Source organism: Phascolarctos cinereus, unplaced genomic scaffold (genome assembly GCF_003287225.1).
Source record: "Phascolarctos cinereus isolate Bilbo 61053 unplaced genomic scaffold, phaCin_HiC Scaffold_2;HRSCAF=192, whole genome shotgun sequence".
Classification (NCBI taxonomy): Eukaryota; Metazoa; Chordata; class Mammalia; order Diprotodontia; family Phascolarctidae; genus Phascolarctos; species Phascolarctos cinereus.
The window spans coordinates 361,808,035-361,952,213 of NW_027555625.1; the positions used below are offsets into that span (position 1 = coordinate 361,808,035).

At 40.6% G+C, this 144,179-nt stretch overlaps 1 protein-coding gene across 2 annotated transcripts; it reads right to left on the reverse strand.

Moving 5' to 3' along the window:
- Window positions 1-17,487: 17,487 nt before the first annotated feature.
- On the reverse strand, window positions 17,488-116,901 carry HHIPL1 (HHIP like 1). 2 transcript variants are annotated; one of them, XR_013484852.1, is made up of 10 exons: window positions 116,319-116,901; window positions 89,647-90,293; window positions 86,328-86,471; window positions 83,158-83,486; window positions 80,722-80,848; window positions 76,109-76,254; window positions 41,600-41,681; window positions 27,370-27,452; window positions 26,389-26,482; window positions 21,362-21,449 (listed from the first exon to the last, which is right to left on the reverse strand). XR_013484852.1 is itself a non-coding variant. In XM_021007356.2 (9 exons), the coding sequence occupies exons 1-9, from the start codon at window positions 116,604-116,606 to the stop codon at window positions 20,863-20,865; spliced, it is 2,433 nt and encodes an 810-aa protein (XP_020863015.1). In that variant the 5' UTR covers window positions 116,607-116,896; the 3' UTR covers window positions 17,488-20,862. The 2 variants fall into 2 exon arrangements, 1 of the variants encoding a protein (XP_020863015.1); XM_021007356.2 differs by lacking the exon at window positions 26,389-26,482 and having other exon boundaries at window positions 17,488-21,449; window positions 116,319-116,896.
- Window positions 116,902-144,179: the final 27,278 nt, after the last annotated feature.

Consider the following 144,179-nt stretch of genomic DNA (forward strand, 5'->3'; position numbering starts at 1 on the left):
TCCAGTCTCCGTCTTTTGTATCACCATTATGAGTTCGTTACATTGCTGACAACTAACACTTCCTTCAAGGGGTTCCTGAGGTCCTCCATCTCAGACAGAGCAATTTTCCAAGACCATTCTTGAAAATGTCATGAGTTCAGAAAAAGGATTGTGCACAAACACAGTTCCATACAATGGATACTGGATTTGGAATCAGAGGACATGGGTTGGAGTCAAGGATTTACTACTCATACCTGTGTTACCTTTAGCAAATCACTTTTACCCCTACTGGGTTAAAGGAAGGGAAGGGACTCAACAGGTATTGAGGTCCCTTCCAGCTCTAAAGCTATGATCCCATGACACTTCCGCTCCTTGGGAACACTCCACATTCCACTCACACAATCAATCAACACTCACATTGGGCTTCTTCTTAAAATGGCCCTTCTATTTCTCAGGCATTGGAGAGTTGCCTAAATTGAAATTGTCAGGATCCACCCCTAAACAAAAGTACCCAGTGTTTTTTTTGTTGCTCATTGCCAACGCTGTCCACTATCTTTTTGTTAGCTTGCACACTGGAGACACTGATTGTTGGGATATTCAAGTAGACTGAGCACCAGTCTATTGCAATATCCTGCCAGTACTTTGAACAATACTCTAGTGGTTAATAGGTGGAGCAGTGGATAGAGTTCTGGAAGACTCATGTTCCTGATTTCAAATCTGGCTTCAGACAGTTACTATCTATGTGACCTTGGGCAAGTCATTTAATCCTGTTTGTCTCAGTTTCCTCATCTGTAAAATGAGCTGGACAAGGAAATGGCAAATCACTCCAGTATCTTTGCCAAGAAAACCACAAATGGGATTACAGAGTCTGGCATGAGTGAAAAATGACTAAAGGACAAACTTTGAGCAGGCTAGAGTTTGTCCCAAAGGATTATAGGATCATTAATTTAGAGCTAGAGGGGAGCTTAGAGGCCAACAAGTCTAACCCCTTCATTCTACAGAAGATGAAATTAAGGCCCAGAGAGGTACAATGACTTACACAGGTTTACAAATTAGTGTTTGTGGGAGAGATTTGAACACAGGTCTTCCTGACTCCAAGTCTAGCATTTTATACACTATTCTGTGCAGTTTCCACATTCAATGATGAAACTCCAGAGATGTTTGCTGCATCTGGGTATACCAGATCCACAATGCCCACCTTCCAGCTGATAATCATGACTTCCCTAAGGAATGAAAAAGCTTACGTGGATATAACCCAAGTATGAGTAGCTTTGTTTGTTTGTTTTTTCCACTCAATCCACAGAGACCCTATACCCAGGGCAAGCTGTGGAAGTATATACTATACAACAAGGTTTGTTGTACTTGGCCCTAGAGAATGGAACTAAAAGCAATGGACTCAGGTTGCAGAGAGGAAGATTTTAATTTGATATAAGGAAAACTTCCCTAGCTCTCAGAGCTACCCCTAAGTGCTATGTGCAGCTTTGGTAAGTAATGGAGTACTTCATTGGAATACATCATGACCTCTTGTTGGGGATGTTACAGAGGGAATTCATACTTTAGGAAGGGGTTGGGTCAGATGACTCCTTGACTTCTAAATTATCTTCCAACTCTGAAATTCTTTTCTTCCTGGAAGCATTTGTTTGAGCAAAGGGATGCTTGTCATTAGAAGTACCACTAAACAGCCTCCAGAAGCCATGATGGTATAGGACAGACTGGGAAGAATCTAAGAAGAGTGAAGAAGAAACCAGTTTACTCCACAATGGAGGAAAGAACAGAGAAGCCAATCATCCCAGATTCCAAAAACCTGGCTGAGATCGTGGGCAGCTCAACTTTAAAAATGCTAAATATTGGTATACATTTTTTTTTATCTGAGGAAAGAAAAATAAGAAAACGAAACAGCTCTGAATTTGCTACATCAACCTCCCTCCCATAATAGTGATCTTTCTAGAAGACTTGACCTCAGTTGTAAATGTGAAGAAAAGTGCTATAAACTGTATCCTAATACAGGACTTTCAAACTATGAAGATTTGTTTTGGGTTCTATAGTAAGTCACATGGAATGTCAGAACTGAAAAGGAATTCAGAATTGTAGAACATCAAATGTCAGAGCTAGAAGCAGCCTAGAGATCATCTAGGCCAGGGCTTCTTAACCTTTTTTTGTGTGCTATGGAGCTTTTCTCAGAGTAATGTTTGTTGTCTATATTCAGAATTGAAGGAAATTATGAATTTCAATGAAAAGCTAGCAAAAATGAAGATGTTATTTTTCCTATTCAATTCATAGACCCCCCCCTAAAATTTTTCATAGAAAGGGGTTCATGCATACCTGCATCAAGGAAGGTGCAGTAGCTCAAAAGAAACATGAGATGCACAAATTTAGAGACATCTCCACTCCAAATGTTCGTATGGATTATTTGTGCCCAAGCTGTGGCAGAGCCTCCCGAGCTTATGTTGGTCTGATCAGCCACAGTCAGACACACTGCACCCCAACTCCAACATGGTGATATCATTTTGGTCCTCTTGAGAAAGGACAACCACCATTGCATAGGTTTGTTAGATTACTTTCTAAACCCGTTGTTCAATATACTGCTGCAAAAGTACGTTAAGACTAGTATTACATAGATGTTAATTGCTCTAATGTGTTCTAATTGAATTTTGATTGTACAATATGAAGAAGAAGAAGAAGAAGAAGAAGAAGAGAAGAAGAAGAAGAAGAAGAAGAAGAAGAAGAAGAAGAAGAAAAGAAGAAGAAGAAGAAGAAGAAGGAGAAGGAGAAGGAGAAGGAGAAGAAGGAGAAGGAGAAGAAGGAGGAGGAGGAGGAGAGGAAGGAAGGAAGGAAGAAGGAAGGAAAGAAGAAAGAAGAAAGAAAGAAAGAAAGAAAGAAAGAAAGAAAGAAAGAAAGAAAGAAAGAAGAAAGAAGAAAGATGTTCATGGACACCTGATCTAGTCCAGTCTCTTCATTTTAGAGAGGAAAAAAACTGAGAGAAGGAAACTGACTTGCCCAAAGTCACACATCGAATTAGTAGAAAGGATGTAGGCTAGAATTAAGGTTTTTGACATTCCTAAACCAGTGCTCTTTCCACTGCCCTCAGGACTTGAATCAGTCAGTCAACAAATACCCTTGACTGCTTTCTATGTACATATACAGTATTGAGCAGGGGCTATCTCCAGTCATCTTGATTTCTATCTTGTCACTTGACCCACATGGCTCTGGAGGAGAGAGTGAAGCTGGTGACTTTGTACAGCCCTTCTTACTTAAATTCAATTCATTTGCAAGTCGTGGCGTCATCTTCCTGATGTCATGGTCCTCTTCAAGAAAGAAAGACAAACAACGGCATTGAGCTAAGCACATAATCACTGCCTCAAAAAGATTATGATCTGGTTGGGCGGACCAGACTCAGACCTAAAAATCAAAGAGGGATGAACTAAGAGACAGTTCTATGGGCAAGGTGAATGTCATCTCATACTTAGCATGACCAGAACAGAATTCATTCTCTTTCCCCTCACACTGACCCCTCTTCCAAGCTTCCCTATTTCTGCTATTCTCCCACCTCCATTTTTCCAGCCCCCCAGATTAGTAACTTTGAGGTTATCACTCACTCCTCATTCTCCCTCACCATACACAGACAATCAATTGCAAAGTCTTGCCATTTCTACCTCCTTTCTACAGGTTTCTACCCTACCACTTCTACAATGCAACTCCTTCTCTCTACTTAAGCAGCCACCTAAATTAAACCTAAGTAACAGCCCTCAGCACCTCTAAACTAGACTATTGGAGTTACCTCCTGGTCATTTTGTCTCAAGCATCTCCTCACTCCAATCCATCCTCTAAACAACTGTGGTGAATAATGAGGACAATCTCTTCCTGACCCCATTTGGGGTCTTCTTGATCTTCTACTGGAGTGGTTTGCCATTTCCTTCTCCAGTTCATTTTACAGATGAGGAAACAGAGTGAAGTGACTTGCCCAGGGTCACACAGCTAGTGTCTGAGGTCAGATTTGAACTCACAAAGACTTCCTGACTCCAGGCCTGGCACTCTATCCACTGTGCCACCTAGCTGCTCTGAAAGCCTTCTCAACCTCATCCCAATTGTTCTTTTTAGGCTTTACAGTCAAACTCAGCTTTCTCTCTGTTTTTTCTTTCTTTTTTTTCCTTTATACTTTTCTCTCTGTTCATAGCTATCCATCCCCTAGCATTACGCTTTTACTTCTGTCACTCCTCCCATTGATATGCACTCCTTCCTTACCTCCACCTCACAGAATCCCTCTTTCTATTTAAGGTTCAGTTCAAGCAATGTCTTCTATATGAAGCTTTTCCTGGTTTCCCCCAAATGCTAGGGACCCCCTTCCCTAAATACCTGGTATCTAACTACTTTGCATTTGGTATGTATTTATTCTTTCTAATACCCTACCTGAGGAATTTTTCTCCAATTATCACATGTATAGATGAGACCAGCCCCCAGAGGGCAGCTGCCTACTACTTCCCTCAGTTCTAGGGGTCAGGGTATTTCTTGTGTGGCTGCCCCCCATTCTGTTTGCTTCCCATTATCTAGCCAGAGTTAATTAATTTTTAGAAATACACATTTACTAAGATGGTATAGTTCAAGAATCCCTCCTCCAAAGTCTGAGACACACTCTTTCCTTATACATACAAGGTTTAAGGGAGAGAGTGGGCTCAAGCTAAGGGAGCACTCATGAAAAAGGGTGAATAGCTCCTGGTTTCTGGAAGTCCTTTTCTCCCTTTGTGGAGTGCCCACAAGATTCCTCTTAGATGGGTATAGCTCTCAGCTGGGCTCCAAGGGTTAATGTCTTTGTAGAGTCCTGAAGCTACCTTGCCTCAGTGTTTAATGGGCTATTGCTGCTCCTGGGACACTGTTACAAATTCTGATGGGAAGGCCAAAACTTGTGACCTTTCTAAGTTCACATATCCTTGAGTCAAGACATCCTTGAGTCAAAGGGGATGTGGAGAGGAGAGACTCGATCCTCTCCCTATCATGCTACTCTCTTGTTATAGCCCGCTCAAAATGTGTTCATTTTCCTGCTCAAATTCCTTTTCTGACATACATAGGCCTAGGGGTGTGTCTAATTCAACTAATATCAATACATTTTTTTAGCTGAAGTAGCAAAGCACCTTAAGGGAGAGAGAAAAAGCAACATGTGGCAAACAGGTCAAACCACTACCACCACCTTGATCACCATCTCCTCTCAGAGCCTTATGGAGACAGCCCAGGATCCTGAACCCAAGAGCCTGAGAACCAGCACTGCTTCTAGATTAGTATCTGCAGCTACCATCCTGGGAAGCAATCACTGTGGAGATGTGGTCTGGCATCTTGAAAACCCTGGGGGGAAAAATCCTATGATCAAAATCATTGGCATTATCAAATGATTAAGCATCAGAAATTGATATGATTTCGTTGGTGGAAATTACATTAAAGAAGAGGCAATAACATCTGCTTTGCTGCTGCACCGTAAGAATCATGGGACCTTTCTATCTGACTTGCACTGAAACCTTCCTTCTGCATTGCATCCCTCATTAGAAAGTAAACTTGAGAAAAAGGACTCTAACTTTTCTACTTGTATCTCCAATGCTTTCCACATACTGCTTAATAAATGCTTTATTCACTCATCCATTCATTCACTTATTTTCCTGTGTGTTCACATTTGATTTGATACAATGACTCAAAAGCATTTCACTCATTGGAAATTGAAGGAATGCACATCAGTTGGGGAATGGCTGAACAAGTTGTGGTATATGATTGAAATGGAATATTACTGTGCTATAAGAAATGACAAGCAGGATGATTTTAGAAAAATCTGGAAAGACTTAACATTAACTGATACAGAGTGAAGTGAACAGAACTAGGAAAACATTGTACATGGTTAACAGCAGTATTGTATGATGAACAACTGTGAATGACTTAGCTATTCTCAGCATACAATGATTCAGGACAATTCTAAAGGATTCATGATGAAAAATATTATTTGCCTCCAAAGAAAGAACTGATGGCATCTGAATACAGACTGAAGCATGCTATTTTTCACTCTTTCTTTCCTTTCTTTCTCTTTCTTTCTTCCTTTCTCTTTTTGTTCTTTTTCTTCCACAAATGGCTAATATGGAAATATTTTATGTGCTTGCACATGTATAATCCATATCAGATTGCTTACCATCTCAGGTAGAGAGGGAGGGATTAGAATTTAGAACTCAAAATTTTGAAAGGAAACAACAAATATTAAAAACTATTTTAACATGTAATTGGGGAAAAAAACAAAAAGCACTTCATTCCTCCCAAAATGATTAAGAACTTGTTTGCACCTGGTTTATACCTTTAATTCAATAGAGGTACCTATAACTTCTGTAATAATTGGGGTGAGGGTGTGGAACACTCTTCTTATATCTATATGTATATAGATTGGTAGACAAATAAACACTTAATAAGTTCCTTGAGAGTACTGTTTTTTTTGGGGGGGAAGGGGCAAGGCAATTGGGGTTAAGTGATTTGCCCAGGGTCACACAGCTAGTAAGTGTTATGTGTCTGAGGCCATATTTGAACTCAGGTCCTCCTGACTCCAAGGCCAGTGCTGTATCCACTGCACCACCTAGCTGCCCCGAGAGTACAGATTATTTCATTCTTTGTAACCCCAGTGTCTGCCTACAGTACTTGGCATCCGGTAGACACTTAATAAATGTTTGCTGGTGGATTGTGTATTTGATTGATCATGACATTGGGGGAGGGCAGAGGGAAGGTAGTAATCAAGGAACGCTTCATGGAGGAGGTAGCACTTGATCTGAACCTCTAAGGATATGGAGGTTTTGGAAAAGAGAGGAACAGGCAGGGTCTCCAGGGAGGGGGACAATACTGAAGTTAGCCATAGGTTAGAAACTGTACTTACTGAATGGGAGATTCGCTTTAAAAGGTATTCCCTCCCATTCTACATGGTCACTCACTCCTTCCGGGACAACATAAACAACAAAACAGGCAGAGAAAGCACTGCTATCCTGAAATATGAGAAAACAACGCTCAATGCCCTTTTTGTTGTTTGTTCTGTTTTTGTTTTCTGGCCGTTTGGCTCCATTCTCAGCATGTCTTGCATCAGAACATCTGGTACAAAGAGCCTTGGGCTGAACCACCCTGGCTCCAGACAGGTCAGGGGATCTTCCTGCTGGTCCTCTGGCTCCTGCATCCTGCTGCCTGCTTTCTTGGACCCTCATGAAGACCCTTTCAGGTACAGTACTTGGGGAAGAACCTCAAGGAGCATTTTACACAAATCTTCAGGAAACCAGATCTAGGAAAGTCATCATCATCATCATCATCATCATCATCATCATCATATAAATAGTGAGCATTCCTGTATTGCCCACTATGTGCCAATGTGCTAAGCGCTTCACATCTGACCCTTGGAAGTAGGTGCTCTTATTATCCCCATTTTACAGTTGAGGAAACTGAGGCAGTCAGAAATTAACTGACTCACCCAAGGACAAACAGTAAGTAAGAGTCTGAGGCTGAATTTGAACTTAAGTCTTCCTAACTCCAGGCCTAGCATTCTATGTATTTTGCCACCTAACTGCCCCTTCTTCAACTGCGGGGTACATCTACCAATAATGGACCATTACTATGCCACTTGGTGGCAAACTTTTCAGCTTGCAAAGTAATTTCTTCACACACAGTACATATGTATTGTTCTCATTCTACACATAAGGAAATTGAAGATCAGGGGGATGATGTAATTTACCTGAGGTTGCTTAGCTAGCAAATGAGAACTATGACTTGGACTCAGGCATCCTGACCCATTCCACCCATTCGTATCCAATTTTTAGAGGGCTATTTGGTCTGATTTTCTTCTAAGTAATCTGGACCTTAAAGTATTTCCCAAACTTAAGATGTCAATGGTGACCCCTGGGTCATTGTTCTATAGTTGTTCTTTGGCCTCTCCTAACCCTGTCTTCAGAGTTGACTAGTTTATGATTCTGAAGTCCTTTTCATAAGAAAGAGCTAGAAAGAATCTTAATGGTAGGAGAGTCCAAACCCTCTCACTTTACAGAAGAGGAAACTAAGGCTGAATGAGATTAAATGACTTGTTCAGGGTAACGCAATGAGTTAAGTACATGAGGCAGGATTCAAAAACTGAGTCTAGAACTTTAGCTGCTATATGGCATTCTGGATTCTATTAGTGTAAGATCTGGCACATAAACTTTGCCATAGAATGATGCCAAGGACTCTCCTAGCTTCTCTCAAGCTTTCTCATCTTGCCTTACTGCTCTTAAGTCTGGATGTTTCTTACATGATGATTCTTTTCCTTCCTCCATTGGGGGTGGTCCCTGAAGTTCTCAGGATCCCCCTGTGAGAAGGTAGGGTAAAAAAGACTAGAAGGAGAGGCCCAGGCAATGGGGCAGGTTTGGAATAAACATGGTCTACTGGCAAGAGCACTGAGTAAGGTGTCCGGAGATGTGGGTTTAAAGCCCACCCTTCCACTTAATAACTATTTGACTTTAGGCAAATCACAAACTCTCTGTGCTTCAGTTTCCTTAGGTGGCAAATTGGACTAATAATATTTACACTACCTACCTACCTTAATGGTGCGTTGAGAAGTTTAAATGAGATAATGAATACAAAGAGCTTTGAAGGCCCCCAAAGCACCATATGAATACCAGCTGTTGTTATCCTAAGGTTCTACCACTACTTTGGACAAGTCATATCCCTTCTCTCTGGAGTTGTTACCTCATCTCTAAAATACAAGGGACAGGTAAGATGGTTTCCAAAGCCTCTTCTAGCTCACAACCCTCTGGTGCTTTCCCTGCTCCTAGCCAGGAAAAGCTTCCTAAGTTGGGGTGACAAGCATGGAAAGGTTGATTCTATACTTTCTTGCCAGAGAGTTGATATCCTAAGCTTGACAAAGAGTTTCGTGGATAGATAACACAGAAGCAGCTGGTGGCACCTGCCTCCATGTACCTTGAGATACTGAGGAGGAGGCTGCCATGGCAATTATCCCTATGACTCATGTGGGGGAACTCAAAGCACTAGAATACATCAGGAGTTTACCCAAGAGCTCCAATTTATGTCAAGCAGATGTGTGTGTATGCAAACACACTTGGCAGTTAGGAGATGCTGTAAATACTCATTTAACTGTTGTCACTGAAATGAAATGTTGACATCTATTCTCTAACGAGCTTCATGATACACTAAGATCCTTGGCTCTGTGAGGACTTAAGGGAGGAATTTTGACTCTCTGTGCCTGTCTTCTCTGTAAAAGGAGAGTGTGGGAAGGGCACATCTTGGACTTCCAAGGTCCCACTGGGATCTAACATTTGATCTTCCTATGAAATCTAACTAATTTGTGCAGCTATCAAGTGGATGTGTAAATGTAGGCAAGTCCTTTAATCTCTATATGCCTTGTTTCCATTTTTTAAAGTAAAAATAATTTTTTATTATAAACTTAACAGCCTTAATAAACCCTGGAAACCATTCAAAAATGGAACAAATGTATAGTTACCAACTTCTGTCATATCCAGATTAACTAAAATATGTAAATTGATTTTGAACAGAAATGAAATACCTTCCCTCTCTCCTGGTGTTCTATGTATTTTCCAGTTCTTGCTACTATTATTATTTACATAGTTGCAATCACCATACATATTGTTATTCTGATTCTGTATTGCTTCATGCAAGCTTTTATCTTCATATTTGTAATTTCTTATAGTGCAACAATATTCCATTATGTTCATATATGTCATATCCTTTATCTACTTTCTGGTCACAAGATATATAGGTTATATTCAGTTTTTTGGGTTTTTTTTGTTCTTAAAAGTGCTGCTGCTAAAAATTTTTTTTGTATAAATAGAACTCTTTTTTCCCCTATCAACAGTTTGAGTTCTATCTACACTTACTTCCTGTGTGACCTTGGGCAAGTCCCTTCCCCTTTGGGAGCTTTAGTTGCCTCCTCTGTAAAATGAGGGAAAAGGACTAGATGATCCCTAAGGTCATTTTGAGTTCAAATTTTCTGATCATATAGTTCTTAAAATATAGTACTCAAGCTCTTTTTGTGATGGCGAAGAATTGGAAATTGACAGGATGCCCATCAATTGGGGAATGGCTGCACAAGTTGTGGTATATGAATGTAATAGAATACTATTGTGCTATAAGAAATGGTGAACAGACTGACCAGAAAAACCTGGAAAGACTTGTATGGTCTGATGCTGAGTGAAGTGAGCAGAACCAAGAGAACATTGTACACAATAACAGCCATGTTGTGCAATGACTGATATTGATAAACTTAACCCTTCCCAGCAATACAAGGGTCTAAAGACATCTCCAAAGGCCTCATGATAGAAAATGCTATCCACATCCAAAGAAAGAACTATGGAGTTTGAATGCAGATCAAAGCATACTATTTGCTTTTTTTTCTCTTCTGTCGAGTTTTGTTTCCTCTTTCTGGTGGTTCCTCCTGTTGGTTCTAATTTTTACTTACAACATCACTAATTTGAAAATAAGAATGTGTATATATATATATATATATATATATATATACACACACACACACACGTATATATGTATATATATATACACACACATATATACATATATGTATATGTATATATGCATATATATACATATATGTATACATATATACATAATACATATGCGTGTATGTGTGTGTGTGTGTGTGTATATACACACACACATACACATACATACCCTATATCAGATTGTGCACCGTCTTGGGGAGGGTGATGGGGAGGAAAGGGGAGAAAAATTTTAAACTCAAAAGCATATGGAAATGATTGTCATTTTGGCTTCTATGTAGAGGACAGTTTGGAATAGGGAACTGAGACCTGTCAATGGGCTATTTTGTGGTGGTCTAGGTGAGTGGCAATTCGGACCTAAACCAGGAAGGTGTCTGTGTGAGTAAAAGTAAAGGGTTGGATTTGAGAGATGTTGTGAAGGCAGGAAAAGGCAAGGTGTGGCATCTAATTGAGTACATAGGGGTAAGGGAGAGTGAAGAGTCAATGATGATACTGAAGTTGGGAACCTGGTTGACTGGGAAGGTAGTGACAGGAGGAAGTTTACAAGAGGGGAGCATTTGTAGGGAATGAGTTCTGTTGAATATCAGGTGCTTATAGAACATCCAGTTCAAAATGTCCAATAAGGCAGTTTGTGATGTGGTCCTGAAGCTTGAGACAAAGACCAGGCCTCTTGATTTGGGAGTAACACTTTGCATCTGCTGCCCTGCACCAGCTCCCTGGAGCAAGATGCCCTTCCTGAGATAAGCTCGTCACTTCTAATCTCACCACCATGCTGGCACCACCTCCCCCAGCCTCCTCCCCTCTGATCAGAGTGCAGAGTACCAAGCTGCTCCTAATGCCTTCCTATATGGAAGGCAGGAACTGGACCCCAGCTCACTCCACTTTGTATCATTGTTCTGACTGGCTTCAAATCCATGGAACAAGATGCCCCCATAACAGATACAGCCTGGTGTTCTCCCCACCCTCCTTTGTTTTCCTACCTCCTTTTGTGTGTCATTTCACCCTTCAGATTGTAAGTTCCTAGAGGATGCCCTACTTTCCCTACTTTCTTTTTATTATTGTAGACGCAATGCTTACTATAGTGCCTGGCACACATAGGCACTAAATAGATGTTTATTGAGGGGCAGCCACCTATGGCACAGAGAACCAGCCCTGGAGTCAGGAAGACCTGAATTCAAATCTGACTTCAAACACTATCTGTGTGACTCTGGGCAAGTCACTTAACCCCAAAATAAATAAATAAATGCTTTAAAATAAATGTTTATTGGATTAGATTATTGGAAGGAAGGGTGTGGATGATAGGAGTAATCCAGGGTGAGGGTTCAGCAAGGGTAAGTGGTGATAAGACAAGGTTGCAAGAATAGAGCAGTATAGAGATGAACTGGTTCACTGAGGGGGTCAAGATTGAGAAGGGAGGAGAGTGTAGCCACTGCAGAGATGATGGCCTAGGAAAATACTGAAGGAGGAGATATTCAAGGGCAGAGTGATCATGATGAATAGGTTTGAGAGTAATAAGGTATAAAGAGAAATGGAATAGTAGAAGATTATAAGTCAGAGGTGGAAAGAGAAGGAAACAAGCATTTCTTAAGTATCTACTCTGTGCCAGGCACTGTACTGAGTATTTTACAAATGATATATCATTCATAACAACCCTGTGAAGTAGGTGATATTATTATCCCCATTTTAAAGTTGAATAGGGGCAGCTAGGTGGCTCAGTGGGTAGAGCACCAGCCCTAGAGTCAGAAAGACCTGAGTTCAAATCTGTCCTCAGACACTTATTAGCTAGCAAGTCACTTAACCCCAATTGCCTAAAAACAAATAAATAAAAAATAAAGTTGAACAAACTGAGGCAGTCAGAGGCTAGCTGACTTGCCCAGGGTCACACAGCTAATAAGTGTCACTGGTGGCACCACCACTTTGCTGCCAAGGAATTTCAGAGCTCTTGAACGTGAAAATGGATTCTGGTTTAAGGTGCTATGTCAGTCTTAAGTTTCTTCATCTATATGAAGGAATTTTACTACATGATATCAAACACTCTTTTTATCACTAAGATTTTGACAGTCCTACTTTGGGAGAAGGATCAATTTTAATAAGGAAGAATCCTGGATTATAGAATTTTTTTTCTTTTTTCTTTTTTTTGGAGACAATCAGGGTTAAGTGATTTGCCCTATTAGAGAATATGTTAAAAGAAATAAGTGCATAAATTACTTTAAAAGCATACACAATAATATGAATCCAGGGCTACAATCGTGAAGGTTCATTGCTATTCTAAAATACTAAGTATAATCCTAAGCTAAGGTCTATGTTAATAAACAAATAATGATTTGCATTTAGCAAGTCAATTTTATAAAATTTTATTTATCAAATCCAGTGTATCTTAATACAATGGGTTCTTTAAAGTAGTTTAAACATCCTCCCAGTTGGGTTTGTTACTAATTTGCTCAGCAAATCCTTTCTTGGCAGATAGTACAAAGATGCATTTCAGACTAGCCTGCCTAAATTGTCACAGAGCCCAGTGACAGAAGACTGGCAGGGTTGTTGTGGGGAAAGCACTTTGCAAACCTTTAAGCAACATATAAATGTCAATTATTAATTCATAATAATGAATTATCACACAGTCAAAGCAGACAGAATTTTTGGAATGTACAAGATAAATCAAAAGCTTATTCTAAATGATTTTCTTCTATTTACATATTTACCATTACAAAACAAATTATCTATTTTTTATCCTCCCCTGAAGTCTTCCTCTGATATCTTGTTATGGACTCAAGGCGAGCCTGGGCTGTGATCGGGGAACACAAGCTTGATGACGGGCTTGGCAAAGATTTGCTGTGTGATGGGAAGAGAAATCAAGCCAAAGGCAGAGATTCATCTCTGGAGGTTTGGCCACCAAGGGCTGCATTCTCCCCCTGTAGCAATTCATTGAACCATACATTAAGGCATGGAGGGGCTACAATCTCTGTCAGCAGAAGAAGGGGCCAACACCTACAAAATTACAGCTCTTTTAGGATCATAGTTCCTTAATTATAAGGGACTTCAAAAGCCATCTAAGTGGGGCAGCTAGGTGCACTGACTTTGGAGTCAGAAGGACCTGAGTTCAAATCTGGTCTCAGACTAGACACTTGACACTTACTAGCTGTGAGACCCTGGGCAAGTCACTTAACCCTAATTGCCTTGCAAAAAAAAAAAGGAAAGCCATTTAAGTGGTACAGTGGATAGAGCCCTAGACCCAGAGTCTGGAAGACCTGAGTCTTCAGACACTCACTAGCTGTGTGATAGTAGGAAAGTCACTAAACCTCTCTCTCTCTCGGTTTCCTTAACTATAAAATGGGAATGATAACAGCACCACAATAACATGGTTGTTGCGAGGATCATCTAAAATAAAGTTGTAAAGCACTTAGTACAATGGCTGGTATATAGTAAGTGCTACAGAAATATTATTCCATTTCCTACCTCACAGGATTGCTGTGGCAGTAAAATGAGATATTTGTAAAATACTTTGCAAATCCTGAAGTATTATAAAAATGCTAGTTATTATTATTGTCTAATGTAACGGTGCTTAACCTGGAGTCTGCGAACTTGTTTTTTAAAAATATTTTGACAACTTTGTTCCAACATAATTGGTTTTCTTTGTAATCCTGTGCATTTCATTTTATGCATTTAAAAACATTATTTGAGAAAAGGTCTGTCCACAGGCCTTACCAGACTTCCAAAGGGATTTGTGACTCAGGAAAAGGCTAAGAACTTGTGCTGTAGTAAAAGTTCTCATTTTCCAGAGGCAGCACAGGGTCCATGGAGACTGTGACTTTCCCAAGGTAATATAACGAGGAAGCTGCAGAGCTTGAATTCAAACCCAGGCCCTCTGACTCCAAACCCTGCACTCCTTGGATGGACTATGCCATGCAGCCCCCTAATTTGAAGCAAATTTTATGCAATGCTTTCCATTTCACAAATCATTTTCATATTCATGATCTCCTTCAATCTTAATGATCTTGTGAGCCTGAGAAAGCAGGTATCATCCATTGTAATTTTAAAGATTAAGAAACTGAGGCAATGGCTCGAATTCAGTCCTATCAGAATTTTTTTTTAAATTTTTTTATTTATTACTATCCAGGGGACTTATAGAATCATAAAACATTAGAGTTGGAAATGTCCTTAGAGGTCATCCTGTCTAACCTCCTGCTGATGTAGGAATCTGAGCTGCATCCTTAACAAGTCACTATTCAAAAGCTGCTTGAACAAACACTCTTCTCCCTGCTCTTCCTGAGGCATTGAAGGTCAGTGCTGCTTGGAAATTCTTCTCTCTATTGAACTGAACCTGCCTCCCCATCACCTGAGTCAAAGTTAAAGTCATACCTAGCAATTTGGGGGCGGCTAGGTGGCGCCATAGTGCACAGAGTGCTGGCCTGGAATCAGGAAGACTCATCTTTCAACTCTGGCCTCAGACATGGACTGGCTGTGCAACCCTGGGCAAGTCACTTAACCCTGTTTGCCTCAGTTTCCTCATCTGTGAAGTTCATTAAAGAAGGAAATGGCAAAGCAGTCCAATATCTTTGCCAAGAAAACCCCAAATGGGATAACAAAGAATTGGACGTGACCGGAAAATGACTGAACCAAAAGCAATTTCTTCTTCAGAGGATACCTGGTTGTATCATGTCTTTGAACACATCTACTCTTTGTTCCAAGCTCTCCCTGTAATTAAGCATATCTTCTCTACTCTTTTCCCTCTCAGACTCTCACTCTTTCCTTGGATATTTTTTCCACACCATCTCACAGTCTTGAATTGTCCTCTTTGCTAGAGCTCTAAGACCTAAGCACTACCATCCCACATACATTGCTTGAAATCCTTTCACAAGACACTAGTTTTTTGGGAACACTGTTCCAAACCAACCTTGGGTCACCCATCCTAAACCTCTGTAAGTGTGACCCTCCCCCCTTGCTGTGAACAAGCATCTTAATTCTGGATCAAAGCTTTATCTTCCAAAGGACATCTATGAATTTGTTTAGAACTACAGTTACCTCTTTCACATTGTGACTTTCCCCATTGTCGTTTTCAATATATCATGCGTCAGCACAAGAAATTATATGTGAATTTTTGGGAAGTTTTATGGAAGTTGCAGACAACACGGAAAGGCCAACAGATTACAAAAAAGGTTTAGAAACTCCAAATGCATATTTTATATACATATACATATATATATATATATTAATGTATAATATCACCATATTTTATCTTTTAATGCCATAATAATTCAGACTTCTTCTCTGGTACAAAGGGAGGTCCAAAAATTTTTATGTGAATTTTCCAGTTTGTGGGAGGATGCCACAGTCCTAACTCCCATGATGTGGAAGTGATAACTGTACTGAGAAATACTTTATCACGAATTGAAATATTTAGTCCCCCAGGCCAGCACTCAAGATCACAAATCTTGAACTGGAAGGAATATGACAGGTCAACTAGTCCACCATCCTTAGATTTTAACATATGAGGCCCACTGAGAAAGGTTAAATGACTTGCCAAAGGTCACACTTAGCTCTTATAATCAAATAAAATTAGGTGTTTATTTCAGTAACAAAATTTCAAGTGACATCACTTTACAACAGTAAAAATAAATATCTGAAAGGCTTAAAAAGCATGATAAGAATTGGGAAATGAATGTGAAACTGATTAAGGGTGTGTCAGATATAGGACCAAATAGGAATTTTGAAACTGAAAATGTAACAGTGCTTCCCACTTCAAACTTAGTCATGACAAGCTCAATAACGTATCTGCAAAGTTATTTAAAACTAGTCACGCTTAGTGGAGAAGGAAATGGCAAACTACTCCATTATCCTTGCCAAGAAAACACCAGATGAGGTCACAAAAGAGTTGGACACAACAGAAACAACTCAACACCACCTAGAATCTTTTATGTCGTTATGCTTCATTTAATACCTCATTAGCAAATTTTCACTGCAAGTGAAGGGCAAAGGTAAATTTGAATCTGACTTCAGATCCAGTGCTTTCCACTGAGCCACAGTGACTTGCCCAAGGGCACACCAGCAGTTAATTTGAATTTAGCTGCTTTGATTACAAATCCAGGAGAGAGGAGTGGAAAGACTATTGGATGGGAAGACAGAGAATCTGGGTGGTATTAGGTCAGTAGCATGGACTACCTGGGGACAGAAAGCAGAGGATGGGTATACCATTGGAAGGGTTTCTGTACAACCCAGGGGGTGACAAATAGGGCATTAGTTACTGGAGGTGAGGATGGGGAATTATAACAGGATAAGGAAGAATAAAAATAAGGATACCTATAATACAGTGGAAAGAACACTAGAAAAAGTCAGAAGCCCTGGGTTTTGAATCTCAGCTCTGGGTGACCTTGGGCAAGGCATTTTCTCTCTCCAAGCCTCACTTTCTTCATCTATAGATGAAGTTCATATACTATATTATAGTTTATAAACTATAATAACCCCCCCCGCCCTCCCGCCCTGCCTACATTGTAGGATTATTATGTAGGAGGATGCTTTGTTAACAGGAAAGGACTGTGGAAATGGAAGCTATTCATTACTAAGGGAGGTGAAAAGATGTTTTACCTATGATACATTACCATTTGTAATGTATAGTAATGGTATCGTACTAAGAATGCTGGTTTTGGAGTCAAAGAATTGTGGGTTTGAGTCTAGACTCCACCCTTTACTAGCAGTGTGAATATAGTCACTTTCCCTTTCCAAGCCAAATTTTCCTCATCTGTAAAATGGGGATACGAATATCTGTATTACCTACCACACAGGGATGGTCTGAGAATCACACTATAAAGGACTCTAAGAGTATAATGAGCTTATATTTTTACAGTTTTGTCAGTTTTGTGTTACGCCTCCAAAACGTCCTGTCCATCAATCCATGCAGCTGATTCTGAGATGGAGAATGGAATGGCCACCTACTAATCCCATTTATAATACTTTCAAAGAAGGACCAGGGCACCCAATGAAGCTATAAGAGACAAAGAAATTCAAGCATTCAGCATTTATTAGGGGCATGTTGCAATATAGCAGCAAAGATGACATCCCTTTCCAGCCCCCAATACATTCTGTTCTCTGCAGCTCAAATGTTGGCAGGGTCCTCAGACAAGGGGAAACATTTGGTTGGGTCACAGCCCAATTATACAATCTCACAGACAGACTGCCATGACAGAGCCTGGGAAATTCATTGACCCATCTCAGTTTCCCTTCATAAGAAGATGCCAAAATATGATGTAAAACTAATTTGGACAGGGTCTTCTTAGACTGGATATTATGGGGGAGGAGGGCAATGTGAAAGTCAGGAATCCTGGGTGCTAGAATCTGCTGTGTAACTTTGAGCAAACCACTGCCCTTCTCTGGGGCTGAATTTCCTCTTTTGTAATGGTAGACAGCTGGCTAAATGATATCCAAGGTAGGCTCATGCTCTAGCAGAATGAGACAAGTCTCTAGACCCATTCATAGATAAATTCCTCACACCTCCATGTCTTCATGCAATTTCCCATGCATAGAATGGCTTCTCTATCTTTGCCTGTTAAATTCCTACCCATCCTTTAAAGCCCAACTCAAATGTTATCTTCTCTCTCAGGCCTTCCCTGATTCCCCAGGCAGAGACTACCTTTTCCATGTGGATTTCACACAGTACTGTGGTTTGTGATGCATATAATGCATATATTTTCATGTAATGATATATTTTCAGAGAGGTATAGCACTAGGCTCATCACAGAATAATGCATTTTTAGCATTGGCAACTCATGAAAATCATCTATGAATGAGATCCACAGTGGTAGAGGGAATATAACACCCCCCCCCCAAATTACAGATCCTTAAAGCTGAAGGTGCTAACTATCGATATGCTTCTCATCCCCTCACTAGACATAAGTTAGTTCCTTGTAGCTATGGGCCAAGTTTTATCTAAACTTTGTATCTCTCCATCACCTTGTAAAGTATTTTGTATACAATAAGTGCTTATTAAATTTTGTTATGTTGTTCATCAGTAATAGTCAATGGTTCTATGGCAGATTTCAGGAAGCCTATATGATGCACACCTGAGAGTTGTCATCAAAAAGCCAGGTTCTCAAGTTAATCTGATTATTCTCCTCCTTTCCCTGGAGTAAGTAGATCTCCTCAACTAGAATTTCATCTCCTTCCAAGTAGGGATTGTTTCATTTATTGTATTTCTATCTCTAGCACTTGTCACATAGTAGGTACTTAATATGTTGATGGATTAACTGGACTCTGAGAGGTGCTGGCTCATCTGTGAGTGCAAGCATAGTAGCTCCCATAGACCCTTATTCATACAGCTTTTAAGGTAGGAACACTTCACCCAATAATCCCTCTCCTTTCTCATACTCCATAGGACTTCAGAATGTCAAAGTCAGAGGCGGGCCTTGGAATCATAAAACAGACCATCAGAGTGGGTTGCAACCTCAGAATCATAGAGCCATAGACTGCTAGAGTTGTACATTTAGTCCAATTCTTTCACTTGAAAGATGAGAAAACGGAGTTTAGAGAAGTGGTTAAGTGATTAATACTTGAATAAGTATTCAAGATCACAAAGCAAAACTCCAGACTACCCGGAGTGCTTGTCCCACCCGATAGTTCCTGAAGCTGGATCTAAGACTTCAGGAATGGTAAAGAAAAAAAAAAGGATGGCTCGTGTGGTAAGGGCTTCTCATTTGCCTGCATTAGGGGAGACAGAAACCATCCCCCTTGCCTCTTTGCCAAGCATGGTCCACCTCATATGTGTAACTTTCACTCACAGGACAGAAGAAGCTCATAGAACCACCAATCACCAATGAGCAAGGATTTTATTACGTGCCTATGAAACAATCCCTACTCGAAATGAGTTTACCTTCTAAGCTATGAAGTTATGACTGCTTCAGCTGGGCAGTGCTCATGGGTAGGGCCTGGAGCTACTTGATTTATAGGGTTGTAGGATTTAGATCTGGAAGGGACCTTATGCACCAATCCACTCATTTTACAGATGAGGAAATAGAGGCACAGAGAGGTTGTGACTTACCTAAGGTCACACAGAGAGGAACCCAGTTTGTTTCCAGTAACTTCTGGCTCCATATACTTGATCAGAGCTTTTTGAATGTGGGAATCATGTTCAAAGAACTGTAGGACTAACAGGGATTCCTACCCAATATGAGAACTCCAACAGAATGTTAAGAGCAGGGATTATTCATTTTTGTCCTCACATTTCCAATGTTTAGCCCAGTGCCCTGCAGAGCAGGCATTTGACAAATGATTTCTCTAATTGAACCGAAGGTCCTCTGTAGCATCTCTAACTGATGACCATCTAGTCTCTGTTCGAATCATCTCCAGTGATGGGGAGTTTACTATCTCAGAAGTTGCCCCATTCCATTGCTGATGGCTTCAATTATCAGGGTTTATCTTAATATTGAACCAAATGATCTTGATAGTGAACCATAATTACCATTTCTGTACTTTCACCCATTACTTTTAGTTCTGTTTTCTGGAGTCTGTCAACACTCTGACAATCAGCAAGCCTGTGTTCCAGGCACTGCGCTAAGCTCTGGAGTCACAAAGAACTTGTCTTCTTCCTCTTTCTTATAACAGATCCTTAAATATTTGAAGAAAGCAATCCTGCCTTCCCATGTCTTTTCTTCTCCACACTAACCCCTACGGTTATTTCAACTGTTCCTCATTTGGCCTGGCCTCCAGTCCCCATTCTTGTCAACTTTTTCTTCACTCTAGTTTGATAGACTAGATCTATCCTTCCTGAAATGGATGGAACTGAGCACAATATCCCAGATATGGCACAAACAGGGCAGAAGACATCAGGATCCCTATTGCTGTCACTCCAAACACTAGCCTTTAATCATGTAGCCAAAGAAAACAAGTCACTCCAACTCTGTACCTGCACAAACCTGAGCAATGAGCACTAACTCTCCAAATTTTGCCTTGCCATTCCTCTGAGTATTTGGAAGAGAAAGAAAGAAAGAAAAAGAAAGATGAAAAAGAAACAAAGGAAGAAAGGAAGAGCAAGAAAAGAAAGAAAAGGAAAGGAAGAAAGGAAGGAAAAAGGAAAGATAAAAAAAGAAAAGAAGAAAGGAAAGGAAAGAAGAGAAAGGAAGAAAGGAAGGAAGGAAAGGAAGAGAAAGAAAGAAAAGAAAGGAAGGAAGAGAAAGAAAGAAAGGGGGAGGGAGGAAGAAGGGAAGGAAGATATCAAATACACACATGTGCCCAAGTGTGCACACATATACATTATACACATGCACAGTGCAAAATGGAGCCCACAAAGCCGCTTGGAGGGGAAGAGAGATGGGCTCCCTAGAACCCTTCCCTTCTTGCCCCCATCATGCCCTTAGCATCATGCTCCAGAGCCACCCATATGCATCTATAGGTCAGGGTCTTGATGGCTGCATATCACTCCTGCATCCTCCTTGTGGTCACAGTTGTGTTTGCCAACCCCAGCATGTGAACACTCCAGAAGGTTGCTCTCCTGCCCGGTGCAGCGAACATCATCTAGAAGGATGGGCAGGGAGTGTCCCTCACCAAATTCCGCCCTCTTGGCTGCCTTGACCGCATAGGGGAAGCCCAGCTGGCGGCAGACTACAGCTGCAGCCTTGGAGTCCCAAACATCGTCACAGACAGTGCCCCACCGTCTGCCCACGTAGATCTCCACGCGGCCCCGGTCCCGACCTGGGGATTGGTGGTTGAGCAATCGGACAGTGCCATTCCGGGGAGGTGGGGGGGCTGTAGTTGGCCTTCCTTTCCTCCTCCCACCTCTCCGTCTCGAGGGCCTCCGAGTTGGCCTCAAAACAGTTGCTGTGGGGGTCACTGAACGGCTTCGGAGGAGTTGCAAAATCTGCTCAGCCCAGTCTGGGGTAGAAGGTGTGGGCCTTGCGGTGGACGTGCTCTGTCGTGGGGCCTTAGGGGTGGTTCGTGGTTTAGGCCTTGCAGTCACGGTTTGGGAGAAGAACTCTGTGTAAAAGAAAGAGAATAGTGAGAAGCAACTTTCTCTCTAATTTTGGCCTTTGGTGGCAGGGTACTAGAACCTCTGACACAGACCTTTCTTTTTTTAATTTTTGCTAGGCAATGGGGTTAAGTGACTTGCCCAGGGTCACACAGCTAGTAAGTGTTATGTGTCTCAGGCCGGATTTGAACTCAGGTCCTCCTGAATCCAGGGTTGGTGCTCTATCCACTGTACCACCTAGCTGCCCCACGACACAGACCTTTCTGAGACAATAAGCATGGAAGGACTCAGCAGATTTCATCAATTCAGCTGTTGCTGGCCTTGGAAACAGCATCTTCACTGCCCAGCCCTTTGGGGTATTCCATATCTAAGATCTGAAGTGGCTCATAGCACAGACCAATACATGAGACTCTTCCCAGGGGTACACAAAATTCAGAGTGTTAACACAAACATAGAAACTTATACAGAAAACTAGACTCCCTAGATTTATACTGCTCCTCCACCATAAGATAATACCTGCTTCTCCAATAATCACAAAATGTCATATTTGGAAGGGATTTTAGAGGCCATCCAGTTCAACCCATACTAGAAGCAGGAATCCTTTCTCTAAAACATCTCCAACAAGTGGTGCTGCACTCTCCACCTGGAGACCTCCAGGGTGCCCATTCCAATTTGATACCACTCTAAACTGTAAGTCTTTCATTATATCTTTTTTCCCCCCTTTGGAGGCAATCAGGGTTAAGTGACTTGCCCAGGGTCACACAGCTGTCTCTGAAGCCAGATTTGAATTCAGATCCACCTGACTCTAGGGCTGGTGCTCTATCTACTGTACCACCTAGCTGCCCTTTTTCTCTTTTTCTTTTTTTTTCTTTTCATTATATCAAAACTAAAGCTACCTTTCTTAAACTCTTCATCTTTTGCTATTAATTCTGCCCTCAGGCCAGACCAGGAGTCAAAAAGACCTGAGTTCCAACCAGCCTCCAGCACTCACTAGCTGTATGATCCTAAGCAAATTACTTAACCTCTGCTTTCTCATCCGTAAAACAGGAATAATAATAGTACCTACCTCTCAGAGTTGTTGTGAAGATTAAATAAGATAACAATTATAAAGCATTTAGCACAGTGCCTGGCACATAATAAGCACTAATAAAAATGTCATCATCATCACCATGATCATTATTATCATTATTATTAACTACTTGAGGCCTTTATTTCCCTCACTAAGTCTTCTCTTCTCTAGGTGCCGGATTACGTACAGTTCATTCAACCAGTCTTTCCACGACGTTCACCCCGGTCACCCTATTATGGGCCCACTCCAGTTTCTCTAGGTCCTGGACAGAACTGAACGCAACCCTCCCAGATGGGATCCTTGGAGGGCAGAGCATAACAGTGCCATTCCCTCCCAGATTTAGGACACTATGACTCTCTAAATGCCACCTAGTATAATATTAGACTTTTTAGGCTGTAGTAGCACTCTGTTGATTCATATTATGGCTGACATTTTTAGCTCCCAGACTATTAAAAATCTCGGATATTTTTCATAGGGACTGTTATCTACCCATGTCTCCCCAAAACCGTATTTTTAAGTCTAATTTTTTTAATCTAAGTGCATGACCCAAGGAATGTCACCTCTCTGTCTCTTCCTTATAATTTCAATCCAGTCTGTACCTCTCTGTCTCTTCCTTATAATTTCAATCCAGTGGTTCTAGTTTTGCTTCCTGGGAACTGCTCAGAAAATGTCTAGTCTCTTTTCCATATGACAGCCCATAGGATAATTGAAGATGGCAACTCCGTCTCTCCTGAGACTTCTCTTCCCTGAGCTAAAAATGCCAATTCCTCAAAATCATGAGCATCCTTAGCATCCTTGCCACCTGCCTCTGGCCACCTTCCAACTTCTTAATGTTCCTCCTAAAACATGATGGCCACAATAGTGATCAATACTCTAAACCAGCAATTCTCAAACTTTTTGGTCTAGGGACCTCTGTATGCTCTTTTTTTTTTTTTGGGAGTGGGAGGCAATTGGGGTTAAGTGACTTGCCCAGGGTCACATAGCTAGTAAGTATCTGAGGCTGGATTTGAACTCGGGTCCTTCTGATTCCAGGACTGGTTCTTTATCCACTGTGCCACCTAGCTGTTCCCCCAGCCTCCTGCCACTCTTTTTTTGTGAAAATTGTTTTTTTTTTTAGGCAGTTGGGGTTAAGTGACTTGCCCAGAGTCACACAGCCAGTAAGTATCAAGTGTTTAGTCTGAGGCCGGATTTGAACTCAGGTCCTCCTGACTCCAGGGCTGGTGCTCTATCCACTGTGCCTCCTAGCTGCCCATGAAAATTGTTTTAAGCTCATGGATGCCCTGAAAGGCTCTCAGGGACTCCCAGGTGCCCCTGGACCACACTTTGGGCACCACCGCCCTAGACCAAAACTCAAGGGCAGCTTTAGATAGAGAATCAAGGCAGAGAGTACATATTGGGGGAAGACGAGGAAAGGGAAAGACGGACTCAAGGATACCAGTATCACTTGGCTCAGACAGGCAGGGCATTTGATCTGGGGAGCTAAAGGAAGTAGCCAATTGCCCTTAGAAGGAGATTAGCCTTTCTTCCTCCAAGTCTCCTGCAAGCAGTAGATAAATCTAGTGAGAATCCGCAGCTCCGGACAGGTGTGTGTGCTAACCTATCATACTGTAACTGCGGAGCTACTATGCTGGCTGGAGCATGAGCAAGACAGTGACTAGCAGGGAGTAGAAAACTAAGGCAGTAACACAGCACTGAGCTGCCCTCAGTTATTCCAGATTAACAAATTTGGATGAATGAAACCCTAGGGTACTGAAAGACTTAGCAGATGGGATTGAGGAGCCTCTGTCAGTGACCTTGGGGTACCGGGGAAAATGGAAAAGGCAAAGGGAAAATTTGTTATTCAGTTGTGTCTCAGTTCTCCTGACCGCATTTGGTTGTGTTTGTTTGTTTTTGAAAAAGATACCAGGGATTTGCCATTTCCTTCTTTAGCTCATTTTGCAGATGAGGAAACTGAGGCAAACAGGGTTAATTGACTTGTCCTGGGTCACAAGGCTAGTAAGTATCTGAGGCCAGATTTGAATTCATGAAGATGAGTATTCCCGACTTTAGGCCCAGCACTCTATCCACTGAGCCACCTAGCTGCATCAGGAAAATGTCCTGATGTAAAAAATAAAAGATATCAATACATTGTTTGAAAAGAATACAGGGGTCAGGGCTAGAAGGGACCCGTTCTAGTTGGGGGTATCAGTGGCAACCTCACTGAAGAGGAAGGGTCTGAGCTGAAGGATGAATAAAAAATAGTGTGCTAGCCCATATCCAGGAAATCTCAAGGCATTTCTCCACAGCCTCAGAAATCCACTGGCAGGACCGGCCCAAGAGAAAGGGAAAACAGGGCCTCCCTGAGGCCAAGCAAGGGGGAACTGAGAGACAGCAGACTTTGCTCCTATTTTCCCTGCTTCTTTCCGTATGTTGGGATAGGGGAAGTCTGGAAAGGAAGTCACGCTGAAGGACAAGGGTCGCTGCCAGCCAACAAGAAATGCATCTGACTCTCCCTCTCCCGCCCTGCCCTCCACCTTCACTTCAGCTATACTGACCATGCTATTACTTTTTAATCTTCTCTCTTCTGCTAACTGAACAGCCCCTCCTTTTCCCTGATTTCCCTATTCCCAGGCACTAGACTCAAAAGCACCCCAAACGCATCTCTCCTCATGGCCTTCCCCTTCACTGGAATGTGTGAGAGAAGCTCAGGTTGCCAGGACAACCCAGTCAACACAGAGGACTTTCTTTCCGTGCCTTCCCCGCCCTCAACTGCCCCTGCCCCAGACAGCTTTGAAATTTCATAGGACAGCAAAAATTTTGATTTCTGACACCCCTTCATGGCTCTGGGCTCAGCCTGGTGTGGAGGAAAACAGCTCCAGTCAAAGAGTCAGGAGGTCACGTTTCTTAGTCCTGGACATGTCATCAACTAGCTCATAGCCCCAGCGAAGTCAAGACCTTAGCGTTTAAAAGTGGAAAAGACTCTAGGGAGCATTTAACAAAACTCCCTCCTGCTTTTAGACATGAAGAAACAGATCTAGACAAGGGAACACACTTGTCCAAGGTTACCCAGATAGTTAAGAAATGACTGGGACTATAATAATAACTCACCTTCCTACAGTGCTGTAAAGTTTAAAATCACTTTCCTCCTGGCAACCACAGGGAGCAGGTAGAATAGCTAGGTGGAATGAGCCCCATTTTTACAGGACTCTTTTATCTACAACACAGGTGCTTCCAAAATAGAGGGTAAGAGAAAGGGAGTCCTTAGGATGGATAAAGGGACCATATGATATGTTTAAAGACTAAAAGGAAGAGAATTTACTCATTTTTCTCCACCCACCAGAGAGGCAGCATGGTTCTCAAAATGGGGTCTGGAGTTCTTCAAGGTTAAAACTATTTTCATAGTGAAATGAAGACATTTCTGTTTCTAATACAGTAACTACTGATCGATATAACCCACAGAAACAAAAGCTCTTAGGGGGAGTTCTCGTTTTTAAAGCACGTAAAGGGGTCCTGAGACCAAAAGGTTCAAGGACTGATAGTTGGTGTGGTTCATAGAGCACTGGACTTGGAGGAAGACTTGACTTCAGTTCCTGCTTCAGACACTTACCAGCTGTGTGACCCTGCTCAAGTCACTAAACCTTTCTGTCCCTCAGTTTCCTCATCTGTAAATGAGGGAGAGCAGGGTGTTGGCATTCATTGGGCTCTGACATCTCTTCTAGCTCTAAATCTATGATCCTATAGCCAGCTCAATGTACCCTCTTAGGACCCTTCTCCACCTGGGCTCCCTCTCTCAAGAGGCCTTTCCTAACTGCCCCAAACGTAGTGGCCCTGTTTATTTTGTCGGTGTATTTTCTGTGAACATGTCGCATCCCACCATCCGCCCATTTTATCCTACCAACCTCCTGTAAGAAGTGAGCTCCTTGAAGTTAGGGACTGTCTCGCTGTTGTCTTTGTGGCAGGTCACTTTGCCAGTTTAAACTTCAGTTTTCTCATCTATAAAATGGAATAATCTTTGTATTATCTAGCTCACAAAGTGGTTATAAGGAAAGAGCTTTGTAAACATTTGGTTGTTGTTCAGTTGTTTTAGTCATGTCCTACTCTTTGTGACTCTCTTTGAGGTTTTCTTGGCAAAGATACTAGAGTGGTTTGCTATTTCCTTCCCCAGATCATTTTGCAGATGAGGAAACTGAGGCAAACAGGGTTAAGTGACTTGTCCAGGGTCACCCAGCTAGTAAGTGTCTGAGACCAGATTTGAACTCAGGAAGAGGAGTCTTCCTGACTTCAGACCTCACGCTCTAACCATTGTACCACCTAGCTGTCCCATGTAAACATTAAAGTCTTATAAAAATAAAACATTTTCCCTCTTCTTTAGCTTTCCCACCATGCTTTGCCCATGGCAACTGGTCAAGAAATACTTAGTGACTGAGCAACTCAGCTGCTTCCCTCTCATTTATCTTCTTGGATTGCCAGGTTGGTTGGAAGCAGAAAGCCCAGAACTGGCTAGGAAAGCCAAGATCAGTCTGGGAAATAAAAAGCTGCCCCATGTTTTTTATGCTACCCATATCAGTCATAGTGCCATAGTTGCTATGCCTTATGGGGTCCTATGATGTTGAAACCAACCCCAGAAGCCTCCCACATCCATCTCAGAGGCTGAGAAGCGCCCATTTCCAAGGAATAGCATGTTATAATAAGAGAGCAATAGCTTCAGACCCAGAGTATTGGGATTTGAATCCAGGCTCTGGTATTTATGATCTTGAGCAAGTCATCCTCAGTTCCCTCTCCTGGAAGACGAGGAGCTCAGTGTAGATCATCCCTCCCAGCTTGGATTCCCAAGACTCTGGGGTCTGCATGCCAAACATCAAAGAAGCAGCAAGACTTACTCTCCTTAGGTTCAAAGCTGATGATTCGGCTCTTCACTTTCACGGGGGCTGCCTTGATCCGACACTTTCCTGGAGGAGCTCTCCTGCCAATACATAAAAGGGGCAATGAGAAGACTTCCCCAGTGCAGCAGCACCAAGGCTTGAAGTCAAAGAAGATCTCCTACAGCTGAAGATCTCCATCCCCCAGCCTGTCAAGAGGACCTCACCAAGGGCATCTCAATTGGAGGAAAATCAATTCTATTTGTCTGAAACAGATTCCAAGGCTACCCTCAGTCACCATTTCAGTATCTAGCCCCACTTCAGTAAGTTCATCCCTACGTCTACCCTACATGTCTGAAGTTGTAGTTGAGAAGTGGCACGGTACATAGGATGGGAGTCTGGACATGGAATCAAAAAGAACTGGTAGGAAAGTCAGAAGGAGAGTGGGACCAGAGGATCTCTAAGGCATTTCTAGCTCTAATAATCTGTGTTATATATAACCTATATCAAATTGCTTACTATTTTAGGAAGTGGGAAGGGAGGGAGGGAGAAAAATTGGAACTCAAAAATTTTTTTAAATGAACATTAAAAATTGTCTTTAAGATGCCCATCTATTGGGGGATGGCTAAACAAGCTATGGTGTATGATTGTAATGGAATATTATTGTGCTGTAAGAAATGTCAAACAGGATGATTTCAGAAAAACCTGGAAATGCTTACATGGACTGATGCACGCTGAAGTGAACAGAACCAGGAGAATGTTATGCACAGTAACAGCAATATTGTTCAGTGAAGAGCTGTGAATGACTTGGCTATTCTCAGCAATACAATGATTCAAGACAAGCCCAAAGAACTAATGATGAAGCATACTGTCTACCTCCAGACAAAGAACTGATACTGATTGAATAGAGACTGAAGCATGCTATTTTTCATTTTCTTTCATTTTCTTTCTTTTATTCAAGTCTTCTTGTACAAAATGACTAATATGGAAATGTTTTACATAATTTCACATGTATAATCTATTTCTTACCATCTCAGGGAGGGAGGAGTGGATGGAAGGAGAAAGGGATAGAATTTGGAACTCAAAACTTTAAATAAAAATGTTTTTAAAATGTTGGGAAAAATTGTCTTTACATGTAATTGGAAAAATAAAATACTATTAAAAAAAAAAGAATCTATGTGTTAGGATCCTAAGTTCCCTTACAGCCCTGATATTCTGTGGTGCTAAGCTGAACTTCAATGAAGAGTGAAGGGGTGAAGATATTCAAGAAACTCAAGGGAAACAAGATTAACATACACAAAGTAACAGCAAACAACATAAGACAATGTAATAAAGTGACCCAAGTGATAAATTGTGTAGCATAGCTCACAAAGTTCAGAGCCAGCCCAAAACAGAATGGGTTCCCTTGTGAGCTTCCCAACACGGGAGGTGGTTAAGATCTATCTCAAGTGTAGAATGAATGACCACATGTAAGGAGAGGTGCAGAGAGGATTCCTGTTCAAATACTAGTTGGATAAGAGAGACTCTAAAAGTCCCTGCCAACTTAAGGTTCTATGATTCTCTGATTCCTTAATACTTATAAGCAGGGGCATTCATACACACACACACACACACACACACACACACACACACACACACACACATACACACATACCCCAGAAAAGGGTCAAAATCCACTTCATACAAAAGAAAAAAGCTTTTCCAAGGATGCTCTGAAGAACTAATGCATTTCTCTTCAGGCAGCTCCTCATCAGGGTGACAGGAGAAACTAGAGCCTGAAACATCTTACCATGGAGAATGAGAACAATCATGCCTTGAAATCCTTGCCCACCATTGTGATCGGCTGGGAGCACCAGGCTGCTGAAGCATGAAAAATCATCAAACATCCAGGGCACGGGATGAGGGGAGGAGAGTTTTGGGGGTCATAAGTCCAAAGGAGGCCAGGATCCTGTCAGAGCCTCCAAGGCTGGGGCAAAATGTATTCTCCACATGGAGCCCAGGAGTCACATGTGGAAAAGCCATAGGCAACTAATCATAAAAAGCAATCCCTTACTTTAATAGTGACAGAGGTTATAGAGCATTTCTCCTCTGTCATTTCATCTTGATCCTTACAATAGTCTATAAGGTAGGAGGAGGAAGACAGGATTATCCCCATTTTGTATGTGGAAATTGTCAGGATGGTAAAATTGTGAGATGTCCAATGCTCTGTGGAAAATCTGAGGCAAGTAAGAATCAGCACCTGGTCTAATCAATAAAATCACCCTCACCTTGCTACAAAAAACTGTCAGTAAAAGTCCTAATCTGACATCCTCATTTTATAGTTGAGGAGAAGTGACTGGCCCTACACTGCACAACTAGAAAGCATCAAAGTTGGTATTTAAACCCCAGTTCATCTGGATTCTCTTACATGGACTCTGTCATATAATCCACTTCCTCTTATCCTGCCATGATAGCATGTAGTAGGACAGCCAACTTTGGATCTCGGAGCTCTCCCATAAATTTTTTTTTTACTAGTTATATTCTCTTTTTAAAATTTTTTTTAAAACTTTGGGTTACAAATTTTCTCCCTTCCTCCCTCCCCACCCACTGTCATTGAAAAGGTGAGCATCGAGATACAGGTTATAGATGTGTAGTCATGCAAAACATTTCCACAGTAGTCATGTTGTGAAAAACGAAGTATATTCCCCTTCATCCTATCTTACCCCCCCATTTATTCTATTCTCTCTTTTGACTCTGTCACTCCTCAGAAGTGTTTGCTTCCGATTATCCCCTCTCTCAATCTTCCCTCCTCTCTATCAACCCCCTGCTACCTTGTCCCCTTCCCCCCTTATTTTCCTGTAGGGTAAGATAGATTTCCATACCCTATTGTGTATGTTATTCCCTTCTTAAGCTAAATCCTATGAGAATAAGATTCACTCATTCCCCCTCACCTTCCCCCTCTTCCCCTCCACTGTAAAAGCCTTTTTTTGTCTATTTCATGTGAGATAATTTACCCCATTCTACTTCTCCCTTTCTCCTTCCACCAGTATAATCCTCCCTCACCCCTTAATTTTATTTTCCAGATATCCCCCCTTCATCATCAACTTGCCCTGTGCCCTCTATCTATCTAAATTGTTTCTCCTGGATCTTTTTCCAGGTCAGTTGTTTTACCAATGAGGTATTTTACATTTTCATCTATTTTTTCATTCTTTTGTTTTTGTTTGACTGATTCTTGCTCTCTTATAGAGTCATTAGCTTCCATTTGCTCAATTCTAAATTTTAACACATTTTTTCTTCTATTAGATTTTGTACCTCCTTCCCCATTTGGCCAATTGTATTTTTTTAGGGACTTGTTTTCTTTAGTGTACTTTTTTTCCAGTTGGCCAATTTCATTTTTTAGGGACTTGTTTTCTTCAGTGTACTTTTTTTCCAGTTGGCCAATTGTATTTTTTTGGGGGGCTAGGTAATGGGGTTAAGTGACTTGCCCAGGGTCACACAGCTAGTAAGTGTTATGTGTCTGGGGCCGGATTTGAACTCAGGTCCTCCTGAATCCAGGGCCGGTGCTCTATCCACTGCACCACCTAGCTGCCCCGCCAATTGTATTTTTTTAAGGACTTGTTTTCTACAGTTAATTTTTGTCCTTCCTTTTCCAAGCTATTGACTGTCTTTTGCATACCTCTCATTTCTTTTCCCACTTTTTCTTCTACCTCTCTCATTTGACTTTTAAAATCCTTCTTGAGCTCTCCTAAGAAGGCTTTTTGGGCTTCAGAATGGTTGATATTCCCTTTTGAGGTGCCAGATGTGGGTTTGTTGACAATGTTGTCCTCTTCAGAATTTCTGCCTTGATCTTCACTCTTCCCATAATAAGAATCTATTGTACTTTTTTTTTTTTTGCTCATGGTGTTTGCTTATTTCCTGGCCTTTAAAAAGATTGGGCTCTCCTGCTGTGGAGCAGAGATCACTGACCCAAGCTTCTTGTGTTGGAAGCCTAGGGCCTGGTTGATGGCTTTGTGTGCTGGGACCTCTAATGATGACAGTTGGAGGCTGTAGGATTCTGGCAGCTTAACTGGTGTTGGGCTGGAATCAGCAATACTGGAACTTTAGGGGTAGCATTGGGTAGTGTAGCTCCTGGAGATTTCCTGCTCACCCAGGCCTTTCCTTCCTTTTGCTTTCCTCAGCTCCTTTCAGATGAATGTTGTAGGGTGTTTGCCTGCGGCCCTTTGGAGCGCAATAGAGCCAGTTACTGTAGAATGTGGAGGCACCTGGTGGTTTTCTGAACTGATTTCCACCAGCTCTCCCACTCTCAATGAGGCACTCAGGGTCCAGGTGTTGGTGTTTGCTGAGGTGGGGCTTTCCACCAGCTTGCTGGGATGCCTCCCATTCTGTACTACTCCCCTTCCCCCAAGGTAATAGGGGCCTTTCCAGTTAATTCTTTAAGCTACCTGGGCTACTGGACTGCTGCACCCCATCTTTCTTCCGGTTCAGCTGTTCCAGAGTTTTTCCTGAGATGATATTTTCTGGGCTTTCAGGGGTTAAGAGGAGAAGGTAAGAGAGACTCACCTCTTACTCTGTCATCTTCGCTCCTGGAAGCAGAAAGTCCGCGATCATATTTTTTGAGACAAAGTGGGTTACAGAGGTGATTTGGAGGAAAGTGACCTGACTTGGAGTCAAGGGACACAAGCTCAAATTCTAACCTTAGTACTTTCCAACTCTGTGACCTTATAGACTTTTTGGGTTGGAAGGAACCTTGATGGTCATCTAATCTAGATCATATCTGAATTGGAATCCTCATTGTAATATACCTGACAAATAGTCATGCTGACTCTGCTTGAAGAGCTCTGGTGAAGGAAAACTCACTACCTTGCAAGGCAACCCATTTCATTTTTGGATATTTCTAATCGTTAAGAAGTTTCTCCTACAGTCTTTATCTATCTATCTATCTATCTATCTATCTATCTATCTATCTATCTATACATATATATAATTTTTTCCCTCTCACTACCCTAATATTGACAAAGTACTCATAAGTTACAAATATCATCTTTCCATGCAGGAATGTAAATAGTTCAACCTTAACAAATGTCTTATGATTTCTCTTTCCTGTTTACCTTTTCCCTGTTTCACTTGAGTCTTGTATTTGAAAGTCAAATTTTATATTCAGCTCTGGTCTTTTCCTCAGGAGTGCTTGAAAGTCCCCTATTTCGTTGAATGACCATTTTTTACCCTGAAGGATTAAACTCGGTTTTGCTGGGTAGGTGATTCTTGGTTGTAATCCTATCTCCTTTGCCCTCTGGAATATAATACTCTATGCCCTCTGGTCCCTTAATATAGAAGCTGCTAAATCTTGTGTCATCCTGATTGTGTTTCCACAATACTTGAATTGTTTCTTTCAGGCTGCCCACAATATTTTCTCCTTGACCTGGGAATTCTGGAATTTGGCTACAATATTCCTAGCAGTTTGCCTTTGGGGATCTCTTTCAGGAGGTGATTGGTGGATTCTTTCAATTTCTATTTTGCCCTCCAGTTCTAAAATGTCAGGGCAGTTTTCCTTGATAATTTCTTGAAAGATGATGTCTAGGCTCTTTTTTCGATCATGGCTTTCAGATAGTCCAATAATTTTTAAATTCTCTCTCCTGGATCTATTTTCCAGGTCAGTTGTTTTTCTAATGGAATATTTCACATTCTTTTCTAATTTTTCATTCTTTTGGATTAGTTTTACAGTGCCTTGATTTCTCATATAGTTGCTAGCCTCCAATTACTCCATTCTAATTTTTAAGGAAGTATTTTCTTTATTTAGTAAGCTTTTGGACTTCCTTTTCCATTTGGCCAATTTTGCTTTTTAAGGCATTCTTCTCATTGGCTTTTTGAACCTCTTTTGCCATTTACCTACTAAGGCTCTGGTCCTAAGGCAGATTTGAGAAATGAATAGCTGGTTAAAAAGATGGTATCTGAGGGTGAGATTTGGATTTCTGAGCCCCAACTCCAAGTAGGGGAATGGTGGGCTCTAGGACATTAGATGGAATATATCTAACAGGCACTGGTAAAAATCTACCTGCTAGCTCTGCCTCTAGGTAGCAAAGAAGACTAAATCTTACAGGGGGTCCTCTTATACAATGGCAGCCAGGACCAGAGCCTTAGCCCTTTTAGCCTCACCAGGAGGTGGTGGAGGAAGAGGAAGACAGAGCTGTCATTATTAATAGCTTTCAGTAATCGTCAATATGTCAGACAGCAGCCCTTTCCCCACCCAGTCACCCAGATGTACCTCTGGATCACAACCTCAGCACCACCACCCACTTCTAGAAGGGGAAGGAAAATCAACATTTAAGACAGGGTCCAGAACACTATTTACTGGGAAAGGTGATACAATCTACTTTCCTAGAGATATCAAAACTCTGAATTCCTGCATTCAGAGTCAGAGGTTGCCTAGGAGAAAACTCCTTTTTCTTACTACTAGTCCCAGCACCATCATCCCCATTCACTTCATCACTACCCCTTCTGAAATTCTATACTCCTCATTCCTCCGTCCTCCCTTCCTTGTACTCTCTGGTACTCCCATTCTATTGTTAACATCCTGCCTTTCATAACGGACCTCTTGAGAGGTGAGAGGTATCATGGTATAGTGGATACAGCACTGGACTAGGAGTCAGGAAGACCTGAGTTGAACTCCTCCTTCAGATAATTAGTAGCTGTGTGACCCTGGGCAAATCACTTAACCTCTCTCTATACTTCAGTTCCCTCACGTGTAAAATTTCACCCAATAGCCTCTAAGGTCCCTTCCAATTCTAAATCTGTGATCCTATGATGTATTCACACTCCTTCCATCTTCTTGACCTCACAAAAACAATTTCTCAATCTCTGTGATGGCAACAGGGGGAGAAACAGGCATTAGATTTTTCTGCTTGGCCCCAGAACAATATTAGGAGCAATGGAAGTTGCAGAGATATATATATTCAGGCATAATAATAATAATGGCAGTTAGCATTTATACAGCACTTGAAGGTTTGCAAAGTGCTTTACTAATCTCTCTTTTTATCCTCACAACAACCCTGACAGGTAGATGCTATTTTTACCCCCACTTTACAGATGAGAAAACTAAGCAGACAGAAGTTAAGTGACTTGCCCAGAGTCACACAGCCAGTAAGCATCTGAAGCCAAATTTGAACTCAGGTCTTCCTGAGTCCAGGTCCAGTGCTCTATCCACTGTGCCACATAGTTGCCTAGGCTTACTTCAGGTAACAATTATCCCAAAGCAATTTGGGATACCACTACCTTTGGAGGTAGTGAGTTCCTCCCACTGAAGATCTATACGCAAAGGCTGGATAATCACTGATAATGGCTGTCAAGGGGTTTCATGTTCAAGTACAGGATAGCCTAGAAACTAGATGGTCTCTGAGGCCTTTCTGAGATTCTGTGATCTCTCCCTCCTCAGAACTCCAAAAGTGTCTTCATTGTGGCTTTCTTAGGTGTTTGTACGAGAGTGTGTCTATGCTTAGCCAAGCTCAACCCCCACCATCACAGCTATTCAGGGTGGGCAGTGGCAGGGTCCTGTTCATTGTCTCCCTTAATGGTAGTGCCTTCCCCAGGATGATTATCTCTAATTGATCCTATATGTCGTGTGTACGTAGTGTTTCCATATTGTCTCCTCCATTAGGCTGTGAGTTTCTCAAGAGTAGTGATCATTTCTACAGTGATTAGCACAGTGCCTGGTACAAAGTACCTGTTTAATAAATACTGGCTGACTGAGTGTAGCACCTGCTACAAGGTCGTGAACACAGCTGAGGCTTGGCAGATTTGTATAAATCATTTCTTGGTTAATACCCTGCAAACAAATGATGATGGCCAGAGAACCTTTCTTTTCAGAGGGAAAGCACAATAGCTTTAGTACCTATACCTTACAGTGCTGTTATGAGGTTCAGATGAGTTCATGCATATAAAGTGCTTCCTAACCTAGGTGGCAGCAGTGGATAAAGAGCTGGGCCTGGAAGCAGGAAGACTCATCTTTCTGAGTTCAAATCTGGCTTCAGACACTTACTAGCTGTGTGACTCTGTGCAAGTCAATGAACCTTTTTTGTCTCTGTTTCCTCACTTATAAAATGAGCTGGAGAAGGAAATGGCAAGCCAACATTTCCAATATCTCTGCCAAGAAAACCCCAAATGGGGTCATGAAGAGTCAGATATGACTGAACAATAACAACCTATAAAGTGCTATGAAAATGTCATCTGTTACTATGATTACAAAACCCACTGCTTCCCCACTATTGGCAGGACTTCTTGTGAGCCACTCCAGACAAGCCAAGTATCCACTGAATGGGACAAGCCACCCATTAGTATGCATAACAGCATGCCTGTAAAGACAACAGAGTGTGCTGTACTAGCCAGGGGGCTGGAGAGGAATTCAGGCAGAACGGTAATAAAATACACAGCTGCATATGGGTAGATGCAGATGAGAGAGGCAAAAAAAAAAAAGGACGCTATTTTGGTTGGTCCCAGAGGACAGACAGAACATGGGTGGGTGGGCTGCATCACAGAACCACAGAATCTCTGCTTCAGAGGAGACCTCTGAGCTCACTTCGTTGAACCTAACTATAGATCAAATCAGAAATCCTCTCTGCCACATCTCTGAAAAGGAGCCATTCAGTCTTTAATTGAAAATGCTTCCAGGAAGAGGGACAGCCTTACTTACTGAAGCAGCCCATTCCATTCCATGGTTTGGTAACAAATTATTCAGAAGTTTTCCCTTACACCCAACTGCGATCTGTCTCTCCGAAACTTCTAATTGCTGTTATTTCCCTCTTCCATATAATAGTCCTTCCAGTACTTGAGGAAAATGACCATGTCATCTAAAAGCCTTCTTTTTCTTTTCCAGACTAAACATCAGTTGTTTCAACTGATCCTTGTATCGTTTCCCATCCTCCTAAAAATCAGATTGCTCTCCTTCGGACTTTAGTTTGTTAACATCCTTCCTAAAATGTGGATCCCAAAACTAAAAACATACTCTTGATAGGGTCTGACCAGGGCAGAGGGCAGTGAGGCTATCATCTCCCTTATTTTGCATGCCATGATTATATTAATATAGCCTAAGATCTCATGATATTTTTTGATTGCCATATTACACTATTTTCTAATTGAGCATGTAGGATCCACTAAAATGCCTAATGTGCTAAAATTTTTGTTGTTGTTCAGTTGTGTTTCATCTGTGACCAAAGTGCTTTGCCTTTTCCTTCCCCAGCTCATTTTGTAGATGAAAAAACTGAGACAAACAAGGTTAAGTGACTTGCCCAGGGTCACACAGCTAGTAAGTGTCTGAAGCTGGATCTGAACTTGGGTCTTCCTGCTTCCAGCCCCAGTATTCTATCTGCCACACCAACTAGCTGCCATCCATTAAAATACAGTCCACCAAATTTCACATGCTCTATTGGCCAGCCATATTCTCCTTTCTTCCATTGGTGCAGTTGAATTTTTTTGGATCCAAGTGTAGGACTTTACATTTATTCTGATTAGATTTCATTTCATTAGATCAGGACCAATATTCTAGCTTGTTAAAAAACTATTTTTGGATTCTGACTCTGTTACCTAGTAACTTGAGAAGAACCTAGTCTTCTCAACTCTATGTTATCGGCAAATGTGATAAGCATGCCATCTAGACCTCCCGCAAGTCACTAATAAAAAGTCTAATAGAAGTGGCAAAAGGACAGATTGACAGAGCACTGTAACAATATCTATAGCTATCTCAATATATATTTATAGATACAGAATATTCTGTATATATATATATTTATGTATGCACATATAGGTACATATATGTGTATATATATATACATATATATATGTATATATATTGTTTTATACACCAATATCTATGTGTATGTGTGTGTGTGTATATACACACGTACATGGACAGAAAGAGACGGGGAGGGAGGGAGGATGGACAGAAGGAGGGAGGGTAGGTACGTGTATGTATATGTATATAAAAGTCAGCAAACACTTATTAAGTGTTAGCTATGTTCCAGATACAAAACAATCTCTCCCCTTGAGGAGTTTTCATTGCAGTGAGAAAGAGAACACAGACCAGTCCGTACAGAGTAGATGGTAGGTAACCTTGGGGAGGGGTGGCACAAGTAGCTGGGAACTAGAAAAGATCTCCTGGAGGAATCAGCCTTCAAGCTGAGTCTTAAAAGTAAGCCAAGGATTCTAAGAGCTGAATGTTGGGAGGGAAAGCATTCCAGACATGGAGACCAGATAGTGCAGAAGAACATAGATGAGAAGCAATTAGAACAGTATGGCCACATCACAGAGCACAGTGAAGGGAGTAGAATAAAAGAAAAATGGAAAAGTAGGAAGAGGTCAGGTTAGGAAGAGCTATAGATGCCAAATGAAGGTCTTTATTCAATTGTTTATTTGGAGATAAGAGGGATCAGTGGAGTTTATGGGTAAGGGGGTGGACATGGTCAAATCTGAGCTTTAGGAAAATCACTTTGACAGCTGTGTGGAGGACTGATTGGATTGGGGGGAAGGGGAGGGGAGAGACTTGAGACTGGGCAACCAAGCAAAAGGCTGCTGGAATAGTGCAGGCATGAGGTGATGAGGGCCTGCATCAGGGTGGTGATTGAGTAGGTGGAAAGAAGAGGCTGTTTACAAGAGGCTTTGTGAAAGCAGAAATAAAAAGATTTGGAAGCATATTGGATAGGCGGGTGAGTGAGAGTGGAGTTGAAGATAACACAAATGCTGTGAACCTGGTTGACTAGGAAGATGGTGATACCCTCAATAGCCATCGAAGATTTGGGATGAAGGGAAAGTTTGATTGGAGAGATGAGATCTGTTTTGGATGTGCTGAGTTTGAGATGACCACAGGACATCCAGTTTGACATGTTCAATAGGTAGTTGGTAATGCAGGACTAGAGTTCAGGTGAGAGATAGGGATTAGAAAAATAGATGTGGGAATCATCTGCATAGAAATGAAAACTAAATTCCAGGAAAACTGATGATATCACTGATGGGAAACCACAGAAATGAGAAGAGAGTCTAGTAAAAATTCTTGTGGGACACCCACATTTAATGGGCATGACACAGAAGAAGAGCCAGCAAAACAAAACAAAAAGGAGAGAACAGACAGATAAGAGAACTGAGAGAGGAGAGGAAAGAAAGAAAGAAGGGGCAGCTAGGTGGTGCAGTGGATACAGCACCAGCCCTGAAGTCAGGAGGACCTGAGTTCAAATCCAACTTCTGACCAAACACTTGACACTTACTAGCTGTGTGACCCTGGGCAAGTCACTTAACCCCAATTGCCTTACGGAAAAAAAAAGAAAAAAGAAAGGAAGGAAGGAAAAAAGAAAGAAAAGGGAAAGAGAAGGAGGGAAGGAAAGAAAGAAAGAAAGAAGAGAAAAGAAAAGAAAAATTTCAGAAGGAAGAGAGTATACAAGTGGTAAACTGTGCCAAATGTCACAGACAGGTCAAGAAGAATGACAATTGAGAAGAGGTCATTAGATTTGGCAATTAAAAGACCATCAATTGTATAACGCTAGAAGCCAGATTGAAAAGGATCTAGAAGAGAGTGAGAGGAGAGGAATTAGAAACACTAATTGTAAAAGTCATCTTCAAAGAGTTCAGTTGAGAAGATGTGGAGATATATAGGAGGCAAAGTTGGTGGCATGATAGGAGACAGCTAGACAGATCAGTGGATAGAGCGCTGGGCCTGCAGTCAAGAAGATTTGAGTTCAAATTTGGCCTCAGACATTTACTATGTGACCCTGGATAAGTCACTTAACCTCTCTTTGCCTTAATCCTCTGGAGAAGGAAATGCCAAACCATTCCAATATCTTTGCCAAGAAAATCCCACGGACATCATTAGGTTGTTATGATCCACAGGGTAACAGAATTTATACAACTGAACAATAACATGAGAGGGTATAGGTTTTTCAAGGGTGGAAAGACATGAGTGTGTTTGTAGGCAGCAGGAAAGGAATGAGTAGAGAGAGAGAAGGGATAATGATAGGAGCAATCTTCTGGAACAGACAGGAAGGGATGGGATGAAGTCTACATAGAGGGCCTGACCTTGGCAAACATTAGTTACCTCATCAACAGGGACTAAAACAAAGGAAGAGAGAGTAGGGGATGATGTCAGGAGGGAAATGAGAAGAGAAGAGAGAGGTCTTGGTGAAAAGCCACAATTTTTTTTTTGGTTAAGTATGACTTAAGGTTTTCAGCAGAGAAGGTGGAGGGAGAGAATGACATGGAATGTTGGAGATTCAAGGCAAAAATCACAGGTTTAAAACAGCGGCTGTTTGATAGGGATGAAAAATCACTAGGGAAGGAGGAGTAGGGTTGCCTGGCTGCAGGGAGGCCCAGTCTGATTTAGCTAGCATAAATCTGTGGTGGACCCAGTCAGCAAGGTTTTGTGATTTCCTTTAGCTCCGTTCAGGAGCATATGATAAAATTGTCTATATAACATGTGTGCATATATGTGTATATATAAACATATGTAAAGATGTATAGATTATATATTTTTATATAATGTGCATATAGATATACATATAACACAAATGTGTGTGTCTATATGGTATACAAAGCCCTATCCTTACAAGTTGCAAAGTAGGTAATGCGTGTATTGTAATTCCCATTTTACAAATGATGAAACTGAAGCTCAGAGAGTAAAATAAGTTGACTACAGTCCTGTAGGGTAGCTAAGTGGCACAGCGGATACAGCACTGGGCCTGGAGTCAGGAAGACTCATCTTTCTGAGTTCCAATCTGGTCTCAGACACTTACTAGCTCTGTGACCCTGGAAAAGTCACTTAACCCTGTTTGCCTGAGTTCCTCATCTGCAGAATGAGATGGAAGAGGAAATAGTGAACCTTTCCAGTATCTTTGCCAAGAAAACCCTAAATGGGGTCATGACCCAAATAACTGAACAACAACAAATGAATGAGCTATATATACGCTGACGAATGTCAAATCTCTGCGACTCAAACCCAGGTCTCCTGACTCATAACCCAATACTCTGTCCACTACACCACAGTGTTTCTTAGCGGAGCTGGCTTCATTTAAGGGTTCAGAAAAACTGTACCCTTTCCCCTATCTCTGCCAGTCAACTCCAGTGCTTTCTTCTTCATGAAATCTTCCCTGATCCCCACACGGAAAAGTGATCTCTCCCACACCGGATGTCATGGTTCATAAAATGCTTTGCTGATTTGGGGGTGTGTTTTTTTTTCTCCTCCAATAGACTTCAGATAGTATATTCATGCAGCCCTCCCTTGCTGATTATCTCTAAGTGCTTAATAAAGCAGGAGCCACCAGAGTAGGAAAGGAGCCCTCCCATAAGACTATTATGAAGACACAGGATGGATGGTTCGCAATCTGCATTACAAGAGGGAGTTTCTGAATCCTAGATCACAGACCCAGTTAAAGATTAGATTGCAAGTTGCAGCATGCAAGTTTATTTACCTTTGAATCCCCTTTGGGGTGGGGGGACCAGACCTTACCCACAGTGCATTCTCAAGGTTTGCTGTACCAAGAACAGATGAGACCCTGTGGGTAACAGCAGTGATATCGTTCTGATGAATCAGAATGGTGGTCACACTGGAGGTGCCTTCAGAGTGCAGACACAGGACTCTCTGTTACTAGCTCTTTGTTACAAGCTACTTCTTCCCTATGAGCAAGAAAGCTGACTCTATCAAATTGAGGCCCTGTCCCAATGGAGCTTATGGGTGGCTGAAAGGAGTCTCTCCTCTGGGGACCACGATGCTCTCTGCCACCATCTGCCAACATTAAGCCTTTTCCTGACGATTCCTTTCAATAGCCTAGTAACGTAGGTGGCACAGGAGCAAGAAACGAGCCACCTATATCAATTATTAGTGTGTCAAGTAAGTGCACAAGAGACAGATATCAGGGAACTGAGCACAAGACTGAGCAACTAAAAGCCAAAGCATACTGTTTGTGTATAGTGAGATCTTGCACAATTCAATTAGCCTGCCTGAAGAAGAAACATATTGAGAAAGCCACCGAGTCTCAGATGCTCTGTGATTCTAGGATTCTGAAGTTCATTCCAGCTCTGGAGTCTCTCTTATGTGAACTTAAGATCTCTGCCATTTACAACGCTGAAGGATTCTAAAGCAAGCATGGCTCAGGATAGGGAAGGGATGGCATTAGGGAACATGAGCAGGGCTTGTGATTGTTTTCTATCCAGATAAGACTTTTGGGGCCAGTGATTGCTAAAAAATGTATCATAGCCAGGCCCATGGACACTACATTTTTTTTTAAACTAGAGCAGGCCTTACCTGGAAGGGTCAACCATTTTGTAAATGACTCCACTTGGAGACGTGGCGCTTGGCACTCCAGTAGACATGAAGTAAAGTTCCCCTTCAAGAAAACACAAACAAACAAGAGAACATGTGAAAAATGTTACCTGGTGCAATGACTCTCTTGCTTCCTTGCACATCCTTTACCATTCTCATCTCATAGATACAGCCATTTAACCATCCATCCCAGACTGAGCACAATCTAAGTCTCAGCTTGGGAGGATTGATGGCAAGCCAGGCCCAAGAGCTCTTAGACTCACCATAGAGTTTACTTTGCTCTGACTTTATACAATGTCCAGTAGCCAGTCTCTTGCTTTGATCCACATGACCAAGTCCAACTTGCTACTCTGTTCTCAATATCTGGGTCTCTAATCTCACCCCTCCCATGCCCAAGTCACTGCTCCTCTGTTTCTCTGAGTTAAAAACGGTAAATCTTTTCCAGTGGTTGGGCCTTGCCTCTCCCCTATCACAGAATCTAAAATTTGGAAGGGATCACAGAAGTCATTTAGTATAACCAAGCCTTCCAATGTAAGTATTGATAGCATTCTTCTCCCAGACTTCCTCACCAACCCAAACTTCACACTGAGGCCAGAGAAATTTCCTAATAGACTGCTCTAATCGCATCACTCATTTTCCTCAAAAGCCTTCAGCAGTTCCCACGGCCTACTGAATAATGTATAAACTCTTTGGACTAGCATTCCAGAGAGGGAGCCCAGACTGCAGGGAACAAAGCACTAGATTTGGAATCAAAGGACCAGGCTTTGGATCCCAGCTCTGTATAACCTTGAACAAGTCACTTGAAGTCTCTGGGTCTCAATTTACTCATCTGTAAAAATGTGGAAGCTGGATCTCTAAGGTTCCTTCTCGTTCTAAATCCTATGATTCTGCTATGATCTGGCTTCAATTTACTAACCTTATCTCATACTATACCCCTTCCTGGACCCTATGGTCCAGCTCAAGTAGTCTGTCCTTTGTCCAGTGCACTCCCATTGTCCCAGTCTTAGTCTAAATCATTCCCCCAGGCCTGGAATGGACTTTCCTTGTCATCATATCCTATATCTCTGCCCATTCAAATTCCTTCCTTTTTTCAAGGCTGAATTTGGATGCTACCTTTTCTAGGAAACTTTCCCAGATCACTTCTTCCCTCCCCCAATTGGTCCCTTCCTAGACCTCCCTTCCCTCCCTCCCTCTCAGTGAATGTAACTTTTTTCCTCCCTCCTCAAATTTCTCATAGCCCTTTGCTAGGACCTCTTCTTTGTATTTAATTACATCCTAATCTGTATCATTTATTTGTATACATTTCAGCTCTCCCCTGTAGACACACATCAGGTTGTAAATTTATTGAAGCTAGATATTGTGATATTTTAAGTTATCTTTAATATTCCAAATTTTGTAACTTATACATAGCAGATGGATAATAAATGTTTGTTGCTGAATTAATTGAAGCATGAATCCTATCTATAAAAACTCTAACAGGTAGTATTGAAGACTTCCAATGATAAGAAACTTACTTCTAAGAAGTAGATTCTTGCCTTTGAGGTTTGGTTTTAATAACTGCTGCCCATGTGTCTGTACCAATATGCTGCCAGACTCCCTGGAAATAATACTCTACCTCCTCACTGCCGTGTGTCTGACAGTGGCTGCCACTTACCTGAACCTACTTTTCCTGCCTGCTCAGTTCACCCATAACCCCAGTCATGTCTAGCAGGATTTGTCCTGCTGCCCGATAAGCTTTAATTATGATATCTGAAGGCCTGGATCCTCATTCATCACATCATTTTGCCCGTCTGGCAGGTGGCTAGTAAGCTGGCCAGTACTTAGCGAAAAGAGAACTGAACTAGGAATGAGATTTGGGTTAAAAGTCCCAGCTCTGTCATACATTAGTTGTGCAACCATGAGTGGCTCACTTCACTTCTTGGGATCTCAATTTCTCCATCTGTAAAAATGAGGGGGTTAAACTCAATGATCTCTAAGGTCCCTCCTAGCTCTGACAATTCTATGATTCTGATCACAGCGGTACATGACCAAACTGTCAAACTGAATATTCATCGAGAAGTTATACTAAGCAGGGACCTGTGGGACAGCAAAAAAGAATGAAAAGGCCTAAAGCTCTGGATGAGCTAAGTCTGGCAAAGAATGCTAAGGACAACAAAAAGGGCTGTTGTAGCTATGCTGGTGGAAAGAGGAGGATCATAGAAGGGATGGAAATGCTGCTCAGGGAAGATGGGTTGATAATGGATAATGGAGGATAAATGATAATGGAGGACTGCTCCTTTCTTTCTTTCTTTCTTTCTTTCTTTCTTTCTTTCTTTCTTTCTTTCTTTCTTTCTTTCTTTCTTTCTTTCTTTCTTTCTTTCCTTCCTTCCTTCCTTTCTTCCTTCCTTCCTTCCTTTCTTTTTCTTTCTTCTCTTCTCTCTGCCAGGATGAAATATCTTTGGGATGGAGAGGACAAAACAAAATCAGCAAATAGGGAATTGAAGGCTAAGGTAATTAAGGCAATAATAAGAAAGCATCTAATTGCCCTTGGTGAGTTCAAGCCATCAGGCCCCAAATGACAGAGTGCTGAAAGAATTTGTGGATGGGATTACTGAGAGACTGCTGCTGATCTTTGAAAGATCCTGCAGAATAGGAGAGATGCTTCAGGACTTAAGAGGGGCAAATATTGTTCTGATTTTCACAAAAGAGAAGCGAATGGAGCCTGGAATTTGTAGGCCAGTAAACACAGCTTCAAACCTGGCAAAATTCTAGAACATATCATTAAAGGGATGATTTGTCAACGTCTAGAAAGGAAAGCAGCAACCACTGAGAGTTGGCACAGCTTTGTCAAGAACAGGTCATACCAGACTGACTACATTTTCTTTTCAGACAAGGCAGTTAGACCAGTACAGCAAAGGAAGATTGTAGACATAAGTCAAACATCTGACAAAGTCCTTCCTGTTAACCTTACAGCAAAGATGCAGGAATGTAAACTAGACAGTTATGCAGTTAGGTCACTTTGAAACTGGTTGAAAATTTCCCTAAATCAAAGTAATAAATACCTTAATTTCTTGAACAGGGTTCATAGGTGGGACTGCAAAGAACAGTCAAGAAAATGTGTATTAGTTATTTGGTAATAAGGAATAGATGGAAGTTGTTTGCATAATTGATTATAATTAACATTTCTATTATGTATTTCTTTTTAACATGTAGCTTTTATTTTGAAAATTAATTTTTATTGATTAAAAATAAGAAACTGGTTGAAATAGGTGGCAAAAGAAACACTCAAGGTTGGTATAAGAGCAGGGACTAGAACCCAGGTCTCCTGACTTGGGATCTAATATTCTTTCAGAAAGACTTCTGAAATCTGGACTCCCTTTGGGCACAGGAGCATTGATCCTTCCAGAGCAGAGGCCTGTGATCTTGGGACTAAGGGCAAACAGCCTGGCAGGAGGAAGGTTTTCTCCATTCTTCCAGGTACACTCAGGCTCCAAGCTCACTCTATTCCCACCCCACAAAAAAAAAAAAAGTTTAGCAGCTTGGGAAAGTAGCTTCTGGATAAACAAAAAGTCCCCAAGAACAGGAAGGAAGAGTCATGATCCAAAAGGCACAGCCCTGTAGTTGGGGCTCAGAAACAGTCTCCCTTTCTCCTTTTGTGCTCTGCCTTGTCCCCCTCTCGCCTCACAAAGTGGACCCCATATTAAGTCCTACTGCCCAATCCCCTCAGAAAAGCTTAAGAATCTAGGAAGGACAAAATGTCGAGGGAAAGGAGAGATCCCGTAGGTCAGGGAGGTGGGGGTGTCCTCAAGAAGACACGGGTCTCCAGGTTTTGTCTCCCCTCCCCACCTCCCATGGGTAAGTGTCTATGTTTCCCAGCCTAACATCGTGCAAAGCTCTGGGGATACAAAGAAAAGCGTAACCAGTCCCTACCCACAAGGGGTTCACAATGCAGTGGGGGAAATGACATTCAAACGTCTATGAACAAAGGAGATATAGACAGAAGTTGGGGGCAATCTCAGAAAGAAGGGGGAACTCAGGAAAGCTGGTTGGTAAATTTCCATTGTGAGCATTTATCCACTGGAAACTGGCAAACACTACAATTCTGGACTTGATTTACTGTCTTATTGATTGTCGAACCTAATAAAGTGAGGAAGAAAATGTTAATAATGCTCATTAAACTCAACGTGTGTCATACCCACCCCCACCCCCACCCCCAGCCAGTTGTTTAACATTCACCAGCACACCCCTGGAAGGTATGAGCATTAAAGGGGAATAAGGAATACTTTTGGCAGAAGGTGGGATTTTAAATGAGACTTGTGGGAAAAAACAAAACAAAACAGGGAAGCCTGGAGATAGAGATGAGAAGAATGAGAGTTCAGCATATGAGGGACAATCAGTAAAAATGTTTGTAATCAGGAGATGTTTCCTTCAAGGAGGCCAGCGTCAAAAAAAAAGAAAAGAAAAAAAAAATAAAAAGAAAAGGAGGCCAGTGTCACTGGATAGCTGAGTAGATAGCAAGTAGGTTGTAAGGTGTAAGAAGACTGGAAAGGTAGGAGGATCCAAGTTATGAAAGGCTTTAAATGACAAAGAGAGGATTTCATATTTGATTCTGGAGGTAATGCAGGCACAGTCAGACCTTTGCTTTCGGAAGACCTTAGCTTAGTGAAGAATGGACTGGAATGGGAAGAGAATTGAGGCAGGGAAAGCAACCAAAAGGTTACTGACATGGTTCAAGCATGAGGTGATGAGGGCCTGTACTAGGGTGGTGGCAGTGTCAAAGGAGAAAAGGGGATTTGTATGAGAGATGTTATGAGGGTAGACTTGGCAACTTATTGGATGTGAAGAGGCAAGGATTTGAGTATGGGTAGCTCTGGGACTATAGTGCTCAGCAATATTTAGAAGGTTCAGAAGAGAGGGTTAGGAGGGAAAAATAATAAGGTCATTTCTAGACATGTTGAGACTAAACAACTAGTTTGTGATGTCCAATAGGCAGATGAGAATGTGAGACTAGAGGTCAAGAGAGAAGTTAAGGGTTAAATAGATCTGAGAATCATCTGCATTTTTTTGTTGTTGCTGAGTTGCTTTCCTGACCTCATCTGGGGTTGAGGATTAAGAAAAGGACAGTTAGAGACTTGGAAACAGTAAGGTCATTGGTTAATGTTGGAGAAAGCAGTTTCAGTTGAATAATGAGGCTGGAAGCCAGACTATAGAGAGATAATTAAAAAAAACACAAGTTAGCATTTTATGTAGTTCTCACTATGTTCTAGGCACTGAGCTAAGCACTTTACCAATATTATTTCATTTGATCCTCACAATCCTCTCCTTCAAAAGATTATAAACTCTCTGAAGGCAGGGACTACTGTCTCTTGCCTCTTTTTGTATTCCCAGTACTTATCATTGAGCCTGGCACACAGTAGGAATTTAATACATGTTTATTCTTTGATATAGGTGCTGATGAGGCTGGGATCTGGGCTCCAGAAAGGAAAAACCCCGGACTTTCCCACATGGCCAAATCTCTGGCACTAGCCTGAGGCTATAATCCCATCAACTGACCTTTCTTTGTGGCTACACCCAATCTCCCCTCCATTGTCTTGCCTCCCTATGGCCCCAGGCCACTTCCTACCCTTGGTAATTCTTTTTTTTATAACATTTTAATTTTTTTTTAAATATAAATTTATTTTTAGTTTTCAACATTCACTTCCACAAGTTTTTGAGTTCCAAATTTTCACCCCATCTCCCCCCACCCCAAGATGTCAAGCATTCTGAATATCACTTCCCCTAGTCTGTCCTCTCTTCTGGTCTCTCTCCCCTTCTCTTATCCCCTTCCCCTTCTATTTTCCTGTAGGGCAGGACAGACTTCTGTACCCCATTTCCTATATTTCTTATTTCCCAGTAGCATGTGAAAACATTTTTTTAACACATATGTTTTTAAAACTTTAGGTTTCAAATTTTCTGTCTTCCTTCCTCTCCACCCACCCTCATTGAAAAGGCAAGCAACTCAGTATAGGTTGCACATGTGCAGTTATGCAAAACATGTCCATAGTAGACATGTTGTGAAAAACTAACTCTATTTCCCTTAATCCTATCCTGCCCTCCCATTTATTCTATTCTTTCTTTTGACCCTGTCCCTCCTCAGAAGTATTTACTTCTGATTACCCTTTCCCAATCTGCCCTCCTCTCTATCATCCCCCTGCTCTCTTGTCCCCTTCTCCCCCTATTTTCCTGTAGGGTAAGACAGATTTCCATACCCAATTGAATGTGTATGTTATTCCCTCCTTAAGCCAAATCCTATGAGAATAAGATTCCTCATTCCCTCTCACCTTCCCCTTCCCCTCCACTGTAAGAGACTTTTCTTTTCTGTTTTTTTTTTGTGAGATAATTTACCCCATTCTACCTCTCCCTTTCTTCTTCATCAAGTATAATCCTCTCTCATCCCTTAATTTTATTCTCCAGATATGACCCCTTAATCTTCAGCTCACCCTGTGCCCTCTATCTATCTATCTACATATACATACATATAATTTTTTTCCTCCAACTACCCTAATACTGACAAAGGTCTCATGAGTTATAAATATCATCTTTCCATGCAGGAATGTAAACAGTTCAATCTTAATAAGTCTCTTATGATTTCTCTTTCCTGTTTACCTCTTCATGTTCCACTGAGTCCTGTATTTGAAAGTCAGATTTTCTATTCAGCTCTGGTCTTTTCATCAAGAATGCTTGAAAGTCCTCTATTTCACTGAATGACCATTTTTTCCCCTGAAGGATTATACTCAGTTTTGCTGGGTAGGTGATTCTTGGTTGTAATCCTATCTCCTTTGCCCTCTGGAATATTATATTCCATGCCCTGGTCCTTTAATGTAGAAGCTGCTAAATCTTGTGTTATCCTGATTGTGTTTCCACAGTACTTGAACTGTTTCCTTCTGGCAGCTTGTAATATTTTCTCCTTGACCTGGGAACTCTGGAATTTGGCTATAATATTCCTAGGAGTTTTCCTTTGGGGATCTCTTTCAGGAGGAGATCTGTGGATTCTTTCAATTTCTATTTTGCCCTCTGGTTCTACTATATCAGGGCAGTTTTCCTTGATAATTTCTTGAAAGATGATGTCTAGGCTCTTTTTTTGATCATGGCTTTCAGATAGTCCAATAATTTTTAAATTCTCTCTCCTGGATCTATTTTCCAGGTCAGTTGTTTTTCCAATGAGATATTTCACATTTTTTCTAATTTTTCATTCTTTTGGATTTGTTCTACTGTGTCGTGATTTCTCATAAAGTCACTGTCTTCCAATTGCTCTATTCTAATTTTTAAGGAAGTATTTTCTTCAGTAATCTTTTGGACTTCCTTTTCCATTTGGCCAATTTTTCTTTTTAGGGCATTTTTCTCCTCATTGGCTTTTTGGACCTCTTTTGCCATTTGGGTTAGGCTGTTTTTTAAGGTGTTATTTTCTTCAGTATTTTTTTGGGTCTCCTTTAGCAAGCTGTTGACTTGTTTTTCATGATTTTCTTGCATCACTCTCATTTCTCTTCCCAGTTTTTCCTCTACTTCCCTTACTTGCTTCTCAAAATCCCTTTTGAGCTCTTCCAAGGCCTGGGACTGATTCATATTTTTCTTGGAGGCTTTGGATGTAGGAGCTTTGACTTTGTTGTCTTCTTCTGGTTGTATATTTTGATCTTCTTTTTCACCAAAGTAAGATAATATAGTCTGACTCTTTTTGTGCTGCTTGCTCATGATCCCGGCCAATTACTTGAGTTTTAAACTCTTTGTTAAGGTATGAATCTGCTTCCAATGTGGAGAATGTACTGTCCCAAGCTTCGGGGGTTTGTACAGCTGTTTTCAGAGATACTTGTAGGGCCCTGTAAATTTTCAGTTCTTCCAAGGTGGTATGATAAGGGGCGAGGTGTTTACTCCTTTCCTGGCCTGCGACTACAAGTACTCCTTTCTGTCCTGTAACTGTGAGGAGGGGTTCCTCTCCACATCACTACAAGCTCCACCAAGCCAGGGCTCCTCCTCACCCCAGCACTGCTGCCCAGAACTGTGGCCCAGATCCAAACACGGGCAAAGCAAGAGATTCCTGCCTCAGCACTGGCAAAGAGATCCCTGCAGTCCCTCTCTGATCAGCCACTGGATTCCCCCTTAGTCTGTGGGCCAGAAGCTCAGGAAGCAGCTGCCCCCCCAGCACCACGTTCTTGGGGAATGGAGCTGAAACCCTGCCTTCCTTTCTCATCACCGACAGAAACAGACTTTTCCCACTGACCTTCTAACTTGTCTTTGGCATTGGTGGATTGAGGAGTCTGGAAACCCCTACAGCTGCCCCGATTCAGTCCTCTAAGGCCTGCTCCAGATTTGCTGCAGCCTGTGCGCCCACGCCATAGTGCGCTGCGCTCCCAGCCCGACACGATACACCTTTCTGATCAATCATCCAGGTTGTCTTGGGCTGGAAATTTGTTTCACTCTGTCTTTTTGTGGGTTCTGCTGCTTCAGAATTTGTTTAGAGCCATTTTTTATGAGTATTTGGAGGGGTTTGGAGGAGAGCTCAAGCAAGTCACTGCTTTCACTCTGCCATCTTGGCTCTGCCCCACCCTTGGTAATTCTATTACCTCATGGACTACTTGGCCACTCCTAGAGCCCTCCCACAGTCTTTCTGTGTATAAGGTTCATCTTGTCTCCATTAAGATGCTTAGATTCTTATAATTTAGCCACTGCTGGGATTCTTATAATTTAGCCACTGGTCAGATTCTTAAAATCTAGCCAATAGCTTACTAATGTTCAGACTCCTTAAGAGTCTGCCCAATATGATGGATGTTCTAATAAACCTTGTCTTTGGCTAGAAGGCTTGGGTCAAATTCTTTCAGACAGGACCCAAGTGTTGTGATTTTGGGGTCCCAGGACTCCTGAACCCCTAAACTACATCAGGTGCTATTACTATCTCTATTGTACAGTTTGAGGGAATGGAGGCAAATGGATCTAAACTTATATTTGATCTCTGATTTTCCTGTCTCTGGGGCAGCTAGGTGGTGCAACGGATAGAGTACTGGGACTGGAGTCAGGAAGACCTGGGTTCAATTCCAGCCTCAGACATTTACTAGCTGTGTGAGCCTGGGCATGTCACTTAACCCTGTTTGCCTCAGTTTCCTCATCTGTAAAATGAACTGGAGAAGAGAGTGACAAACCACTCCTGTATCTTTGCCAAGAAAATTCCAAATGGGGGTCTTGAAGAGTCAGACATGACTGAAATGACTCAACAATAAAACAATTTCCTGACCCCAAGCCCAGCATTCTGTCTTACTGGCTGCCTAAGAAGAACATGAGAGGAAAAAAAGAGGAGGCACTAATTGGAGGCTTGCTGGGGATGAGCTAGAGGGTAGTATTGTGCAGGTACAAATTGAATTAGCCTCCTCTGAGTCTCCTTCCAGCTCTCTGATTCTGTACCCCACTACCAGACTGGACACCTTGATGAAATGGCTCCTGTCTTATACAATCTGTGTACAATCATACAAACAGCCCTGGATTCACAATTAGAAAGTCTGACTTCCAATCCTGGTTCTGATGTTTACTACCTGCATGACCTTGGGCAGGTGCTTAAGCCTCAGTTTTCTTATCTGCTAAATGAGATGATTGACTGAGCTGATCTTTAAAGTCCCTTTCAGCTCTGTGTCTTATTTCCTAAATGTTTCTGAATTTGAAAGGTTACATGAAAAGCTGGCATGTGAGGTAGGCCCTGAGAAAGCTAATACTTTCATGTCCTCAAATATGCCCATTACCAGAAATTCAACAGAGGTTCAAATAATCTCAGGTCAACAAGCCAGAAATTATTATCCCCATTTTACACTTGAGAAAACTAAGGCCCCAGAGAAGTGATTTTTTTTCCCCTCAAGACACACAGTGAGTTAATGATGACAGTGGAAATATAGTCCTGTTCTGATTTCCATGATCTTTTTAGAAAACCACCTGTATAACAGGAACGACAGATTTTCTCATGGAGAGGTAAGGCCCACCTGTTTCACCCTCCAAAAATAAAACAAGATAAAGTAAAAAGCATATAATCAGCCTAGCATTGACTGAGAACATTCTAAATGTCTAGCACGGCAAGATGAAACTAGTTTGCCAAATTACCTGTTACTCTGTCTCAGGGAGCCAGGAACTGCACAGAGGATCACAGTTCACAGTCCAGGCAGCTGGGAACTAATATGTAAGCACTGAGGAGCTGGGGTGGGTAGGTGTGGGGAAGGAGGGGAGGGATGAGGGGAAAGAAGAGGAAATCTGCACTAAAAGTTTCCTGTCTTATTTACATTTTAAACAGTTCCTAAGGGGGAATATCCAGAGAATGCAGTTCAGTTGTTAGATGCCTTTTATTTAGATAATAGATGTCTTTTGTTTTGTACATTAGTAATTCCCTCATATCCCCCTCTACATCTCCTACCCACTCCTATCACCTTCCAAACTCACACTCACTCCTAATTTAATCCCACCTAGTCAAACCTCCTTAGGAAAAAAAAAAAGCTAAACAAAACTCACTGATAAAAGGACCTTTATCTGACAGTGTGTGCAACATTGAACTCCTCCAGTTCCTCAGCACCTGGAGGACTGGGAGAGTTCCATCCACCAATGTCCCTCCGCTATGCCATCCCCTCTCATCCCACTGATGCATCACTTTCCAGGTCTCCATTTTGGGGACCGGGCCCACATCAGCTTGGCTTTATTCCCCTCTCAGCCATGCTTCTGTCTCCAAGGACATCACCACAATTACCCAGCTGCCCTCTCAACCTGGAACTTCTCAGTGCCTGGGGCCTTCTCACCCAGCAAAACCTTTCCACCATGCCAGCTCTCTTCTCCTATTGATGCCTTTTGTTTTTTACAATCGTTATTTGGAAGCCCCACTTTCAGGACCTCCATTTTGACCATGCTTCATTCCCCTCTTGGGGACTTTAGGGACTCTGCCTCCATGCCTCTGCTTGGGTACCCCGTGTTCTTCCCCATGAGCTCCCTTTTATGTGTCGTCTTCCCTCGTTAGAATATAAGCTCCTTGCGGCTGGGGGCTGTCTTTCTTTTTGCTTGTTTTTGTCTTCCCTTGCTTAGAAAAGTGCCTGGCACAAAACAAGTGTTTAAATGAGCAGAACCCGGAGAACATTGTACACAGTAACAGCCACATTGTGCGATGACTGACTTTGATAGACTTAGCTCTTCTCAGCAATACAATGATCTAAGACAACTCCAAAAGACTCACGATGGAAAAATGCCATCCACATCCAGAGAAAGAACTGTGGAGTCTGAATGCTGATCAAAGCATACTACTTTCTCCTTTTTTGTTGTTTTTTCTTTCTCGTGGTTCTTCCCTTTTGTTCTGATTCTTCTTTCACAACATGACTGATGTGGAAATAGGTTTGATATGATTATACCTGTATAGTCTATATCAGATTGTTTGCCATCTTGGGGAGGGGGGAGAGGAGGGAGGGGGAAAAATATTTTGAACTCAAAATCGTATAAAAGTGAATGTTGAAAACTCTCTTTTCATGTAATTAGAAAAAATAAAATGCTATTAAGTGGGGGGAAAATAGGTGCTTAAAAATGCTTGTTACCTTACCTTGCCTGCCTCACTTTTCTACCTAAAGGAAATGTTTCTTCAAGTGTTCTCCAGGCCCGAAATTGGTCTGAGCTCATATGGCCTTTTCATCTTCTATAATTATTGTAGTTATTGCATGCATTGTTCTACATGTGCTTACTTCACTTTGTACCAGTTCCACAAGTTTTCTTCCCATGTTTTTCTCTACCTTTACTAGCTGTATCACCTTGGGCAGGTCATTTCATTTCTCTGGGCCTCAACTTCCTCACCTGTAAAATGGGGATAAATGATTCCTACCGTGCATCCCTTACAGTGTTGTTATGATGAGCAAATGAGATAATAGATAAAAAAGTGATTTGAAAATGCTATAGAAACCTGGATCAAATCACTGTCTCAGGGAGGGGGGAAGAGAGGTAGGGAGAGAGGGATGGAGGGAGGGAGAGAAAGAATTTGGACCTAAAAATCTTTTAAAATGAATGATAAAAAAATGTTTTTGCATTCAATTGGGAAAAAATAAAATACTAACTTAAAAGAAGAAGAAAATGCTATAGAACCCTGGAGAGACTGATTCAAGATGGAAAAGTGAGCAAATTAATAAGAGCCAGGTTTTTAACACACCCACCAAAACACAGAGAAAGACAGAGAGAGGCAGAGAGAGAGAGAGAGAGAATTGCCACAAAGAGAAGAAACACAGCTTAAAAATACACAGGAAGGGGGTAGCTAGGTGGTGCAGTGAATAGAGCACCAGCCCTTGTGTCTGGAGGACCTGAGTTCAAATGAGGCCTCAGACACTTTGATTCGTACTTGAGACCCTGGGCACGTCACTTAACCCCAACTGCCTAACACACACACACACACACACACACACACACACAAAACCACAAGAAAACAAAAACTAACCACAATAAAAGATGAGAAATGAAATGAGTGCTGAAGCTTTATATACCAGGAACAAATGGCGATTGAAAAAGAAACCATGTCAGATTATATACTAAGAGATGGCTTTGGGTGAATAACTGACATAGCCAAAGAAAATAATCAATATTTGGTGATGATAAGCAAACCACAAGACCAAATTAAAAAAAAGAGCTTAAAGAAGTTTTCAATAAGACAAGGAAATTAAGGAAGAATTGAAAGAATGAAATGAACTAATGAAGAAAATGACCAGTATAGAAAATGAGATTAAAAAAAATGCTAAAAAACAGTAGACTTACTATAGAGGAAACTAAATGGTAGACAATTAAAAAACAACTTGATATAGGCTAAAAAACAAAAACAACAACAAATCCACACTGAATTATCCAAGCTACTGGAAAATGCCTAGAACCAAGTGACAAAGCATGGAGGACAGATCATAATGCAAAAAGCTCAGGATTACTAACATCCTACAAATTTTTCTTTAAAAATATGGACAATTTCTTCCATAAATTTGTCAAAGAAAACACTATAGAAATAGAAAAGATTGATTTTTACTAATATCAGAGGACTCATCTTATTTGGACTTCCCCCAAACATTCAAGGCCACACAAGCTATTGCAGAATCTTCCGAATGAATGTACCTGCTTGAGCAGTAAATCTTGGTATCTTGGGATCAGTCAAACTACTTTTTGACCCAGTCAACCACTACTAGGTCTATAACCCAAAGAGATCAAAGAAAGAGGAAAAAGACACAGAACAAGGGAAAAGATACATATAAAAACACAGCAATTCTTTCTGCGGTGGCAAAGAAACGGAAGCTGAGAGTGTGCCCATCAATTGGGGAACAGCAGAACAAATTATGGGATATGAATGTGATGGAACACTATTGTGTTGTAAGAAATGATGAAGAGGATGGTTTCAGAGAAAGCTGGGAAGACTTATAGGAACTGATGTAGAGTGAAGTGAGCAGAACCAGGAGAATAATGTTTATAATGACAACAATATGGTAAAGATAATTATCTTTGAAAGACTTAGTAACTCTGATCAATGAAACAACCAACCCTGATTCCAGAAGACTTGAGAAGAAGCATGTTATCTGCTTCCTCACAGAGAGGTGATTGATTTAGAGTACAGATTGAGACTTTTATTTTTTTGACATCTCTAATGTAGGAATTTGTTTTTGACTATACATGTTTTAAGAGGGGTTTTATTTATTGATTTTTTTTTTGCTTTCTCAATTGGTGATAGTGAGAGAGAAGGTAGGAATGAGAAAATGCAAATCTGAAAATAAAATAAAATTTAATATTAAAAACTGACAATCAGAAGACTTTAGGATTGAAAGGACTTTTGAGATCTAACAGATTTTTTAAAATTTTATTTATTTATTTACCATTTTTGTATCTTAGACTCCTTTGGCAGTTTGGGTTGGAGCCCATGGACTGCTTTTCAGAATCATGTTTTTTAAATGCATAGGTTTACAAAGAAAACCAATTATATTGAAATACATATGAAAATATTTTTAAAACCACAAGTTTATGGATCCCCAGGTTAAGAACCCTTGATTTAGACCAAACCCCTCATTTTATGAAGGAGGAAACTGAGGCCCAGAAAGTCTAAGGAACTTAACCAAGGTCATGCAAGTAGCAACTGACCAAGTCAGAACTAAGCCCAGATGTTCTGACTTTGTATCGAGTGCTTTTCGCCACCACAACACGTATGTCTGTCTGTCATTTTAGCTTCCATGACATACTCAACCTCTGTGAATCTCTGGTATGGTGGAAAGAACCCTTTACTTGAACACAAAAGACACAGGTTGAAATCTTATAAGGCTATGCCTTTTGTCTATGTGACTTTGGAGAATTGACTTCACTGAATCATAAAACATTAGGGGGAACCTTAAAAATCATTTTGTCCAATCCTTTCATTTTCCAGATGAAGAAATGGAAGCATTAAGAAAGAAAAGGACTTGGCTAAAGTCACAGTTCATAAATGGCACAGGTGTGACTTAAACTCAGTTGCTTGGGGTTTTTTTGACACCAAGTCACCACCCTGTCCTCTTCCTTAATTACAGTTTAAGCTCTTGAGTTCTCAGTTCCCACATTTGTAAAATAAGAATTTTGGACTATAGATGATCTTATATAGCTGCTTACAGTTCTAACATTCTATGATTCTATGCTTTTTAAAGTCTTTTCTAGCTCTAACATTCTACAGTTCTGATTCTGGAACATTAACATTGCGTGATCTAGAAAAGAGGAGAGGAAAAGAGAGGCAGAGGGAGGAGAGGAGAGGGAGAGGAGAAGAGGAAGTAAAAAGATGAAGGGAAGAGGAGGACAGAGAGAGAAGAGGAGAGGGAGAAGAGAAGGAGAAGAGAAGGAGAGGAAGGCAGAAGAGAGGCGAGGAAGAGGAGGAGGAGAGAAGAATAGAGGGAGAGAAGAGAGGAGAGGGAAAAGAAAAGGAGGAGAAGAGAAGGAGAGGAGGAAGAGAGGAAAGGAGAGAAGAGAGAAAACAGAATGGATAAATATGGAAAATGATTCTATAGGGGGCAGGGAGAAGCTTATAATTAATCAATTTCAGACCCATGAAACCATTATTATTATTGTTGTTGTTCTTATTAGCATTAATAATAACAGCTAGCATATATAAATTTTTAAAGGTTTTAAAGCACTTTGCATATTTTATCTCATTTGATTCTCACAACAATCTTCACAGGGCTGATGTGCAGAATAAATTAACCCTCTAATCCTCATGGAAAACAAAGAATTTCAAATACCATGAAAACTTCCCATTTGCCACAGACATGCTAATTCCAACTGGGGCACTTCTCAGAGATTTTCTGGCCCTGGTGGGTGCTGGGGACCAGGGGATAGATGCCCTAACCCTTTGGAAAACACATAATGAAATTAATCGCTCATCTTCACCTGGCTCAGATGGGATGGGACCCAAAGAACCTGTAAAACTGTCAGAGGAAAATAAAAAGCTTTGAAGGATTGAACTTGCAGAGATTTCTTGGCATGAGGCACTGAGCTGGGGTGGGGAAAAGGGACGCAGGGATCGCCATAGGGGTGCATGGAGTTGCCTGGCAACCTGGCCAAGCATTCTCAGTGGCTTTGAAAGGCCCAAATGGCTTTGTCCCATGACAATCCCTGACTGTTGGTGAATGGCCCTCCCACTGGAAACAAAGACCAGAGGCCCCGCTCAGCGTCAGCTCAGCCAGCTCACAGACTCCTGCCATTCCCCCGCTCTTTTGTTACACATTTTTCTAAACTAAAGCCTCATTAGCTCTAGAGGAGAGATTCTTCTCAACACAAACTTACTTGGCCTTACTTTTAAGGATCTAAATTTCTGATGGCCAAACTTTCCTCATTCCCATCCCCCCATAATAGCATAGTGGGGGTAAAAGCCAGCAAAACTAGTCCCTGCACTGTTACCAACTTGACCAACCTGGTGCAAATCACTTCACAGCTTTGGGCCTCAGTTTCCTCATCTGCAAACTGAAGGAATTAGATTAGATGAACAGTCCTTGAGTTCTATGGCCTGCTGCAACACAGAGTTAGTTGCTGCCTTTGTGAAATTATTTTAGGGCTGCTAGAAAGTCATTTTGCCACATAACTTCTTCAGTAGCCCACCATGTTACCACAAATTTCACCATTAGGGCGGTCATCCATTTAAATAAAAGCACAGTATCTCTAAAAGTCCCCTGTTAAAATGAAAATTTGAGAAGGAACAAGGCACTGAAGCAAAGGGACAGAGGATTGTATACTTGGGTAGAGAAGAGTTGGGGCAAGAAGAGAGAAAATCAGGGAAGGAATTGTTCTTAAACTTGGAGAAATGCCCTGAGGAGGGTTAGCTGGGGGAGGAGGGGAAGAACATTGTACTTGTAGAGCCACGGCATTGCATGAGGTCACCTACCAACTACAAGGAAAGTCAGACATGCAGAGAGAGGGGTAGAAAAAAACCAAACCCAACCCTTATCTACTTTCCAACATGGCAGGGGGAGCCCTGATTCCTAATTTTCTTGGATCCATAACCCTTTCTCATTTTCTTTCAGGGCTCAATGTATGTGTGTACATATATATGTATACGTGTGTATATATGTATATATACTTAAATATTTATTGATTAATTACTATTATATGGGTTTAGAAGTTGTGGATTGGCCAGACCCAAAGAGTGGTTATTAAAAATTCAGTATCAACTAAAGAAGTATTTAATGAAATACTATTTGCCCTAGGCTTGGTGCTTTTTAACATTTTTTTTTATCAATCACTTGAATAAAGGTACTAAAGAGCATGCTTATCAAAGCTGGGACAGATAATATACACCTTGGATGATTGGGTCAGCATCCAAAGAAATCTCAGCATACTAATTAACTGAGCAGATTCAGTTAGACCAAATCTAATTTGTTGTCGTTGAATCATTTTTAAATCATGTCTGACTCTTTGTGACTCTATTTGGGGTTTTCTTGGAGTGGTTTGCCATTTCATACTCCAGCTCATTTTACAGATAAGGAACTAAGGTAAACTGGGTTAAGTGACTTGCCCAGGGTCACACAGCTGACTCCAGGCCTGGCACTCTATCCACCTCACCACCTAGCTGCCCAATCCAAATCTAATAAGATTAAGTATAACTGGGATAAATATAAAATCTTATTCATGGAAAAGCCCATATCACAAGTTCAAGATGGACTCTAAGGTCCCCCTTCCATCTCAGAGATTCTGTGATTTTGGGCTAAAATCTGCCTTTCTAGAAATTTCTTTGGACTATTTGAAGTTCTGTCTTCTGAGAACAAGCAGAACAAATTAGAGCTGATAGGATTTAGAACTGCAAGAGATCTCAGTGATTATCAAGTCCAGACTTCCCATCTTAGAAAGAGGAAACTGAGGCCCAAAGAAGGTAAATGGTTTGTCCGAGGTCACACTGATATTTAACTGAAATTTTAACTCAGGCACTCTGACTCCAAACCTTTCTACTTTAATAACTGACATAATTTATATATGTAAATTATAATTTATAAATAAAATTTATATTTTATTCTAAAAGTTCCATATTCTCTCATTTCAGCCTTGCGACAACCTGTAAAATAGGTACTACAAGTATTCTCATTTGACGCAAGGAGAAACTGTGTCTCAAAGACGTAAGTGACTTGCCCATGATGACACAGCTTAATAAGTGTCAGAGACAGGCGCTGAACCCGAGTCTTCTTGACTCCAAGTTCGGTTCCCTATCAAATATACAACATTAAGTTTCCGTTTTGTCATTTTCCCCACTAAATTATTCTGTTTCATCTCCAAAAGTCTTATGATGGAAAACACTATCCACGACCAGAGAAAGAACTATGGAGTCTGAATGCAGATCAAAGCATACTATTTCCTTATTTTTTTTCCTTCTGTTGTGTTCTGTTTCTTCTTTCTTGTGTTCTATTGGTTCTAATTCTTCTTTACAACATGACTAATGTGAAAATAGGTTTAACAGGAACATCTATGTAGAGCCTATATCAGATTGCATGCCTTCTTAGGGAGGGAGGTGGGGAGAAAAAGGAAGAAAACTTAAAACTCAAAAGCTTATAGAAGTGAATATTGAAAACTGAAAGTAAATAAATAAATGCTTCTGTCTCCCACATGGTAGGATATTACATTCTACTCCTACCCCACATCTTCTCTGGCTAAGCATTCTCAAGCAATTCAAACAGAAGCAGTTTCTTTTAACTTTTTCCCATCAACATCAACCAATCAACAAAAAATTATTCTTAATATTTATGAGATAAGCACTTTAGGAATGGACGTTCCAATCGAAGCATGGTGGATTCACTGTCCTTAATAGAGAAAGTTGTCTGTTGCAATAATTTTCACAAATCTGGCTTTTTATCTGTTTATACTTCTCTCTCCATTTTCATCCTTGAATGCCTTTGCGATAACTTTGCTTAACTGGATAGCTTACCAAGTTTTCTTTAGAATGGCTTTACTCTCCAAAGCTTCTCTCTGCTTTAGGAGACAATGCTGCTCATAATTGCATATCATTTTTCTTTGTATGATTTTACAGATTAGTTTATGTTCTAGCCCATTATTGCCTGCGGCAGTTATCTCTTGGCAAGTGAAAAAAGGGGGAGGATATAAGCATTGATATAGCACCTACTACGAGTCAGGCATTGCGTTGTTGTTTAGCAGTTTCAGTTGTATCCAACTCTTTGTGACCCTGTTTAGAATTTTCTTGGCAAAGACATTGGAGTAGTTTGCCATATCCTTCTCTAGGTGATTTTATAGATCACGAAACTAAGATAAACAAGGTCAAGTGACTTGCCTAAGGTCATACGGCTAGTAAGTGCCTGAGACTGAATTTGGACTCATGAAGATGAGTCTTCTTGACTTCAGGCCCAGCACTCTATGCACGGAACCACCCAGCTGCCCTGCCAGGCATCGTACTAAGTGCTTTTTTTTTTTTTACAAATATCATCTCATTTGAGATAAGTCAAATGTTTGCTGACTAATGTGATTTCTGGGCTTTTGGTCTTCTTATTCTTATGGCAATTAATTTACACTAGTTTAACTTCTGGATAAAATTATTATAGTTGGTGCCAATGTCATTTCTGTTGTCTACTTTCCATTTTTTACTTTCAATAGCTTATTTGAATAATTCAAATTAACTCGATAGATTTTTCTCATTACTATTTCTTACCTTTTTATTATTAATTCCAATCTTCATTCTGCCAAGTCAATGGTCTGTGCACAAACAGATGACTTAGGAATAACAAACACGTCCATAATAAGTCCTTTCTTGTCCATTAAAATGTCATTAAATTCATTCTTAGTGATCATATTTGATGCTTGCCTTATCCAGCATCTATCAATTCTTTCTCCAAAGAAAGTTTTCATGATATAGAGGCATGAGGCTTTTATATAACCTACAAGTCTTTGGCTTCTGTCATTTTTTTTTAAATAGTATTTTATTTTTTCCCAATTACATGTAAAGATAATTTTTAACATTCATTTTGTAAAAAGTTTGAGTTACAAATTTTCTCCCTCCTTCACTTACCCCCTCCTTAAGATGGTAAACAATTTGATATAAGTGATATATGTGCAATCATGTAAAACATATTTCCATAACAGTCATGTTGTGAAAGAAGAAATAGACCAAAAAGAAAAAAAAACATAAAATATAAAGAAAGTGAAAAATTTGTATGCTTTGATCTGCATTCAGACTCCTTCAGTTCTTTCTCTGGATGTGGATAACATTTTTCATCATCTCATTATCTTCTGAACCATATTTGCCCACAGATTACTTCCCATCTTCCCCTTCTCTTCCCTTTCCATTTGTCACTGAATGATCAGACTGAATATTGACTTGATTTGGAGGGTCTTGTTGGCTCTTTGTAGAATTTCTCTACCACTTCATCCTGAACAACTAATGTTGGTACATTAGCTACAATTATTTTCATGGTGGTCTTTTTGCAAATACTTTTTATTAATACTCTGATCAAATATGCCATGAAATAATATTTCTTCATAGCTTTGGGGCATCTAATTAGACTTACTCTTCTTCCTCTTTTCTTTGTCTCTCAAAAGAGTTCCTCTAAAGCATTCCTTCCATTTAGCTGCAACTTTCTCTTTTCCTCTGGTTTTGTTTATGGCAAGAATGTCAAGAGTCATATGATTCACCTCCTTTACTAATAGGATCCCTTGTTGGTCACTGGACCAGGATCTTACCTGTAGAGTACCAACAGTCAAATTAAAGTTCACCGAGAATCTGAAAACTGTGATTCTTAATGTCCACTGCCCCCTTCCCCACCATTCTGCCATCATTATAGTAGAAGTAAAAGGAGGTATTACAGGACCAAGGGCCATTTTTTAAAATGTTTCTCAATTTCGGGGTTGCCATGGCCAAGAAAGTTTCATCACCAAATGGCTGGACTACTTGCATTGTGCTTAACTAGACTAGTCCTCAGAAAACAGACTGTCGGTTCCCAGTGCCATATTCAAAGCCTTTCTAACATGGGATATCTTGGTAGAACTTGTGCTCCACTAGGGTAATCTTCAAGAACCCAGGTTCGCTTATACGCCACAGTGAAACTTGAGACTAGGACTTTTGTGAAGGATCACATTTGATAAAATGACAAATAGTCAATTAATAAATATTTATTAAGTGCCTACTATATGCCAGTCACTGTGCTAAGCACAGGGGATCCAAAAAGAGGCAAAAGGCAGTCCCTGCCCTCAAAAAGCTTACAATCTAATGGGGGAGATAACAAGCAAAGAAATATGTACAAACAAGCTATATATAGGATAAATAATAAATAATTAAAAGTGGGAAGGCACTAGAATTAAGAGGGGTTGGGAAAGGCTTCCTGTAGATGAGATTTTAATTAAAATTTGAAGGAAGCCAGGCGAGTCCATAGGTGGAGTTGAGGAGGGAGAGCATTCCAGGCATTTGGGACAACCAGAGAAAATGTCCAGAGCTGAGAGAAAGAACGTCACGTTTGTGGAAGAGCCAAGAGGTCAGTGACACTGGATTGAAGAATATATGGTGGGAGGAAGGCATAAGAAGACTGAAATGGTGGCTGGGAGTGGCAGGTGGGGGTTGGCTAGGTTATAAAGGGCTTTGAATGCCAAGCCAAGGATTTTGTATTCAATCCTGGAGGTGATAGGGAGCCAATGGAGTCTATTGATTGGGGAGGTAGGGGTGACATGATTGAAACCACACTTTAGGAAAATCACTTTAACAGCTGAGTGGAGGATGGACTGGAGTGGGGAGAGCCCAGAAGCAGGTCAGCCTACTAGTAGGCTATTGAAAGAATCCAGGGTGATTAGGTCCCGCACCAGGGTGGCAGTAATTTCAGAGGAAAGAAAAGAGCACGTTCAATAGACACTGCAAAGAGAAATCGACAGGTCTTTGCAATAGATTAGATTGGGGAGAGGGGAAATGAGGAATAGTGAGGAATTGAGGATGACATCTAGGTTATGAGCCTGAGGGACTGGGAGGATGGTGTTGTCCCTGACAGTAACAGAGAAGTTAGAAAAGGTGTAAGAGTGGGGGTCTGGGAGAAAAGATAATGAGTTCAACTTTAAATATGCTGAGTTTAAGAAGTCATATAGACATCCAGTTTGAGATGTCTGAAAGGCACTTGGAGATGTGAGATTGGAGGTCAGCAGAAAGGTTAGGGCAGGAGAAGTAGACTGAGAATCTTCAGCATAGAGATGGTAATTAAATCCATGGGAACTGGTGAGATCACCAAGTTAAGTAGTGTATAGGGAGAGGAAAAAAGAAGAGAGCCCAGACCAGAACCTCATGGGACACCCATAAATAGAGAGTGCGACCTGGATGATCACCCAGCAAAGGAATGTGAGAAGCAGTGGTCTAATAGGACCAAATTTGATTACAGAAAATTTAAAAGCTTTTGCACAAATATGATCAATGAAGTCAGAATTAGAAGGGAAACTATTTACTGAGAAAAGAAATCTTAGCAGAAAATTTCTCTGATCCAAGATACATAAGTAACTGACACAAATATATAAGAACAAGAACCATTCCCAAATAGGTAAATTGCCAAAGAAAATGAGCAGGCAATTCTCAAAAAAAAAAAAAAAAAGGCAAGGTCTTAATAAATCATATGGTAACATGCTCCAAATTACCACTAATAATAAAAGAAATGAAAATTAAAATAACATGGAGGCCCTACCTCACACCCATAAGATTAGCAAAGATGACAAAAAAGAAAAATGCCAGTTGTTAGAGAGGCTTTGGGAAGACAGACACACTAATGCCCTCCCTGTTGGTGGAGCTGTGAAGTGATCCAACCACACTGGAAAGCAAATATGGATTTATACCCCAAAAGTCATTAAATTATTCATAACTTTTGGCCAAGTAAATAACTATGAGGGTTAGACACTGTTCCCCCCCCCCATAGAGATAAAAGACAGAGGGAAAGCATCTATATGCACAAAAACATTTGTAGTAACACTTTTTGCTATAGTAAAGAGCTAGAAATAAGATGGTGCCCATCAACTGGGACATGGCTGAACAAATTACAGTATACGAATGTAACAGAATTTTATTGTATAAGAAATGGTGAAAGGGATGGATTTGGAGAAATCTGAGAAAACTCGTATGAACCGATGCAGAGTGGAGTTAACAGAACCAGGAGAACAATTTATAATTGAATACAACTTTGTAAAGGACGAAAGCTTGGAAAAACTTAAGAACTCTGATTGATATAATGACTAACCTGGGCTCCAGAAGACTGATGATAAAGCATGTATATATACTTGATTCCAAAAGCAATGGGTTGCTGCTGGTGCTTACTGAACCCAGAAGTGACATTGTCAGAATTGTACCTTAAGAATACTACATTGGCCCCAGGGTGGAGCAAGCACTGAAGAGAGGAGAGACTGATTTGAAGAGCTCATTGGTTTTATGTAATTATAAACAGGGCAGCACAGTGTATAGAATGCTGGGCCTACCAACTATGTGACCCTGGGCAAATCACTTAACTCTGTTTGCCTCAATTTCTTCATCTGTCAAATGAGCTGGAGAGGAAATGGCAAACCACTCCAGTATCTTTGCCAAGAAAACCCCCCAAAATGGGGACAAAAGAGTTGGACACAACTGAAATGACTGAACAACGATTACAAACAAGCTAGCAGGATATATATACTATGCCTTTAAATTTAATTTCCAATGTAACACTTTGCTTCAGATTATGAAGGGACAGAAATAAATAGGAATGGAGCCTGTGAGTCTTAAATATGGAATAATAAAAATAATAGCAGCTAACACATATATAGCATTTAGCTATGTGCCAGGCACTGCGCTAAGCACTTTACACTCCTTATCTCATTTTATTCTCATAACAGCCCTGAAAGGTGGACGCTATTATTATCCCCATTTTACAGATGAGGAAACCGAGGCAAACAGAAGTGAAGGGACTTCCCCAGGGTGACACTAGCGTTTGAGGCCAGATTTGAATTCATGATGAGTTTTCCTGATTCCAGGCCCAACACCCTATGCACTATGGCGCCACCTAGCCGCCCAGAACCTCTTGTTCTCATGGGCAAAGAGCTACCATGTATCACCTGAGGGACAGAGAATCACAGACCATCAAGCCTGGAAGAGACCTTAACATCAGAAGACAGTAGATGGAGTAGGGTGGACTGGATAATTCTGCTGTTGGGACTATTCCTTGAAAGTGCCTTCAAAAACACAAAAGATTATTCGTTCAAAAATTTTTCCAAGAACATTATTTATAACTTCAGAAAGCTAAAAGAATAAATGTCCAACTATAATTAAATTATGATATATTGATGTAATGGAATATATTAATATAGTAAACTTGAAGACTGACAAATATGAAGAATATAAAAAGTCCAGAAATTTTCCCATGACATGGAAAAAGTAGAGCCAGAAGAGATTATATCCTAACATGAGGATATAAGAAGAAAAGTAAATGAGAATCAACAAAGAATCCTGATAATGACACAAAGAGGCTACTGAAAAGTTGGGGAATTTAATGTGGTGAAGTTAATTTCTATGTAATCAGTTACATAGCAAGTTTAATTTGGTGAGCTGTGAGATGTGAGGGAGGCGGCTTCACTGAAAGGCCTCTCACACAAACTGTGGCTGTGTGATCCTGGGCAAGTCACTTAACTTCTCAGTGACACAGGCAGCTCTGAGACTGTAAATTACAGAGCAGGGACCGATTTGCATTGGCATAGGGAATTTCCTCACTGACAACTACAAACGCCAGTGAAATCACAAGTGTGATTTTAAAAAAAATTTGATTAAAATTTAAAAATTGATACTCAACATTAAGCTTTATTAAATCATTTAGTTAAAAAAAACTTAAAAAAAACACAGGTTAGTATAGGGGGAAAAGTGCTAAGACAGAACTGGAATCAAAACTTAGAACTGACACTTGGTTGTTATATGATCCTGCTGCTCTTCAGTTGTGTCCAATTCTTTGTGACCCCATTAAGACACTGGTGTGGTTTGTCACTTCCTTCTCCAGCTCATTTTATAGATGAGGAAAGAGGGTTAAGTGACTTGCCCAGGGTCACACAACTGGTAAGTGTCAGAGGTCAGATTAGAACTTAGTTCTTCCCGACTCCAGGACCAGGGCTTTCTCTATCCACTAAGCCATCTAACTGCCCTGTGTGACAGAAGGCAAATTATTTTACCTTTGTACACCTCAATTTTCTCTTCTGTAAATTGAGGATAGAAGTATTTGCATTAACTACTTCAAACAATTGTTATAAGGAAAGCATTTTATGAACCTTAAAGCACTACGTAGAGTCATAAATAGATAAAACTTTCTCATCACAGATGCTTAAAACTGAAAAGCACCTTGTAGATCTACCAGTCTAGTTCACTTATTTTAGAGGCAGCTAGGTGGCACAGTGACTTGAATGTTGGACCCGGAGTCAAGAAGATCTGACTTCAAATCCTGCCTCAGGCACTACCTAACAGGCCTGTGACCCAAGGCAAGTTACTTAATGACTATTTGCCTCAGTTTCCTCTTCTGTTAAAAAAAAAAAAGGAATAACAATAGCACCTACCTCCTAGGGTCCTTCTAAGGATAAAAATGAGATTTTTTTTTATTTTTAAATTTAAAAAAATTTTAATGTTATTCTTTGTAAGGATAAAATGAAATAATGTTTGTAAAATGTTTTGCAAACCTAAAGTGTTTATATATATGTATATTAGTGATTATTAATTTTACAGATAAGGATATTTAAGACAAAACAGGTAAATAGACTTACCCAAGGTCACAAAGAGAGTTAGTGGTGGATTGTGGATTGAGGACTAGAACCTAGGTACTTTTATTCCCAGGTACCTATTAGAAGTAGCTCTTTTATCCAGGGAATGAGATGCTACACTCATTCATCAGTCCTCACTTAGTACTTACTCTATGCCTAGCACCAGGCTAAGCACTGGGGGGGATGATGAAGCATAAAACACATCTCAGACCTACCCTTAATATATGAGAATGAAACAATCAGGGAGCAATAAATAAGAATGCATACTTCATTGCTATGAGATATGATAATAATAAAGACGATAGCTCAAATGTATATAGTATTCAATGATTTGCAAGCACTCTTTCATCACAAGACTTCGAGGGAGGTAGCGCTCATGTTATTTGCAGACCCATTTTACAGAGGAGGAGACTGAGGTTCAAAGTTGTTAAATGACTGGACCGACTCACCCACAGTCACTCAGCTACTAAGTGTCAGGGCAAGATTCAGCCTCAAGGCTTCTGACTCTTAACTCTAGTTCTTTCTCCTACATGGTGGAAGAGCAGGATGAGGTCAGAACATGGAGAGATCACAAGAAGTTGTTGTGGGTAGGAGTTCTGGAAGGGTTGAGACAAACTGGGCCTTGACAGATGGATACAATTTGGGCAGAAGGCCAGTCAGTGTTCCAGGATGAAGTCGGCCTCTTCCACAAACCTTAGACCTCGTAGTTTAGAGATTCTGAACCTGGGGGCCGGGAGACACAAAATGGTTAAGAGCCCCTGGCCTAATCCACCCAATGCCTGACTAGAAATGCTCTCTCCAGCACCCTGAACAACTAGTCATCTGGCCTCCTGAACATGTGCAGGGATGGGGAATTCCTGAGGCAGTCCATTCTATTTTTGAGCTGAACTAATACACTATCCCATACAGTGTAGTAGTTAGGTAATCATATGCTGTCTGGTACTGTTTGCTGTTGTTTTCAGAGTATTAATCTTGTCTCCCAAACTAGAATGAACTCCTTGAGCTCCTTGAACATTCATCAGTACAGGAATGGGCAGACTAAGTATTGAGTGTGATGACTGACTGAGGAGGTGGGGTGTGGAGCCATGAGCAAAGGCATGAGGGTGTGGGCAACACACACACACACACACACACATACACACACGTCAATGGTATCAATTATACAGCTGTGTTTATACAGATGCTGGAGCAGCTGTTTAAGAGAGTCAGCAAAAGGGGAAGAGATTTGCAAGAGGTCATAGAGTTCATCCCCCTGCCTTCAGGCAGGTACAGATCTAAACTATCCCAGTCTGGTCTCAATTATTTTATTAGTTTCCCTAACTCCTGTCTCTCGTCCCCTCTACCACCCTCCCCCCACTTTAATTTATCTTTTACACAGCTGCCAAACTAAAATATACCTTATACACAGATCTGACCATTCAATTCAATATTTATCAAACATCTACAAAAAGTAAAGCCCTACACTGAGTGTTGAGGACACAAAGACAGAAGTGAGAGAGTCTATTTCCTCGAAGAAGCTTACATTCTACTGGGGGACACATTAGGTACATGGGGAAGCAAATATAAGGTATACTGAAAAGGGGAAGATCCCTAGCAGCTGGGGGAGGAAGGAGGAATCAGAAGTTCAGAGAGGAGCTGGCATCTATGCTAAACTTTGGAGGAAGATAAGGATTTGCAAGACAGAAATGACAAGTGGGTCCATTTAGGCACATCTTGTTTGGAGATATGGGGGGGGTAGCTAGTTGAGTTTGGGGGACAGATAGTGGTTGTTTAACTTGAACATACAGCACTTAAAAAGGAATGAAGGGAAAAGAAGGGAAGTGAGAGCAGGCAAAAAATGTCAGAAAGGGAGGCTGGAGTCAGATTCTAGAAGGCCAAGGATACCAACTTATGGAACTGGCATTTTATCCCAATCTGAGCATGCAGAGAGAGAAGAGAAGAAGGCCCAGGACAAAGATTTTGGGGATATCCATGTTTTTTAGGTGGGATATGTATGATAATCTAGGAAGGATCCTGAGAAGGAATGTCAGACAAGAAATGAACCAAGATAGCAAAGGATTGGAAATGGAAGGGATGCCCATCCAGTGAGGAATAGATGAACAAGTTAAGGTGTATTATTGTGATGGAATACTACTGTGCTATAAGAAATGACAAGCAGGATAGTTTTAGGAAAATCTGAACTGATGCAAAGCGAAGCGAGCAAAAACAGGAGAACATTGTGCAGAGTAACAGAAATATTATATAATGATTAACTATGAATGACTTAGCTCTTCTCAGCAATACAGTGATCCAAGACAATTCCAAAAGACTCATGAGGAAAAACGCTATCCACCTCCAGAGAAAGAACTGATGGAGCCTGAATGCAAATTGAAGCATAATTTTTAAACTTTATTTTTCTTGCTTTTTTGTAATACGTAAATGTATTCTGCATGATTTCACACATATAATTGATATATTGTTTGTCTTCTCAATGCATGGGGGAGGGACCGGAGGGAAATAAAAAATATGGAAATCAAAAAAATGCTTTTAAAAGAATGTTAAAGATAAATAATGCATTTATTAAAAAAGAAATGAAACAGGAGACAGCAAGGTCACAGAAGCTGGTGTTTCTCCCTCAGGTCTTTCCCCATTCCAGACCATCCCCCACTCAGCTGGATTCAGGAAGACCTGAGTTCAAATCTGGCATCAGACACTTATTACTGTGTGGCCCTTGGCAAGTCACTTAACCTTGTTTGCCTCAGTTTCCTCATCTGTAAAGTGAGCTGAAGAAGGAAATGGCAAACCACTCCATTATCCTTGCCAAGAAAACCCCAAATGGGATCACAAAGAGCAGGACATGACTGAAATGACTGAACGACAACAATAACAAATGCGGAGTGTAGCCTATATTTTCCAGTGAAAAGGAAGTGAGATAGGTATAGGATGACAGTTGGGGTTAGCAAGGTTGAGCGAAATCTTTTTTTTTTAAGGATAGGGAGACCTTGAGTATATTTGAAGGTATCAAGAAGAAGCCAGTGGATTAGTAGAGGATGAAAATTTGAGAGAAAGGGAATAACTGATGGCATAAACTCCTAGAAGAGAAAAGAGGGGATAGGCTTGATGGTATAAGTAGAGGGGACAGAAGAAGGAACACCTCTTTCTCTTTCTCAAAGACTCAAGCAAGTAACTTACTCAAAAGCCTTCAAGAGTTCCCCACTGTCTATTGAAAATAAATAAATAAATAAACTCCTTAGTTTGGCATTCAAAGCCCTCTATTATCTAGCTCCATCCCACATTTATTGGCTTATTTTATATTACTACCCTCCCAGCATTTTTCGTTCCAGCCAGGATAGATGACCAGCTGTTCTCTGATTGTGCCTTGCTTTTGCCAGCTTCTGTTGACTGATATCTTCAATACCTGGAATACACTCCCTGCTCATCTCTAAGTAGTGACATCCTTCTCTCTCTTCAAGGCTTCTAATGAAACCTTCCCGAACCCTCCAGATGAAAGTCCTCTACTCCTTCTTAAACCCTCCTAGAGCACTTGATCGAGACCTCTCCTTTCACATTCTCCCTCTTATCAAACTTATTTGTGCCTATATCCGATTTCATCTATTAAACTGTCAGTTCTTTGAGGGCAGGAACCATGGCATTTTCCATCTTTGGATCCCCAGTATGGCACCTTGCACTAAGTAAGCATTTAATAAGTGAAGCAGCTATGCAGCTCAGTAGATAAAGCAATTGGACCTGGAGTCAGGAAGACCTGAGTTCAAATCCTCTTTTAGACACTTACAAAATAGGTACCTTGGGCAAGTCATTTAACCTCTTTCAGTCTCAGTTTCCTCTGGTGACAATATAGTGAGCCCTTGGGGAGTGGAGGGCCAGCTACCTTGTAAGTGGTGAACTGGCCCAGATCAGAAAAAGGGAGCAGATTAAAGCTTCCATACAGATCAGTATTGAGATCAGGCCACTGGGGCTAATGGACCTTTGAGATGGGAAGACCCAATAAGCAAATAAATAGATAAATGAATGAATGAATGAATGGCTGAATGAATAACTAGATAAATGAATGAATGAATAGATGAATGAATGGCTGAATGAACAGACAATTTAGGTGAATAAATAGATAAATGAATGAATAAATAAATCAATAAATAATTGAATAAATGAATGAATGAATGGGCACAACCAGACAAAAAACCATTTCCTCATATCATCTATCTCTTCTCCTTACTGTCTGCACCCTGAAGCCTCTGGATATAATTTCTTCTTGGTCTGCCCTACCCCTCCTTCACTTAAAACAACAATAATAACAACACAAAATATTTGTGTCCCCACTGATTTGTGACCTTGTGCACTGTTATGCTAGCATGAGTCTCCTTTTGGGGTTGTAGAACAGATTGTCACTAAAGCAAAAGCTAAGGAACTCAAAATAATGGGCTATTTTCCTATCAGGTCTAGTTAACAAAAACCTCTATTGACCCTTAACCTCAGCCAACCCCTAACCCTGGCCACAGGCCAAATCCTACCCCAACCCTCCCCACCTCCAAGGCAGGCCTACAACCTAATCATTCCATCTTTCTCCTCTTTTTTAATCTTATGGCATCAAAAATAGCCACCCTTTCCCACAATTATAAATAATGAGATTTCTGAGGTGAGAGGAGCGATGCTAAGCACAGAACACAGCCCTCCTAGCTTCTTCTAGGTAATAACACAGGAGACTCATGACCAATTCTCCCCCATCTCAGCCTCTTCAGCCATAAAACAGGACAAACAGCTCCTACAGGCAGCCTCTGGAGTCTTGCCTGGACTGTTTGGAAAAGGTCTAGAAGTGCCTGTGGGTGGAATTATGTACAAGTGCTAAGCCTAATTAGCACAAAGCACTGCCAGCTATTTAAAGGGATGATTGTCTTAACCAGCTGGAAAAGACATTCATTTGTACTAGGCACAATTTATAGACCTAATTAGCATAGCCATGAGCTCTTCCATCCTGGTCCTCTGGGGAAAATGACTCATTCTCAGTTCTTCTTAATCTTTGGATTAGTGAGGTCAGCACATGAATTGGGCTCCAGGGCTCACACAGAAAACACCCAACTGCTGATGTCAGTGGCCTTAGTAATGTTGGTGTCTGACTACTTCCCAGGCTCTTAATTATTCTCCAGGAGTCCATCCATGCTTACTTGACCCGAGCAGGGTGCTAATGACAGAGGCCAACATTTTGGGTCTAATCCTGTCTAATAAGCTCTGCTCTCTCTCATGAACATAAATTGTGTCCTAAACTGGACCAGACCATAAAAGGGAGCAAGGAGAGAGATTGTGGATGAACTGGGGTAATCCATCCCTGCTACCTGGAATAAAAATTCCTCAGAGAAGACGTCTGTTGAGATCAAGTCAGTAATGTCATCTTGGTAATAATGATAATAGTTATAATACATTTTAGTGAATTGCCAAGTACGGTCCTCAAGACGACTTTATTAGGTAGCTCATGAAAGTCTTACTATCCCACAAAACTATCCCATAGAACCTAGATGCAGAAATGACCTCAGTGGACATCTAGCCTTACCCTTCCTAGAAAGTCATCTTCTCTCTTTAGTATTCCCAGGAGGTGATCCACCTAGCTCCACCTTTTGGATCAGTGGAATAGGTTAAATATGCAAGACACAGGAGTCAATGACTATAGTAATCTATTATTTGATAAACCCAAAGACCCCAGCTTCTGGGATAAGAACCCACTCTTTGAAAAAAACTGCTGGGAAAACTGGAAAAGAGTATGGCAGAAACTAGGCATAGACCCAAATCTCACACCATATACCAAAATAAAGTCAAAATGGGTTCATGACTTAGATATAAAGGCTGATACCATAAGTAAACTGGGAGAACAAGGAATAGTTTACCTATCAGATCTATGGAGAACAGAAGAATTCATGACCAAACAAGAGATAGAGAACATTATGAAAAGCAAAATGGATCATTTTGATTACATTAAATTGAAAAGTTTTTGCACAAACAAAGCCAATGCAACTAAGATTAGAAGGAAGATAGAAAATTGGGAAAGAATTTTTACAACCAGTCTCTCTGATAAAGGCCTCATTTCTAAAATATATAGAGAATTAAGACAAATTTATAAGAACACAAGCCATTCCCCAATTGATAAATGGTCAAAGGATATGAACAGACAGTTCTCAGATGAAGAAATTAAAGCCATCTATAGTCATATGAAAAAATGCTCTAAATCGTTATTGATTAGAGAAATGCAAATCAAAACAACTCTGAGGTACATCACACCTATCAGATTGGCCAACATGACAAAACAGGAAAATGATAAATGTTGGAGAAGATGTGGGAAAATTGGAACACTAATGCATTGTTGGTGGAGTTGTGAAATGATCCAACCATTTTGGAGAACAATTTGGAACTATGCCCAAAGGGCTACAAAAATGTGCATACCCTTTGATCCAGCAATAGCACTTCTAGGGCTATATCCCAAAGAGATCAAACAAATGGGAAAAGGACCCACATGTACAAAAATATTCATAGCAGCTCTTTTTGTGGTGGCAAAGAATTGGAAATTGAGAGGATGCCCATCAGTTGGGGAATGGCTGAGCAAGTTGTGGTATATGAATGTAATGGAATACTATTGTGCTATAAGAAATGATGAACAGGCTGACTTCAGAAAAACCTGGAAAGACTTATATGGTCTGATGCTGAGTGAAGTGAGCAGAACCAAGAGGACTTTGTACACAATAACAGCCACGTTATGCGATGACTAATATTGTTAAACTGAACCCTTCTCAGCATTACAAGGATCTAAGACATCTCCAGAGTCCCCGTGATGGAAAATGCTGTCCACATCCAAAGAAAGAACTATGGAAGTCGAATCGCTATCACTTATTTTTACCTTCTGTTGAGTTTTGTTTCATCTTTCTGATGGTTCCTCCTATTGGTTTTAATTTTTACTTACAACTTCACTAATGTGAAAATACGTTTAATGGGAATGTAAATGTAAAGCCTATATCAGATTGTGCGCCGTCTTGGGGAGGTGGGGGGAGGAAGGGGGAGAAAAATTTTCAACTCAAAAGCATATGGAAGTGATTTTTGATAAATCAAAATAAACTAATAAAATTTTTAAAAAAAGGACCTCCACCTTTAAATAGCTCTGATTGTTGAACATTTTCTGTATCTTGAGCCAAAGTTTGCTTTCTTGTCATTTCCCCTATTGCTCTAAGTTCTGCCCTCTGGGGCCAAGAAAAGCAAATTATATCTCTCTTCTATGATATCCCTTTGGATACTTGAAGACATCTCTCATGTCCCTCACCCTGGCCCCTGCCAAATCTTCTCTTTATTGGGCTGCATATCTCCAGTTCCTTTATTCTTTTATGACATAGTCTCTAGGATTTGCACCATCCCAGTCACACCTCACCCCTGCACCTTCCCGATGGGCTCCAATTTGTCAGTATCCTTTCCAAAATGTGGTACCCAGAATAATATTCCATATTATTATATGTAGTATTCAGATGTGGTCTGACTATAGCAGAGCACAAGCAGTACTATCACCTCCCTTGTTTTGAACCCATTTTACAGATTAAAAAAACAGACCTAAAGAGAGATAGCAACTTGCCCAAGGTCATATAGTATTATTTGTCAGACCTGAGTATGAATCCTATTCTAAGTCCAGCACTGCCTCTAATATACCATGTTTCCTCTACAGCAAAGGTGTCAAACACAAAACCAAAGGGCTGCCTGAGGCCTGAACCAGTTTGAAATGTAATACAGAAATATTTAACAAAAATAAACAAAAATATGACAGAACATAGATAATGTTAATATGTGGTTTTCTAAGTCAGTACTGTCTCTGGCAGGGATCCTTATGTACATTTCAGTGGCTTCTGTTTGAGTTCGCTACCACTGCTCTACAGGAAGGAGGGTACTTGATGACATTCCCTAATGACCGCCTTCTCTAGCATTAATAAACCTTGCAGATAATCTCATATTTATGGCCCTGGAGACAGTAATAATTCTGAGAAAGATAGTTATCCCACCAATTCTCAGTTACACACCAGAGAGATGGCCATCTGAAAGCGAGGAATCATCTAAAGCTCTTCACGTAGGCAAACGTTTCATATCCTTCACCATCCAGGAGACATTCTTCCCCAAATCTCCCTCTTTTCTCAAGGACCTCTGATTTCCCCTTACGAAGGTGTCTATCTAGGGAATGGTCTTAAGCAGCCCCCATTTAACTCACAGAACCAAATATCTAACCAGAAGGTGTGGGGGGACCTTGAGGCCACAGGTTCCCTACCTCTGATCTAACCAAATTGGACAGGACCTTAGAATCAGATGACACACCCTGCTCTAGAACCACAGGCCTGGAAGACGCCTTTACTTCTAGTCATATTCCTTCATTTTCTGTTTGAAAAAACTGAAGCCAAGAGAGGTAAAATTATTTTGCCAAAGTCACAATGCCAGTTAGTGGCTGAAGGAGACCAGAATCTAGGTCTCCTGACTCCTATCAGATAATAGAAAATGTCAGAGCCAGGAAGGGCCTTAGGGATGATAGTTCAGTCCTCTCACTTTAAAGAAAAAGGAAACTGAGATCTGGAAATGTGATATGATTTGTCCAAGGACACAAAGGCCTTCTCCCACCCAACTAGAAGTGGCATGTGGGCTTAGTATCTTGTGCTATGGAAACTTTTCATTGGATAAAGGTATAAATACTTATTAAAACAGTCACTCTGCCAGTCATACTTGTTTAACCGGTTGGTTGTTTGGTTTTTGTTGTTATTGTCATAAAAGAAAACATATTGAGAAATGTCTATGATTTTTTTTAAGACATCAATGATTTTTCTTTTTGACTCGTGATGGAAAACGCTAACCACATCCGAGAAAGAACTATGGAATCTGAATGCAGATTGAAGCATGCTGTTTTCAGCTTTTTGTTTTGTTTTCTCTTTCTCGTGGTTTTTTCCCTTTGTTCTGATTCCTCTTTCCCAACATGACTGATGTGGAAATATGTTTAACGTGATTGTACATGTATAACATATATCAAATTGCTTGCTGTCCTGGAGAAGAGCGAGGGGGGAGGGAAGGGAGGAAGGAAGAAAAATTTGGAACTCAAAATTTTACAAAACTGAATGTTGAAAACTATGTTTACATGTAATTGGAAAAATAAAATACTATTAAGGAAAAAAGAAAAAAATAATTTTTCTTTTTTTTTTAAAGAAGAAAGATACTATAAAATACATTAAACTACTCCTAGATATCAAACAAAAGATCAGCCTCTGTAGCTGAAGCTACATTGAAACTTGAGTTTACCTGCCTCATCTTCAGCAAAGGAAATGATGTACTGATAATAGTTGTTGATCATGCCTGGAAACATGCATGTCTGCCCACGCCCCATGCAGATCTCACTGTACTGCCACTGCCTGGTGGCCTGGTTCTCCCTGAGTGACATCAAGCGCCTAAAGAGGAAAAGCAAATGGCATTAATACCAGTCACGGAGGGCACAGTCGGGAGCAGAGTAAAAGGCACCGACTAGCCATGGAACCCGAATCTGTTTGAGGTCAACTCTCTGGGTCTCAGTTTCAGGATTGTCTGCAGCAGTAAAGAATTCTTTTTTCCTAGTATCATCCCCAATCCCTGCCCTTATAAGAAAAATGGGATACAATTCAATTCAACAAATGTTTGCTAGGTACCCAGAGGGTCTCCCCACTCCAATCCATTTTCTACTTTTTCCTTTCCTTGCCTTTCCTTTTCTTCTCAAGGCAATCAAGCTTAAGTGACTTGCCCAGGGTCACACAGCTAGTAAGCGTCTGAGGCCAGATTTGAATACAGGTTGTCCTGACTCCAGGGCCAGTGCTCTATCTACTGCACCACCTAGCTGCCCCCAATTCGATATCGCTGAAGCTCAGGTGTGACCATGTCACTTCCCTGATCTCTGATTCCCAGTGGCTCCCCATTGCCCAAAGGGTCAAACATAAACCCCTCTGTTGCACACTTGAAGTCCTTCACAAATTGACCCCTTCCTACCTTTCCAATCTCCTAATATTTTGTTTTTCTTCATACACTCTACGGTTCAGTAACTCTGACCCACTTTATGTCCCTCAAACACGATACTCCATCTCCAATCTCCATCCTTTTCCTTGGCTATTCTCCATACCTGCAATGATTTCCTTCCTCATCTTTACTTCCTGGGTTCCTTGTTTTCCTTCAAGACTAAATGTAAATCTCACCTGCTACAGGAGGCCTTTCGTGGTTCTCCCAACCACTCGTGCCTTCTCCTCTCAGATTACCATCCATCTACTCTGTATATGTAATGTATGCACACATTGTCTCCACTTATTTAAATGTAAGCTGCTTGAGGACAAGGTTTTTTTTTTTTGCTTTTCCTTATATCCCCAGAACTTAGTATAGTGCCTGGCACAAAATAAGCATTTAATAAATGCTCGTTGATTACCTCTTTAGGGTAAGGCACTGTGCTAGGCCCTGGGGATACAAAAACCAAAACAAAATAAAGAGCTTATATTTGTAGCTAAGTGATAGCAGTAGATAGAGAGCCAGGCCTGGAATCAGGAAGATCTGAGTTCGAATCTGACCTCAGACACTTATTATTTGTACGACCCTGGGCTAGTTGCTTCACCTCTGCTTGTCTCAGCTTCCCCATCTGTAAAATGGGGATAATAATAACCTCTGCCTCTCACGGTTGCTGTGAGGATCAAATGAAATTACATTTGTGAAGCACTTAGCATAGTGCCTGACACAATATTAAATGTTAGCTATTATTATTATCATATATAATATATAGTATATTATTATATGTTATTATGGTATTATTATTATACTGGAAGGACACAACACAGAGATAAGAAACTAAAGGATGATATGAGGAGGGAAGGAGTTCTAATAACTTCAGAGATCAAGAAAGGTCAGAGGTAACTCCAGAGTTCAGTTCTGAAGAAAGCCTGAGAGTCTAAAAGGAACAGGTGAGGCATAGGTGACAAGTTATGCAAAGGAAGAGAGACAGGAAGGGGAATGTCAAATTGGAGGAAAGAACACCTAGCAGGCTACTTTGCCTGAAACATTGGGTGCAGGTAGAGTAGCCATAGGAAACAAGTTAAATCTAGATGTTTGGGTACTAACACATTCCTTCCCCATCTCCCATTCAGGGCAATAATGAAGACTTGTGAAAATAAATCCATTCATATAGTAACAAAAGGTTCATAAAATAATTTCCTCACAACAATCCCTTGAACAAGAGGCACAAGTCATATTATCTCCATTTTACACATAGAGAAAATAAGGCTCAGAGAGAGAGAGCAAGTGTTAACAGTCAATGTATATGAAAGCTGATACTGGTACTCATGTCTAACTCCCAAGTCCAGGGCTCTTCCCTATTACAGAATAACAGCCTCTCAGATGTGGAAGATGTTCAGGCATAGTCTGATTCAAACAATACCAGAACAGGAATCCATGCATGTTCCACCATGGTGTTGTACATGAAATCTCTTTAAATGAAGCAGAAATTTATACAGAAACATAAACTGTTATCATCTACCCGAGTGAAAAGCCTTCTTCCCCCACCCCTCCCCCCTTTTAAAAAAAATTATTTATTTTATACTGAGCTTAAGAAATAAAACAAGCATTTTCACAACATGGTACAACAGAAACAAAGATGATTGTACATGAAACTGCAAATCTATTATATATAACTTCTCTATTCCTTTTAAATATAAAATAAAGTTATCATGTAACTGACTTTTTTTCCTTTTTTCCCCCCTTTCCCATCTCCCCACCCTAGAGATGATTACCATTAGACACAAATATGTATATATATGTAAAACTATTCTATACATAATTATCAATTCTTTCTCTGTATGCACATAGCATCTTCCTTCACATGTCCTTTGTGGTTGATTTGGGTATTTATAATACTCTCATTACTATCTGTAGTCTTCTTTGCCCTCTCATTCCATTGCGCTCTCTGGAATTCCTATTCTCAACAAGCTATCCTTCATTCTGGAGCTTTCACCTTGAATTCATTTCATCTTCTGGTGCTCCAGACCTGCTTTAGAAGACATCGTATCTATCAGTGGTCACCCTCTCTAACGAGAGTTTCTCCTTTTTTCTTGCCCTGGAACCAAGAGGAGTCACTCTACTTTTTATTGCCCACTGACCCTTCTAGATTCTCCCTCTGTGACCTCTCCTCTTTTGAGGTTTGCTCCATCTGTCTATATCAATCCCCTTGTCTAGGTTCTCTCCATATCACTCACTCTTTTTAAGGAGTTCAGTATTGGGCTCATACACCTTATTCCCTACTCTCTTATCATGAGCCATACCATATAGATTTTGAATTCTGAAATTCTGACCTCTTGTCCTTCCAATGTTCCCTCTGTCTCACAGTTTCCAAACTTTTCTTCACCATGACCTCCAGTGACTGTCATTATTCTTCTAATCCATTACCTGCTTTGGCCTCACTTTCCTCTCTTCCTATTCAACTTTAAACAGTTAAACTATGTACCTTGATATCCCTTTTCTCCTATCATTCACACCTTGTCAAGCCTCAATCATGGGTTACATTCACTATCTTCTCCCTTCCTATTCCTATGCTGTTAAATGCAGTTGGAAGAAGTCATGCAACAATGATTGTTGAGTCCTCCTCATCTACCCTACATGCTAGCCAAACTCAACCACTACCTAATCCTCTAAAATAAACAGTCCATCTACTACCTCCATACATTTTCCTAAAGCAGGCCTGCACAATACATTTTTTGTGGGCCGTCTAAAATCCTTTGGCAGGCCACAAGCTGCCCATTCGCTGCAGGTTGTGCAGACCTGGCCTAAACCATACACTAGTCATGGAATGGAATTTCTTCTGATCTCTGACTATCAGAAGCCCTATCTTTTTCTTCAAGACCATTTCCTCCATGAAGCTTTCTCTGATTCCACCCCCCCCCAGTTATTAATGTTGTCTCTTCAAATTATCTTATATTTATCTGCCTACATAATGTTATAGAACCTTCCCTCCAAGTAGAATGTAAGCTCCTTGAGAACAGGAAATTTTTCAAATTTGTCTTGATATTCCAGTGTCTAGCTCTGTGTCTAGAATATAGCAAGCACTTAATAACTTTTTGTTGAACTGTTGAATCATCCTATGGGCTGCTTTGTGGTTTGGGGATTTCAAAACATACCTAAGGCCACCTTGCAAGCTCTTCTCCTTCCCACTCAGTAAATCATAACTTGTACTAGGTGTGGTTTAAAGTATTCAGGGTTCCTTTTTGTTACTACAGGCTATAGGCTATCCCAGCATGCTCTTAGGGCCCTTCCAAGTTTCAGAAGCTAGTTGCATAGGCCACAGCTTGAAATACATAGGTCATTTATCTAGAGCTTATAAATATTTTAGGAATGTAGGTTTCTATGGAAATAGGTATCTCCTAGTGATAGGTCAAGCAGATTTTTTCTTCAAGTGGGCTCCAAATGATACATTCAGCCACAGAAACAAAGAACTTTATAATCTCAGACTGGGTCTGCATTTTAACAACCATCAAAGCCTTACAATAAAGGCAATATTGGTTCTTTTCCTTTTCAACCAGTCTCACTAAGCCAGGGAAAAGGTGAAGTTGCAAGGGCCATTCAAACTGTACCCTGGAGATCATCAAGTAGGCATTGTTCTGCTAACAATGTCTTAATGGTGGAACTTCAGGCATCAGTTGGTTAGGGAGAAAGATCTATGAATGTTAGGTCTTGTGAGAGGTGCCAAAAAACCCACCACATCAAGCAAGCATGATAATATCTCTAGCATTTATGAGCGATGGTGAACCAGAAGCTGAATGTTAGACTTAGACAAGAACTAGCATGAGGCAACAGGTAAAACAGACAATATATGCAAGCAGTGGTGTTTAGCCAGTGAGCCGGCCAACACAGTTACTTACCCACTCATAAAATCCCCAAATATGTACAGCCCATTCAAATTGGGGGACTCGCAGCCCCGGTAGATGTAGCCTCCTGTGACTGACTTTCCCATCTTGTGTGGATATGCATAGATTGGAAGAATATCATCTGTAAGGGAAGACACATGACTTCTGTTTCCCTCGTGCACTTGGCTACCAGCCTGGGCTACACTCAGTCAAGCTCCAGCCTAGAAGGTGCACCAGACACAATGAATGGCTTGAAATATTGGAAGGGCTGTCACAGGGGAAAAGGATTGCTCTTCTCAACCCCAGAAGGCAGAACTAGGAGCAATCAGTCAGGAATCACAAAAAGGAGAACTTCAGTTTGATGTAAGGAAATATTTCTTAATTGGAGCTAGTTAAAAATGGAATGGGTTACTTCAGCAGGCAATGAGTTGTCCATCACTAGAAGTCTTCAAGCAGAGTATGGATGGTCATTTGTCATGGATGCTGTAGTAGGGACTCCTGTTCTGATGTGATTTGTCCTAAAGGATTCCTGAAGTCCCTTCTGAGGGTAAGAGTCTCTTATCTTATAATCAGCCACTTTCTTGCATATCCTATATTTCATCTATAATAGGATTTTCCTGAATATCACAATAAAGTGAATTTTAAAAGATAGACATCCCCATCTGAATATATATGATTTGCATATTATTTGCATGTGCCCATACTTGCGATATAATCTATTCTCAGGTTCCTTTCAAAATTCGAGGTCCCCACATCCTAATTTTTCTTCTTTTTCTTCTCCACTAATCAGTTTTACTGACCCCGGTGTCTTCTCCCTCAGCCAGGAAAAGAGAGAGAGAGGTTGGAAGGGCCACCCCAAGTCTTCCTTGAGTCATAGTGTTGAGTAGGGATTCTTAACCTTGTTGTGTGTCACGGACCCCTTCTGGCAGCATGGGGAAGCCTAACCTTTCTTAGACATTTAATGTTTTTAAAAAATGAATAAAACAGAATGCAGAGAATCACAAAGAAAACCAGCAATATTGAAAAACAAAGATCAAAATATTTCTTTAAAATTAAGGACTCCTGGTTTAGAGAATTTTCAATTGGGCTCCTAAAAAGGAGTACATGTCATCACACTTAGGGGGTCAGGCTTGTAGGTGGGTAGGGGAGGGAGAGATTGGCATTGAAAATCAGGAAAGCAGCAACTTACTACCTATAACTCTAACAAGGAACAAGGACCTCTCTCCCACTCTGAGGGTGCTTGTAGGTAGAAGAGAAAGAAAGAAAGAAAGAAAGAAAGAAAGAAAGAAAGAAAGAAAGAAAGAAAGAAAGAAAGAAAGAAAGAAAGAAAGAGAGAAAGGAAGGAAGGAAGGAAGGAAGGAAGGAAGGAAGGAAGGAAGGAAGGAAGGAAGGAAGGAAGGAAGGAAGGAAGGAAAAAAAGCAGGACTTCTGCTACATTCCTAAACTGGCCTTTATACCATGACTATAGAACTTTACAATAGAGCTATAAGAGAGCTCTTTGGAGCAGACTGTTCTTGCTTTGGAAAGTCTAATTTCTAGTAACTTCCTCTGTGTGTCTGTATCTACATCCTCCTGTGACATATATGTTCTTCCCTGGGTATGTCTTCTGTAGCAACTTGTCTTAAAAAAATCAATGCATAAGGGCTTGGACCCAGAGGACACCCACAGCCAATAATGATTCTTTAGCACAAGGCTAATGGCGTTCACATATTTGTCAATTCTTTCTTAGTCCCCTTCCTATCCTCAAAGTCTATGTAAAGGTCAAAGGATCTTTGCATTCAAAGGTCAAGGGGTACAGATCTCAGAGATGACTCAAGAAAAACCTGAGTTAGCAATATCTGATACCTTCGGAGGTCCATTCTGCCATATTGAATTCCAACTCACAGCCAAAGTACATAGTTTTTCACCCCAAAATATCAAAAGCCAAAATGGACCATGTATCATGGGGTAAAAATTAGTTTGGTGCAACTTCTCTCTAGATCTAGAAGAGATCATAGAATTTTAAAGCCAGAAGGGACTTTGTTAAGGAAACTAGAGAAAAAAGAGAGAAGAATGTGGTATAGGGGTTGAAGAGTCAACCTCAAAGCCAAAAAGATCTGAGTTCAAGTCCTGCCTTTGACATAGAATGATTTTGTGACCTTGGGTTAAGTCACAACCTCCCAGAGTTCTCTAGGCTCCCAAGACCTGCAAATATGGTGCTGGCTCAGATTGGTGGAAGGAGCTTCTTCACCCACTGGTATACTTCGCTATACCAGTAAAATGACAGGTTTAGTCTCTATCCCTGCTATAGAGGAGATCAATGCTTCATGTAGAAGGTTAGACTACTAGATAATGTCTGAGGGGTCTTCCCACTTTGAGCTTCTAATATGGGTCTACAAACTATCCTTACTAAGGTACAGGGGATCAGAGGTAGGAAGAGGGCAAGGGATGGAGTTGTCTTAAACAAATTACCTAGTGAAGAATTGGCACATAGTTTTTTGTCGTAGCATTCAAAGCCTTCCCTGGCCCTCCATCCATAGTTCTTCCCCTTCTCTACGATGTCAACCTCTTCAAATTTGTTCTGGCCAACATCTCCACAGAAAAGCCTCCCTTGCCCTTCTTTGGTGATGGGGTCGCCTCGGTCAAAGGAGCAACGCCACATGTTCCGTACGCCGTAAGCATAGACTTCTGGTCGGGCCAATGGGTCACCAACAAAAGGATTATCAGGAGGGATTCTATACAGAGGCCCTCGGTCATTGTGATTCACATCAATCCGCAATACCTTGCCAAGTAAGGCTGACCTGGATACAATCAAGAGGAAAGAAAACAACTCAACAAAACAGGGAAGCACTTTTTTTGGGGGGAGAGGGGTAACAGACCTGTGATTTTATGAGTATAGGGAAGTCCCAGTGAGGAAGTCCTTCTACCAATGTAGACTAGAACTTCTCTTTAATTTACCAACACAGAGATCTGCTTCTTATTTTGAGATGTTAAGTGATTTGCCCAAAGTCAAACAGCCAGTACAGGTCACAGGCAGGACTTGAGGCAGGTCTTCCTGACTCCAAGGCCCATTCTTATTCTACTTTGCACATTTCTCTCTTGCACATATCTGTCTTTAGGGTTTACAAAGCTGTCTCCTGACCACCACTTATGAGTCTACTATCTGCCAGGCATTGCGCTAGACCTTGGGAAGACAAGGATAATTCTATCAGGGAGAAGCAACATGTACATGGTTTTAAATAATTAAGATCCATGCCAACTCATCTGGTCTAAAACCTCCATTGTATAGATCAGAAAACTGAGGCCCAGTTGGGTAAATGGACTTTGCTCAACGTCATACATGGAGAAAGTGGCAGATGAGAATTGGATTCAAACAAACACATATACAATGACCACAAACACCCAAAACCTTTCATTCCATTCAACTGAACATTTATCTGTTTCAGATCACCGATTATATACAAGATCCTACTATATTTTTTCTTAGTGTAGTTTTTTAAATTTAATATTCATTTTTAAAATTTCGAGTTCCAAATTCTCTCTGTCTCCAGCCCCTCCCCAATGCATTGAGAAGGCAAGCAATATGATACCCATTATACATGCAAAACATATCTCCAAATTAGCTTCATGAAATCCTACTATGCCTGAAGTGAGTGGAAAAACATCAAGATGAATGAAATGTGGTCTCTGCATCCCTAGAACTTATAGTCTAAAAGGGTGATAGAACACAAGCATAAATAATTATATTGCAAAGCCAAATGTGAAAGTATATTAAGAGAGATGTGAGTGCTTTATCAGTTCACAGGAAGGAGGAATAATTTATGACCACCAAAATCAAGGAAGGCTGCAGAGAAGAAGCAGTTTCTCAGCAGATCTGGAAAAACAGACAAGATTCCAACTGGCAAAAATGGAGGCAGGGAGGGGAAGGCATTTTAATTAACAGGAACAGATGATGAAAACAGTTGTAGTTGTTGAATCACGTCCAATTCTTCCTGACCCATTTGGAGTTTTCTTGGCAATAACACTGGAGTTGTTTGCCATTTCCCTCTCTAGCTCATTTTACAGATAAAGAACTGAGGCAAACAGTTAAGTGACTTTCCCAGGGTCATACAGTTAGTTAAGTGTCTGAGGCCAGATATGAACTCATGAAGACGAATCTTCCTGATGCCAACCCCAGTGCTCTATGCACTGCATCACCCAGTTGCTGAGGAAGAGAGTAGAGGCAGGAAACAGTGAAGCATGTGAAGGTGGTAATGAGCTCAAGGGTTTGTCAGGAACATAAGGCATATAAAGGGGCACAGTGGAAGATAGTGAAATAGAGGCAAGAGCACACCAGATCAAGGGTCAGGATACCTGAGTCCTAACTGGGAGTTTGCCATTTACTAGTTGGGTGACCTTGCCCAAGTCATTTTTACCTCTCTAGATCTTATTTTCCTCATCTGTTAAACAGGAAAAACATAACTGCACTGACTTTTTCATAAGATGGTTGTTAGGATCGAATAAGATACCATATATTCAAAAGCACTTGGCAAATCATGGAATCTGCTCATCCCTTGGTTATGATTATTAGTATTATCATTATGCAGCTGATAAGGAGACTGAGATTAAATTGAGGTGGACCTTGCCTCAAATACCAGGTTGAAGAAATTAGACAATCAGTTTCCAAAATTTTTGGTGGATGAAGAGGGCATGAGAGTCTTTCTAGTTCACCTAGAACTGAATTTGGACTTTGCTATAGATGATGTCAGAGGCTGTTTGTCATATGCTGCCCTCAACATAACCTTCAGTACATTTAAATAGTGAGATGCTCCTCATATAATGTGAACATTAGAGGCACAAAATTAATGTTGTTGTTGTTTTTAAATAAAGTTCTGCCCTGCCCCCTATGAGTCCTTACATTTCTATCTTCTGAAATTTGCTTTTAAAGTCATCCAAAAAATTAGTGGGTTCAGCAAGTCCTTGCACTATACTATATGAAAGCAAAAATCACTAATTGTGATAGGTTTAATTATTGTAATTAGCAATGTACTCTATTTTTATTTTGCCTTCTCAGAAAGATTTCTATCATCTCACCAAGGGAATCAAGCCTGCTGCCTTGAAAATCTAGAGTCCTTATTTACACTAACTAGATGCTAATTTTGTTTGTATATTTACTGGGTTTATATGGGCCACCTGATTGCTAAACTGGGAGAGATGGTTAAACAGAGTCAATTCTCAATTGCCGATGAAGGGAACTCCAGAGCAGATGACCCACAACCAGAGGTCCTTGAGAGCCAGGGATCGCGCTCTGATTCCTCTCCGTAAAGGAGCTGCTACACTGAGCTCAGATTTTCAGCAAACTATCCTTATTGGGTGCTATCTAAAGTTAAGAATGTTTGTACCCAGAGAGAAACACACACATTCTCAACATGGCTTCTCCTTGATATATATTAACTAACATCACTCACACAGTCAATTAAAAGAGAGGAACAAAAGCAGTCGTCATGTTCTAAGCTCAAAAGCACCTGGCCCTGAGTAGAAGCTTCAGACTAGGACCTTGAGGGAGGGAAAGGCCATCCCCTCCTTCCCATCCCTCCAGGAAGGGCGTACTTGCACCATCCTAGGAAGGTGGCCTGGTTCAATAGGAACAACTCCCTTCTTACTTGTTTTGCGAGTTTCCAAACTTCCCAAATGGATCTCCTGCCATTCCTCCATCCCCAGTGAAGATGTAAAGATACCCATCATCTCCAAAGAGCAGTTGTCCACCATTGTGGTTAGATGCTGGTTCTTCGATTTCCAAAATTATCCTAATTAAAAAAACAACCCTCAAATCAGAATGTCACATTTCCATGGGATCATAGAACAGAACAGCTGAAAGCACTCTTATCACTCTAAAGTCCCTTCCAACTCTGGTGTTCTAGGTTCTATGATTCTAAGAATACAGATTATGAGAGCTAGAAGGGGCCTTTGGGTCACAGAACTTAGCACATCAAGGCAGGAAGGAACCACTGAGATCTTATTCCAACTTAGTTCTTTTACAAAGGTACTGAGGCCCAGATGGGAGAAATGATTTAACTGGACTTACTTATTTCACTCAACCCATTGATGGCATTCAACTGAATCCTAGCTCAACTCAACCGCTTGGACACCTCCTCCCCAGCAGCCTCGACCACCTCACTCCATACTGGGGCCTACTTTCTCGGCTAGGACTGCCATTCATTGCACACTTCAATCTGAGTTCAACTCATTCTCTGGATTACTCTACCTCCACACCTAGCATTTTGTGCTGGCATGAGTCCAGTTGACCCCTTCCTATCCTACCTTGCACCCTACCTGGGTTTTCCAGCTCCCTTTTATGTTCTGTCTCCTCCTTATTAAAATGTAAGCGTATTGAGAGTAGGAACCATCTTGTTTTCTTGTATGTGTCCCCCCAGCATTTAGCACAATGCCTGGCACATAGTAAGTGCTTGAAAAATTGCTCTATCCACTGGACTATTAATTATTCCTCAATCTCACCCTGCCTTCTTCTCATGGACTCAGACTGGTACCTATGCCATGAAAACTTTCAATACCCAAGTCAAATGCCAACTCCTTCTCAAACCCTTCCTTTCCTGATGCGAAAAGTGATCTTTTCCTCCTCATATTTAATATGGCACTTGACCTTGATCTCTACTTTGATCATATTACATTCTATCACGGATCATAATACCTTGTCAGAGAGGTAATATAAGTATTATCTCCATTTTACAGATATGGAAACAGAAGCCTGAGAGTGATGTGCTCAGGCACACAGCTAGTAAATAACTGAAAGCAGGATTTGAATCTAGGTTTCTTCACTTCAAGTCCAGCATTCTTTCCACCAGGTGACACTGACTCAGGAAAGTAGCTAGAGAGATCTGGCTAGTGGGGGAGAAGGGTAGAATCAGAGATGGCCTCATGGAGGAGGCAGCTCTGAGCAGGGCCATTTCATAGTTTCCTTTACCACTCCCAAAAAACCTCTTTTTCCTGAAGCCTCACTCCAGCTCAGAAATTCACATACTGGAAGAACCCTCTGCCCCTGTGACCTCCCTTCCAAGTAGATGGCTCCTTCCAGAGCTTCCATTTAAGAAGGGTACCCAGGCCAACCATATCTCAGTCACCTCCAGAATGTACTCTGGATTTTCTCTAACAACCTCCCCTCCCCCAGGTATCAGCTTCCTTTTATGTGTTATCTTCCCTCTTTAAAATGTAACCTCCTTGAGGACAGATAACTCTTTCTCCCAGTACTTTGCACATTGCCTGACACATCGTAAGTGATTAATAAATACTTGTTAACTGGCTGAGCCTTAAAGAATGGGTAGAAATTGAGCGGAATCTTTTCCAGTCCTGGGAAGACAGTCTGAGCAATGATGGAGTATGAAGGTAATGACCTGGATGCAAACGATCAGAATGGATTTACTCAAATGCAGAGAAAGAAATTTTGAAGAAAAGAATAATTAAATTAAGGGGAAGAGGAGAGAAAATAGCACAATTAAGTTCAAAACTAAGAGTTCCAAAGAAGAGAATTAACAGAAGGTATTTTATGCCATTTTACTCTTACTTTATATACTAACAAACTTGGTAATCCTATTTTCCAGCCCCCAACAGATTAGAAGCTTCCACTTAGAATGAAAGAGAATTGTCATTGAAGACAAGCACATTGACAAGAGGGAAAAATTGATAACTGACACTGTTTTCAGTACAGTTGGAGAATTGAATGAGAAGAACTATGGTTTAGTAGAATGAATACTGGGTTTATAGATCAGTATTTAAATACCATCCCTGCAACTTAAAAGCCAATTTTGTTGTTCAGTCATTTCCAGTTGTGTACAACTCTCTGTGATCCCATTTGGGGTTTTCTTGGCAAAGATGCTGGAGTAGTTTGCCATTTCCTTCACCAGCTCATTTTACAGATGAGGAAACTGAGGCAAATAGGGTTAAGTGGCATGCCCAGGGTCCCACAGCTAGTAAGTATCCAAGGCTGGGATATCTTCCTGACTCCAGGCCCAGTGTTCTATCTGCTGCACCACCTAGCTGCCCCTTGCAACCCAATGGGCAAGTTAATGACCCTCCCTTCACAACCTGGCACTTTCCTACTTTTCCAGCCTTCTTACACCTCACTCCCCTCCACACACTCTCTGATCCAGTGGCACTAGCCTCCTCACACATGACAGACACACTCCTGTTCCCAAACCTAGGCATTTTCACTGGCTGTCCCCCATTCCTGGAGCTCTCTCCCTCTTCATTTCTGCCTCCGCCTAGAGTTCCACCTCCTTTAAGAAGACCTTCCCAGTCTTCCTGCATCTCAGTGCTTTCCCTCTGAAATTATCTCCAGTTCATCCTGTTATTGCTTACACACAGTTGTTTGCATGTTACTTCCCCGTTAGACTATGAGCTCCTTAAGAACAGGGCTTATTTTTGTCTGTTTGTTTTCACCTTTCTTTGTATTGCCAGCACCTTGGCACATGGTAGGCACTTAATAAATGTTTGCTATTGATGACTTTATAGGCCTCAGTTTCCTCATCTGTGAAATAAGAGGTTAGATCAATCAATTAATCAGCAAGCATTTCTAAAGCTCTTATGCTCTAGGAACTATGCTAAGAGATGGGGATAAAAAGAATGGGATAGATTAAAATGATCTCTCAGGTCCTTTCTGGCACCATATCATATGATCTTATGATCTCTAAGGTCACTTCGAGTCTTAACATTCTATAATTCTGAACTTTAAGACATCAAAGGAGTGTGTGATACATTTGCAAAAGATTTCCATCTCGAATGTTCAATTTTTTTAAAATAAAGTTTTCTTCTCAAAAGGGTGAATTTCCACTATTTAGAAAATGTAACTCAACCAAATCAGTCATTCCCAGAGGACTTCATGCAGCCCAAGTCCTATTACACTTCTTTTTCTTTGTCTTCCTCCCTCCCCTAGGAATTCAGGGTTAAGTCCTCCCCAAAAGGCACTACCTTTCAGATCTGTGGTCCACAGTATTCATGTCATCAGGGGAAATCTTGAACTCACTGATGCGGATCCTCTCCTCGTAACTGACCTCCACAGAGTAGTACACATAGACTTTCTCCGTATACTTAAACTGAGGGTGGAAGACAATGCCAAGAAAGCCCCTCTCGTCACCTTCCCAGGGAGAGGTGAGCACAGCCTCGCTGACATTCAGAAATGGCTTCTCCAACCTTGAACGGTTGGGGAGGTAAGTCCAAACCAGCCCCACCTGCTCAGCCACAAAGAATCGGTGGGTGCCATCATTGGCGTGCACCATGGCCACGGGGTTCCGGAGCCTGTTGGCCACCTCCACCAGGCAGAGCTCCAGGCAGCCTTCTGTGTCAGCCCTCACCTGACCCAGGTTCACATTCAGATTCTCATTGACCAATAGCCGAGGGAAACAGTAGTCAGCATCATCAAGTGATAAGTAGCGGCAAAACTTGGCCCGATTAGTCTCTAAGGCCCATAACTCTGGGTCCGGGGAGAGATGACGGAATATGGTCCTGCATCTGTGCCATACATCTATACAGTAGTCCTTACAGAGCCCAGGCACTGTCCGGAGGGGTGTGGATGGGTCCTCTGCATCAAACAGGTGTGCAGCATATGGAGAGCATTCCTATAGACACAGAGAGAAACTGGTCTTCATTTTTACCCCAAAGCCCTAGTGGCCAACGATTCTTTCCATATGTAAAAGAAAAAGTTGTGTCCATTTCCCTCATATGCTCCAATAATGCCACTTCCTCTGAAGCCTTTCTGGACTACTCAGAAGAGAGATGATAACTACTAGTAACACTCTAGCTAAGTTAAGATAAGATAGGGACTGCACCTGTGATTTCACTGGTATGGGGAACTCTCAGATGATGAAGCTCTACCAATCCAGGATGGCACCTTCTCTAAAAGAAGAGGTCCATGCAACTCTTTACAAGAACTCTGGGAAGTTAAGTGACTTGCCCAGGGTCAACAGTTGGCATGTGTTAGAGGCAGGATTTGAGTCTGGGTCTTCCTGACACTGAGGCCAGTAGTCTCTCCACCAAAAGATAACCTCACAATAACTATTCACATTTCTATAGTGCTTCTAAGGTTTACAAAGTGATTTCCCCACAATAACCCTATGGAGTAAAGTAATATAAGTATTAACATACCCATTTCATAGATGAAAAGACTTAGTCTCAGAGAAATGAGTTCATTTGTTAATCCATTCATTCATCCATTCAACAAGCATACCAGTCTACTCATGACAGGTGTCTACTCATACCAGGCATTATGCTAAGCATCGAGGATATAAAAACAAAAACAGAAGCCTCTGCTCTCAAGGAGCTTACATTCTGTCACAGAGAGTAAGAAGATGCCAGAGCCAAGATATTCAAACCTTGATCTTTGACACCAAGTTCAGTTCCCTTTCTGCTATGCCTGGGCAGCTCCTGTGACTTTTCCATATTTGTCTCCTCATTAATGTACTGATGGTTTAACTGGTCTTTGTTTTTGTATTCCCAATACCTTGCACAGTGCCTGGAGCATAATGGGCACTTAATAAATGCTTATCAAATTGAATTGATAAAGAAGTAAACAGTTACCTAATTTACTTATCTATAAACGTCCTATCCAGTTATATTCTGTGTGTTGTCTAGATGCTAAAAAGAAGGAAAAAATATGTGTGTATACATACATATATAGAGGGAGAGAGGCAGACAGATGAGGAGGGGGAAGAAAGGATAGAGGGAGAGGGAGAGAGAATCATATGCTAGAACTGGAAGGAATCCCACTATCATTCTTTCTGAGAATGTCAGAGTAAATGGAAATCTAATAATCATACAACCATGGAATGTTTGAGCTGGAAGGGACCTTAGAAATTACCTAGTCTAACCACTTCATTTTATAAATGAGAAAATTGAGGCCCTGGTGGGGGAACATGACTTGCCTAAAGTCACAAAGAAGTGAATCACAGACTTCAGTTTATTTTCATAAGTTTGGCCAAAACAAAGGAGACGGTAGAGGAGGAAGATGTGGTGGAGAAGAAGGAGAGGAGGAGGAGGAGGGAGGAGGAGAAGGAGGAGAATGAGAAGAAGGATTAGATGAAGAAGGAGGAGGAGAGGGAGGAGGAGGAGAAGAAGAAGAAGAAGAGGAAGAGGAAGAAGAAGAGGAAGAGGAAGAAGAAGAAGAGGAGGAAGAGGAAGAGGAGGAAAAGGAAGATGAAGAAGAGGAAGAAGAAGGAAGAGGAGGAGGAAGAGAAGAAGAAAAAGAAACATTTATATAGTGCTTACTATGTGCTAAACACTTTACAAATTTTGTCTCAGTTGAGCCTCAAAAACAGCCCTAGAAGGAGGTGCTCCAAATGAAGTTACTACAGAGGTATTAATGTCTTTATTACATCCCAAACCAAGCTAAAATCAGGCCAGTTACAACAGTACACTGTTCTAGAACAGTGTCAACAACAAGTATTTAAGTGCTTACTGTATACCAGGTACTGTGCCAATATTTTGAAAGATATACACATATCATGCGTCCGATTATCCAAAATCCAAACTTATTACTGACTTTATACTTGAGAATCTAATAGAAACTGCTGTGATCAAAACTCGGAAAATGAATAGCATATGCAAGAAATATCTCTGGAAATTCCCTAGAATTTCTTGCCCAGAATCATAAGGTCATCTACACATCATTAATTTAATCCACTTCGCCCCAGTTATCCCTGGTGCTATGAAGGATAGAGAAATCTACAAGGCACAGTTCCTGTCTTCACCATTTCCTAAGAATGAAAAGGTATATGCGTGTAAGTGCCAAAGGGTAGACGAAAACTAATCTTAGGGTTTTCTTTGCCTCCAGGATAAAATACAAACTCTTCAGTCTGTCATTTAAAAGCCTACACAATCTGGCTCACCTCTTTTTGCAATATTATTTCATATTATCTGCATTCACATTCATACTCTCTTTTATCAGTCAAATTTAGCCTTCTGGTCTTATGCACCACTGTTATGTCCTGCCTCTGTGACTTTACAAGGAATGGTCACCCATGTCTGAACTGTACTATCATGCTTCTGTTTTGGTATTCCCAGAATCTAGTACAGTGTCTCACACACAGTAGGTGCTTTAAAAACATTGACCTTATAATTATGGGGTTTTTTTTAATTGACTAAAGGGTTTATAACCTTTATGACTCAGAGATGTTATTGCTAGGTATAAATTCCAAAGATATTAAAGACAATAAATATCAAAATACACACCAATATATACCAAAATATCCTTTTTTAAATAAAAATTTTAGGCAATCGGGGTTAAGTGACTTGCCCAGGGTCACACAGCTAGTAAGTGTCAAGTGTTTGGTCTGAGGCCAGATTTGAACTCAGTTCCTCCTGACTTCAGGGCTGGTGCTCTACCCACTGCGCCACCTAGTTGCCCCCAAAAATATTCTTAATAACATTTAATTATGATGGCAAAGTACTTGGTTGATTGGTTGTTATCCCCTGTTCTTAAAGAGGTCCAAAATGACATCACTATGTTGGGGTCAAGGTACAGTGGGTTTGACTGTGACTGATGAAACCAAAAGTATCAGAAGACTTACATAAACTGATTCAGAGTGCAAAAAGACTAGGAAAACTAGATATCTACAAAGCTCTCTCTCTCTTTTTATATATATACATATATGTGTGTATGTGTATTAACTATGATATACAAATGTTAATATATAATGTTCTTTATGTATGTTATACGTACTTATATATACAAATATGTTATATACAGCTTTTAGGGTTTTTGTTTCCATTCTTGTAGTTGTGTATGTATAATGACAACAACATCACACGCACATAAAATGTATACATAGATATTACATATAACTATATATGTAACATAACATTATATATACATATAATATATACACATGGCAACAACGTAAACAGAAAGAATGTAATTATAATGACCTAGCTTGGCTCTGGAGAAGAGTTGGGTAAATAACACCTCCCACGCCTTTTTTCAGTGGTAGAGTTGTGGATATGAATATTACATACGCTGTCAGAGATGGAGCATTAATTGGCTTTTGAGTAATTCTTTTTTCCTCTTTTTAAAAAATCTTTGTAACAAGACATGGCTTATTAGATAACAGAGGAGGAGAAATGTTTTGGAAGTGAAGGTGATATGAAAACACATTACATCAATAAAAATAAGATTAAAAATAAAACAAGAGTTTGTTGAATGAATATTTGCCACACGTGGATAGGAAAGAGCTCAGAGATCTCTAGCTTTTGATTCTGTTCTTTCAAGATGAATTTATTAAACAATTGATAGTTTTCAAAACAGAAAATACAGGAAGGAATTCTGGTATATTAAAATAATAATAGTATTTATGCTGTATAACACTACAAATTTTTACATATATTATCTCATTAGATCCTTGCCACACCCCTATAAGGTCAATGTTATTATTATCCCCATTTTACAAATGAGAAAACTGAGGCTGAGAAAAGTTAAATGACTAACTCAGGCTCACAAAATCAGCAACTGTTTGAAGGAGGATTCAAAGTCAGGTCTTCCTATCTCCAACTCCAGCACTCTACCCACCTTGTTGCCTGTCTTTGATTTGAACTTAAGAAGGTCCGGGTTCAAATTCCTGCTCTGGGTAATCCTGGGCAAGTCACTTAAACTTCCTCAGCCTCTGTTTCTTCATTTATAAAAGAAGAAGAATGCACTAAATGAGATTTCTCCTAGCTCTAAGTCCTATAATTTCACTCTTTTGTTTCTAAAAAAAAAAAAAGGATACTTGGTTTCTTCTCAGGGCTGCTTCCCATAGCCACAGGTTTTTATTGAAGGCAACTTGGCAACTTTAGCTGCTTGGCCAGCTCACCAGCCTTTTCATCAATGTTGCTCCTCGAGTAATATGCATGGTGACCAGGATCATTATGGAGAAGCTAAAAGGTTCCTTTCCATTCTGTTAAGTAGAGTCCCTAATAAGAGTTGACAAGTACCCAGATTAACAGCCAAGGGATTTGAGGGAGTTTGGTGGCTTAATGAATAGAGTGCTAGACCTGGAGTCAGTTTGACTTCTGACTCAAATACTTACTGTCTATGTAATTCTGGGCAAGTCAGTCTCAGCTTGCTCATCTGTAAAATGGATGAAATAATCATACCCACCTCACCAACGTGTTGTGAGGATCAAATGGGACCATACACAGAAAACATTTTGTAAACCTTAAATGATAGATTTAATGTATATAATATATAAATATAACATAAATAATATATAAATATTACATATAAATGTTAGCTATTTATATTGTTATTATTGCTATTGGAATTTGGGGCCATCTCCAGTCATCTTGATCCATATCTGGCCACTGGACCCAGATGGCTCCAGAGGAGAAAATGAGGCTGGTGACTTAGCACAGCTCTCCCTCACTCAAATCCAATTCACTTGCAATTCACTGGGCTTCACCTTCCTGATGTTACGGTCCTCTTTGAGAGCAAAGGACAAACAACAACAGTTATTGGAATTAAAAGGAATTTCAGAGCACCCAGATGACAGTTTAGGTGGAAGAACTCCAGAAACAAGAGAAAAATAATTCAAAAGATAGACTTATTTTTAGTGTTCAGTTGTTTTTCAGTAGTGTCGGACTCTTCGTGATCCCATTTGGAGTTTTCTTGACAAAGGCACTGGAGTGGTTTGCCTTTTCCTTCTCCAGCTCATTTTACAGATGAAGAAATGGAGGCAAAGAGGGTTAAGTGACTTGCCCGGGGACATACAGCTAGTAATTGTCTGAGGCCACATTTGAACTCAGGAAGACTCACCTTCCTGACTCCAGGCCTAGCACTCTATCCAACTTTACATAGCTGCATTATAAGTGTTAGAGTTCTGTTATCTTGGTTATCTGGTTACTTGGCTGTTACAATGGTCCTGGGACGTGGCTGAAGAGCTTAGACCCCTCCCTTGGGGGAGGGGAGGGGGAGGGGAGGTTCTCTAGAGTAGTGGCAATCAATAGAAAGCATCACAGGACCTGAGGAAGCTCCACAGCATGTGTAGACCAACAGGTGGCAGCAGAGAGCAGCTCAGCAAAGGGTCCCAGTTCATCCTTTCCTTTGAGGGCGTCTCAGATGCTTTCTAACATCAAAGGTGTGGGTCGCCCTGGTTATACATGTTTCCTCTTCGAGAACAAAGGACAAACAGCGTGTTTCCTACATTTATGTCCCTTTGCATGTGTTCCCAAGCCAGACATATTCTAGAGAATATGTGCCCCTCGACATGGTACAGTAGAGAGGACAGTGAAGTTGAAGTCATCGGAACTGAATTAAAATCCCAGACAACAGGCGGGCAATTCATTTCAACTTTCCAAGCCTCTGTTTCTTCAACTGTAAAATGAAGAGGTTGAGCATGATGTCTTAGACCCTTTCTAGTTCTAGGGCAGGTCTGCACAACATGCTGCCGCCTGCAGGCCAAGTCAACAACTGCCTATTAAGCTGTGTGCCAGGCATTGTGCTAAATCACTGGAGCTTTGATCCCATCACACACCTTCCCCAGTCAGCCAAGTTTCCCGGCCACATGTTTCCTCTTCAACACTAGTAGTGGGGTCACTTATAGAAGAGTATTCAGGGAAGCTTTCTGGTCACTTATTTTGTTATGCTATTTGTCTTTCGCTTTGAATGAATGTTTTCTCTATTTACTAAAAGAAACACAAGGGAAGGGGCTCTTAAACTGTGGTTTTGCATGGCTGCCAATTCATAAGTTACTTTAAACATGGGGTACCTTTTGGGGGACTCAGGAGTATGGGAGGGAGAGGGGAAAGAGAGAAAAAGAAGAGTAGGTAGAGATGAGAAATTCCATGTTCCAAGGTGGAATTTGTTCACGAAACATAGGCTAAAATCATTCCACAGGCCTTTAACAACCTCAACATTGTGGAGCAAGAATCAGAAAATGCAGGTTCCATTCTTGGCTCCAATATTTACCAGCCATCCAGCTACTGGGAAATCAGTCCTAAACCCCTCTGACCTCAGTATCCTTGTCTAAAAAAAAAAATCACCTTGGATACCTCATAAAGCTGTTCGTAGAAACATTTTTCTAATAAAAATAATTTTTAAAAAAGAATCCATCTAAATGGGTGGGGACGGAGTTGTCAAGGGAGGGAGAGAATTTGGAATTGAAAATTAAAATAAAATTTAAAAAGAGTCTAGAGAAACTCTGTGGTATTATAGAAAGAATATTGTGTTTTAGATCGGAAGATTCAGGTTCAAATCCCATTTTGGCCTCTTATAAGCTCATAAAACTGAGAAAATCACTTTATCATCATGGCCTCAGTTTCCTTTTACATAAAAGAGGAGGGAGCAAGTCTAGATGCTCTTTAAGATTCCAATCCAGGGGCAGCTAGGTGGTACAGTGAATAGAGCTCTGGCCTTGGAGTCAAGAGGACCTGAGTTCAAATCCAGCCTCCGATACTTAACACTTACTAGCTGTGTGACCCTGGGTAAGTCACTTAACCTTGATCACCTCTGCAAAAAAAAAAAAGAAAAGAAAAAGAAGATTCCAATCCAGTTCTAGCACTCTCTGAAGGTTCTAGACTATAAGATCCACAAGGCCCAGGGACCTCATTGCTTTGAAAATCTATTTGTTCCCTAATGCCTAGCACTAAGTTCTGCAAACAGGTGGTGTTTGATAAATGTTCAGAAGAGGATCATACATTTTAAACTGAAAGAACCTTTGAGATCATCAAAACACTCATTTCATAGAGGAGGAATCTTAGCCCCAAAAGGTGAGTGACCTGCCCATGGTCACACAAGTAGAACGAAGCAGAACTGGGATTTAAACCATGTCTTCTGCTGATAACAATTCTTTCTCCTATGACGCGCTGATGCTGAATGAGTGTTGGCAGTGATATATCCAGGGGAGTGCTGGAGCCAGCTCCCAGCTGATGGTTAAATTTTCATTGTGAGCATTTATACCCAGGAAACCAGCAAACGCTATAAACAATGGCTTAATTGTTTTGCTGATTGCTTAGATGTAAGAAAGAGATGGGGGAAAAGTTAATAATGCAGATTAAGCTTAAAAGCATGTTGAGTAGATTTTTTTTATGAGCCAATTGTTAAACACATTACCAGAACACCCTGAATTTATCCCCACTATACTTTCCCTTATTATCTCTTTCAATATAACATCATGTACAAAGGAAGAATCAGTCTGGTGTGAGACAGTTTGTACATGCCAATTTTCTGAATTTGAAAACGGATTTTTAAAAACTGATTCATAGTAATGAGCAGGACAGGGTGAGGGGAAAGACATGACGTCACCTGTGGGGATGGGAGAAGAAGAGTGAAGAGAACAGAGGATCAGCACCAATTCAGAGGCCTGTTCCCAGCATTGCTCAGTTTAATAATAACCAAAAGGCATTCCCTAGGCATTTGTTCATCCGTGGGAAACTGGCCACTTGGTTCCAATGCACAAACGACAGACACAATACCCATGGTAGACACGTTTGAAAGTCAGCTGTTAAGTACCTCAACTTCATTAGATTTCTGCTTTGTGGCATCACTGCCTGAAATGCCAGCCCACTGTAAAAGCTGCTTCTGAAAGCACCGAATATGCAGCCCCACTTTATCATCAAGTGTGACTCAGAATGAGAATTCTTCCTCTGGTACAGTACTGACTTTCACAAAGATTGGTGGCAGTTCAGTATCCCAGAAGAACGGAGAGCTAGATTTGGCATCAGGAGGCTGGAGTTTCAATCCTGGTTCTGCAACTTATGACCTATTGTAACTTTGGGTAAGTCGCTTAATCTTTCTGGGTCTCATTTTCTTCATCAGCAGAAGTAGAGGGTTAGACTAAGTTCCCTTCAAGCTCTAAAATGTATGTCTCTACAATGTGCCGAGGGAAGAAAGTAATTTGAGTTGGGAAGTAACGAGTTCTCCCTTAACGGTTCTTCGAGCAAAGGCTAGATGTTAATTTGTTGGGGATATTAGTATATAAGAAAATTCCAGTAAGATACGAGCTGGTCTAGATGGTGTCTGGGGTTCCTTCCCACCATGAAATTCTTGACTCTGTGAACAGTAGAGCACAGCTGCAAAAATAAGATAAGTTGATTTATCTTGTTAGACTTCATTAATTAAAGGCATTGTCTCTAGAAAAGCTAAGTGGTGCAGTGGATAGAGTGGTGGTCCTGGAGTCAGGAAGACTTATCTTCCTGAGTTCAAATCTAGCCTCAGACGCTTCCTTGCTGTGTGACCCTAGGGAAGTCACTTAACTCTGTTTGCCCCAGCCAGTTCCTTATCTGTAAAATGAACCGGAGAAGGAAATGACAAACCATTCCAGTATCTTTGCCAAGAAAACTCCAGATGGGATCACAAAGAGTCAGACGAGACTGAAACCACTGAACAACAGCTGGAATAAGGGAGCTAAGTATCTGTCTGTCTGCCGTCCCAGTCAGACCTCTCCACCACCATGTGGAATAGCATGTTCAGTCCTAATATGTACTCTTTACGAGGATACTGACAAACTGGAAATCATCCAGAGGCAGAATGGCGGGATGTTGAGGGGATGTCACATAAGGACTGGCTGAAGAAAGTGAGAATGTCCAGCCTTGAGGAAGACCTAGTGAGGATGTAATTGTTTTTAGCCATATGAAGGGCTATCATATTGTCACAGAATTAAACTTTTGTGCTTAGTCTCAGAGGGAATGATGGATAGCAATTGCAAAAATGTAAATTTTGTTTTGAAGAGAAAGCATTCTAATAATTAAGAGCCATCCAAAAGTGAATTGTGAATTGGTTCCTCTTCAGTAAAGGTCTTCAAGGGAGGGCTAACTGTCAGAGATGTTGGGGATTCCTGTTCAGGTCTGAGCTGGTCTGACGACAAATTACTCCCCTACTCCCACCCCATGCCTGCCACATTACCACATAATAGGCCAACTGCTCTTCCCTATACGTAGTAGTCCATTTCTACCCTCTTTGTCTTTGTATGTGCTGTCCCCTTTGCTGGAATGCTCTCTCTTTTTATTTCTCTCTCCTGAAATCCCTAGTTCCCTTTTGAAGTTCATCTCAAGGTCCACCTCCTTCAAGTGGCCTTTTCCCAGTTGTTAATGCACACCCCACCTATTACTTTTTCTTTATTGTGTATGTATCTGATTTTACTCATCTATGTACATCTTACACATGAAATGGTCAGAATATGAGAACTGCACCACTTCACTCACTAACTAGCCACTCCTTTTCTTCCTCCACAGAATTCTAGACTTTCTATATATTACCGATAAAATCCAGCAGGTAAAGATAGAAAAAAAAGTTCCATTCATAATAGCTAGAGAATGTATAAAATATTTGATAGTCTACCTACCAACATACGTACAAGAATTATAAATACAACTAAAAAAGATTCTTTATAGAAATAAAGGAAGACCTAAATAATCAGGAAATGTATATTGCTTATGGTTGGGGTGTGCTCATATAATAAAAAGGATTGTATTTTCTAAATTGCTGATTTATTACCATACCAAACTACCAAAAGTTTCCTTTACAGAACTAGAAAAAACTAATAACAAAAATTCATCTAGAGGAACATATCAAGGGTAAAAAGGAAAATAATGAAAAAATTGGAAAAGAACAGATTCAGCAATACCAGACCTCAACCTATACTACACAGTAGTAATCATTTAAAAAAAATGGTTCTGATTTAAAAAAGAAAAATTGATCAGATTAGGGAAACAAGTCCAAGAAGAAAATAAACATGGAAGTATGGTATTCAATAAAACAAAAGACATCAGCAGTAAGGGAAAGCACTCTCTATTTGAGAAAAACTGCTGAATAAAAACTGGAAAGCAGTCTGGTAGATATTACATTTATCCCAGTAGCTCCCACACCATTTAACACAATAAGCTCCAAATGGATCCATGACCTACACATAAAAGATGATATCATAAACAAATTAGAGAAGTAAATAAAGAGATATCTTTCACAACTATGCATAAGGAAAGAGTTATTGACTGAACAAGGGAGATAGTGACTGAAGTGAAAAATTGTGATTACATAAAATTGGAAAATTTTGGAAAAACAAAATCAGTGTAATTTCTGGGGAAATTAGTTAAATTCCCAATTAACTAATTGGGAAAAAATTGCCCCAAAATTCCTTTGATAAAGATCTGATATTTAAGATATATAAGGAAATGATACAAATATACAAAAACAAAGGCCAATCCCCTATAAATACGTAGACTAATAGACTTTTCAAGAGGAAAAAAAAACACAAGATATACCTGGCCACATAAAAATTATGATCCAAATCACTAATAATAAGAAAACTGCAAGTTAAAATAACTCTGAAGTTCTACCTCACAGCTTGGTAAAGATGACAAAAAATGATGATTGTTGTAGCAGTTGTGGGAAGACAGGCACACTAATAGCACCATTGGTGGGATCTGTAAATTAGTTCAACCTTCTGGAAAGCTATTTGTAACTATACTCAAATAGTCCCTAAAATGTCTACACTCTTTGGCCCAACAATATCACTACTAGTCATTTACTTCAAGAGAGCAAAGACAGAGGGAAAGGACCCATATGTGCAAATATATCCAGAGTGGACTTCTTGTGGTTGCAAAGAATAAAATATAAAGTAGATACCAAAGAACTGGAGAATGGCAAAACAAATTACATGGTGAATGTAATAGAATCTTATTGCACCCTAAGAAATGATGAAGAGGTTGTATTCAGACAGGAGAACTAAGTGAACAGAACTAGGAGAATAAAGCATATAGCAGCTGACATAATGAAAAGGAAAACAACTCTGAAAGACTTAAGAACTCTGATCAATGTAATGAACAATCATAACTTCAGGAGATGATGACAAAACATGTTTTCCATCTCTTGGTAGAGAGATAATGGACTAGAAGTGCAGACTGAGGCATACATTTGCAGACATTGCCACTGGGTGAATTTGTTTTGCTCGACTATACTTGTTATAAGGGAGAGTTTTTATTTGAGGAGAGGAGGAGATAAGTCATGACAAAGAGTAGGCTAGTAGTGACATTTGATGCTAAACAAAAAAGAAGAAAAGAAAAGAGTGTCCTCCCCAGCAATACCACTTCTAGGTCTGTATCCTAAAGAGATCATAAAAATGGGAAAAGGACCCACATGTATAAAAATATTTATAGCAGCTCTTTTTGTGGTGGCCAAGAATTGGAAATTGAGGGGGATGCCCTTCAATTGCGGAATGGCTAAAGAAGTTGTGGTATATGAATGTAATGGGATACTATTATTCCAAAAGAAATGATGAACAGGGGTACTTCAGAAAAACCTGGAAAGACTTATATGAACTGATGCTGAGTGAAATGAGCAGAACCAAGAGAACATCGTACACAATAATGGCAACATTGTGCAATGGCCAACTTTGATAGAATTTGCTCTTCTCAGTAATGTAGGGATCTAAGACAATTCCAAAAATCTGATGATGGAAAATACTATCCACATTCAGAGAAAGAACTATGGAGTCTGAACACAGATTGAAGCATACTATTTTCTCCTTTTTTGTTCATTCTTTCTCATGGTTTTTCCCTTTGCTTCTAATTCTTCTTTACAACATTACTAATTGGAAATATGTTTAATGTGATTGTACATGTATAGCCTAAATCAGATTGCACACCATCTTGGGAAGGCAGGAGCAGAGGGAAAGGGAGAAAATTTAGAACTCAAAATGTTATAGAAGTGAAAGTTGAAAACTAAAAACAAATAAATAAGTAACATTTTAGAAAATTACAAAAATAAAGATATAAAGTATTCTCAGAAAGTATCATTTTGACTGAAACCTAAAAATTTGATATGTTGTCTGTTGTCTTTTTTTAATTAAATTATCTATTATTTCTAGTTTTCAAAAAAAGTGTCCTTGAAACATTTTTAAAGTAACAAGAGAGTAAAAGGAAGTTGAGATGTGTGAAGTTTTGATACTATTGTGTTAAATTTAAAATGAATTTCTTTAAAAAAACAAACCATAAGAGTTCACAATTTCTTAAATAATCCTTTTTCTTATTTGTATATTGAAACACTCATTGGTATTTACATTCATAAATTTAAATTAAAAATTAAAAAAAGAGCCCATGAAATGGGCACTACAAGTATTATTATTCCAAAGTACAGATGAGGAAACTGAGACACTAAGGTACAATGGCTTTTGCCCATAGTGTATAGTGAGTAAATATCAGAGACAGTACTCAAGCTCAGATTTCTTTACTCTATGCAGTGTTTTTCTATTATACCATACTGACTCACTTGTTAGCACCCTTTCCTCTAAAAGCAGTATCCATGACAACCCCTTTGATTGGGATTGAGAACCTTTGCCAAGTCTTTCAACAGATGTTGCTGTTTCCACATCATGACTGACATAGTGAAGACATGCTATTAGGCCTATTGCGAAAAGCTGACCTTAATTTTCTTGTCAGAGACAAATCAAGACGGGCAGTCGGAACAAACAACAGTGTTATTACTGGACATATTCGCTCTTCCATCCTGAAAGAGTTTCTTAGTGGAAAAATGGGCCAGCTTCAACTTTGCCTTATATTCTTAAGGTAGGGTTCAAGTTATTGGACATATCCCAGCTGCTTTCGGAAAGTGAGTTCAGCAGGCGCCATCCAGAGACTGGAGCTCCTTTTCTCCATGTTTTGATTTTTAATCTTGTCCCTTCACAAAACAAAGTGATGATGTGACATAAAACAGCTGAGATAAAATGGCAATTTCTTGGTCTGGTCTATAGGTGTTTCTCCTACTTGGTGGCTGTATGTTTACACAGTTACTCCTTCCTCTCTGGGGACAACAATGGAAGGGATAAAAGGACTAAAGACAAGTGTTTCCACAATGGTAGAAGCAGTTTAGTTTAGTTAAGAAACCAAGAAGGGAGCAGATGCTTCCCAGAGTCATATCAAAAGCACCAGCCTTTTCTCCCACTAAAAAACAAACAAATAAAAAACCAGTCTGCAAGTGGCAGTTAAAAGTAGGGAGGATGGGGTGGTGGAACCCGGATCCCAAAAAGCCTGGCTTGTGTGTGTGAATTTGTTCCAGGCCCAGCACCCCTAACCTCTAACCCAAACCTTTCCAAGGAGAATTCAGATATCTAGATTGGCATTTGATAGGCAAGTCCTTATCACTGTTATCGCAAAGCAGCCAGGGGAAGAGAGAGACAGCAAGCCAGGTGAGACCTCTGCGATGGAGATTCATAAATTTATTTCTGGAAAGTTTTTCATGTTCGACTTTGTTTTCCCCCGTGCTGTGTTTTCCCCTGGGGAAGTCTTGGGTGCCTATCTGTCCTGTAAGTTATCTCAAGCCTTGGGCCTAGAAGATAAAGAAAGATGTAGCAGTGATGACACTGTCCAGGACAAGATTTTCTGAGTACTTCCTTAACTATTTCAGATGGGAATGAATTCAAGGTTATGAAACCCAAGCAGAACCCCAATATTAGATTTCCTGTTTCAAGTGGCTTCCTGAACCATTGATATACCCACACAAAAAGTGCTCTCCGTTGAAGAATATCACTGAGTAGATAAAAGTGACAGGGGTTCCAAAGTTTTTCAAAAGATATGTTTTCCTAGTAGGAAAAATTTCAACAAAAAAGACTTTAATACCCAGTTCTTAACATGAAAATAACAACTATGACATTAACAATGACAACATTCACCACAATGATATAAAAAAAATAAAACTTGTTAAAAGTAAAATTATTGGAGCTACTGAAGATATCGCTAAGGAATTTATGAAGGAAATAAAAGGATGATCAATATCAAAATAGCCTAAAAATAAATAAAAACAACCAACCAAAGATTTACTGCAATGGAAAACAAATATTGACCATGTAGGGGAGAGCAGGTGCAGGGAAGGTCAGGAAATGATTCAATTTATAGTAGTTGTATATACAATAACAAAAACTTGGAAACAGCCTATAAATTCAATGATTTTGGGGAAAAGGGTGGTAGTCTGGATCTGTAGTAGTATCCATGTGGGTGAACTTCCAGCTGATGTTCTGGTCCAGTGTGGAAACTTCTTCCATCAATGCCAAAGGTAACTTATACTCTGAAGAGCAATCCCTAAGCATGGTTACGTAGGTAACGTAGAGACAGGACGTGAATCTAGCGCTTCCTAACTTCACTCTGAATAAATTATGACATGTAATGGAATTGAATAGTATGGTACTGTCAAAATATTGACATGAAGAATGTGGAAAGACTGAATGTTCTACAATGATCATCAAAAACCAAACATATACACATATATACATACTACGTATATACAATATATACATATATATATATATACAATACATACAAATATATAAAATATGTATACATTTTAAAAGCCAATAATAATGAAAATTCAGGAGGGGACAGGAAGAAAATACATTTCTTTGATCAATTTGTTTCTCATTCGTGAAAATATGGAATAATGTTTAACATACTATTTTTCAAATTTTCTTGCTTACTTGTTTTCATTGGTAGTTATTAATTTAACTTGGGGAAACATTACTGGGCAGACAGGGGGTGAGGTACTGCACCACTCCCTGCTCTGTATCCACAGAGGTGGTTTGGACAGGGTTCAGCCCCTCTAAGGGAGTCTGGCTTCTAATGAGAGGGGTTAGGCTTCCTTTTCACACACTCTACAGCTCATTAAACTCCTGCTCCAAAGATGGTTTCACTTTTTGCTTAGGTTATGGCTCCCATCCAGGGCTTCTCCACAAAGCAGACATAAAATGGGTACTCAATATACAATATGAATTAGATACAAGACAGGTAATTTACTCCTCCACCCACAAGAAATGCTAAGTTTAAAAGTCTCAGTGCAAATTAGCAGAATGACTTAAAATAAGATTCATTAGCTTAATAGACCTTAGGTCCACATTGACCCCATCAGAACATAAAAGAGTTGAAAGAATTGCTACTTAGGCATTTCACATTTCACCTCAGCTCCCTACTATCTAACTAACTCAGCAGTTAGTTACAAGTTAATTTACAAGCAGTAATCTGCTTGTAAAACAGCCATCCAGGTTTGAGGATTCAGTGGCCATCTTCTCTGATACAGAAGCTTTTCCAGCCACTAGTCAGCTCCAATACAATGAGACTTAAAGCCTTCAGGCCTCTCAAACTCACAATGTTGTCTCCAAACAAATCAAACCCATCCTAAGGATGATTTTCAATCACCTGCTCAGGAAATAAAACACAAAGTTGGATAGGCAGCCAGGACCCAGGTGCGAATTCACCTGGTTGATTCCATCAGCAGAGGGGCAGTGGGGTAGGGAGAAAGATACTGCTCATCTCCCCAAACTTTTCATGATGAAAAGGCTCTCTCTAATAGAGAGGGCTCACCTATACATAGAAGAATCAAAAAAAGGGGCTGACCCCAAAACTGTCTCTTCTTTTAACTCACACAGTTCCCTACACTACATTACTCTTAAGGGGCTGGGAGAGGGCACCACAGGGCTTGCCATGTCATATTAAAATAGCAAGTCCTCCTGGTCCTCACATAGCAGGAAATGGGCCCCAAAGATTCTATCTGATTAACCAGAACTGGGAAAGCTAATTCCAAATATATTCCATAGGATGGCCCCCACCAATGCATTGATTATTTTAATTTTTAATTTTTAAGCATACACAGAAACTCACGAAGCATGGTACTCTAGGAGCTATTAAACATGGGGGCAAGCTGAGTGACAAACTTACCTGGCACCGAGGATAGTCTTACAGTGTTATTGAGGAAGATCAGGGCCATTAATCTGTAAGTACTGAAGTGCTTACTTTGTGCCAAGCCCTGCACTTGGGAGAGGAGATACAAAGATGAAATGATCCCTGCCCTCGAGAAGCTGATATTTTATAAGCAGAATTCAAGCTAATGTACAATGGGGAAGCTCAGAAGGTATCAGCTGATTAAGGAAGAAGGATGGGGTCTTTCTGCAAGCTATATCATATCTCAAAATCTATCTAGAAAGGGGTCAACTTGAGTTTGGAGTCAAGAAATCGCCAAACACACCAGTCAGTCTCAGTGGAAGTCAGGGTGGCTTTGCCCAATATTTCACAGTTTTTGAGTCACTCATATGAGCAAATACTACCCACACCCACCATCCATTGTCCACATCTATACTTATAGTGAAGCTCAGACCATTTCAGGCCTCACAATAATAATAACTGACTTTTACATAAGATTTGGATAGCACTTTAGCTACATTACCTTATCTGATCCTTACAATAACCCTGTAGGTAGAAGATATTAGCCCCATTTTACAGATAAAGGAATAGACTCCAGAGAAGTTAAATTAATTTACTTAGGGTTACAAAATTAAGGGTCAGAGGAAGTGGAGCAGGACATTATTTTGGAACTCATAGTTGAAAAAAGATGGGTGAGGTTTTTCTTTCAGATTAGTCCAAAGATTTCAGACTAAGATGATTTTTTCATGCTTTCTTACTATTTCTAAAGGGGGGGGGAGAGTTAATCTGCTTCCATGTAATAATCAAAAAACGGTAAAATTGAAATGAAACACTGCAATTACAATGACCAGTCTTGGCTCCAGAGAAGAGATGAAGTGATACATCTTTTTTTTCTTTCTTTCCTTGGAGAAGAGGGGGACTATGGGTATAGAATGTTGCATGCAATATTAGACAATGGTTGGTTTTGCTTGTTATTTTTCTTTGCTTCAAAGAAAGTTTCACTGGATGGGAGACATAAGGTAATGGTATATTTGGAAATGCTGGATGTAAAAACAAAAGGTACCAATGAATTTTTTTTTAAAAGATAAGGTTAGACTGTGTCCAGTATCCTGTTTCAGAAGGCAGCAATGGACTTGGAATGGGCAGATCTGGGTTCAAATCTCAGCTCCAACACTTGCTTTCTGTATGACCTTGGCAAATCATTTCACCTTCCTAGGCCTGTTTCCTCAACTTTGAAACGGAGATAACAACACTTGCACTTCCTAACCCACAGGATTGTTATAGGGAAAGTCCTTTATAAACCTTAAACTTCTCCATAAATGTGTTTTTATTTTCATATTCATTTTATTTTATTTTATTTTAAAAACATTGTTTTTGTTTTCACCATTTTGCAAACAGTAACAAGATATTATCTTACCTCAGATAGATGATCTTAACAGGAAATTTTACTCAGCTCCCTCCTTGACAATGTCAGATAAAAAGGATATTCCTGTAACTCCCTTTCTGCTCTTCCATAAATTACAGTGCTAGAGTAAGAAGGAATTTCAAGATCCCCCAGTGCTCTGGAAAACGCCTGAGCATGCAGGTGGACGTGACCCAGTCTAACCGCTTCCCCTAAAAGACGGCCCAGAGAATGAAGATCATAAAACAAAAATCTTGCTAAGGGGCAGCTAGGTGGCGCAGTGGATAGAGCACCAGCCCTGGATTCAGGAGGACCTGAGTTCAAATCCGGCCTCAGACACATAACACTTACTAGCTGTGTGACCCTGGGCAAGTCACTTAACCCCATTGCCTAGCCAAAAAGAAAAAAAAATCTTGCTGAGATGTTCTGGGGTTGTGTTCCCCCAATAAGATATTATGAACATTTTCCTTTGACAAGGAACTACGTGATAATAGTTAGCATTTATCTAGCTCTTTAATGTTTACAAAGAGGTTTACATACATTATCTCATATTATCCTCAAAGCATCCGTATGAAATTGATTTTATTACTATTCCCATTTTTGCAGATGAGGAAAGTAAGTCTGAGAGAAGTCAGGTGACTTTCCAGGGTCACACAGTTAATGAATATCTGGGGCAAGATTTGAATTCAGGTCTTCTTGACTCTAAGTCCAGCACTTGGTCCACCACAGTTCCTAGCTGATTCCCAGATGCAACAGGGTCCTGCATCCCAGTTTATCGACTGAAACACAGCACCCAGAATGGAGCTGGGCACAGAGTACTAATGCAATGACCATTTGTGAGATTAAATGGAATTGACACAAACTGAGCTAAAAGATGGTACCTCTTCTAAAAAGAACTAAATAGGACCATTTTTCTCCCCTTCACATCATTCCCCAACCCTGTTGCCCATCTCTTCAGATGGTTGACCAGATACTGTTTTTTCCCTGCTCTGGACGAGACATTAGGTCACACTTTAAATATGTTCTTCCTGATTAAATGCATTTCTGTGGATTAGCCTGCTACAGAGATTTATGAAGGGAAATTAGTCAAAAGGAAGTAAAGTATAGAGCATTAAGGTGAAGTGAAAGATCCTAAAATGAATTCCTCACCCCTTCCTTGTCTACACATATTTTCTCCAGGGTTTCTCTAATTAGCCTTTTCTCTGATTCAATTCACTTCTTAAGTATTTCAAGAATATATGATAGAGTCCTCAAGGTCCCCTGCAAGTCAAAATCCTATGTCCTTCCAAATCGATCTAGGACTTGTTCTATTTGCTCACTGGTATGATCACCATTTTCTCCACCAGGAAAAAAAACAACTGTGACTACCAATTCAACTTCCTACAAGATTCATGTCTCTTCCCTACAATATCTCAGTAAGTCCTCATAACTGTTCATCCAGTTGTGTGAGTTGATCCCATTGGCATGTTTTATTTTATTTATTTATTTATTTGCTTTTTGGTGAAGTGATTGGGGTTAAGTGACTTGCCCAGTGTCACACAGCTAGTAAGTGTCAAGTGTCTGAGGCCAGATTTGAACTCAGGTCCTCCTGACTCCAAAGTTGGAGCTCTAGATACTGCACCACCTGGCTGCCCCCCATTGGCATGTTTTAGAAACTACAGTGAACCTTTGACCATTCGGGGATTGCCATCTTACACCTGGAGGCTTGACTTTTGCCTGCAATGTCTCAAAGAAGAACTGGCGTCCTTGTCAGCCTTTAGTGGGGACAAAAGGTACGTGATACACCTGGGAAACACCGTGATTTAACAAGAGGACAAAAAGAAGCACAATGAATAGATATGGTTGACTGCTGATCAAATAAACAAAATAACATAATCCAAATATCACCGAAACATATCCCATTCATCGTGTGCCTATTATAAGCAGGGGGTACAAAGATGGAAAAAGTATTGAGATAACATAGAAAGTACTTGGGAGACAGAGGACCTGGGTTCAGATCCTGCCTCTGTTACTTATTGCTTGATCTGGGATAAGTCATTTAACCCCTTTGGGCCTCACTTTCCTCACCTGTGAAATGAAAGGTCTAATTTCTAAGACCCCATCCAGCCTTAAGCCTAAGCTTCTATGATCCTTTAAGGAACTCACAATCAGGTAGGGAGGCTGTGTTAGAACACAAACAATTCTGACACAAGGCAGAATACTCGAAATAGTAGAAAATCACACAACATAGTCAACAGACCAAATGAGACATTTATAAAAAAGCACTTAGCACAATACCTGGCATGTAGCAGGTACCATATAAATGCCTATTTTCTTCCCTCTTCTTCAATGGGCTATGTTGATACCAAAGACTGAGCGATAGTAATAACAACAACAAACCAACAAGTTGGTGCAGTGGATAGAGTGCTGGACTTCGAATAGAAAGACTCAGCTCCCTGAGTTCAAATCCAACCTCAAACACTTGCTAGCTATGTGACCCCAGCAAGTCACTTAACCCTGTTTGCCTGAGTTTTTCATCTGTAAAATGAGCTGGAGAAGGAAATGGTAAACCATTCCAGTATCTTTGCCAAGAAAACCCAAATGGGATCATGAAGAGTTGGACATGACTGAAATGACAACAATTTCAACAACAGCTAACATTTATTTGTATATTGTCATAAAGTTTACAAAACATCCCTCTTAGTACTCAGGGAATTAGTTTGTTCCATACTTGTCCATGGAGAATACTTGCTCTACTCCCATTCAAGGGATTCTACAGATGTTCACTAATGGACAAAGCCTAATGTTTGTTCCGAATATAAAATACCTGCAATAGTTGCCTAATTTCTTCCCAATGCTTTCTGTTTTTCCAATGTTCCTTAAATTCTTCTGATTAGTATGTGTCATAAAATGTAAAACCAGGAAGGGGACCTTACAAATCATCCACCCATTTTACAGAGGAGAAAACTGATGGCCCAAGAGTAAGTGAGCAGCTTAAGACCAACACAGTAAATTTCTAGCTGACTAAGAATAAGAATCCAGGTCTCCTGGGAAAAAAATTGTTGATGTACTTTGCTGTTCTGTCATTTCAGTCGTGTCCATCTGTTTGTGACCCCATTGAGGTTTTCTTGGCAAAGATACTGGAGTGGTTTACCATTTCCTTCTCCAGCTCATTTTTCAGATGAGGCAACTGAGGCAAAATAGGGTTATGTGGTTTGCCCAGGGTCACACAGCTAGTAAGTGTCAATGTCAGATTTGACCTCAAGAAGAAGAGTCTTCCTGACTCCAATCGTAGCATAAGTATACTATTTCATACCTAACAGCTGCCAATTTCTGCCCCCCCCCCTTGTTGGGAGGACTTAAACTTCAGTCCCTCTCTAGTCCTCCAGAACCCACCGAAACAGAGCAGCCCTCAGACTTGGAGGTTACAAGCTGTTCTTCAAAGAATTGTTCTCTTCTTGTCTTTGGCTGGAAAGAAAGCAGTAAAAGTTCCAGTGACCCACAGAGACATCCAGAACTGGATTTACAGTCAAAGCACCTAGGTTCAAATTCTGGCTCTGCTACTTTCTTATTGCCTATGTGAGTTTGGGCAAGTAGCTGAACCTCTCTGGGCCTCACTTTCTTCATCTGTAAAATGGGAGCCCTTTAAGATATAGCTCTCAATATGTGATCCTATGAGCCTAGCTCCCACCCCCTACTGCTGAGGGCAAGTGAATTTCCAGGCCTCCAGGACCCTGCTGGGGCTAAGCAACCCTGGCACTAACCAGGTGATCAGCACCAGTTCTATGCTGCCTTTCAGAGGAAGTTGTACTTAGGCTCCCAGTAGCCTTTAAGAAGCAGCAGCAGCATTAGGAAACAAGGTAAAAATTATAGGTTAACATACATGACAAATATTTTTCAGTTGCCAGTCCAGAATTCACACGTCCAAAGGGTTACACATATATTCCTTCCTAATCAAAAGTCAGTAGAATGGAGAGAACACTCTCAAACCATCCACCCCTAAGGAGGTGGGAGGTCCACAGGTGTTGCACATTTAATTTGGTTTTGAACTTTTTCAAAGTATTGATTGGTTGTGCTCATTTTTCCTCTTATTTTTTTTGTCATTAAAAATACTGTTTGTTAAATACAATGGCTCTTTGGGAGAGGAAAGGAAGGGATACTGGGGAAAATAATGATGATGTGAAAAACAAAAAACATCAATAAAAACCATCATGGGTTGTGGGTTTTTTTGAGTCAGTAAGACTTCTTAAAAATATCACTAAAAAAATTTAAAAAATATCACTGATAAAGGAGTCTAGACTGAAGCTCTAGACTCAGCTCCACCACTAACCAGCTTTATGATTTTAGACATTATTCAATCTCCCTTGTCCTCGATTTCTCCATGTACAAAGTGTAGGAGTGTTGCTAAATTATCTTAAAGGTGCTTTCCAACTCTAAGTTTATAAATTCTAAAATTCTCTGAAACAGGCTATAATAACCACTGGGAAGAACATCTGGCTTACAGGAAGCTCTGCCTTCCTCCCCCAGTTCCAAGGCAGTCCTTGGGGTCCAGCTCCAACCCAGGTTGACCTATGAATCATGTTTCAGAAAACTCTAAAGGCTTTGGAGGCACAGCCTTCGGTCTAGGTCAGTTCTCCAACTACTTCTTCCCATCACCCTGCCCCCCCCCACCCCAACCTACAAGCTCCATTATTTTGAACTGTCTAATCAAAATCTCCAGTTCTGTTTGTCCCTCTGACTCACTTCTCCTAAACCTATTCATCTTCACCACGACCACCAGTCTCTCTGCATCCCTCCCAGTTTACCCAGACTGTCACCCCTGCCCCTAACTCACTTTCCTCTATAGTTTTGACCCTACAGCTGATCAGAACAACTACATACAATATCCACCACTTTCAGCCCCACTGTCCTACTGCTGTTCATTTTCTGCCAGTCCTCAACCTTGAATCACACCCTCCACTACCCTATTCTTCTTTGTTGTCTCCAATGCTGCTGAAGAGCACTGGAGGAGGTCGTACTACCATGCCATACAAATTTAGTTTAATTAATCTCAAGTGAAAAGGCAGCCTGGCTGGGTGGATAGGGGCAAAGCCTTGCATCAGGAAGACCTGGGTTCAAGTCCTCTCTCTAACAGACTAGCTGTGTCACCATGGACAAGCTATTTAATATCTCAGTGACCCTGTGGCAACACCTTAAGACTGTAAGTGACTGAGTAGTTGTCAATCTGTATCGGAAGAAAGAGTTTCTGTACCACATCAATGAAATCACAGGTTCAGATTTAAAAAAAAAAAATCTCATCCAAGACAACTCCAAAGGACTCATGATGAAAAATGCTGTCCACATCCAGAAAAAGAACTATGGAGTCTGAAGGCAGATGGAAGAACATTATCTGAACTCTCCTTTTTGTTTGTTTGTTATTTCTTGTGGTTTCTCCCATTGGTTCTAATTCTTCTTTACAACATGACTAATGTGAAAATAGGTTCAATATGAACATATATACAGAGCCTATATCAGATTGCACACTGTCTTGGGGTGAGGAGAGATGAGGAGAAAATTTGAAACTCAAAGTCTCATGGAAGTGAAAACTAAAAATAAATAAATAAAAAATTTAAAAAATCTCAACTGGACCTTCATTGCTTCCTGAGGGCAAAAAACCCCAAACATTTCTACTATTTCAATTCAACAGCATTTACTAAGCACCTATTATATGAAAGGACTTAGTAGCTGTTCCAAAGCATCTCAAGGGTCCAATTGCTTCCCACTTACTCATCTCTCAACAGATGTCCTCTTTCTTTAAAGGGGAAATAAAAGCTGTCCACCATGACTTCCCTTTTCTACTGAATCCCAAGCCTCACAGCCTCCCCAAGTCTTCAGTTGGCCTCTCTTCTTTTACTCCAGTCCCTGGGCCTTTCTCCTAAGACCTGACCTCTCCCTCTCTCATATTCCCTCTCACCTGCCCCAGAAACTTGATCTGTCATTTCCTCCCTCATCTTTAATCTCTTTCCGACTCTTGGCTCCTTCCCCATTGCCCACAAACATGCTTAGATTCATCTCAATCTTTAAAAAGCTGCAATTGTTTCATGCATGATCACCTTTTTTTTTATTCTACTATGCTATAGAAATGCTTGTTTTATTTCTTAAATTCAGAATAAAATTTTTAAAAAGCTGCAATTAATTCTGCCATCCACTCAAGTTATCAACCAGTACCTTTTCACACCAAACTCCTAGAAAGAAACTCTACATTGACTGCCTCCATCCACTTTCTCATCACTCCTCAATCCCTTGCAATATGGCTTTGGATTTCACCACCCAACAGAAACTGCTCTCTCCTAGATTTTAATGGTTTCTTAGCTGCTTAATCACATAGCCTTTTATCAGTCCGCATCCTACTTAACCTCTGAAGAATAAACACCTCCTCTTGACAGTCTTTCCTCTCTCTTTCCTTCTATTATACTACTTTGTCTAGGCTCTCCTACCTGCCTGACCATAACTTCTCAGGCTTTTTTGTTGGGTCATCAATCAATCGACCAAAAAACATTGAGGGCCTACTATGTGCCAAACAGTGAGCTAAGCACTGGGGTTCAGAGGAGAAAAACAGTCCCTGGTCTTGAGGAGCTTACAGTCTAATAGGGGAGATAATATGCAAACAAAATTATTGAAAGCTATATACAGGATAAATAGGAAGTAATTAGCTGAGGGAAAACAATAGAATTGAGGGGTTAAGAAAGGCTTCCATTCATCCATCTCCTGTCACCTCCTATGGAAGTTCTCCAGGTCTCTGTCTTAGACTTAATTCTCTTATCTTCTTTCCCTCTTGTGGAGATCTTTTCCGTTTCCATAGTTTCAAGTATAACCTCTATACAGAAGATGAAAAATCCATATATCCAGCCCTAATCTCTCTCTAATGCAAGTCATCTACTGTTGACTATTTCCTCCTGGATATCACACGGTCTTCTCAAACTCAGTGTATTTAAAATAGAATCTTATCTTCTCCCAAAAAACCCCATCCTTCCTCCAAATTTTCCTGTTTCTTTGGAAGGCAGCACCATCCTTATTGTTACTGAGGTTCACAAACTTGGAGTCACCTTCATCACTCTTTTCTCTCTCAATCCCCATATCCAATCACTTGTGACAACTTTTTAATTCTACCTCCAAAATCTCGCAGATCCTTCCCTTTTTCTTCACTTTCACAATCACCACCCTAGCTCAGTCCATTATCACTAATCCCCAATCCATCCTTCACACAGCTGACAAAATAATGTTCCTAAAGAATTTTATTAGTCAATAAACATTTATTAAGCACCTATGTGCTGGGCACATTATTCCTCCCCCCCCCAAAAAATATCCTTCAGTGGCTATCCAATGCCTATAGGATAAAACATAAACTTGTCCTGGCATTTAAGGCCCTTCACAACTTGGCTCTCGCCCACTTTTCTGGCCTTATTCATGCTACTCTATTTCATGAATTCTATCTTCCAGCCAAAATGAACTTCTAATTGTTCTGTCTGAACTTATCTCCAACCTCCCTGCTTTCACATACGCCATTTCCCCCACTCCTGGAATGTGCTTCCTACTCGTATCTATTTTTCAAAACCTCTGTCTCCTTTCAACTGTGGGAAGATGCCACCTCCTCCATGAAGCCTTCTCTGATGCCCCTCCTAGACAGTACTCTCTCTCTCCTCAGTTTGCCTTGTATTATCCCTCTTTGTGTATATGTTGTATGCCCTAGTAGAATGGATGCACCATGATGGTAAGGGCTGTTTCAGCTGTGACTCTGCACGCCTAGTGCCTAGCACAGTGCCCTGCATATAGTTGGTGCTTTAAAAAGAAACGTTTATTGGATTTAATCGAAATTTCCAATCGAATACCAACCCGATCCTCTCTCTCCCCAACCTTAGAACTACTGAACTCAGAATTGTTAGAGCTGAGAAGAAAAAAAAAACTCTTAGAATCAAAGAAAGAGGAATTGTCAAAAAAAAAAAACAACAACTTTAGAGACCATCTTGTCTAACCTCTTTATTCCATAGATGAGGAAATTAAAATTCAGGGGGAAAAAGTAAGGAACTTGCTCAAGGTCACACGATGAGGTAAATGTGACCTAATGGAAAGAGCACTGAATTTGCTCTGCACATAGCAGGCAGTTGCTAAAATTTTTGCAGAAGTGAAATGTTTTATTGTTGAATTTGCACTCAAGATTTTTGGATTCTAGTCCCAACTCTGCTAGATGTCCCTTTCAACTAAAATTGCAAATTTTGTGTTTCCCAAAGCACAAGGTTAATCCCTCTCTGGGCCTCAGTTTTCCCTACCGTAAAATGAGAGGATAGAAATAGTTGAAGTCTGGGGGCCCTTCCAGCTCCGACTACCCTAAGTATCTCTTCCAGAGACCCAGACTGGTCAGTATCCCTCAGCCTCTCCATTAACCCTCTCCCTGATGCTTACCTCCTCATCTGTCCCAATCCCTCTAACCGCCCTCACACGGCTGCAGGAGCACGACCACACCCTCTGCGACCTCCCTCCGCACAGCCCCGGCCATGAGCCAGGGGGCTGCAGAGGGGAAGGAAAGGAGGGGTGCGGGTGGGCGCCGGGGGCGGATCCCGAAACTCTGGCGGCGGCCCCTCACCTGACACAGCAGGTCGCGCACGTAGGCGGCGCAGCCCGCGAAGGTGTCGGGCTCCAGGCGGCGAGTCACGGCCCAGTAGCGGCGGCTCAGTGCGGCGTCCTGCTCAGCATCGCAGCAGCCGAAGGCCGAGTACTGATCACAGAAGAGCAGCGGCTGCGGCGGCCGGAATGGGGGCTTGAAGTCCAGGCACTGAGGATGTGCGCTCCCCGGGCCGGCCCGCAGCGGGGCCAGGGCGAGCGGCAGCAGCACTAGCCGGGCCAGCGCCGCCCTGCAGCCGGCCAGAGCCATGGGAACGCTCCCCAGAGCGCGGTCCGGCCAGGCTGCCCCGCGCTGCCCCTGCTCCTTGCTTCTGTCCCGCCTCCACCCCTTCCTCCTCTCCTTCTCTCCTTCCCTCCTCTGCACTCTAGGCCCTCGCCTCCCTCTAGTCCCCAACTTGGCGAGCCTCGAGCCTCGAGCTCCTCCTGCTCCTTCTCAACTCCAACTGTGCCCCCCTCCTCCCTTTAGGTCTCTTGCAGCCCCGCCCTGTGGGGAGGGTGAGAGGACCCAGGAGACTCGGGACGTTCTTCCCACCCATCGAAAGACTCCCCCCCCCCTACCTCCAGCCCCTAACTGGGCTTTTCCTTCCCGGAACCCGACGAAGCTGGGAGAATGTTTAAGGTCACTTCCAAGATCTCTCCAGCCCAAGATTCTGCCTCCGGGGAGGCCTTGGGATTCCATCCACAGAAGGGAAAGTCATTGGACCCAGAAGTCTTTCCCTTGGTGTTCTCTCCCTAAACCACAAACCTTCATCAGATCCTGGAGGGAATTTTAATGTCTTGCATAAGTCACTTCTTTCTCTGGGCCTCTCTAAAATGAAGGGGCTAGACTAGAGCAAGAGTTCTTAACCTGGAGTCCACAGACATAGAATTCAGGCGGTCTGTGAACTTGGATGGGGGGGGTGGAGGGAAACATCTTTACTTTCATTAACTTCTAACTGAAATTCAGCAATTCCTTCAATTCTTTAAAAAACAATATTCTGAGGAAGATTCACAGGCTCCTTTACACTGTCAGTTAAAACAGAATGTTCCTGAAAAAAATGGTTAAGGATCACTACACTAGAGGGTCTCTAAGGCCCATTTCAGCTCAGATAATTTATGTTACGTGATATTAAGACTCCTTCTAAGTCTGACATTCTATGTTCTAAACAGCTCTGGCCTGAGATATTACTTTGTTCTAAGGTCTCTAAATGCTTTCACATTCTATGGTTCCGCATTTCTAAGATCTCTCCCTCCCAGTTCTCACATTCCATTCCAACTCTAACATGCTGGGATGCCCTGGCTCCCTGTCTTCCTTTCTTTAACTCAGCTTAGGGGGAAGGGGTTTAAAAGCCTTTCTTAAGGAGAATACAAGAAACTGTATGGAAACATATTGTTGAGAAGATAGTTCAATCCAGCAAGCTTAAAGGACTTAACTATGTGCTGGGCACTGAGCCACAAGATGACGACTGACTAGGAGAATAATAGCCTTCTGCAGTTGAATATGTGATCTTAGGCAAATGCCTCTTCTTTCCAGTGGTTCAGATCACAACCCATCCATTCCCTTTATCCCATAACACTCTTTTTATGTCCTCCTGTGCAAATCCTCAAAAGGGAACCCACCCAAAGAACTAGGGGAGTGGAACCCTTCCTCGAAGTATCCTGGAACAAAGAGCAGCATAAGTACCCCAGGAAAATAAGAAATATCCACAAATAATTGAAATATCAATTAGAATCTGTATTAGGCATAGGAAAAGTTGGTGGGCCAAGTTCCTCTTTCATTCTGTGGGATCCTACCTTATCAGAATCGACTGTGGAGGTTCCCCTGACTATCTCTCAACCATCCTTTGAATCTGGAGGAAAGTTAATATCCACCAGACCGATGGCACTGAAGGTACTAATGATGGTCATTTCAGTCAAGAAAACTCTCTCTTTAGGGGTATATCATCGTATAAGTAGTCACTCGTGGCAAAACCTTAGTGCTCAGTCCCTATACTCTGGCACAGACTGATACCTAATAATAATAGCTTTTATGTCTTCTTTTTTTCTCCTTGAAATGAATTTTAGTTTAACTCCCAACATCAAAGTACAAGTGCTCAAACTATATAAACAAAAAAAGAAAACAAAACCAAAAAAGTTATTTTAAATGATGGTACATGTAACAAAATCTTCTCTTATTTACAGTTTGTTAAACAAACAAAAAGATGTATAGCTTAACTTTAATGAGAGTAACAAAATCATCTTTTTGGGTTTCTGTAGTCCCTTTTGTAACTCTTTTTGCCTGTGTACTTCAATGGTTTGGTTGTTGTTACTGTTGTCTTTGTTAAATATGGTCAATGTGTAAATAATCCTTTTGTCTCTGTTTTCTTCAGCTTGATCACTTCACATGTCTTCCCATAATTCTTTGAATAAGTCATATTTATCATTTCTTATGAACCACAAACATCTATTAAATTCATATGCTATAATTAGTATAGCCATTCCCCCATCATTGGAGGCATAGTTTGCAGTCTTGTCATTACAAATACCACTGCTAGGAATTTTTTTTTTTTAACAGATCAGTGTCTCTTTTTCCTGTCTGGGTCCTGTTTAGGAAATAATCCTAGTGTGGGATCACTGGGTAAGAGAGTATGGACATTTTTCTAACTCTTACTGCATAATTCCATATTGCTTTCCAAAAAGATGGAAGAAATTCAGAGCTTCATGAGCAATGTTTTTCCAGAGGCATAAGTTTTGAATTTTATCCTCTTTTACTATCTTTGCTAATTTGATGGGTACAATGTTAGGTATAAAAGGAGAGATGCAATCTTGGGGTTCTTTTAATGTGCATTTCACTGTTGTATAGTTATTAATAACTTGTCTTTCTTCTAAGAACTGCCTATTGACATATTAGTCTTTTTTTTTTTACAAAATTTCCTGTAAGATTTGAGTAGCACACTTCTATCATAACTTTTCCTGCAAAGATTTTTTTTAACCAGTCTGTTTCTTTACTTCTTATTCTAGATGTATTTTTGGTTGAACAAATAATTTATATTTGTATGATCAAATTCATCAATTTTTTTATTTGTAATTTCTTTTAACTTATGAATGGTTAAGAATATTCCCTCTTTCCATTGTTGTGACAGATAATATTCCATTTTTTATGATTTACAAAATATTTAAATCATGAATTCATTTGAAACATATTGTGTACTATAGTGTAGGTTAGAGACAATTCTCATCTTCATGAAATTACCATCCAATTTTCTCAGCAGTTTTTATTGAATAACCAAATCCTTTCCCAATGTTTCAGTGATCTTTGGTTTATAAAGCACTATTCCACTGTATGCATATATTGTATTCTAGATTGTGAATCTGTTCCTTTGATTTGTTTTTCTATTCTTTATCCAACACTAGATAATTTTGATTTTTTACTGCATTCATGTATAATTTGAGATCTGGTATTGCAAGCATCATCAGTTGTTTTTCCTTTCCTTTCCTTTCCTTTCCTTTCCTTTCCTTTCCTTTCCTTTCCTTTCCTTTCCTTTCCTTTCCTTTCCTTTCCTTTCCTTTCCTTTCCTTTCCTTTCCTTTCCTTTCCTTTCCTTTCCTTTCCTTTCCTCTCCTTTCCTTTCCTTTCCATTACTTCCCATGATATTGTTGACCTTTTGACTTGCTAATTAAATTTTGTTGTTTTATCCAACACCAGGAAGTATTCCACTGATATTTTGAGTGATATTGCATTAGATCTACATAGGTGAGAGATAGTATCCTGGAGGGAGAAAACCTGGGTTTGAGTCCTATCTCTGACATAAAGGCAGCCTCTCAGTGCTCCTAAACAACACTTTAAGATTAGAAATTGCAGAGAGTCACTGATCTGCTTTAGTACAGGGGATTTCTACACTGGAAACTCCCTAAATGGGTGCAATGAATGAAAAAGTACTTACTGAGCATTTACTATATGGCAACCATTATGCTAAATCCTGGGGATATGTGTTCTTGTCATCCAGTCATTTCAGTTGTGTCTGACTCTGTGACCCCATTTGGGGTTTTCCTGGCAGAGATACTGGAGTGGTTTGCCATTCCTCCTCCAACTCATTTTACAGATGAAAAAACCGAGGCACACAGGATTAAGTGACCTGTCCACACAGCTAGTAAGTGACTGAGCTTGGATCTGAACTCAGGAAAATGAATCTTCCTGTTTCCAGCCCCAGCACTCTAACCACACTGCCTTCTAACTGCCCCCAGAGACATAAATATGAAATAAAATTCCTACCCTCCAGGACCTTACATCTGAATAGGGGATAAACCAGTAATAGGAGCTTGGGGCATTTGGGTGACAAGGCCCAGTTGTTGCAATGAAATCCCAGATATATGTGTGTGTGTGTGTATGTGTGTGTGAATGTATATGTATATGTGTATATATGACATATATGTGTATGTATATATGTATAGACACATATTTCTAGCAACTATGAAAATGTCTTTCAGTATAAGTACATAGTAAATGCTTTTCAATACCAATACTCATATTGTTAGACCTGGTTAATTCAACAAAAGTCAAGTATTTAAAATGATTGTGTAATCTCTATTCTACTTTTAACAGACTTGATTGTACACAAAATTTATCTAAAGTGATAATTTATTTTACTTATGCCATAATCCTTAAGGCAGATAGGTTAATAGCATTTTCCACTATCAAAATAATTCATGTTTAATGTTTATCCTATGTTGACAATGTACGAGGCACTATACAGATGACAAAATAGTATGTTGTTAGGTATAGAATAATGAAAAAATTGTGAAGTTTAGTGTCCTGTGGCCTGACTTTATTCCCAGCCCTTTATTTCCTTAGTGACTGGCAAGCCCCTTACCCTCTGTGGACCTCAGTTTCCTCATCTTTGAAATGAGGTTGGATGGAATGATCCCTGAGGTCTCTTTCCAACTCTCAAACTAGGCTCCTGTGTTCCTTGAGAAAATTACTAAATAATGCAGAACTATCATCTTTGCTTTATTAGCTTGATGCAGTGCATAGAGCACTGGGCCTGCAGCAGGAAGACTCATCTTCCTGAGTTCAAATCTGGCCTCAGACACATACTTGCTATGTGACCCTGGGCAAGTCACCTAACCCTGCTTGCCTCGGTTTCCTCATCTGTAAAATAAGCCAGAGAAGGAAATGGCAAACCTCTTCAGTATCTTTGCCAAGAAAACCCCAAATGGGGTCAGGAAGAGTTCAATGTGACTGAAAAATGACTGAACAACAGTTGCTCAGAGTGTAGAATGCTCTAGAGAACTGAGATAGTTTAGCTTCCTCCCCATTCTAATCCCCTAACCCACAGTAAATCCTCATCCTTAAAGAGAGCTGTGGCTGCGCTGAAAGAGTGTGTTCTAATTGTAGTAAGCAGCAAATTATTATAAGTTCACAAAATTGGTACTACCAAAGATCTTGCCTTTTTTTTTTTTTACACCAGTTCCATCTAGCTTGACCAGGCAGTGGACACCCTCAGGCCCAATCCCACTACTGATCTCTATGGAAGTTCTGACCTCCTCAGGTGCTGATCTGGGCTAGTCTTTTTCTTTGTTTCTTCCTTTCCTCCCTCCCTCCTCCCTCTCTTCTTTTCTTTCTCCCTCCCTTCCTGCCCTCCTTCCTCCATCTCTTCTTTCCTTTTCTTCCTCCTTTCCTTCCATCCTTCCTTCCCTCCCTTCTTTCTTTTCTCCCTTCCTTCTTTCCCTCTTTCCTTTCCTCCCTTCTCCCTCCATTCTTTCCCTCTTCCTCCCCTCCATTTCATCCCTCCTCCCTCTCTTCTTTCCTTTCTCATTCCCTTCCTTCCCTCCCCTCCCTTCCTCCTCCCTCCCTTCTCCCCCTCTCTCTCCCTTCATTCCTCCTTTCTTCTTTCTCTCCCTCTCGAGATCTGCCAGCCTCAGCTTCCCCAGTAGCCAGGTTTACAGTTGTGTGCCACTTCACCTGGTTCAAGGTGATTTTCATCTTAAGTATTTTAGTTATTCTTTCCCCTCATTAGACAATTCTGTTGTTGTTGCTGCTGCTGTTTTTGTGAGAAGATCTGGGCTGCTTACCACCACTCACTCTGCCATCTTTTTAGAAATGATAGGGGACATCTCTATAGCATCACTCTAGTGGAGTCTCACACCAACTCTGTGAAGGAGATAGGGAGGGATCAATATCCCTGTTTGACAGATATGGGAGCCGTGGATCAGAGAGGTAAAGGACCAGTCAGTAACTCCTGATGCTAAGGCATCTGAGTGGCACAGTAAGTAGAGTGGAGTCAGAAAGTCCCGAGTCCAAATCCAGACACAGACACTTCCTAGTTGTGTGATCCTGGACAAGTCACTTAACCTCTGTCTGCCTCAGTTTCCTCATCTGTAAAACAGGGATAATAATAGTATCTACCTCTCAGGTTATTGTGAAGATCAAATAAGATAATATTTATAAAGGGCTTCCTTGGCACAGAACCTGGCACACAGTAGGCATTTTCCTCTCTCCCTCCTTCTTTCCTCCATACTACTTTGTTTCATCTGAGAGAGCTTCAGTAAAAAAAAGCAAAAAGCACCATGGAAATGGGTACTATAATTGCAAGATCTCTGCTTTGTTTCTTTTCTGTGTCAACTTGACCAAGTTATCATGGCTTGTTATTTTGACAGTTGCATACAATACCATTTTAAAACAGTACTCACAGATCAAACTATAAATAGGTTGGTAAAATACCTCCATCCTCTTCCAGACACTTCTGTTCCATCCTCTATAGTTTGGTTGTTGTTTTTTTAAATTTGTTTTGTTTTTCTTGCTTTGGGAGAAATGGGGCTTAGGAAGGAGGATGGGAGAAAAGGTCAGTTTTAAAAGCATACAGATTTTAAGAAGTAAAATATTTAATCAGACATTATGGCACATGCCTGCCATCCTTGCTGATGAGGAGGCTGAGGCTGGGGCTGGTGGACTGAGCTTAGGAGTTCTGAGCTGCAGTAGGGCAAAAGTCCATTGGTGTCAGCCCTAAGTTTGGTGCCAATAGGGTGAGCCCTCAGAATCAGGGGCCACCAAACTTCGTAAGGCAGGACGGACTAGCCCAGATCAGCACCTGAGGGGTTCAGAACTTCCATAGAGATCAGTAGTGGGATTGGGCCTGAGGGTGTCCACTGCCTGGTCAAGCTAGATGGAACTGGTGTAAAAAAAAAAAAGGCAAGATCTTTGGTAGTACCAATTTTGTGAACTTATAATAACTTGCTGCTTACTACAATTAGAACACACTCTTTCAGCGCAGCCACAGCTCTCTTTAAGGATGAGGATTTACTGTGGGTTAGGGGATTAGAATGGGGAGGAAGCTAAACTATCTCAGTTCTCTAGAGCATTCTACACTCTGAGCAACTGTTGTTCAGTCATTTTTCAGTCACATTGAACTCTTCCTGACCCCATTTGGGGTTTTCTTGGCAAAGATACTGAAGAGGTTTGCCATTTCCTTCTCTGGCTTATTTTACAGATGAGGAAACTGAGGCAAGCAGGGTTAGGTGACTTGCCCAGGGTCACATAGCAAGTATGTGTCTGAGGCCAGATTTGAACTCAGGAAGATGAGTCTTCCTGCTGCAGGCCCAGTGCTCTATGCACTGCATCACCTAGCTGCCCTAAGCCCCTGAAGGGACAGTAAAGAAGAGCCTGGGACTTAAAGAGTAGCTGGTATTCATCTGGGAGGCTAGTACATAGTATGCAGATGTTTGGGAAATGTTTGTTGAATGAATAAATTTGTATTATTTTAACTTTAAGAATTCACAGATGACTCTGTCATCTGATCCTTACAATGAGCCCATTAGTAGGTTCAAGGCTGACTTCAGAAAAACCTGGAAAGGCTTGTATGGTCTGATGCTTCAAGCAGAACCGGGAGAACGTTGTACACAGCAACAGCCATGTTGTGTGATGACTGATATTGATAAACTTAACCCTTCTCAGCATTACAAGGATCTAAGACATCTCCAGAGGCCTCATGATGGAAAATGCTATCCACAAAGAAGAAAGAATTACGGAGTTTGAATGCAGATTGAAGCATACTATTGGCTATTTTTTCCCCTCTGTTGTGTTTTGTTTCCTCTTTCTGATGGTTCCTCCTATTGGCTCTAATTCTTACTTACAACATGACTAATGTGAAAATACATTTAATAGGAATGTATATGTATAGCCTATATCAGACTGCATGATAACTAGGGGAGGGAGGTGGGAAGGGAGAGGGAGAAATATTTGAAGTCAGAGGCTTATGGAAGTGATTGTTGATAATTCAAAATAAATTAATTTTAAAAAAGAAAAAAGAAAAAAGGAAAGAAAGGTAGGTTCAGTTCTGAGCTCTTTTATTTACTTATCAAATGACCACTTGTGGTCCTTCAGCCTTTGGAAAGCCTCACTTTCCTCATTCGTAAAATCAGAGTTGGACTACAGTCTCTAAGGACCCTTCCAGCTCTAAGTTCCATGATCTTGTGATTATTTTCTCTGTTTTACAGATGTGGAAAATTACACCCCAAGAGGGGAAATAAATTGCTTGCTCAAGGTCACATAGTAAGTCAGTGACAGACTCACAGCTGGACCCCATGTCTCCAGACTCTCCTTGTGCTGTTCCCTTTAGGTCAGTCTTAGCTTCTATAACCAATTTCCAACAGCAACCAGTTTCCCTGACACACTTCTAAAAAAAAGGGTTTGGGAATGGAAAGAGAATAAAATGCAGAAATTACAAAGTTGTTTCTTTGCATCTGATGTAGTGTGAAACCCTGTTTAATAGGAAGAAAGCAATGAGGACCAGGAAGACCAAGGCTTCATAAAACCTCAAGAATTTTTTTTCCCCTTAAATATTTCTCAATGCTGTTAAAAGATGAAAAAAAGCACACAGAGAGATTCTCTTTGAGGCAAAGGCATAGGGTTGAGGAGCTTCCATAATTCTAAATAAACCCTTAGAATAGAAGTACATAGAATACTGAGCTTAGAATGACTAAAAGCCAGATAGTGACAGAGATAGGAATCAAACCTAGATCCTCAGACTCGCAGTCCAATGGCCTTCCCACTACACAATGATAAGAATGGGAAAATTTGTGAAATTGGTAAATTTCATTTTTACAACCCTCCCATCTCACCTATCAGCACCTCTCTATCCTTGCTATATTTGCCTGAGTCATTTAAATAGGAAGAGAACAGAATGTATTGCCTTTGGGAAACTGCAAAGGTCCTTTAATGACTCACCTTTCCTTCCTTCCTTCCTTCCTTCCTTCCTTCCTTCCTTCCTTCCTTCCTTCCTTCCTTCCTTCCTTCCTTCCTTCCTTCCTTCTTCCCTGTCTTCCTTTATTCCTCTCTTACCTCTCTCCTTCCCTCCCTCCCTTCCTTCCTTTCATCCTCCTCCATCTTCCTTTATTCTTCTCTTCCCTCCCTCCCTCCTTCCTTCCTCCCTTCCTTCCTCTCATCCCTCCTTGCTTGCCTTCCTCATTCCTTACCTCCTTTCTTCCTTCTTTCCTCCCTTCCTCTCTCCTTTCCTTTCTCCCTCTTTGCCTCCCTTGCTTCTATTCTTCATTCCTTCCTACTTTCCTTCCTTTTTTCTTTCCTTCCCCCCCTCCTTCCTTCTACCAGTGCTGTTTGAAAGCTGTAAGGCATGGATTACTATGGTCTCTGAAGAATTTAAAATAAATAACAGGACAAGGGAGAAGCATATGGTGGGTATGGGCAGGCTTCATCACAAAACAAATTAGGAACTCTAACAATAATAACTAAGTGTTTTTTTAGGTTTACAAAACACTATACACACATATACATGTGTTTGTGTACACATATTTATATCCATATGTATTGCCTAATTTGATTCTCACAACAACCCTGTAAGATAAATGCCATTATCATGCCCATTTTACAGATGAAGAAACTGAGGCTCCAAGAAGGTTAAGTGGCTTTTCCATGGTCACACTGGGACTAAGTGTCTTCCTACACTGAAGGCTTAGGTTTTCCTGAACCCAAATCCGGTATGCCATTGCCATCCAGCTGCCTCCATAAAGTAAAGGATATATCTCTGAGCCAATCCTACCTCACTCAGGTCAATCCAGTGATTCAGGTTCAGAACTGAAATATGATGTAACACTCATGGACCATCAAATTCAATAAATATCAATTTACTTACAATAAAAAGAAAAACATACAATTCAATCAATGTAGACACTGCTCCCCTTCATCTCCACATTTGCCAAGGCAGCAAAACCTGGGTCATAAAGACCCAGTAGAGCAGTGGGAACTTTGCCAAAGCTGTGGAATAATGTCTCATAAGTTCTTGGGATCTTTACACTTCAGGCAATAAGAAAGTTACACCAATGCTTCAAGCCTTAGTCATCAAGAGTCAGACCGACAGAATCCTAAATAGAGGCTTCTTGTCTCTTACAGGGACCAAACCAGCCCATGGAAAGCAGATTCTACTCTGACCACATCCCACACTTTGGCAGCAGTGTCCTCCCAAATCCTCCAAGGCACCTTCTACTACTTAAACGGCCTTGAGACCATTGGCCAAACAACTCTGCCCTGGGGAAGAAGCCTGGCATAGGCAGCACTGGAGGAGAAACAATGCAAATGAAAGAGACAAAAGCACCAACCAATGTTAAAGTCTCTAGTTCATGCAATGGGAGTAATATCAGAAGCACTTCATGCTTCCTGATACACAATGGCAATCGTGAGCAGTAGCCAAACCAGAAACATTAGGGTCGCAGTGCCAGTGATGATACCTCAGCCACCCCCAAAACTGTCAGGGTTGTCTCCAGAAAGGTAACTAACTAGAAGGCCATAAGCCTCTTGCCTACAATCTATTCCCTGGAGTCAATACTGGAACTAGCTCCTTGCCATGATCCACTATTTCCTAACCCACCAGCTATAACCTCCCCCTACCTGAGAGCCCCATCAGAAGGATGATATAAAATCCTTGTCCCTTTAGAGGCCTCTTTAGAGGCCTCAACTGAGGAACTGAGCAGAGCTGGGGGCACAGTGAATAGAGTGCTGAGCACAGAGTCAGAAAGATTCATCTTCCTGAGTTCAAATGTGGCCTCAGACACTTAATAGCTGTGTGACCCTGGGCAAGTCACTTAACCCTGTTGCCTCACTTTCCTCATCTGTAAAATGAGCTGGAGAAGGAAATGGCAAACCACTCCAGTATCTTTGCCAAGATAACCCCAAATGGGGTCATGAAAAGTCAGACATGACTGAACAACTGAGGGGCTGTCCCCTTTTATGTAGGGCTAGATGAAGATTCCTCCTTACCTTTATCCAGAAACTCAGGGGAGAGAGAGTGACCTAAGTAATTGCGTAGCAATGCAAAATAATTCTAATCCTTCTTCCCTATGTGAATTCTTTAGCTAATTTGAGACAGTGATCAAAACTCCTCTAACTCTTCTCTTCTCCAGATTGGTTTTCTTCAACTGATCCTTGTATGTATTGTTTAGCGTCCTCTTTCATTGTCCTAGCTGCTCTCCTCTGGACAATTTCCAACTTAGCAATGTCCAACAAAAAGTCTGAGGTTAAATGTTATCTTTATTCTTCTTCCCTGAAGTCATTTACCATTTCCACCCCATGTGGGAGATAGAATAACATATAGCAAATTGGGATCTAAGTATCTGGCACAGCTTTGTTTATTCACTATATAGGACCTCACCAAGGGAGTGGCCCTGAGCCCCAATTCAGCTCTGTTGATTCTTACACATGGCGTCAAATACTGTTCACAATTCAGTTCAACTCAATGAGTGTTTATAAAGGACACATTAAGTACAAGGTGTTGTGCCAGGGTCTGAGGATATAAAGGCAAAAGAAACAGGTGCCACCTCATCCTGTAACCTGCTAACCTCCCCTCCTTCATTTCAAGTCCTTTTCCTCTCTGCATCTGAATAAGGAACCCTATGTACCTGCCTTTGGCCATGGAAATCTCCCAATATAGATATTGTCTTATTTCATCTCCACCCCTCCTTTCATGTTGCATTTGCCCAATGTATCTTCCTTCTTTCACCTTATCCCCTTTGTCCCACCTGGTGTTCATCAAGGTTCATTTCATCCCTAGGCGTCCTAGATATCATGCTTCCCTTACAGCACACAGTTCAGGGTCAATCCTTAAACACTATCTAGGGCATTTGATAGAATTCTAATGGAAAATCCCCCATGTTCTCAGCTAGGCTCCTATGAACTCATCCAGATACTAACAATGACCTACTAACTGCCCAGTCTGCCATCTGTTGCCCATTACCAGATTCCAACTGTCAGTGGGCTTAAGACATCTGCCTTGTCTGATGCAAACTTTCCCCTTGACAACTGTCTGTCTGCCTTCCTTACTTGACTTAATGGGGCCTTTCCTGATTTCCTCCCTTCTGCATGATGGGTAAGGCAAAGAATGTAATCAGAAGACCCTGAGGCATCCTGCTTCCGAGGCTTACTAGCTAGACAAATTTCTCACCTCTCTAACTTTCAGCTACCTAAAGTAGAAACTGTCAAAAGAAACATGTGGAATCGCAGGCACAGTTGGACAGATGGCCAGAACTAGAGTCAGGAAGACCTGATTTCCAATCCTATGTATGATGCTGACTAGACCTATTGACCATGAACAACTTGTTTAACCTCTATGAGCCTCTATGAACTTGAGTTTTCTCCTCTGTAAAATGGAGATAATTGTGACTCAGATGAAATAATTGATTAAATAGCTTTGCAAATGTTAAAGTGTTTTACAAGTATCAATTTTTGCCGTTATTCACAAGGAACATCTTGACTGACTTACACCATTAAAAGACAGGTACAGAAGATTCAAGAAAGAATAAGTAGTTGGAAGTGAGATTAGCATGGTCCTATAAAGCTCATAATGAAAAGAGGCTTGCAGTGAATGATAAAAGATAACAACAAGAATGTTAAAAAAAAAATAAGAGGAAGACCTAAGAAGAGATAATAGACAAGAGAGAAAAAGGAGAAGTATTCTGCTCTCATTTCATTTTTATTTCCTGTACCAAGAAGATTAATTTTAGGACTAGAAAAGATAGAACAAAAAGGGTTTAACAGAGAATTAAAGTCAAGATAAAGGAGGAGGTGGTAAAGGGAATATCTAAATACTTGCTATGAATTTAAGTCACCAGGTATGGATCAATGGCATCCTAGAGCTTTGAACAAACTTCAAAGCCACTAAAAGTAAGCTTTAAAAAACAGTGGAAAATAGGAAAATCTAGAGATAAGTAAATATTATCCAGGAGAGGGAAAGGGAGAGGGAGAAAGAGAGAGAGAGAGAGAGAGAGAGAGAGAGAGAGAGAGAGAGAAGAGAGAGAGAGAGAGAGAGAGAGAAGAGAGAGAGAGAGAGAGAGAGAGAGAGAGAGAGAGAGAGGAGAATATTTAAGCTATAGGCCAGTGAGCTTCAATCATTTTCTGAAATTCTGTGTTTCTACCAGGGCAGCTAGGTGACAAGAATAGATAGGTGCAATCAGAAAAACTCATCTTTGTGAGTTCAAATCTGGCCACAGATACTAGCTGAGTGACCCTGAGCAAGTCATTTAACTCTGTTTGCCTCAGTTCCTCATCTGTAAAATGACCTGGAGAAGGAAATGGCAAGCCACTCCAGTATCTTTGCCAAGAAGACCCCAAATGGGATCACAGGAGTGTTAGACATGACTAAAACACCTGAAAAACAAAAGTTGCCCAATGGATAAAGCCCCAGGCCTGGAGTCAGGAAGACCTGAGTGCAAATATGGCATCAGACACATACTAGCTGTGTGGCCCTGGGCAAGTCACTTCATCTCTGTTGCCTCAGTTTCCTCATTTGTAAAGTGGAAATTATAAGAATCAATTGAAACAATAATTGTAAAGGGCTTAGCATAGTATCTGCCACACAGTAAGTGCTATATAAGTGTTAGCTATTAGCTATTATCGTAGCAAGGTGTATAGCTATGCTTTGCTTCTACTTGTCAGCCAAGACCCCGGGCATCACTGACACCCCAGGTTCTTCAGTGCTTTCCATATCATCGTATATATAGGCTTTATGGTAACAGCAATCTTTGAAAGTTTTATAAAAGAGACCAGCCTAAGATAAAGACCATGGATGGGGCATGCTCTGGGCATGCAGATGGAAGCAAAGCACAAGCATGACCCTTTTACCCATTATTAAAGGGATGGTTTGTAAGCATTTAGAAAAGGAAGCAGTGTTCATTAAGAACAGGTGTAACTAACTTTTTTTTTCACAGTTACTAGTTTAGTAGATCAGAGGAATATTACAGACATCATGAAATCACAGAATGTCAGAACTGGAAGATCACCTTAGAGATGATCTGTTTCAATCCTCTCACTCGACAGATAAGAAAACTGGGACTCAGATGTTAATTGACATGGCTGAGGCCATACAGTTATCATATAACAGAGCTAAGACTTGTACTATGGTCTCTAAGGCTTTCAATGCATGTTCTTTCCACTAGGACACAAAAGGAGATTACATTGAGGAAAGTAGCTAGATGTAACCAAACACACACAGAAGTCAGTGCTAGAGGTTACATAATTGTAAATGTACACACAGATCAATTTTCAAAATAGGGAAGATTCAAAAATAATAGAATAATGGCTTGTGCTTTTATACTCCCACCCTATCCCCACCTCAAAAGGAAATTGAGATGACATCAGTGACTATAGTAACAACCTTTGTGACTATTTAGTCATCCCTATAAAATCTTTTTAAAGATAAATTTTTACGAAAAACTTTTTGTTGTTATTCAGTCATGTCCACCTGTTCCTGATCCCATTTGGGGTTTTCTTGGCAAAGATACTAGAGTGGTTTGCCATTTCTTTCTCCAGCTCATTTTACAGATGAGGAAACTAAAGCAAACATAGATAAGTGACTCGGCCAGGGTCACATAGCTAGTAAGTGTTTGAGACCAAATTTGAACTCAGAAAGATGAGTCTTCCTGACTCTAGGTCCAGCACTCTATCCACTGTGCCACCTAGCTGCCCCATTAAAAACTTTCTTGGACATTAATCCAACCAACCAAAATAGTAGTGATTTATATTTTGATTATTTAACCTCAATATATAAAGTATCATACAACCTTTTCAGTCACTTCTTCTAAGTTCTTATTGGAATGGTTTATTTGTCCATTTATTCTCACTCACTTTTTCTCTCCTATGATCATAGTGTGTTTCATTTTTCTGGTTCTGCCTTTTTCACTTTTGATTATTTCATAAAGATCTTTCCAGATTTCTTTGCATTCCTTAAACTTGTTAGTCTTAATTATATTAAAATATTCCATTACATTCATGAATCATAATTTATTTAACCATTCCCCTATTTGGGACCCTTAAGTTGCTTCTAGCTTTTTTTTTTTAATTACCTAAAATGCTGCTATGAAAATCTTAGAACAAATCATTTTTTGGGGGGTGCTGCTTTTCAAAATACTTCTAGGATATATGCTGTCTATAAAATCTTAATGAAAAGAATCTATTTACTCACTGAGGACTTTCCCATAGCAAAAGCATTTTGACCCTACTAGCTGCAAAGCCTTGAGTACATCATTTAATCTCTGTATGTAATTTTTGACCTTCAGAGTTTTAAAATGATATCCTTGAGAACAACATGGTGCTATGTGGAATAGATGATAGTATAATTAGATGAATTTGGAGCCAGCTGATTGATAGGATCCAAAAATTCTGTCATTAGTCAATTGAATTCCCCTAAGTCTTCTCTTATCCAGGTTAAACATGGCTGTTTCCTTCAATGAATCCTTGAATAATATGTTTTCTGGTCCCTAAACATCCTGGTTGCCTTCCTCTGGAGGTACTACTACACTTTATTAGAGTCGTTCTTCAAATGTGTAGTCCTTAACTAACCATAATGCTCCAGATGTGGGCTGATCAAAGCAGAATATAGTGGGACTACCACCTCCTTTATTCTGGACTGTATTCTTTGATTATGATCACATTATCTCTCTTATGACATCACTAAATAACACACATATTTCTCATACCACATGGAACTTTTGCAAAAATTGACTATGTATTGGAGCACAGAGATATCAGAAATAAATTTAGAATGACAGAAATAGTAAACACATCCTTGATAGATTATAATACAATTTTTGAAATGTAGCTAGTTCAGGGAGCCCAAACAAAAGGCAAACCCAAATTAAGATATAACAATGAAACTCTAAATAATGAATGGGTCAAAGAACAAATTATAGAAAGTAATTATCTGAAAGAAAATGGTAATGATGAAACAACAACATATTAAAATGTCTGGGATGCAGCTAAAGCAGTCCTGGGGAAAATCACGACTCTAAAACATCTATTAACAAAATAGAAAGGGAGAGGCTTAGTGAAATGAATATGCATTTTTAAAAATAGAAAGCCAACAAATAAATACAAAATGAGCATAAAAGAGGTGATATTGTAAATTATAACTAGATAAACTAAAATGAAAAAGACTTTAAAAACTTAAAAGCTGGTCCTTTGAAAAGATTTACAAAATCGATAAATCTTTAGCCAACTTGATTAATAAAAACAAAGCAGAAAAATCAAACCAACAGAATAGCAAATGAATAAGTTAAAATCATAATAAAACCAGAAGAAATAAAAGAATTATCAGAACCTTTTATGCACCATTTTATGCTAACAAAACTAAGAATACAAAATAAGTAGATATCTTCAAAAGCATAAAATACATAAACCAACAGAAGACTAAATAGATATCTTAAATAATCCAATCTCAGAAAAGGAAACAGAATTGGGTAGAAAGGAACTACCAAAGGGGAAAAAAAATTCCTGATCCTAATAGATTTACAGGAGAATTTTATCAAAATTAAAGGAAGTAAGGCACAAACATTAAGCATTTACTATGTGTCAGAAAATGCTAAGTGCTTTACAATTTTTATCACATGTGATCCTCACAACAACCCTGGGACATAGCTATTAACATCTCCATCTTACAGTTGAGAAAACTGAGGAAGACAGAGATTGTCAATCAATCATTCAACATTTATTAAGTGCCTACTATGTGCCTACTATGCTAAGTGCTGCAAGAAGAAGCAAAAGACACTCCCTGCTCTCAAGAAGCTCACAGTCTGGTGAGGGAGGGTGTTAAGTGATTTACCCAGGGTCACATAGGCTAGATGTCTGAATCTAGATATGAACTCAGGTCTTCCTGACTCCAGGCTTAGTACTCTACCCACCTGAACACATGGTCACCTTATAAAGAATAATTAGTACCAATATTACATAAATTATTCTCAAAAATTGAGAAACAAAACACTCTGCCAGACTCCTTTTATGAGACAAACATATTCCTAATACCCAAAATAAGGAAGGATAAGACAAATAAAGAACTATAGACCAATACCATTAATGAACATTAATTCAAAACATTTTTAAATCCTGTTGGACTATAGAAATTCATCAAGAAAACCGTCATTTTGTTCAATTTGGATATATATCAGGAATGCAAGGATGGGTCAACATTAGGAAAACAATCAACAATATTTAATAATGTTAAAAAGAAAAACTTCCAAAACCATGATTATCTTAATTAGGTGCAGAAAAAGCCTTTGAAAAATACAACAAAAGTAAAGGGGGAAGGGAAATATTCGTATCAAATCTCTCAGATAACAATATGTTATCCAAGATATGTAGACAGCTAACAGATTATGTGTGTGTGTTTGTGTATCTATGTACATATAAGAACAAAAGTCATTCCCCAATAGGTAAGTGGTCAAAGGATATGAACAACTATTTCTCAGAAGAATTGCAAATGATTAACAGTCATATGAAAAAATTCTCCAAATCACTAATAATAATAAGAGAAATGCACATCAAAATAACCATGAGGTTTCACTAAACAACTAGCAAATTGACAAAGATGATAAGAGAAGAGAATAGTCAGTATTGGAGGGGTTGTGGGAAGATAGGTACACTAATACATTGTTGGCAGATCTATGAATCAGTACAATTGTTTTGAAAAGAAAATTCAAATCGTGCAAATAAAGTAACTAAAATGCCCATACACCTTGACCCAAAGATTCCACCAATAGGCCTAAGGAGGTTATTGTTAAAAAAAAAAAATGTTCCCGCATTCAGCCAAATATTTACAGTAGCCCTTCTTTTGGTAGTAAAGACTTGGAAGCAAGCAAATACCCCATTCATTGGGGAATAGTCACAAAATTGTGATAAATGAATGTAATAGAATATTACTCTGCTATAAGAAATGACAAATATGATGAATGCAGAGAAGCATGGAAAATATGATCTGATGCAGAGTGAAGTAAGCAAAGACAAGAAAACAACATACACAGCGACTATAATAATGTAAATGGAAAGAATAACCACAAAACAATCAAAAGTGAATGTTACAATGTTACAACAAACAAGAATGACACCAGGGAAGAGATATGATGAGACAGTCTCATCCCGCTTCTTTGCAAAAGTAGGAGGTGTGTATGAGTGTGGTATCTAGAAAATATTTTCAGACTTTTTCAATGTATGGGCCAATTTTACTGATTTGGGGCTCTTCTTTTTCTATAAAAAATATTATTTGTTACATGGGATAGCTCTCTAGGAGGAAAAGGGGGAAGGGATACTTGGAAAATTCTGGTGATGTAGAAAACAAAAAATTACACTGATTTTTTAAAACGAGTGAGTGAACAAATGTTTGTTAAATGCCCCCTCCATGCTGAGAACTCTGCTAAATGCTGAAGATACATTCATAAAAGTGAAACATTCCCTGCCTTTAAGCAACTTACACTCTTTTATTTTTATTTTTATTTTTACTGCCAAATTCTTTCCCTCTCCCCACTCTCTCCCCCACCCATTTAGAAGTCAAGAAACACAGCACCCATTTTATATATGAAATCATGCAAAACATTTCCACATTAGCCATGTTGCCAAAAAAAAAAAGACAGGAAAATTTAAGTTAAAATATGCTTCAACCTGGATTCAAAATTCCTCAGTTCTCTCGGGAGGTGGATAGCATTTTTCATCCTGAGTCTTTCGGAATTGTCTTGGATCCATATCTTGATCACAGTAGCTAAGTCTTTCACAGCTGATTATCAGGAATGTGCAATCTAATGATGGAAGACAACACTCAAATATTTGAGTTGAGAACAGGGAAGGTCATTTTGGTCTTAGCAGTCACAGCAGTGAAGCCGCAGGGCAGTTGAGTGCCAGACCCTTTCCAGAAGCAATGGTAGTATTGATTTGACTGCTGTGCCCGGAGCAGGCAGAAGGAAAAAAGTCAGGGGGTGGATGTGAGGGGAGGAGAGACAGGAAGAGGAATATGGCAAGATATCCAGTGTAGGTTGCTAGCTAGAATGTGAATAATATTCTAGGGATAGCTTGAAATAATAGCTTAAATGATTTTTCAAGAAGTTATACTCACCAGTCAGAGTAAGTAGTTCAACCTGTAGGGTGGGGTCTAAATCTGAGTGGATTAACCAGCAGGGAAATGCCAGATTTGCAGGGTTGCAGCAAAATTAGGCAAGGGCAGCTAGGTGGTCCAGTGCTGGGCCTGGAGCCAGGAAGAATCATCTTCTTGAGTTCAGATCTGGCCTCAGACACTTATTAGCTGTATGATACTGAGCAAGTCACTTAATCCTCTTTGCCTCTGTTTCCTCATCTGTAAAATGAGCTGGAGAAAGAAATGGCAAATCACTCCATTACCTGTGCCAAGAAAACCCCAAATGGGGTCACAAAGGGTCAATGAACATGACAGAACAACAACAAAGCAAGATTAGGGAAAGGAATTGTGTGTCTGGGGATCTCAGAGCAAAACCTGAAAGGTGAGAGCAGCACAAGAAAACAGTTTCATCCTCCCCGCCCCCCCCCCGCCCCTGCTGGTCTCTGCTCTAGCTGGCTATGCCCAATATTTTGGAACTCACTCCAGTAGCCACACTGCCCCCAGTCTCAGCCATCAGTTTATGTCTCCACTTAAGATCTGGATCCTAGCCTCTGGATCACATCAGACAGAGGCTTAGGCTGCACTGTTAGCAAGCCAAGACATTCGATCCCTCAAACCCACTGCCACTCAGCTACGTGACAGGCAGAGATCTCAGTCACACTGACAGTATCTCTTTCTTTCTGTCACCCAAATTAAATGGCTGGAAGACCAGCATTTCTTCCCAAACACAAAGCCTACAATGAACAGACGAGAGGAAAGTAGTCTTATGCATTCATACCTCTAGCATGGCTTCATTCCTGCCCTAAACCTACATTCAGGCAGTCCTGTTTTCAATGTTCCACTGACTCGGTTATCCCTGTGGCAAGGGTACCACTGGCTCCCATAGATATAGGACATGGCATACTCCACTACATGGGATCAAATAAAATACTAAATGGCAATTGCATTACAATCAATAAGGACCTACATGAGGGATCTTTAATTTTTTTGAGGCCGCTAGGGGGCACCATAGCGCATAGAGCTCTGGGCCTGGAAACAGGAAGACATCTTCCTGAGTTCAAATCTGGCCTCAGGCACTTACTAGCTGTGTGACCCTCGGTAAGACACTTAATCCTGTTTGCCTCAGTTTCCTCATCTGTAAAACGAACTGGAAAAGGAAATGGCAAACTGCTCCAGTATCTTTGCCAAGAAAACCCCAAATGGGGTCACAGAAGAGTCAGACATGACTGAAAAATGATTAAGCAACAACACATTTCTTTGGGTGTGAATAGCCCTTTCATCATAATCCCTCTGTGCCTTGGTGAACAGTCCTTGTGAGTAACTGTTGAAAAATAAAATTACCACCTCCAGACCCTTTTCTGGTGATGTCACTCTCAATTTAGCTATTCAGAATCACCAAAGACAGACCCATATCTACAAAGACTTTATAGCTTCTGAGAACTCAGGGTTACCTCCACATTACAATGAAGTATTATAGTAGGACTTTAGTGAAGGATTTTATTACTATTATTATTTTAATTATTATTATTTCTATCTGCCATATACCTAATGACTCATCCCATCACTGGTTTGCCTGCTTGCTCCCTAGCTTCCTAAATTCATGCACACTTAGAATTTTCACTTACTTTCTTGGTCACAGATTTTCTCACAATTCTGTTTTTTCTCCTCTAATACTCGTTCCTTAGCAATGATGCCAGCACTAACAGGCATTCAGAGCATTTTGGAGGGCCCAAGGCAGAGGTCTATGGAGTTGCTGGCTTTCTGACTCAGCTCTCACTTCAGTCTTGCAGCCCACTCAACCAGGTTTCCTAGGGAATGACACAGCCTTGAATGATATGTGAAACCCAGGCTACAGACCCTCCTTTACTGTGGAAGGCAACTAGCATCTCTTTTATGTGGTAAAAGGTCAGAATGGGTGATCTATGACAGGGGTCCTTAACCTTTTTTTTGTGTCAACAGTCTGGTGAAACCTATGACCCTTTTCTTAGAATAATGTTTTTTTAAAAATTTCATAATTGAAGGAAATGCTAAATTTCAGTTAGAAGTTAATGAAAATAAAGACGGAATTTGTTTCCAAGTTCATGATCCCCCTGAAATCCATCTATGCACCCAGGGGTCATGGATCCCAAGTTAGGAACCCCTGATCTATGAGGTCCTTTTCAGCTCTATCCTTCTAATGGGTCAATAATTCTTAAATCCCTTCTGGCTCTGACTTTCTATGGGTCAATGATTCTACTAAGGTCCCTTGTAGAACTAAGATTCAATTCAACTCAACAAATATTTATTAAATGTTTACTGTATATAAGGCCTTGTGCTCACATAAAAAGATATAAAATAGAAGCCATGTTCACAAAGAATTTAGAATCTAGTGGGGAGGAAGATTTGTATATAAAAGACTGTCTCAAGGGGGAGTGAGATGAGTAGAAAGGAGAGGTCCAGAAAAGGTACTATAAGAAATCTAAAGAGGAAAAAATGGATTCATCTTGGCAGGTCAGGGAAAGTATAGAGGAGGCTGGTATGTGAGAAAAAAACAAAGTGTGATTTCAACAGACAAAATGGGGCAGAAGAGAGTCCACTAAAGGTGGGTTGGACAGCATGAGCAAAAGAAGAGGACAGTTCAGTTTGACTAGAATATCCAGTGCATAAAAATAAGACTGGGAAGGTAAAGCTTGTAAAAGGAAGTTGGAACCAAAGTGGAGAAGTCCTTGAATGCCAGGATCAGATGCTGAACTGAACTTCCTGGATTCCTTTTCCAGGGTTCCTCCTGCTTAACGTTTAACCTCATCTGCAGTCTCAGCTAGAGCAGCTAAGTGGCTCAGTGGATAGAGCCTGGAGTCAGGAAGACATCATCCTGAGTTCAAATTTGACCTCTGACACTTACTAGCTATGTGACTCTAGGTAAGTCACTTAATCCTATTTGTCTCAGATTCCTCATCAGTAAAATGAGTTGGGGAAGGACATGGCAAACCACTCCAGTGTCTTTGCCAAGAAAACTCCAAATTGGCCCATGAAGAGTCAAACATGACTGAAAAAGACTGAATTAATGCACTCTCATCTGTGTTCCAGACCCTGAAACCTGTATGGCCCCTTATAAGGAAAAAATAAAGACCCCAGGAGCTATATAGTTAAATATAACTATATAACTCTAAGGGATACCAATTCAACTTTGGAGTTTGCCCTATACCCTGTCTCTAACAAGTGGGCTCCTTTGCATTGTATTCTGAGACCAATCCTGCCTCCACCCCTTGTACCTTTATTAAGTGCCTGCCTTGTGCCCTGTGCAACCAGAGATGAATATTTATACAATGTCTGTCTCTAGGGAGCTTATAGTTATAGAGACAGATGAAACCTATATAAACACAGTGCCTTATACAGGCGTTTAATAGATGTTTATTGAATTGAAATAAAAAATTATGCAGATTGGAATATATAAGTACGTAGGAAAAGTCAAACACAGACAGATGATTTGAAGTCAGGGGACCTGGGTCTGAATCGCAGTCCTGCCATTTGCCACTTGTGCGACCTTGGTTTAGCTTTTTAACCCCCCTTGATCTCAGTCTCTTCATCTGTAAAATGAGAGTTGAACTCGATGGCCTCCAAGGTCCATTCTAAGCTCTAAAACTATGAGGGACTTAATCTCTCATAACCTCATAATCCTATGAGATATTTGGGCAGAAGAAGTAGACTTCTAGCTGGAGGGACAAGGAAACACTTCACTGAGGTGAAACCTGAGCCTACCTTGAAGACTGGAAAGAAATCATATAGAGATTAGGGGAAGTCCATCTCAGCTGCCTCCTGATTCAGTTCCTGCATGCCCCTTCTTCCACTGGAGACTTCTTCCCAGAATTTCCATTTGGGGGAAGGGTCCAAGATCTGCCATCCCTGATTCTCTGGATTTAACCACCACTCCCCCATGCTTGTACCTCTTTTTCTTCCCCAACTATACTTTTCAGCTCCCCTTTTATGTGTGGTCTTCCCCTATTAGAGTGTAAGTTCCTTGAGGCAAAGAGCAGTCTTTCTGCTTGTATTTGTATCCCTGGTGCTTACTAGAGTCTGTGGAGCACACTTGTTATTGTTATTGTTGTCTAAGTTTTCTAAGAGGACCAATGACATCACAGGATGATATCTTGACTTGTGCGTGAATTAGATTTAAGCGAGGCAGAGTTGGACAAAGTCTTCAGCCTCGTTTTCTCTTCCAGAGTCATCAAAGTCCAGTGGCAAGTCAAAAATCAAGAGGATTGTTGATGGCTTGGGATGCAGTGGATGACTTTGGAATCTTCAATGTCTGACTAAGCTCTAAGCGCTCCACAGGGCCTGCTTCAGCCATTTTAGTGGCTGTTGGAACACTTTGTTCTCATCCAACCATTCCACTGGGGAAAGTCATCACATGCTTGGGTAGGCAGTTCCCTAACTCAGTCAATTACTCTCAACCTGGTTTAGTCATATGCTAAGATGGTTTTACTGGGTTGTAGCTGTTGTGCATGCTAAAGTTTCTTGGAACCACGGGTGAGAGTTGGGTGATAAGCAGACCCTGTAGATAAGTAGCGCTGAAAAGGGCTCAGCTAACCCTCACACCAGACGTGCTGATATTCCCTGAACACCCCATTTAAATACATGGATATGGGAGAGGACATGACCAAACTTGGGAATGAGTATCAGTCTTTTTCTTTGAGCAGTTTTATCAAAAAACATTCTTTCAAAGCCATCTGTAGACCATTGGTGACTCTCATTAATGCTAGAGCATAGAATATATGAATCAACTAACAAGTATTTAGTAAATGCCTACTAGACGGTACAGTAGATAGAGCACCAGGCTTGGAGTTGGGAAGACTGGACTTCAAATCCAGACTCAGATACTTACTAGTTGCAAAACCCTGGGCAAGTCACTTAACCCTGTTTGCCTCAGTTTCCTCATCTGTAAAATAACCTGAAGAAAGAAATGACAAACCAAATAGGTTTTGTCAAGAAAATCCCCAAAGAGTCAAATACAACTGAAACAACTGAACAGCAACAAATACTATGCACCAGGTATTGTGATAAGCACTAGAGATATAAATATAAAAATGAAACAATCTCCACTCTCATCGAGATTACATTCTATAAAAGGGAATAATGTGAATTAAAACTACAAAGGTAGGTTAGATGCCGGTTGTGAAAGTCAAGTCCTTGCATTCCAAGTGAGGGTATTTATATTTTATTTGGTAGGCAGTGGGTAGCCACTAAACATTTTTGAGCAAAGGAATGGCATGAGACTCCAGTTCCTTCTAAACTGGGCCTCTACCAGATTTTCACTTGCCTTTCTGGAGACTAAAATTCTGTCTATAAACCATAGACCCTGTGTTTATTTCCTTAAAACCTGATGCTAGACCTCCCTAATACTGACCATCTCTTTTCACGGAACTCTGCCTCTTGTCTTCTGCCCATTCCCTGTGAGGCTCCTACCCAGACTCCCCTCCTAACACCTATTTCTGGGATCCTGCTGGTTACTGACCCTACTCCAGAAAAGCTGTCTAATTTCTGTCCCTGATCTGGTCTTCATGACTCCCATCTAGTCACAAAGCTGACATTCTTCATTAACAGACAGTGTGCTGATGAAGAATATTTCTGGAGGAGGCAAAGACTTGACAAAAAGCATGAGAAAGTTGAAAAGCGATGCCCAACTTCCTTTAACCAGGGGTGAATTCACAGCATTTATTTCAAGGTGATCAGCCAAGTTGTAAATTAATCCTTTATCTTCCTACTGCACATGGATTCTTTCTGAGATGTTCCCTGGGTTTATGCAGACAATGCTGGAGTTCCATAGCAAGCACCAATGAGCACAGCAAGAATCACTTTGCTGTGCCAGCAAAGGGACTCTGATTACTTAAAATGAATAATAAATAATGATTCACCACTGATGCCCTCTTTCAATACTTCCTCATGGCACAGAAAGGACTCTGAACTATTATAAGCTATACCAACAGAGCACAACATATAACAGGTCCTATCAAAATAGGAAAGACTTCAAGTAGGAGTCTGGGGGTATGGATAAAAAAGACCTGGCTTGGAGTTACAGGATTTGGGTTCAAATCTCATCTCAGACATTTACTAAATATGTGACTGTAGTCATGTCATTTTACATCCCTGAGCCTGTTTCCTCATTTGTAAAATGCTGTTGGGTTGTACTAGATAAATTCTGAGGTCTCCTTCCAATTCTAAATCTATCCACCTCTAAGTATAAGCCCAGCAGCATACTGTGTATCCACCACCCAAGGACCAGTCCGATTACAGAGAAGTTCATCATGCAAGAGCTGGCCACTGAGTGATGGATTTCTCTTCCTTAAAAACTCAGGGAAACTCATAAAGCTTAAGGCAGGAAAGGATTGAGGTGATATCCCTGTTTTACAAGCACAGAGCATGGAAATGTCCAGGTATGGAGAGTTTTGGAAAAACAAAAGAAGGTAAAGGAGTATCCAAACCAGAAATTGGACAATCTATTAATCTAGTCAGCACTTTGGGGATGTGAGCAGACTTTCAGCTGCATGTGAACAGAGATGGAAAAAGTAGGCGGTAGGCTGGGATTTGATAAGGCGAGGAGTGACAGGATAAGTGACATGGGATCCAGGAGGGGAGGACAATGTATAATTTACCTGGTTAACTAAAGGGTCAAGACTGAAAAAGGGAAGAAAGCGAGGTCATAATCTTGATGAACTAGGAGGGCAGAGAGAGATGGAATAATAGTGTGGGGCTGTGAGGCAAAGGAAAGACGTGTGATCTGAGAAAAGAATTGGGAGATGGAATTTCCTTGTGGAAAACCAGACAGTTATAGGCGACTGTTATGAGACTCTAGCAGCGAGATCAAAGGTATGACCGTTACTATGTGTGAGACGTATGAAGTGAAGGTGTAGAATATGGAAATTTAGGTGGTTGGTGAACAGACAAGCCCGGGTGTTTGAGGGAATGTCAGCATATACTTTGAAACCCCCCCAGTATGAGGGTAGAGATAGGATGATGAGAAGAATGTGACCCAGGTTCTGAACTCCTTTTTCTTTTTTTTCCTTTTTTTTTTCAGCCAAAGATAAGATTTATTAAAGATTCGACATATTAGCCAGACTCTTAAGGAATCTGAGCATCTATGGGCTATTGCCTAGATTGTGAACTCCTTTTTCAAAAAAAAGAAAGGAGATATCTTTTTTGGATATGGCCAATGTGGGAATTTTTTTTTGGTTGGTTGTACATGTTTGTCATAGGGGTTTGTTTTTCCTTCTTTCTCAATGAAAAATGGGGTGAGTGCAAATTTTTGTTGATTAAAATATATATATACATGTATATATATACATATATATACATACATATACATGTGTATATATATATACACACACACACACACACACATATATATATATATATATATATATATATATATATATATATATATATATATATATATATATATATATAAAGAAAAAAGAAAGGAGACAGTGACAGACAGACTTGGGGGCCAGCAGATACTAGCAACAAGTTTAGGGATACACATAGACACACATAGGTAAAATGGTAAAATGGTATAGGCGATGTGTTTTGATTTGTGCATAAATTGGATTGAGGTGAGGCAGAGTTGCATGAAGTTGTCAGCCTCACTCTCTCCTCCAGAGTCATCACAGTCCAGTGGCAGGACAAAATCAAGATGATTGTTAATGGCTCAAGGTGCAGTGGATGACCTTGGCATGTTCGATGTCTAACCCAGCTCTAAGCGCTCCACAGAGCCTGCTTCAGCTGCCTTCATGGCTGTTGGAACAAATTATTTTCATATGCCCATTCCACCAGGGGAAATCTTCACGTGCTTGGGGTAGACACATCTCTAACTCACCAATGGTTTGAGATCCCTTGGTTACACCTGACCTGGTTTAGCCAGCTGTCAAAACAGTTTACCAGGGTGTGGTCACTGGGCATGCTACAGCTTCTTGGAGACACAGGTGAGAACAGGTGTACACCAAGGATGGAAAGCAGTCTTGAAAAGGGCTCAGCAGCCTTCACACCAGAGGTACTAGTCTTGCCTGAACATACCCTACACCACCCCCCACATGTGTGTATATGTATATATGTATACATATGTATGTATATGTATATGGATGATATACACGCACACACACACACACACACACACACACACACACAAGCACACTGCGTGAACCTCCAGAAGAAGGAAGGTCTGGAACTGGCAGTAAGCACTGAGAAGTATTGAGAGGAAGAAATATAAGGCAAAAGGAAGTTTTTAGTCAATAAAACAAAGGTTCCCCCGAACATGAGGGAAGGGATAGGTAGAGCAGTAACTTAGAAGGTATAGGGCTGAGGTAGAAGAGGATGATAAGTCAGTGAGGGGTAGCAAGGGTAAGAAGTTTAGACTGGGCAGTAGGTGGCTTTGAATCACAGAGATCTGGAGAGGAGGTATGGAAGTTTGCTAGCCATAGGACATTTAACTGGTGTTTCCAATTC

Excerpts from the sequence above, each read along its gene's own strand:
- HHIPL1 (XM_021007356.2), bottom strand. The coding sequence starts at position 116,606 with ATGGCTCTGGCCGGCTGCAGGGCGGCGCTGGCCCGGCTAGTGCTGCTG. Across the intron at positions 80,849-83,157 it reads ATGTGCCAATTCTTCACTAG|ATGATATTCTTCCAATCTAT; the intron begins GTAATTTGTTTA and ends CTTCCCTTACAG. Across the intron at positions 41,682-76,108 it reads CTTTGCTGAAGATGAGGCAG|GGGAACTTTACTTCATGTCT; the intron begins GTAAACTCAAGT and ends GTTTTCTTGAAG.